Here is a 126266-nt window from a genome sequence, read left to right as displayed (position 1 = left end):
CCATTAAGCCTTATATCAAGTTCTCTCACTCCAAAATGTTGGCTCTCTGGAATCCCTTTCTGGCAGCTATCAACTTGCAGCATTAAAGAAAAATGTTCAAGGCATGAATCTCACTGGTGTTAGATCTACAAATAGTCATGTTCATGGCCCCTTCCAACAGACCAAACCAGTAAGAGTAAAGAAAGCCCTGTGTATCCTCTTCCTGTTACTATGATGGGTTTTGCTCTATCAATATGTAAATAACCCATCCTATACACTAATATTTCCTCATTCCAGCATCACTAAATATCACACTCCTTTCTTCTGAGGATATTATCTTACTAGAACCCACTTCCCTCATTTTACTAACATGAAAAGTTTAACGTATAAAGCAACTATACTTTAAGCTAAATAAATCTCCAAGCTTTGGTACAATGTTTTTTAATGTAATGGTATTACCTGAAGCAAGACTGCACCAAATTGTCATAGTTACAACTTTATCTTGTAAGAAGATCTAAACTCTGATGAAATGAACTTGTAAAATTCTAACAGAATGTTAATTAAATTAAAAGGTCTGCTGTTACTGAAAAACATTTCAAGTAACAAAAAAAAAAAAAAGGAAAAGAATAGTTAGTTATTGCTCTTCCCTTTAGACTTGCAAATAAAATGAATATAATATGACTGTATACCAAGATATTCACTCTTAAGTGAGATTTAGATAATAGATATTTCACTCAATGTAGCCAGTAGTTATATAATTATTGTTGCTGATATGATTAGCAATAGTGCTCTGAGATTCAAGCTCTGTTAATAAAAGAACTAATCTCATTAATGTAGATGATGACAGCATATTGGGTTTGGATAAAATAATAATTGGATGAAATTTGAATAACTGTTTATATTGATTAAATTACATAGACCACACACGTGCACAAATAATGCTAAAGAGAAAACTGTAATAATATGCAGGTACAAGGTCGATTTTCTGAACCAGGAGTGGTCACCTCTAAATTGAATACTAAATTTACTTAAATAATTAAATGAAATACAGGTGCCTGCACATTAGTATAACTGATACAAGTTTATTAACACTGTACTGCACAAGGTATTGTGAAACAGGGCTGCCCACTAATCTAGTCTGTTGGCTGTGGGAATTTGAAGTTTCTGCTTGTAAATTAGTGTTGATTATAAGAGATTCCAGACCATCAGTTTCTGGAAAGTTGGTGTTGTACCTCTATTATAGGTTTAGATTTGAATGCATCATCATCATTTAATGCCTCTTTCCTATGCTGGCATGGCTTGGATGGTTTAACAGGAACTGATGAGCCAGAAGACTGTGCTGAGATCCAATAGTTGGATGCCCTTGTTAATGCCAGTCCTTTTACAGAATGTACTGGGTGCTTTTTCGTGATGCCAAGACAAGATCCTTCGACTGAGTTGAGATGTAGTGCTATTGAGGAAGGTGGCTTTATGCCAGGTGATGAGAATTTAAAGTAGGATAGAGAGACAGGAACATGTGTCTTGCTGAAGAGGAGATGCATAGCTGCCTCAACTCGAAAGATAGCAATAGATGGTGAGAATCAGAGAATAGGGACAGGGGACTAGAAAGTAAGGGTGGGTAGGTAAATTTGCAAGAGTGTGAAAGGAGGGTGATAAGAGTTATACACATCAAAATATACAATGGTAAAAGGGATACTTGCAATGACTTCTCAAACTATATGAGGAAATAATTAGGAAAATGATAATTTGATTGATTTAGAGAGAAATAACTTGCTCGTTAACAATGATGATATTATTAGCACTATTGACATGAAAGAATAAGATAGAAGGCTGAGTTGGTAGAATTGACAGCTACAAAGACAGCTCAATGAAATATCAAATATATCTTTAAAATATCTTACAACACTAACATTTTAAAAATATTATCTGGATCTTAAGTTTCATTTCCTAACTTTCTCTTTCTTTACAAATGTGCTATAAAATAGCCCTTTACATGGTCTCTGATCAAATCACTTGCCTAGGAAGTACATGACTGAAAGCCCTTCACAGTAGCCTGTCACATGGTTGTAAGAGAAATATTTTGCATATGTTTAAATAATTGTTTAATGCTTTGTATTTTTTATTGTTCGTGTGTATAATCTCAAAAGTTTCTTTTCTTTTCTCCAATCATGATTCACAATCCAAAAATAGACAGGGAGAGATAGCTGTTTATATAAAGAAAAGTCTTCAACCTTCTAAAAATCTGCATGAATTTGGCATGAATATTGTATATATTGTATGTAGAAATTCTGAAAAATTTCTCTGTCTAATCAATCAATAATCAAGATGATAGTGACCTTACATGTTTTTATTAAAAATAAACATTTAAAAATGAAAAAAAAATAACCAAACAAACAAACAAAAAGTTAGTTGGACATTGTACGATGATGAAGATGATGTTGATAACACAAAACTGGTTTACAGTTAGCATGTTGTGTATAAAACATTTATACAGAAACTTTAACTTTACATATAGAATAAATTATAAATTAGTTCCTAAATTTTTTATTTTTTTGTTTTTAAATTGAAGCTGTTTATGACTGCATCACTTTTAATAGTCAATAAATGCATTTTACATGAATTTTTGACACTCTGAAACCAGTTCTTTCATTATGCCACCACTAACAAATATAGTTGTTCTACACTTGATTTTAATAATGAGGTAAAGATGAAAATTACAGGAGGTTAAGTTCTTATGGTTAATGAATGGTAAATCACATTAACACTACTGGAAATATTTTGGCTTCTTGTGATGTATCTGGGGCAAATCAACTTGGTGAAGTTCATACATCTCTAAGTTAAACATGGGTGGCATTAGCACTGCAGCTAATAAAACAATCATTATACATGCAGAATGAGTTGCCGGCACTTTTTGCAGTGAACTTTGTCTCTTCATTGCACCTGTTTACACTTAGATGAACAGAACCATTAAATGTTAAGTGTATTTAACCACATTAAGAGCAGAAGACTTGTAATAACATTCAAATATCTGTTTGACAGATAGGTTGGAGCCCAATGGAAACTCATTCTGTTACAACACCTAGGATGGTTAACAGGATTTTGTTTTAAATGAACAATTGATGTCATTCTTTCATTTATATGTAGTGGTTGCTTGTTAGATTAAAACATAATGATCTCTATACTCAACTTCCAATAATTTTCACCCAGTTCTAAAAGCAATATACTTGAAAAATGATACTTTGTAAGGGATGGTGGCATGAAAGATTCTGTGAACAATTTGGGATGTGGTTTTTGGAGGATATAATCTCACATGAAAAATATAGATAGAAATATATGTATGTATGTATATATATATATATATATATATATATATATATATATATATATGTATGTATGTATAATGTATATATACATGGCGGTGCCATGGCGGTGCCCCAGCATGGCCACAGCTCATTAGCTGAAACTGGAAAAATCAAATCATATATATGTGTATGTATATATATATATATATATATATGTATGTATGTGTATATATATATATATATATATGTATGTGTATATATATATATATATATTATATGTATGTGTATATATATATATATATTATATTATGTATGTGTATATATATTATATATATGTATGTAGTATATATATATATATATATATGTATGTGGTATATATATATATATATATATATGTATGTATGTATGTATGTATATATATATATATATATATGTGTATTATGTATATTATATATATATATATATATATATATGATATATGTGTATATATATATATATATATATATGTGTATATATATATATATATATATATGTGTGTATATATATATATTATATATATATATATATTATATATATATATATATAATGTATGGTATGTATGTATATATATATATATATATAATATATATATATAGATGTATGTATTATGTATGTATGTATATATATATATATATTATATATATATATATATATGTATGTATGTATGTATATTATATATATATATATATATATATATATATATGTATGTTGTATGTATATATATATATATATAATTATATATATATATATATAGAGAGAAGAGAGAGAGAGAGAGAGAGAGGCTGAGTGAAAGCATTCAAAAAAATCTAATCAGCATTTGCAAATAATGCAGTTATGTAGAAAAATAATTAAGCGCAACGGCAGGTTTTAGACAAGCCTTGTCAGAAAAGACAAGTTTATATGAGTGCTAATTTCAGTAGTGAGGCAGATGTTTGAACTCTTAACCCACAAATATCGAGGGAAATAAATACAGACATGAAAATATACAGGTGAATATTCATTCAGAAAATAACGAAAACATTGGTTAATATTGCAGATTAAAAAAAAATTTTTAAGATATCACAAAATTAAAAATTTCAATATTTTATTTCAGACGAATGAATATTATCATTATTATTATCCTTCTTACTGTGTGATTTATATGAATATCATAAGTGAAATGTTTAATTCCAAAATAGTAAATATATATATATATTTCTTTACACAAATGGTAATTCTGTTTTTCCTTTATTATTAGTGTTTTCTTTTTCAATATAACAACTTTTTTTTCAAAATGCAAAATTGTTAATGTGTACACTAAAAGAAAAGAAAATGTGATTATCTCTTATCTGTACACATCATTTTTCAAATGCCCTCATTATTAACAAGAAAATTTCTTAACAATCCAACAAAGCTGGAGCTTATAAAAGTATCTATGGGCAGAAAAAATTAACTGTATGTCTACATTGACTGTCAGTATGAACTCTTGTGTATATATATGTATGTATATGCGTGTAACTGTTTATGCATATATGGGTACAGTTTGTGCATTTGTGACATTATGTATATATGAAAGTGTGTGCGTTTGCTTCAATATATAATAAGGTATGTTAATGCCCAGTGGCCAAATGGATAATGTACTGAACTCTTAAGTTTAAGAGCCATGAATTAATAATACTCAGCAGCAGAGATTGCACTGTCCTTAGGAAAGACACTTAACTCTACCTGCCTCAAACTGGAAATGAGATGTTGTGATGGATGGTATTATAATGTAACAGCTTTAGGAAGCACCTTATCAGTGATGTGTGAATGACCTAAAAGAATTAAAGAAGCAAAAAAAAAAGTGCATGTGTGTGCATGCATATCTTTGTATATAGATGAGTAAGTGTGCTTTGGTTGATATTATTTTACAAGAATAATAATAAATTATAGCAAAATAATGGAACCTATCTGACTTTTGTTCTTTCTAATGTCTCAACTGTAATTTTCCTTTTCAAAAAAAAAAAAAAAATTTAAAACCATAATAATTATTCTTTCTACTATAGGCATAGGGCCTGAAATTTTGTAGGGAAGGGTTAGTTGATTACATTGACCTCAGTACTCAACAGGTACTTCTTTTATTGACTTTGAAAGGATGAAGGGATAAGTTGACCTTGACGGATTAAGAACTCAGAATGTAAAGATGGACGAAATGTCACTAAGCATTTTGTTCAGTGTAGTGATGATTCTGCCAGCTCACCACCCTGGTTTCAAATTTTGGCACAAGGCCAGCAATTTCAGGGGATGGGGGGAAAATCAATTATATTGACCCCACCCACACTCAATACTTCACTGGTACTTTATTTTATTGAATCCAAAAAGATGAAAGACTAAGTTGAACTTGATAGCATTTGAACTCAGAATGTAAAGCTAAAAGAAATTCTAAGCATTTTGTCCAGCATACTAACAACAGTGCCAGCTTGCTGCCGTAATAATAATAATAATAATAATAATAATAATAATAATAATAATAATAATAATCCTTTCTATTAAAGGCACAAGGCCTGAAATGTTTAGTGGAGAGGGGGCTACTTGATTACATTGACCCCAGTACTTGACTGGGACTTATTTTATGAACTCCAGAAAGATGAAAGGCAAAGTCGACCTTGACAGAATTTGAGCTCAGAATGTAAAACTGGAAGAAATACTGTGAAGTATTTTTGTCTGATGCACTAACAATTCTTCCAGTTTGCCACCTTAACAATAGTAATAATAATAACAATCCTTTCTACTATAGGCACAAGGCCTGAAATTTGGGGGAGGAGGATAGACAATTACATTGACTCCAGTACTCAACTGGTATTTAATTTATTGGCCCTGAAAGGATGAAAGGCAAAGTCAACCTTGGTAGAATTTGGAGATAATAATATCAATACAAAGACGAAACCAGTATTCATCATCATTTAATGTCCCATGCCAGCATGGAAAAATGGATGTTAAATGATGAAGATGATGGTGAATACTGGTTTCTGACAAAAGCACAAAGCCTGTAAATTTGATGGGAGGGGATTAGTACCATTCAACCTCAGGACTTGAGTGGTACTTTATTTAAGAACCCTGAAAGGCTGAAAGGTAAGGTTCAAATCCGGCTAAGGATTTGAACTCAGAATGTAAAGAGCCATAGCAAACAAATACTGCAGAGTATCTTTTTCTGACACAAATAATTCTGCCAGCTCACCATCTTAAATATCAATAATTCTTTCTAATTCTTTCAAAGCCTGAAATGTGTAGGGAGGGGGAAAGTTGATTACACCAACTCTAATATTTCAATGGTACTTTATTTAATCAACCTCAAAGAATGAAAGGCAAAGCTGACCTCAGTGAACTGAGAATGTAAAGAGATGGAAGAAATAGTGCTAAGCATTTTGTCTGTGTTAACAATTCTGTTAACTCATCAACAAATAATAATAATATTTTTTTCTAATTTTTGATACAGGGCCAGCAATTTTGGATGGAAGGGGAAGTCAATTACACAAGCATCAGTGCTCAACTGGCACTTATTTTATTGACCTTGAAGGATGAAAGACAAAGTTGACTGTGGTAGCATTTGAACTCAGAATATAAAACCAGAGGAAATGCTGCTAATCATTTTGCATGGCATAGTAACAATTCTGTCAGTTTGCTGCTTTAGATAATAATAACAGCAATTTCAGGGAGGGGGTAAGTCAACTACATTCAATTACATCAACCCCAGTGCTCAACTGGTACTTATTTTATCAACCCTAAAAGGATGAAAGGCAAAGTCAACCTCAGTGGAATTTGCACTCAGAAGATAAAGTCAAAAGAAATGCCACTAAGCAGTAATGATTCTGTTAACTCACTGCCTTTTTAATGACAAAAAATTAATAAAAAGGAAAACATTTATTTAGAGATTTAATGTGTACCTATATGTCAATAGTTTGCTATCTAAAGAGACTGTATTAACTCTGTAGTTGAACTTGATAACAAAAGAAAGTTTATTGTCTAAATAAAAAAAAATCAACAAGATGATGACAGGGATCAGTTATAAAGCTGAGTGTTGATCATTTGTCATTGAGAACTGGTGGCTAAATAATTTACTGTTACTGATGTTTCTTACTTCTCCATATACAGGAAAATATATAAAGTGAACAAATAAATGAAGTTAGGTTTCCAGCAAGAAATATAACAAGTGAAACTAGTACAGAAAGCTAGCAATTTTGGGGAGGGGATAAGTTGATTACATCAACCCCAGCGTTTCACTGGTACTGATTTTATCAACCCAAAAAGGCTGAAAGGAAAGGCTGACACCGGTGAAATTTGAACTTAGATCCTAAAGATGGACGAAATGCCACTAAGCATTTAACTTGGCACTATAATGATTCTGCCAGCTTGCCGTCTTGAAAGCCCTTAATATTAAAAACAGATTGGTGTCAAACTATGAAATTTGAATGAACCAAAATCTAATTCTTGGCTGGAAATAAATAATAATACTAAAAAGAGAAGGAAAAAAAAAACATATTCATAAAACAACTTTCTAAAAAGAAACATCAGTGAAGTCAAACTCTGGGTTGTATCTAAAGATGTTGGAGATGCCAGAACTATGTGGTAGCTTCTTATTGCCAACACTGAGTTTTTAATTAGAATTTGGTCTCAACTACTAATTCATCTGATCCCTATTACCAAGGTCATCCAGGAATATATCAGGTTTAGTTTAGCCAGTGTAGAAAGTTCAACATGTGATGATATACCTGAGATTTTGGCTTACAGTCTGATTCATATTACCAATGAAACTAAGGGCTCCAGAGAAATGAAGCTAAACTATTGTCTTTATGCTAAAAAAGAAATAAAAGATAAGAATAACCGATGGTAGAATTAATTCTATTGCAAGTATCTTTCATAGGAAAGTCTCTGCTCTTACAGCTAAATGGACTGCAGCAATGTGGGTATAAGTATCCTGCTTTGAAATAACAATGAAACACTAGTAGCAGCTATGAGTTCACATGCCCAGAGCAGGCAACCCTATACTCCATCAACTCAAATATTTTACCTCAGATTGCCAAAACCAAACAGAAATTTATCACCATTGTTCTGACCAGTGAAGAAGGCCCCCAAATTATCAAGACAAGACAAGTTTTTAAAGATTACCAATATTCTGACACATAAAAAATCCGAAATATACCAAGCTTAAGTACTGAAGATTTCAACATAGAAAAATTGCTGATAAAAGAATATTTCCAAATATAAGGCAGCTGTCAAGATTTTACAGATATAGCCTATACAAAAGTCTTCTCTTTTTTAGTATTTGTATGAGTGTATGCATGTGTATTTATGCATGCTTGATTGTGTTTATGTGTAAACAAATGTGCGTATGAACACAACTATACTTGAGTTAAAAATAAAAATATGTAAAACTCAAGTATTGTTATCTTTTCAATCACAGAGACACACACAGTATATATATAATTTCTAACAGATATTTAAGAACAAGGCTGATATAACAATTGTCCTTGGAATATATTTCATTATTTCATGACAAGAACTGGACTAAAAATCAGATATCAATTCCAAGGATACATACACACACAATAACATATTTACACACACACACACACAATAACATATTTACACACACACACACACACACACACACATATGCACACACACACACATATATACACATACATTATGTGTGTGTGTATATGTGTGTGTATATATATGTATATATATATATATATATATATATATACACATACATACATACATACACACACACACACACACACCTATACATATATGCACACATACACCTGTATGTATAAGACACACACACATATTTATGTGTGTGTATATATACAGATATATATATGCGTGTGTGTTCAATTCAATGATAACAAAACAAAGGAAGCACGATAAGTCAATTATAGAAAACTTAATGAATAAATAAAAAGGATGACTGACTGACACAAAAATGAAAGTTAATAAATAAAAACAAAACAAAAACAGTTTATCTTCTTTTTTTTTCGTTTTTAGTTTTTGTTATCAGAACTTTTTCAAACACATTATCCAACAACACTTCATTTTCAACACGCCATAGAAATATGTGTGCGTGTACACATATGTATATATATATATATATATATATATATATACACACACACATATATATATACACATATATATATATATATACATATATATATACATACATATATACATACATATATATATACATATAGCCTTCAACTGTTTGCACATACCTTATTGTGTGCATACCCGTGTTTGTAAAACAATGTACATATTTTTTTTCACATTCGTTTTTTTTTTGCTTTTTTCTTTACAATTTTTAACTACTATTATTTCTTTCACTTTCTTCTTCCTTAAGAATGTTAGAAAATCCAGTTCCTTCTTGAAGGCATAGTGAGGGTAAAAGGTAAAAAGAAAAAAAAAACAAAAAAAAAACAAAACATTGTAAGTGATGAAATGAAGTCATCTTTGTGGTATTATTATTGTTATTTATAATTATAATTATTATCATTATTATTACTCAGTACTTTTGATAACTTAGCTTCAAAGAGCCTGACAGTGGTTAATACCAAAATTTATATATGTGTTTGTATAGATGTATGTTTAAGGAGGAGGAAGGTAGTTGAGTTTAGCTGGGAGATGGTAAGGGATGTTGTGTTCAAAAGAAAGTGAAAAGTCAGCTAGGATGTTAATAGGAAAGGAACATATATCATCTTGCTCTTAAGTAAGAGTGCTGAGGCAGACTGGATCTCTGGCAGGCGCAGCAGAAGCTCACCAAATCTGTTTGGTTCATCAGAATGGTGAACTGCAATGTACTGCTGTAGAGCACATGTATATCTGTCTTGAACTCTCTCTACTTCTTTCACCGGCATTGTTTGATCTGAAAGAATTAAAGAAAACAAATGAAAAAAAATTTATAAATAATTTATGGACAAAATATAGGGAAGTTAGTTTACATAAAGCTGTACGAGCAAACCAAAATTACTTTTATTTATTTGGGGGAATGAAGGAAAGGATACAGTGTCTGTTACATTGAGATGCTTTATTACATGAAGTTATGTCCTTCAGGGATGAAATCAAATATAGTTTACTTTTTTGTCCTTTGGTTTGTTGTGAGCTTAATTCAATCAATGAGGAACAAGCATGGCCATGTGGTTGAAAAGTTTGCTTTCCAACCACGTGGTTTCAATTTCAGTCCCACTGTATGGCATGTTGGGTAGATGTCTTCCACTATAGCACCATGCCAATCAAGCCTTTTGAATTAATTTGATGGATGGAAACTGAAAGAAGCCAGTTGTATGTATAGGTGTGTGTGTGTATATGTGTAATTTATATGCATACATGTGTATGTGTGTGTCCGTGTGTGTACGTTAGTGTCTCCTTGTTATGATATCTGGTGATTGTTGTAAGTGAATGTCATTCATTTCCAATATTCTACGAAAACATGTCTGACCATAAGGAAATATTACCTTACTTAGAAACAAGTAAGGATTAGTGAAAGTATGGGCATTCAGTCATAGAAGATCAATTTCAATAAGCATCATCCTACTCATGGAAACATGGAAGAATGGATGTTAAAGTGGTGATGGTGCACTGCCTCTACAAATTGTTGCCAGTGTAAAAACCCTAACAGTAAGTAGGTACCACAGAGTAGGTAAAACTCCTTGTTGTAAGCAAAGAAAATATTGTATAATTGCTGGGTTCTTAGTTAGATTACAATGTTGGTATTCAACTCTTGTGAGTACAGAATGGAATCAGACACCAAAAGTGGGTCATCCTAAATATTTTGGTGGTGAGCTTACTTAGCAATGTCTTAAGGGACCCTACATCGCAATATGTTAAGGGGCATTTATCCTGTACCCTTATTATCCAGAAAAATATCATAAATTAATAAAGAAAATGTATCTTAAATTTTCCAGTCTATGAATTCTTTGTTACCATATTTCTGTCAAAATACACTGCCTTTGTTTCAATTAATTTTGTAAATACTATATTTGATGACATAAAAGACACATGGGCATATTAGATGGACCCCAATTTCAGCAGTGAATATTTAAGAAAAATGTTTTTAATGCATTAAAACTTAAGGGTAGTCCAAAATTGCATATAAGACCAGGGGTAGTGATGATGTTTTGAGACATTTTTATGGTGAAAAGTGTGTATCTTATATGCCATCAAATATGGTAATGAAGAATTTGATAAAATAATTGTATTTGAAACATAAATCAACATGATAATTTTAATGGAACGTTTTAATTTAGATTTCTTTAAACAGAAAGTGTGTAGTGTTAAACTAGAAATGATTCCAGGTATCAAAAGGGTATGTCATCTTTCAGAAATGAAAAATGAGTTTTAAATTCAAATCCAATGTGGTACATTCATCTAGGAATAACATACCCGATCAGGATTGGAGATGAAATTGATTGATATGTGATGCAGACATAAATATTGAAAGATTTTTCATCTTTAAAGAAATTATAATGCTATCAATAATAACTCAACTCAGATATTTAGACATTCAATGATAATACTGTTGACAATGTTGATTTAGATAATGACAATAATTATAATATGATAATAGCAAATAATAATTGATAATGACAATAATATAACCAAACTTACTATGATTTAATAACAGCACAACTTGTAAACAGACATATTCTTGCTTTGATAAATTCATATTGACAAAGGCAGCCATAACATGGGTTATTTTCTCAACAATCTCACCAATTTCATTGGTCAGTTCCTCCAAAGTGAAATATTTCTGAAAATTTTTATTCAAATATTGTGCAAGTTTTGACATGTTCCACCGATAAAGATCTCCAAATGACATAGCAGTTGGCTTAGTAGTGATCAAAGCTCGGTGAGCTGTCGTAATCAACAGCAAAAGTTCATGCCATTTTTCAGTTAAGATCTGTTGATGTATCTGTAGAGGTATTTCACTATAGAATGGCAGCTGTCGAGTCCATTTGACCAGCTTATTAACAATGCTATCACCAATTTTATAGAGAGTGTTCGAGACAATGTCATCATTAATTAACTCATCTAATTTACAGGCATCAGCTATGTCTAAGAGACAATCACACTGTATAAGTTCATTGATGAGTCTCTCAAAGTGTGGCATAGGAGACGCTGGCAACAGAGATAACACTTGGGAAGTGGATGCTGGGGACAGCTGTGATTGGGAATGAGGAGACAATTGTGAAGGAGGGGGCTTGCTAGGGTGAGGCTGTGGCCTGATTGTCTTTAAGTGTTCAGTGTGATATTGTGGCATATCAAGGTTTTGTAAGGATGGTTGTTGATGGGGAGGGGAATGATGGTGGTTATGATGGTGATGTTGCTGTTGAATCTCATTCTGTTGTTGTTGTTGCTGATGCTGCTGCTGTTGCTGATGACTGAATGATGACACACTGCTGTAGTGAGCAACAAGGGCTGAACGAGATGCATTAAGTACATTTGCAGTTGAACCAATGGGTATTTTCATCTGGTCCTTAATGTCCACCGGTTCTGTTTTGATGTTCATGTCTTGGCCAACACTAATCTGTGCCACTTTCTGCTTGTACAGCTTGGTAGTCTGCTTTTTTCTTTTGTGCTTCTTGTATTTTACCTGTAAATAATTGAAATTGTTATAATTAAAACATTGTTAATCAATTATAGTAATTCTACAAAATTATTACAATGCTGTCACAACACAGTCTCTTCTATCATTATTATAATGACCTCAGTTCCTTGTAGCTGGCTGGTTTCATACCTCCACTACTCAGGCACCCTCCTCACTCATCTCTCTAACTTTCAACTTTGTTGCATCCAGCTCTTCTTTCCCCCACACTAACCACAAAACTTAATCCTTCTTGCCCTGAATATCATTCCTCTAGAATCTCCTCCCAGCTCATGTCTTTTCTGCAGATGTTGACCTGCAGATTGATGAAAGGCAAAGGAAAACCTGGTAGAATTTGCACTCAGAATGCAGAAAGACAGAAATAAATACTGTAAGGAATGTAGTTGGTTCTTTAGTGCTTCCATCATTCCACAATTGCAATACTGCAACAATATTACTGTGATCTCTGTTGTCAGACACTTATCCCATTATATTATTATCCCCTTTTAAGTATTATCCCTGTTGTCAAGCAATTATCTGTGGGCAAAATAATTTCTCTATAGCATGATCCCTGTTGTCAAACACTATTATACTATCCCTCTAATTTCACTCTATGTACTATCATATGTCTGTCATACACTATGTTAAATCATTATGTAAGTGAATAACTAAAATTAATAAACAAACTTTACTCTTTCATTGCTTGATGCATTAAATAGAATTTATCAAACATCATTGAGTAAATCTCACAACTAGGTTATATATCACAGTCCACATGATGAACCTTTAAATAGAAGTGTACACAAACCTTGTATAAGTTATAGACAGCTCCAGAATTACGTCCACCGGGCATTCTATCTTCACGGACAGCTAAGGAGGAAAGGAATAAAAAAAGAAATTGATTATATCATATATGAAATTTCCCAAGATATTGATATAAAGGAAAACGATTTCTTAATTACATATAGCTTTGCAAGTACTACAGGTCAGAAACATATAGATTACTGTAAAACCTTGTACTCTTTACAGTTCAAAGTCACCTATTAGGAGCTACTACTCCTTAAGACTAAGTGTTTGTGTGTATCATTTGGTGTGGTTTCTTTGGCTGGATGCTCTTCCTAACGCTAACTAATTTGCAGAGTGTACTGGGTGTATTTTCTTGTGGAACTAAAACTAGAGAGGTTGAATAGGTTTGGTAAGACAACATAAAAGGGACCTCATAACTCTAGACTTGCCCTGCTCATTTTCCAATCACTCAGTGTATTTTGCATAGCACCAGCACTAGAGATGTACCCCCACTCACCATTCATATGTAGAAGGAACATGGCAAGCTATGTTGAAATACACTAGCGGGAGGTACTTTATACACAGGAAATGTACAGAAATGTGCACAGCAACCTAGAGCATGTAGAATGGGGAAAGGGAACAAGAGAGGGAGCAATGACAGTAGATAGGCCAGAAATAGATAATTGAGAGGAGGAGAAGGGGAGTGTAAGAGTAGAGAGACAGAAGAAAGGGTGAGTGAGAGAGAGAGAGAGAGAGTACAGTACAGCAGGGCAAAGTTGGAGTGTATTGGGGAGGGGAATGAGGGTAGTCCAATACAGCCTCTTATATATGGTCTTAGTAAAGGACAACAAGAGGATTTAGGGCTATGCCAGGTATAGTGCTTTAGTCTTAGCTGATTATTTCTCCTGTCCCACTAGAAAGGTGGCAGCTGTGGCACCTCTTCTGAGGTTGAAGCCAAACTGCATCCAAGATAACTGACCCCAATTGAGTTATGAAACTAACTCTCTTCTTGATTGTGCTATCTTTTTAATCTTGTTCTTTTGATAAACATTACTGAGTCAATAATTCATCACTTAAAGACACAGTAATAACCAAACACAGCTCTAAAGTATTTCTTTCTTTCTTTTTATGAAGAGCAAATGGTATCTAATAAAATCTGACACAACTGCAGTAGGACAATAGATATTGTTTAAGATTTAATGGAGTGATTGAGAAAACATATATATGGTCCTAGTAAAGGACAACACGGTCTGTGTAAAGAGGATTTAGTGTTGACAGGCAAAAAAATTAGTCAATAGAAGTTCAGATTTTTGCTCTAATTTGTATTGTCTAAAGCCTTAAATGATTACTTTCTATGGGTGTTCTTTTTATGTACCTTGCCTCGGGCCCTCAAATCCATGGATATATAAGGATGCTGTCATGTTTTAGGCATTCTTAGACCTGGAGGGGCCCATCCTTCTCCAGATTTGAACATATCTGATTTGTCCAGAAAGAGAGACAGATAGGAAGAAAGAAAAGAAACAATTTCAATATAAAACTGGTATTTTAGTCATGGGCCTTGAAAGGATGATAGGTAGTGCTGCTGACTTCAGCAATATTTGAACTGAGTCTGAACAATTCCTGCAAGACATTCTATCCAACACTTTTAATGATTCATTCAATTTACTGCTTCTTTATAAATACATACATACATACATATATGTATATATGTATATATGTATATACATATATGTGTATGTATGTACGTAGAGAGAGAAAGAGATATCAGGAAGAAGTGTTTATTGCTTACCAGCCAAAACCATTCCCATTTGTAAGCATTTCTTGAAACGGCAATATTGGCACCGATTACGTTGCATCTTGTTTATCTCACAGTTGCCACTAGCAACACAGGTGTAAACCCGTTTGTTCTGCACTGTGCGCTTAAAAAATCCTTTACACCTGCAAAGAGAAAAAAATCAAAAGGAAAGGTAAATGAAATGTTCAAAACTTCTATTAGTTTTTTTAAAGGCATCATCATCATAATCCACTTTTCATGCTTGCACAGGTCAGATGGAACTCATTTAGATGCAGATTTTTTACATCTTGATGTCCTTCCTGTTACCAAACCTCACTTGTTTGAAAGCAAGGCAATATTTCCCAATGACTGGACATGTCTTCACAAAAGATTGGGAAGAAATGACACCACTTATATGAAGGTGACATACGTTTACAACCATCTTGTGATACAAGGACGAGGAGACACAAACACACAAAAATAAGCACACACATAAACATGCACACATACAATGAAATTCTTCCTCTCCCTGTCAACCAAATCCACTCACAAAGCCTTGATCAGCATGGGGCTCTATTAGAAGACAGTTGCCCAAGGTACCACATAGTGGAACTGAGATAATCATGACTAGATTTCTGAGACAGTAGAGCAAAAGGGATACAGAATCAAGATTTATAACAATTACCATTACTGTCAGGAGACAGTAATGGAGCAAATTAACAGCAAAAAATTGGGTGAAAGAGAAGAAATTAAGAAAATGGAGGAAATAGAAGATAACAAATGTAAGAGACACAGAGAAACAATAAAGAAGGAAAAAAGAAGGTAAAGGAAGATAAACTGAAAAGTTTTACTTACCCTTCACATGTAATGATACCATAATGAAGACCAGTAGCTCTGTCATTACAAATAGCACAAATCATTGGTTCTTCACAGTCACTATCACCTTCAGGACTCTTCATATTGCTGCCATCTCCAGGACTGACACAAACATCATCTTCAAGAGTTGAGGGCAAAGAGCTAGTGAAATACATATTAGAAGGTGTACAACCTTTGTTCACTTGTGTTAGAGCATGACCAGCATTGTTTGGACCAACTCCATTGTTGAGGGGAGGAGCATGCCGATTATGGTTATGATGATGGTGGTTGTGATGGTGGTGATGCCCAGTATTCTGGCCATTACTTCCATTGGTGCTATTGTTGATGTTGATGTTGTTGCTGGTGTTACTGTTGTTGAAGTTGCTGTTGGTACCACTGTTGCTGTTACCAATACTGCTCATCTCAATATTACAATTAACACGATGGTTGCCATTTGCACCAAAATTCATAACAGTGTTGTTGACATTAGTAACTGGTGTCATACACATGTAATTGTCTGAATTATTACCACTGTTGCTGCTGCTGTTGTTGTTGGTGGTGGTGCTATTAATACTGCTACTATTGCTGTTGCTAAGCAACCATGTTTTTTTAGAGTCAACCATGTTTTGCTCATATTGTTCCTTTTGGCTCGGGTTAATATAGGGATACCGACAGATTTGGTAAGTAGTGCCACCTTGAGGAATGACAGTCTGGTTTGTCTTTAAGTTACCAGAGCTCAGTGTAAAGTGTTGCTGTGGCTGAGTATCTGCTTGTTTCAGATTGCATTCTACAGCTTGTTGTTGTTGTTGTTGTTGTTGGTGGTGGTGGTGGTGTTGTTGTTGTTGTTGTTGGTGTTGTTGTTGTTGTTGCATCGAAGGATCGATAACAAAATTTATGTGTGGGATCTCAGCAACATTGCCACTATTGCTGTTTGTGGGGCTGTTAAACTGTTGGTTGGTGAGCAGTGTGGGCATCGTATAAATAGTTTGTGTTGAAGAGATTCCACTAGGCACTGTTGTCATCACTGGTATCATATTCACAGTTGTCATATTATCTCCCATATTCTGTTCTCTAATAATTTGAGGTTGAAAGACAAAGCCTGAAGGGAAACCAACATAGGCTATTCCAAAAGGCATATTCACCGGGCCATTGTTATTATTGTTACTACTATTCACATTATCATCATTTTCTTCTTCATTACTAAAAGAGTTATTAGCTTGATTATTGTTCATAACAAGCAATGGATGGTTCACAATAACATTGTTCTGATTTTGAAGAGCACCAGAACTTAGAGGTGAACCTGAACTGCAGTTCCGACTGGCATTGTCTTGATTCTGGTCAGGCTGATAATTGACCATATGACTTTCAGGAGTGTTACACTTTTTCTTATTTTGGAAACTATTATTATTATTATTTTTATCATCATCATCATTATTATTGTTAATGTTCTGATTATTGCTGTTGTTGTTGTTACTGTTGGCTTCTACTTTCACTTTCAGAGTGAATTCTTCAAATTTTTGTTTCTCAGCAAGAATGTTGTTGCTTTTGTCAGACACAGCCACTACATTCTGCTCAAGAAATTTTGACTTGTAGCTGTCCTCAGCTGTTGACTGTACAATAGAAGGTGAGTTGGAATTCTCATGACTGGCATCACTGAACTGATCACAATCAGAGACATAACCAGAACTCTCGCTGCCCATACTGCGACGACTTTCATTGCTGACACAAGATTCTGTGTCACATCCAACGAGATCTAAGATGCGACGTCGTTTCAGCTTCAGTTCACGGTAAAGACTGATGCCAGAGTTCTCTAAGTTGTAAAAGGGCCGCTTAAAAGTGGAAGACTGTGCTGTTGCAGTCATCTGCAATAAAAAAAAGAACACAAATATATAAATTTATATATATATAACCAACATCAATATAGGAAAAAAAAACACATTAAAATCATATATATCTATTTAGTTTTAATTATCCATGTTTGTCTCACTAATATATATATGTGTGTGTGTGTATGTGTGTGTGTGTCAAAAGGATGAGTGAACCCAGTTTAGGGTTGATGACTATCAAGCAATAGGTGCTGGCAAAGCAGGAGTAGCAATGTTCAAAGGTCCCAACCATAGCAGCAAGCAGTTTGATGTATCACATTGAGGTTACATATGTTATGTTTTGTAGCCTGGTTTGTGTTTGTAATCCACTTAGATGTTAGTCTGGTAATATTAGACAAATTTCAGCAAGGGGAACTTCTTATATGATGTGAACTGTGATAGTAAGAGAAATCAGTAGCAATCTGTATTTTGGTTTCACATCCCTACCTTGCCTCACATGCATCCATTTGAGCCTGGTAAGTGGAACACTCTGGAACAGTTCTGGTTACACAATCAAAAGAGAAGAGTTGACATTGCACAAACTTACTCTGCTTAAAACAAATTTTTTTTTAATTAATTTTCAGCAACAACACTTCTATTTTTTCTTTTTTTATTTGAAGACAATCAGCTTCAGGATGTTGATGAGTAGTGTTACAGTACAACTGTACATGTTGAATGGAGAAGATATATCAGACTTGGTGACAGTAGATTGAGTGAGTTGTGCATGTAAGAAGTTTTGGAAACTGAGTGATATGTTAATGAGGAGAGAAGTGCCATGATTTATAGATGTGGACTATGGCTACTGAACGTAAAACAGCAGAGAAGGCTGTAATGAATAAAGATGAGAATGGTTCAGTGGACAAGTGGAGTATCTCTATAAGAGAGAAAGACAAAAACAATGAATTGCAGAGGATGGGTGATAGGAATTGAGCCAATAGTGGATGTTGTGAAGAGAAATGGGATGAGATAGTTGGGTCATGTTTAGGAAGATTGAAAGTTGACAGGGTTTGAGAAGTGATGGAAGGAAGTAGAAGAGGGAAACCAAGAAAGACAGTAAAAGTGCTATAGGACAAAATAAGTGCAAGGGGGTAGGTGAAGTGCTAATATAGAGAAGAGTCTATGAAGCTAACCCCTGCTTTAGCAGGGAAAATAATCTTAAAGTGCTGTTGTTGTACATCTCTGTAATAATAGGTTCATGTTTGATTTGCAACAGTGTCATGTTGAAAACATCAGTTCCCATCTGACCACTAAAGTTTAAGCAACTTAGAACCTAGTTAGTACTTAGTTGACAGCTTAGTAACCTTAGATGTTGCAAACATTTTGAATTTTAGGTGGTAGTCTTCATTTGATGCCCACTTTCAAGCTTCACTTGGTTCTTGGGTACCACTAGTGCAGTTCATTCTGCAAGCATTTGGATCAGTTCTTACCTTCCTCCCATTATTTTTTAAGGTTTTCAAAACCCTCCTTCTTACACTAACTTCTATATTTAAAAAAAAAAGGCACTTTGTTATTGAATACTTAAGGTCTTTCTTTTGACTTCTAGAATCTACTCTATCTGTCTATGTATGTGTATATACATACATCATATATACTTTATTAGATTTAATCAGTAGATGTTACAAAGTGGCTCAATGGCTGAGTTTTGTGCATGGCATTTTATCAAACCTTTCTCTCTCTCTCTCTCATGCTCTCAATGTATTCTTTTACTTTTATACTTCCACTCGTTTCAGTCATTAGACTGCAACCAAGCTGGGGCACTGCCCTGAAGAATTTTTAGTCAAATGAATCGATCCCAGTACTTATTTTTTTCTTAAGCCTGGTACATATTTTATCAGTCTTTGTTGCCAAACCACTAAGTTATGGGGACATGAACACACCAATACCAGTTGCCGAGCAGTGGTGGTGGTGGTGGCGGATAAACACAGACATAAAGACACACACACGAGAGGCTTCCTTCAGCTTTGCTCAACCAAATCCACTCAAAAAGCTTAACTACAAATATATATACATATATAAATATATATGGATATATATATATATATATATATATACATACAAGTAATCCAACCCATGGAAAATGGACGTTAAATAACAATGATATATATAAATACATTCCACACAAACTACACACATACAAAAACATTCCAGTGTCAAGTTGTTTGAATGGTTATTTCAATTTCTAAAGTTGCTATTATTATCATCAAATCTGATTGGCTGTAAGAGTGCGATAAGCTCATTGCAACAGTTTACTTGACTGTGGCATTTAGGTCATTTTTCAATGGAATTGTTGAAAGTCACATGCAATTAAGGAAATTTTAACCCAGCACTCCCAGTATAACACAGACATTATATTCAATGAACAGAGAGATGAAGTTATCATACTGAGACTAAGCTAAACTGTTTCATATAAAATACATTCAGTAAACTTTACTAATAATACATATTACACAGCACATTTGAACATTTGAATCTATGAAGATAAAAATATATGCTCCAATAATTGAAAAATTAAAAACAGCATAATGAGGGAAATAGAGTGATAGTAGAGAGGCACAATATGTGTGTGTGTGTGTGCGTGTATAATATTCTTTTCTTTTGGTGCATCTGGAGTAACAGGAATGATCTCATTGAGAAACCTACAGCTGGCTGAAGTAATGAAACATGGGAAAAATTACCATAGCCGTCGAATCTTCAGGTGTTGCTGACACTATATTGCCAGGGAGCAAAACAGATCACAGTGCGTTCAAACTGTCATTGAATCTCACTATTGATGACTCAGTAACCTGTAACATTAGTAAAGGAACAGGAGCAGTAGAAGTGTAAAAGTGTTAGATGATAATCAGGGACAAATGCATTGTGTCCCCTAAAGTTTTTTCTGAGGTTTTGTATCAAACTGTCAAGAATTTCATCAGAAGAAATTCTTTCAATGAAGTAACAGTCGCTTTAGCAGGTGACATTTGTTAGATGCTTCCAGTTATTCCGAAGAAGACAAGAAGCTGATCAATTCAGAAACATAAACTGAAAAAAAGAAAAAAAACACGAGAGCTTACCTTAACAAAGACCAACACTCAGCTGATTTTGTTACAAGACTTTTGGAGCCTGGAAAAAGGGTTTGCTGTACCTGATCAAAATTGGGACATATTTATGGTTGTTATTAGTGAATTGATGTTATCAGTCTTTCCCAATGTCTAACAGAACTACCACAATTGCAAATAGCTCTGTGAAAGAGCAATACTTTTCCCACCCCTTTAAAAATAAGTTTGTTAGGCTGTTAAGACAATCAATGAAGAAATTATTAAACAAACGGTTGCATGGAGATGAATCTATTTATACATCTACAGACATTGTTTTAGATTTTAAAGAAACAGTGAGCCATCCAATTAAATTCCCTTAACAGCCTGTAGCTATATACTGTGCCATACCACAGACACATACTGAAGACTGAATCCCCCAATTATTCTCCTTAGGATCTTTTTAGCTGTTTTGCATTTGTGAAAGTACATTAAGTTGGTAGCTGTGTGGCTGTTGAGGATGTGATTATTCCAACCCATGCCAGCATGGAAAATCATAATGATGATAAGTTTATATCAATGAAACATTATACTATTTATTCAGTTTGTGAAACAACAGATCATTTCATAGTTCAAGTTTATAGCAAAGTGTTTCTGCTAGGTAAATATTAGATCAACTGGAGCATATTCAAACTGTTCCCCTCTAATTTCTACACTGCCAATTTTTTATACAAACCTGAAAACTGTTGTTGAAGAGAATTCATTATTATGAATATAGGTTGTAAATCACAAATTTCTACTACAAGTCATTATATTCCTATTCTAGCATAATATGTATCATCTATGTAACAGATTTATTTTGTATGCACATTGATCCACTAGAGCAGATTCTCCTCGCAGTGACCTAGTGGCTACATAGAGCTACATGGAGTGAGCTATTGAAACAGGAGTGTCTTGGCCATAGGCACAATACTCTTTTGTTGACAGATAATAACTGTCCCAACAGATAGAGAAACATTGTCTGAGACACTGTAAAGGTTGTTATGCAAACTCATATGTTATTTTCAATAAGGTTGAAAAATGACAATACATTTTAAAAAGATAGATTAGGATGTAGTATTTGTTGGATTAAGTTCAACAAGGGAGATGTAGATTAAAAGATTAATTATAGTTATTTAGATTACTGGTGCAATTTCAAATGAGATCAAGGTTATTGAGTAAAATAAAACAAAGAAAAGGAAACAGAAAAAAAAAACAAGGAAGATTTTAACTTACATTTGTAGGTTGTTAAGTAGAATAAGTTAGGATTTCACAATTTCTTTCACAGAACTGTTGATGGCAGAGCATAACAGAAGTATCAGGATCAGATGAAAGAGAGGAAAAGGAAAAGAATGGAAGCATTAAATTAACTGACAAATTAATAACAGGGTAAAAAAAATACAAATTAATAACAGGATTAAAAGAAAACAAATCCTAAATAAAATAATTATTTCTGAGCTACAGCTCCAATTTTCAGAAGAGAGAAACGTATAGTCAATTGAATCAACCTAAGGTAGATAAATAGCTGAGTTGATTTAGGTGAAGTTTGAACCAAGAACCAAGAAGAATGAAACAAATTCCAAAATTTAACAAGTGTTTCAAATATAGGCATGAGACTAAAAGTTTTAACAGGAGGAGTTTAGTTGTACTAGATTGGTACTATATCAACCTGAAAAGGATGAAGGGTGAGATTGTCCTTGGTGGGATTTGAAATTGAAATGTAAAGACCCAGAAGAGATACTGCCAGGTATTTGTTCAACACTCGAATAATTCTGCCAGCAAACTCATTGGACACAAAACCAATAAATCAGTTTATGATTCTATGGTTTGCATGTGAAAATCAGATTAAAAAGTGGGTAAAGGGTAAAACTACTGCAATGAAATGTCTCTGGAAGAATAAAAAGCCAGGTTTATTTCAGAGAAATTTCAACAGAAAGCATAAACTAACAAAATGAGTCAAGGCATTTTGTTTATAACTCCAAAGATTCTTAAGTACTCAGAAATATCCTGTTAAGAATCATGGCTTCAGACATATACAAGGCCTATTGCTATCCATTATTGGGAGTGGGGATAGTTAAATATAAATACTTTGTAGTGCTGTTTATACAATAAACTGCACCCAGTACGCTCTATTATGTGTGGAGTTGGGAGCACCCTAGAGTGTTGTTGAATATATAAAAGCATCTCTTGTACTGGGTCCAGGAAAAAAATGCATCCAGTACACTGTGTGAAGTAGTCAGTGTTAGGATGGTCATACAACCAATGAAACCTAACCAAAAATGACACATGAATGAACTGTGGTCCCCTGACCCATCTAAGAGAGCAGCAAAGATTAGTCCAACCAATGCCAGTATGGAAAGTGTACATAAAATAATGATGATTTTGGGTGGTGAAAGAATTGGAAGTTATGACAAAGTGATGGATACATGACTCCTAGCTGACTCTAGGATACTAGAATTTTTACTCAGACTTCTTTGTTTTCATTCATCAAATTTGATTTCAATGTAACATATTTTGATTTAGATGTAACATAATCAAGAATTAGACAAGAATTGTAAGTTATGAAGGTATAGCTAATATCTGTGTGTGTGGGTGGCCTCAGTACTGTTTACTCACAGAAGGAAGTAACTTCAGAGGAATGCCAAACAGAATCACTTTAAATGAGACATATTTATTTATGTATGACTAACATGAAGTAGTGATATTTTATTTAACCAATAAACCAATTGCTTCATGTAGAATCCATACAAAAAAAAATTGTTAGTTCAACTGTCCTGAAGGGTTAGAAAGATAAAGTAGGAAATATCAGATAAGTTTATCTTCAATTCTTGTGAAATGGGAATTTGGGCATAACACATTCCATTGTAAATACATTCAAGACTATTTTTATGATTTAGAGCAGTGCTTTTCAAGCCAAAGAGAGTGGAACAGCTTCACCTCCTTCTGAGAACTGGAAAATTTTATATAGGGACTGGAGACAAAAAGGGCTGGGTGATAGATGCATCTTTTAATTGCCATACTTTAAAAAAGTATTTTTGGCTTTCATTCTGCTAATAGAGGCACAGGCATGGCTGTGTGGTTAAGAAGCTCTCTTCGCAACCCTGTTCAGTCCCACTGTGCAGTACCCTGGGCAACTGTCTTCGACCAATGATTGAGAATGTATGTGTCTATGTACGTGTCTTTATGTGTTTGTCCTCCACCACCATCACCACCACCGTCACTGTTGGGTTCTTTATGAACCTGTAACTTAGCATTCAGCAAAAAAGACTGATGCAATAAGTACCAGACTTTAAAAAAATAAGTAACGGTGTTGAATTAATTTTTTCTTATTATCTAAACTGCAATTCAATGATTGAAACATCTAAAAGATAAAAGATAATATCAGTGGTCGAAATATTTTGACATTCCACATTGTGATCAACCTATTGGCTACCATTTTTCTGGTATATTTAATTTTGCTGAATCATAGCAAAGAGCGTGTTGTTAAAGAAAAGGAAAAGGCGTGATAGTTAAAAATAATTTAAGAAGTACTAAGAGCAGTGCACATATTTTTTCCTGATCTTCTTGGATAATGGAATAAATAAAGGCAGTTGTGGATCAGAACGAGCTTCTGAATGTCAATGGTTGACAGAAAAATATAGGAGGAAGAATGAATAAGAGCTGTGCAGGACAAGCAAGGGCAATTATTGTTCGAGAAGTGGGTCGCATGAGACATGTTCATCATCAAGTGGCCTGCACCACTGAAAAAAGTGAAAGCAAGTGTTCGTTAGCCGTGCCATTCAAAGACTCCCGCGGGTTTGCAGGTTACCCATGAGATGTGAGGCCCAGAGGGTTTCAAGAAATACACAAGAGAAAGAGAGCGAAACGACACGGAGAGTAAATTTAAAGGAGCAGAGAACTTGAGAGAGAAAGAGAGAGAGAGAGAAAGAGGGAGAGAGAGAGAGAGAGGAATACGTAGGGGAGAAAGTTGGAGAGTAGATCCAAAGTTGGTAATTGGAGATTTATCTATCAAGTGGATGGATAATGACCTTATGTTTTCTTTCTGTTGGATGTAGTCCAGAATGTTTGAAGTGAGAATAACGTTCCAGTTGTACGAGTAGTGTATTCCAGCGCAAAATGAAATTAATGTCATAATACAATCTTTCTGATGTATTGGACGTATATATTTTTTAGTCCTGTACTCTTGGCAATAGGGTGTCTGATGTGCAATGTCAACATTTGTAGAGAGACTGTTAGTTTTAGTTTTGTTAAACATGAGTAATGAGTATGCAGTGATGTTGTTATTAGGTAAATTAATAATAACAATAATCAGATAGATAGCTATAGTTGAAGCGAAAGAAAAAAAAAATATCTGCAAGGAAAAGAAAGTAATCTTTCTTTTTTTTTTGTTTTTGAGAAACAAAAAAGTATGTGTGGAGGAGTTAAAACGTTACGTTGTAATTTCTACAAGGAATAAATAAACAATAAATTGTTTTAAAAAAGAACAACAAAAAAATAATAAAGCAAATTAAGTGTTTTCTTGAAATAAAGTAAAAGAGAAAAGTACAATAGAAAAGGAGGGGAAGAGAGGAGAAAGAATGAAAACAAATAAAGAGATTAACGAGGTGGGGGGAGGAAAAACAGTAAATAATGAGAGAGAGAGTTGCGTGAGGAAGAGTGAGAGTTAGTTGTTGAGTGAGCACTGAATTGATTAAGTGAGATAGAGAATTTCACTCAAGATATAAAACTGTGTAATTGAGAACACGTGTCAAATCCACTCACGTGCCAAAGTACATTGCCCTCTCTTTAGCTATCTCTTGCTTCTCCTCTCTATCTGTCTGTCTGTCTCCCTACCTATCTATCTCCCTTTCTGTCTCTCTAGCTATCTTACCGTCCTTCTCTCTCTCTCTCTCTCTCCCTCCCCCCTTTCTCTCAGCATTTATGCGTTATCACCTTCGCAATACATAACTTGTTTGCTTGCGACTGAAATGCCAGAAAGATGTCGACGACGACGAATAAAATATCATAAAAACACGGGTTTAGAGAATCATTGCAGATAAGAGTTGTTGTTTTTCTGCAAGTGTGTGTGTATGAGTGAGAGAGTGAGAGAGAGAGAGAGAGAGGAATTACTTTACATGTGCGGTTGTATAACCTACATACATGTGTTTACCGTACATGTGCCTTTATTGCTATTTAACTTTCTCTCTTTCTCACTCTCACTCTCTCACCCATTTGACACGTGAATCCATACTTTTATGTGGGTGGGAGTTAGCAACTGAAACAATTCGCATACACACACGTACATTTTTCTCTCGCCCTTCTCTAACACATATACACATCTATCTATCTATCTATCTATCTATCTATCTATCTATCTATCTGTCTGTCTATCAATCTGTCTATCTATCTATCTATCTATCTGTCTATCTGTCTGTCTATCTCTCTGTCTGTCTGTCTATCTATCTATCTGTCTGTCTATCAATCTGTCTATCTATCTATCTATCTATCTATCTATCTATCTATCTATCTATCTATCTATCTATCTATCTATCTATCTGTCTGTCTGTCTGTCTGTCTGTCAATCTGTCAATCTATCTGTCTGTCTGTCTGTCAATCTATCTGTCTGTCTGTCTGTCATTTTAAAGCAATTTTAAGAATAAGTCAAAATGAATTTTACGATACACACACACATCATCATGATCATCAACATTTAGCGTCTGTTTTCTATGCTGGCAAGGGTTTGACGACAGAAACTGGCAAAACCAGGGGCTATACCAGGTTCCATAGTCTGTTTTGGCTTGTGTGTGTGTGCGCACGCAAGTGTCGTCTACAATAGCCTTGGGCCAACCAAAGACTTGTGAGTGGATTTGGTAGATTTGTGTCTGTAACCCCCACCACTGCTTGTTGGTGTGTTTACATCTCTGTAACTTAGAGGTTCAGCAAAAGGAATCGATAAAATAAGTACCAAGCTTAACAGAATTAAGAACTGGAGTTGAATCATTCCAATACAAATTCTTCAAGGTTAAACAATTTCTTTGTGGATGATCTAAAGATACATACTTGAAAAAAAAGCATCTGGATTAATCACAATGTTTTCTGCTGATATAAGGACATAGTTTGGCCAAAAGAAACGTTCACATTCAACAACTGAACATGGTAAAATCATTCCCCAAACCTAAAATCTTAGTATTAATGGTCTCACTGTTTCCCCTGTTCGACAAGAGTGCTACAAATACCTAAGTATTGATGAATATATATCATATAAAGGAACTGTGAACAAAGAGTAGAGAATATCATACTAGACTGAAAAATATATGGCAAAGCTTTCATCTCACATTTGCAGTACCTTTACTAATGTCGGCATTTGAGATACTCAACTAGTCTACAGAGGAAATCCACTCCATAGATATTGAAACACACAAGAAACAGTGAATTGGCAGGCTCTGTCTCAGAAGAAAAGAAGCTTTAAATCAGTACAGACAGCCTTCAATTGTTATTTAATATTACTTAGCACCTGTTAAGCAATGGTAGCAAACCTAAACACATCAACCAAGTGCTCAAAAATGATGTGAATATCATCCTGCAGGCTGGTAGTGAATTCTTCTAGAAACATTCACTTCCTGTTGACCTTATCTATGAAACCAGAAGTGCAAAACTAGTATATCTCAGCAAAGAACTACAAGAGAAACACTACATACCACAAAAAGGGTTTTCATGTAAATTCTGTAAACTTGAAGAAGATGCTAATATTAATTTCAAGTTTTGGCACAAGGCCAGCAATTTTGAGGGAGTGGGTAAGTGGTACTATTTTATCCATCCTGAAAGGATGATAGGTGAGGACACCCCGGTGGAATTTTAACTCAGAACATAAAGATGAATGAAATGCCACTAAGCATTTCACCCATCATGCTAACAATTCTGTCAGTTTGCTGGTTTAGAAGGATGCTAATTATTGGTTTCAAATTTTGGCACAAGGCCAACAGTTTTAGGGAAGATGAGTCGATTATGTCAACCCCAGTGCTTAGCTGAGGTTATCAACCCTGAAAGAATGAAAGGCAAAGTTGATCTCAGAGGAAACTGAACTGAGAACGTTAAAGATGGATGTAATGCTGTTAAGCATTTTTCCCATTTTGCTAACGATTCTGCTAACATGAAATGTGGCCTCTCTTGGACTCATGTCTGTTACTTTATGTCACACCATAAAGATTATACTTTTGCAATTTAAGAGCAGGTGATAGCTGTGAAATGTCTTATGAACAAATAGGACAGTGAAGCACTCCAAAGATGCAACAACAAATGTCAATTGTATTACTCTTTTGTGGAGGGTATAACAAACACATAATCAGCAGCTTCCCAAAAATGTCATTGAGATACTTCCACCCACTGTGATATGATGTTGCAGCAAAAACAAAAATATAATGCTATCCACAGAAAAGACAGCCTGGGACGAATATAAACAACACCTCTGCTATTGAATTTATATGATTCAATGACAGAGGCCAATGATTTTGAAAGTTGATAAGAAATTAAATACAGAATTGGTCTCATCTGGACTTGCACTGAACTAGATAGCATAACTCACAACTGTTGTCTGGAAACATGAGATCAAATCTATTAACCTATAAATCTTACAAAACAGATTTGTGTTACTGAAGAGACAAGCTATTAAACCAATCAAGCCTAGCTAAATCCAGAGTTAATCTAAGTCTAATTAATTTCATACAATTTATGTGTTTATCTTCTCTTACTCCAGCTAATTTTCACAAAGAATAATCATATAGCCTAAGAAATTACTAGAATTATATCACAAAATTATTCAAAAAAATTGTATGTCCTTTATTGCAATTTTAACAGCTATTTGTGGTTACAAAATATAAAGGAGTAGAAAAAACCCCGCCTACTAACAAAGACAGTATAACTGAAAAAAAAGTAAAATATATTTTGTTGTGAATGCAATTTATTACTCAATAGCTTTAGGAACGTTTTACTTTAGTTTCAATACTTAAGGGTGAAGAAAGGGTTCTTTCACTCTTTCTTCCAATCAGAATTCGAATAGCTATGGGAGTAGTTTCCCTTGATATATATATATATATATATATATATATATATATATATATATATATATATATATATATATATATAGAAGCAATGGAATGACTCAAAGGCTTGTGTGTTTGCACTTTTTTTGTAAGTGCTAACACACAAAACTCTTGGCCTTTGAGTTTCTCTGTTGATTCTGCTAGATATTAATAAAAATATACATATACAGTAATCCCTTGACTATTGTGGGTGTTACATTCCAAAACCCGCTGCGATAGGTGAAAATCCGTGAAGTAGAAACAGCACTGTTTTGTATATTTTTAAAAATTATTTTTATAATTTGTATATATTTATTTTATTATAAATGCAAAACAAAACCATGGGGGAATTGATGTAAGTTTAAATGATAAACCGTGATATGGCGAGGGATTACTGTACTCATATTTTGAGTTCTATTTTTTCCTGTTTGCATCACCATTCCTCTCTCTCTCTATATATAGACACATATTTACTAGCATACCCATGTCATAAAAAAATGCCAACAATTTTATTCATGATAGAAAATGGCACATCAGTACAATGGGAGAAACCATTGATAAATGTTAGCAATTGAGTAAATATCTGTACATCACAGAATTGAAGCACTTGAACAATCAGATACAGTAGTAATGTCTTGGTTAGAAATATCATTGATGGTGTAAAATATATATATATATATCTATGAAATATATGCTTTTCCATGCTCCCGTAGATCAGACAGATTTTGTATAGCTGGATGTCATTCCTGTCACCAACCATAACTTGTTTCCAAATAAGGTAATATTTCACCATGCCCAGACATGATTATGTAGAAGATTGGAAACAAAGAACACCTATTGCATGACAATGACACTACTCACTTGAAACTGGTGCATGATGTCAACCTACCAACCTATATATATATATGCATATATATATATATATATATATATATATATATATATATACATACGCATACATACATGGTGCAAAGTTCCCTCTCGACACACACACATATATACATACATGGTACAAAGTCCCCTCTCGACCCCAAATAACATGGTGGTGGAACAATATTGTTGACAGGGCTATTAGAGAAAAGAAACAGGCTTGGAAGACCTGGAAGAACGGTGGTAGCAGGGAATTGTATCAAACTGCCAGAAGGGAAGCTAGGAGACAGGTTTATTTAGCCAGAGGGGAAGCAAATAAGAAAAAATCTGCCAACTTTCTGCACTGTGAAGACCAAAGTCTTGAGGTATTTCATGTTGCAAGATAGTGTGTGAGAGAGAATCATGATGTCATAGGAGAAAAATGTATCCGCATGGATATATGTGTGTGCGTGAACTTCTACCATCACTTAGTCTATTTTGCTTTCAAACTTTTGGTTATTTATTTGGAAATGACAAAAATTTGCAGTTTATTTTTATCAAAATACCTCCTGCCCCAGCAGCTGATATGCCACTCCCTCCCTCCCTCACTCTATATTTTTATACTTCCCATTTCTACTACATACTCCACTCCCTTTGTCACTTAACTTTCCTTCCACCAGCTTGACCAACATGAAACACAGTGTTATATTTTAAGATATGTGCCTATGTGTGTGTATGAAATTGATAAATACAATTTATGATGAAAATTTAGTTTCATTTTGATTAAAATGCTTCAGAGTTCACAACAGTTTACCTGCACTTAGCGTCTCTGTCATTCACACCCACTCCATTTATTGTTTTAGTCTCCTTTTATCAGTGTAACTGATGAGAGACACATTTGCATTTTAGTATAAGTAAGGTATGATGCTGTAACTCAAGGCAGTAGTTTTCAGTCCTTATTTGTTTAAGCGTGAGTTTTAAGAAATTGTTAACCTCCCTCTTTTTTAAGCTTAAAAAACAAAATTAAAGAAAGGATCTTCTGGGTTTTGTTTTGAACATCAGAGATTTAGAATCTGCATCCATCTCAAGAATCTTTATCTGAAGGTTTATATATGTATTTAAATATTAATTACACTGAGACAGATCACAAATAATTATTTTGTAATAGCTGTAGTAGTTTCCGAAACAATAATTTCTCACATAGGTCAGAAATTTGTGAGAAAAAGTACAGCCAATTATATCAATTGAAGTACTTGGCTAGTTGAGTGATACTTTATTTAATGAACCTTGAAAGAATGAAGAAAAGTTGGGTGCAGCGGGATTCGAACTCGTATGTAATACATATAATGAAAGCCTTGCGTTTGGCTTTTTGAAAATTTGAAATACTGTTGTTTCAATTTATTAAGGATGAAAATGTAATTAAAACAGCAAAGAAAATATATCTCTATTTACACAAATTAGATGCAAACGAAATTTATTTATATTAAAAAAGTAAAAATACAGCTGTAAATCCTGTGACTTTAACCAGTTTCTGATTTCAAAGAAAACGAAAAAAAAAAAAAAATTGGTAAAACTAGTTTTGTACCTCGCCTCTGCTCTTTCCAAATTTATTATCTCATACCTTTCTTAAAAATGTATATTTTTAAATGAAACTTTGCAGAAGCATTTTTTTTTTAATGGTGTGGATTACAATTATGTTGATAAAATTTAATTAAAAACAATTTTGTTTTAATTTTTTACTACCCAATGGAGCAACGGTAAAATGAAGTGTTTTGTTCACGAATACAAGGAACCGAGGTTTCGAGGTCCAGGAATCGAAACCCCGATCTTGTGACCGTGAGTGCAACACCCTAACCACTAGTCTACTCAATTTCCATGCAGGCAGTCACGGACCTGTGAAACTGATACTGTTAATGTTCCACTTGAACAGTCGAAAATCTACAGCTGCAGGAAAAATCTGTAAAGTCAACGTACTGGGAAGGAAGGAAAGACTGGGCGTAGTTATTAGTGCAGGGGCTAGGGTAACAGTAGACACAATGTGGATGACGAAAGGAGAGACGAGCGAGTAGGGAAAGGCTGAGTGACGGTGATGTAAGAACCGAGCACTAAATTATGTAGAAAGAGAGCTTCCTGTTGCTTATGCTTGTGAACTGCATAATATTTCGGTAATTTTCAAATGAGTCCGTCGTAGAATTAAGTCATTGCTAGTGACAACAGTATTTTGATATCACGGGACAAACTGTTTAGTTATTAGGACAGTAGTTATGTGTTCCTTCCGTTGAATCAACTGCAAGTTATGTCCAACGAAAATTTAACCTTAAATTTGTAATGGTACAGTTTAGTTACAAATATAGATTTTGTATGAGTATAAATTCGGAATGTAACAAGTTGAAAAGATATTTTTAATATGAACATTCGTTTAATAAAGTTATATATTTTAGATTAACAAAATTATTTTAAAAAATTCTATCTTACAAACAAACATACACTCAAGTACACACAAATGGACGGGTGCACTCTTACGCAATCAAATTTCACGCACTATAAATCTACAGCTTGGCTCTTTTTGAAACGTGAGTCCTGTTTGGAGAGACAAGCTACGATCTGTAAACGTGATCCGGCCACCAGTGTCTGAACGAAGTACACCAGCTACAGTAGTCAGGCAGTGCTGGCGCACCAGAACTCGTGCGAAGGAACGTGACATTTCTCTTCCTTCCTCTCTTTTTACTGATTTCTATTCTTTCTCTCACTCACAAATACAGACTGATATTCAACATATCAACACATGTTTTTATATACACACAGACACACCAAATTCTCTACTTCCCTCCAAGTTTATTCATCTTCACCTTTGTCCGCCCAACTCACTCTACTCACCATCAGTCACCGACCCCAGTAAATGTGTTTTGACCTACTTCATTCCATTATTTATTTTTTCCCCTCTTTCTGAAATTTAATTACTTCGTTATATATTTTGATACAGCTTTATACAAACAGACATAACTTACTATCCTCGAAAACTGCTATTAATAATAAAGTACTTCAACACGCTGCATAACACCACCTACACAAGTTAGGCTAGAACGAGCTAGCAAGGAAGTCACGAAATAGCAAGCTAAATCTTCCTCATATGCTACCGTCTTCAAAGTAGTTAAATATAACCTTATGCTGAATATAACATACCAGGGGGAAAACAGAGGGGATGGTCACAGAATGTCACTCGAATGATAAATTCTCCATATGATAAACTGGATATATGGTTCGCGTCTCGTTGTTTAGCAGGCATACTATGTACCATAGGACTGCTCGACCAAGGTAGGCCCGGGGTTACACAGCAACAACATTAAAGCTAGAATGTTGCCATTAATTTTTTTTGCTTTCTACTGCAACAGTGTAGATCTAATAAGACTCTCCTCTTTCTTGCAAAGCAAATACAAACTCTCTCTCATATACATATATATAGGCGCAGGAATGGCTGTGTGGGAGAAGCTTGCTTCTCAACCACATGGTTCCGAGTTCAGTCCCACTGCGTGGCACCTTGGGCCAACCAAAGCCTTATGAGTGGATTTGGTACGGAAACGTAAAGAAGCCCCGCTGCTTTCTTCCAAGGAATCTAATGCTCTTGGCTTAGTTTTCCCTTGGGGCTGGCCAGATTAGATCAGTCTCGAGTAGAACCAGCGCAATTGCAAAGATAATTTGGAACTCCACTGAGGAAAGAAAACTCCAAATGACCCGTCCTTGTTTTCTTTGTATCGTCTATCTGGATGTTTTGCGTTCTTGTTCCATTTTGTATTATATATATATATATGTGTGTGTGTATGTTTGGGTGTCTGTATTTGTTCCCCCACCATCGCTTGACAACCGATGTTGGTGGGTTTACGTCCCCGTCATCTAGCGGTACGGCAAAAAGACACCAATAGAATAAGTACAAGGCTTACAAAGAATAAGTCCTGGGGTCCATTTGTTCGACTAAAGGCATGGCCGCAGTCAAATGACTGAAAAAAGTAAAAGAATATATATATATATAGTTGTTAGTGCATTAAAGTCCCTTTTCGTTGTCTCCTGTCAACCTATATGCTAGGATCGAGAAGTGATTAACTTAAGTAATTAGGTATTTGCTGAAGGATTTCCCAAGCCTATGACTTTTTTTGCGGGGTTTCAAAGGACTGTTTTTTCTTCTTCCGGTTACAAAAGGTAAGATTTGAACTGAAGAAGGCATTTCTTTGTACATACACATGTAAAGAAATTGGTATATCTAGTGGAATAGATGGCTTCTGCTAGAACAGGACAACATACTATTGATCGCTTTCTTATTGAACTCTTTAAATGAAAAGCAAAACTTACAAGCTTTTTGAAATATTAAGATGTTAAGTAAAGGCATTCAGTAATTCATAGCTTGAAGGTATTAAGCAATCCATAGTTTATTCAAAAGAAAGAGGTAATTATCTTTTTCAAAAGGTTTACATCTCTACTTCGCCCTGGCTATGTACTTACACTGAGAGGTAAATCAATAGTAACCTGAGAATCCGTGAGATATGTTGCGTAATCATAGTCATGCTAAAATGAAACAATGCTAAGAGACAGGTATCGTTCGTTAAATCGTCTCTAGTGTATTAGAATACTGGTGACTTATTTTATTGAGAACGGAAGGATGATATGAAAAATCAACTTCGATATAATTCATATGCAGAATCTTGAAATGGCAATAAGTTACAGTCAGACACTGAACATTTTCTTGTTCTAAATTGAGCATGTGAACTTAGTTTCAGTCTGTTGTACAAGAGACGAATTCAAATTGCTAACACGTTTTTTTATTACACGAACGAATTCTTGTCGCCTGTATGACCTATTTGCCTCTATTTCTCTGACATAAAATACATAATGTTTTAATCAAATGTTATCAAGTCAATAATTTCCTTTTGACTTAGTCGCATATCTCGATTTGTCTAGTGTGCTTGACAAACGATTGCAAACTGGGAATAGCGGTGGGGGTAGTACATACTATAATAAACAAGAAAAAAGTTTACGGTAAATAGACATGTCCATACAGCTAAGAATGATTAAAGTATTAAATGAGCACAAATTTTTATATATAATTGGATTAAATGCAGAGAAACTTTATTTCATACTATTTTACTGGGTGTAGTTTTATTTCTTTATTTTATTTTTATGATCTTTGTATATTAACCCTTTTCAGTAGCAACAAAAGCTCATTGATATGTGATGTTCTGTAATTCTTACAATTATTTTCGAAATAACCAACGGAAAAAAAAGAATTGCTAACGATACTTTCATAAATCATAATCATAAAAAAGGGACTACGTGTTGGGCATGTGTATGCATGCGCGAATATAAAGAATACATGATGTATATAAAGAATGGCTTCTAATTTATGCACAAGGCCAGCAGTTTTGAGGTGGGGAGATTAGTCGATACCATCGGCCCTAGTACTTGACTGGCACTTTTATATCAACCCCAAAAGGCAAAGTTGAACTCAGTGGGGTTTGAACTCAGAAGCGCAAAGAGCCGGAAGAAATACTGCAAGGAATTTTGTCTTGCGCTCTAACGGTTCTGCTAACTCATTGACTTTGTTTCAGTCCTGAACCTAAAAGGTTTAAAACTAAACAGTAACTTTAAATAATGATTTGTAATATAGGCACAAGGTCTCAGATTTACGATGATAAAATAATCTATTTAATCGACATTATTTGTATCATATCTTATCGACAGTGGAAAGATGAAAAGCGAACTCAACCTTGGCAGCATTTCAACTCGGAATACAAAGGAGCCGCAGCATAATACGGCAAACATTATTTTAAGTTTATTTCTTATGAAGTCAGTCGGACCAATCAATTGATGGATTGGTTCCTCATGAAAATCCATGCTATTGATAATCTTGCTCAGATGAGATAAATATTGATTGGAATTGAAAGAAAGACGAATAGAAATATTTGAAGGACAATGAGAAAGAGAAAAAGCAAAAATAGACAGAGGCAGGGAAAGAGTGTATACATATCGTATGAAATGCAATTTTGTAACTGATATCTCTCTAAAAAGCGAATGTCACTTGTTAGTTCTGTTATGCAATACATACATCCACATATAATCATACGCATATTTGCTTGCTCACATAAATAAAGCTTGTATTAAACGAATCTAGTGATCAAATGAAACTGACAATTTTCGTTCCAGTATCGTATTTTAGATTACAAACTAAACTAACATGCACAAATTGACTCCTTTTCTCTTTATTACCTAATTACTCTTCTACCAAAAGTTAAACTCCAAGATATTCAGTATCACTCTATTAGGCAGTTTCATACTCTTTCACAAACTTTTAAGTTTGTATAATTTATTCCAAGCTCAAGTAAATCCTGTCAATTTCGACAAACATTGTGCTAGTCATTAGATAGTTACTATTATTACGTTATAAAATAGTAATTTCTATCGATTACCCCAGACAATCTCAGTCAGACATATGCAACTCGGAAGGAGTCAGAATTATTTTTATTGGCTCATAAAGCCGGAGCTTAACCCAGTTTCTATGGCGTGTAAATGACTGAAATTATGACAGTTCTCCCTGGATGGGACGCCGGTCCGTCGCAAAGTTAACTTGTCATCTATTGCTGGAATTCATTTACAGCTGAGTGGACTGGAGCAATGTGAAATGAAGAGTTTTGCTCAAGAACACAAGCGCACCGCCCGGTCTAGGAACCGAAAGCACAATCTTACGATCGCGAGCGCATCAACCTAACCAACATGTCATGCGTTTTCATCAGAAATTATCTAGTGCACCAAAAATTCGTAATTTCGTTCGGATGTGCATGTTTAAAGCCATGGAAAAAAAAAGCGAGGAGTGGGGCGGAAAATCCCTTCTTTACGTTTTTTTTATAGTTTGTAGATCTTTTTCTATGTTTTTTTTTTGCAGACGTTTGTTTTTAAACAGCTGGGATTATGATTCTTCAAAAATATAATAAGAAAAGTTTAAAATTTAACATCGCCTTTTTGTTTTTTGGTTCCTTTCTCATTCTCAGTAACTTTTCGTCTTTGGCACTTTTCGAAATTTTTATCAGCTTTACATATCAGAAATTGACATTATGAAAAATAAAAGTAAGTTACGTAGCAGAGTTTCGTTTCAAAAATTTTAAATTACCATCTCTGATATTTATTTTTAAAATTAAATTTGAAGAAAAAATTCCGAATAAAATAAAACGAAAAAGTTACAGGAAGGGAGGGAGAGGGGAATAACTGAAAAGAGAAATAAAAATTTTGAGTTTTTTCTTTGGGTGGGGAAATCATGTCAAATGTTTGGCAATGAGCAGCGCTCCGGACTCTTATATGAACAAACAGATCAGTACACAGCATAATATCAATAAATAAATGTGGCTTGCTGCTGTTTCTGCTATTAGGAACTGTGCATAGAGTTGAGTTCCAGTGCTACATCTTATAGCTTCCTCAGAGCCATTTCAATAAACAACTAATATGATTAATATCTAGTGGTTAGACCGAAGACCATTCATCACGAAACAAGATATTTAGTACCATCAACTGAATCTGCTAAGTATATTAGTTTCGTTACTCGCAGAGTAATATGAGGCAAAGCCAGTCTCTGAGACATCCCTAATCAGAAAATAAGATTAATACTGCAGGACGTTCCACTGGTTTAACCATGTTGAATAAATTGGTTAATGTTCTCAAAAAGAATCAAAGGTCCTTTCCAACTCATAGGCTGGTTTCCAAGATTATATGACATATATATCCCCCACTGGACAGGATGCTGGTCCACTGCAGAATTACTTTTGCCAACTGAGTGGAGTGGAGTAACGTGAAATGACGTGTTTTGATAAAGAACACGACGTATTGCCCGGTCCAGCAATTGAAACCACTATCTTACGATCATAAGTGCAATACTTTAATCATTATGCCAGGCACCTCCATTCACATGTACACACACACCTTTAGATTCAAAACAATTTTTGTGCTTTAGAATATTTCTTGAGTAATTAGTGCTCTTAATGTTTTTGACATTGTTGCATTTTATAAATGGTTATTAAAAAATTAAATGACCTACCATGAACGATGCATTATCCATTAATTTTAAATCCTCTTCAGATTCGACACATAAAGGCTCCATACACTTTGTAACAGTCAGCGAATACTAAGTATCTGAGACAAAATTCAAATACTTTCAAAGCCAAAAAGAGCAGAAAAATCCAGTAACAATAACCTGGTTTGGCTTTGTATTATGTTGATTGAAACAGTTAAGAATTTATGCTTTGTTCTTGTTAGTTTTCACATTCTTTTTTTCTCTTTACCTTGCTTACTCTCTTCCGTTTATAGAACAGACACACACATTACACAAGGAGCAATATCTTTACACAATATAACTGGAGAGAGGTTTATACCGGTAATGCAAGTAAACAAAAAGTCATCCCCACGTCTTTCTCTTCCCCAACCATAAAATTCATCGAGATTTTGGCAGGAGAACAAAAAGAACAGAGAAGAAAAATAAAAATAAGGAGGTGGGGGAAACAGCAACTCAACTCAAAAGTATTGAGAAGATAAATAATTTATAATTCATTCATGAAAAAGATTTGAAAACAAAAGCGATAAAATTGGCCAGGCACTTCAGTGACATTCATTTAGGAAGACATTGGCAAAGAGAATAACTTCAAATTTGAAGCCACGCCTATTTGGTACTGGATAATGCGTGGGACAAGGTCACGTGCAGTGATAGTTTTTATGTATTTATTTATTTTAATAGTTTCTTAATAGTCAAACCGAAAACAATAGGTATAGTTGTGCAATATATGTACATACGAAACCAAAAGAAAAGCTAAAAAAATAAAATAAAATGCAACCTGATAATCAAGAAGTTTTTTTTTTTTAATATATATTTGCTGTTATCACGTGAAATTCAGGACACTGATAAAACTACTTCCAAAATGAACAACAACAAATAAATATAAAGAAAAGCGAACAAACACTTATAACTATGTGTTTTTTTTTCTTTTTAATCGAGAACAATTATTATGCTTTAATGTGAAATAAGAAAAATAAAAAAAAATCTGTTTATATATTGTAGATAATGTGATATCTAAACACACATATTGCTATTGTATATATGTATATATATATATATATATATATATATATATATATATATATATATATATATATATATATATATATATATATATATATATGTATATATATATATATATATATATATATATATATATATATATATATATATATATATATATATGTATATATATATATATATATATATATATATATATATATATATATATATATATATATATATATATATATATATATATATATATATATATATATATGTATATATATATATATATATATATATATATATATATATGTATATATATATATATATATATATATATATATATATATATATATATATATATATATATATATATATATATATATATATATATATATATATATGTATATATATATATATATATATATATATATATATATATATATATATATATATATATATATATATATATATATATATATATATATATATATATATATATATATATATATATATATATATATATATGTATATATATGTATATATATATATATATATATGTGTATATATATGTATATATATGTATATATATATATATATATATGTGTATATATGTATATATATATATGTGTATATGTATATATATATATATATATATATATATATAGCGCTGCCTCGATGCCAGTGCCGCCTTGACTGGCTTCTGTGCCGGTGGCACGTAAAAAGCACCCATTACACTCACGGAGTGGTTGGCATTAGGAAGGGCATCCAGCTGTAGAAACACTGCCAGATCAGACTGAAGCCTGGTGCAGCCTCCTGGCTTCCCAGACCCTGGTCGAACCGTCCAACCCGTGCTAGCACAGAAAACGGACGTTAAACGATGATGATGATGATGTATATATATATAAAGTAAGTGTGTATGTCTTTGTGTTTGTCCTTCCACAGTATGGCAACTCATGTTGGTTTGTTTATGTCTTATCTTAGCAGCCCATGAAAAAGTAACTGATAAGCACCAGACTTAAAATAAATACAGGAGTTGATTTGTTTTGATAGTGTTCCAGTATGGCTGCATTCCAATGACTTTACACAGTCTACTGAATGTTTTACAATGCACCCAGTATACTCTGCAAAGCAGTTGGCTTTAGGAAGAGCATCCAGCTGTGGAAGCAACTATAAAGCAGCTGGAGCACGAAATGGTCCATTCACCTGTTGGATCTTGTCAAACTGTCCAGCTCAAGCTAGTATGGAAGACAAACACACAGGCGTAGCTGTGTGGTAAGAAGTTTGCTTCCCAACTACATGTTTCTGGGTTCAGTCTCACTGCATGGCACCTTGGTCAAGTGTCTTCTACTGTAGCCTCGGGCTGGCCAAAGCCTTGTGAGTGGCTTTCGTAGATGGAAGCTGAAAGGTCATATATATATATATATATATATATAATAATAAATATTAGGGAATAAATCCAAATTTACAGGGAAAAAATCAGATTTAGGATTAAATTTTTTGACTATTTATTAAAATTTTATGTATTGATTAAGTCTTTCCTTGTTTGTTTTGCAAAATAGTTGTTTTGCCTCTAATAATATTTTATATATATATATATATATATATGTGTGCGTGTCTTTGTGTATGTGTTTGCTCCCACCACTGCTTGACAACTGGTGTTAGTGTGTTTACATCCTTGTATGTCTGTATGTATATCATCATCATTTAATGTTTATTTTCTATACTAGTTTGGTTGGGACAGTTTGACAGGATCCAATGAGCAGGAGGACTGCATTGAACTCCATTGTCCACTTTTGCATGGTTTCCACAGCTGCATACCTTTCCAAATGCCAACTTTACGTGTGTCTGTGCACGCGTGCATGTGTGTGTATGCCAGTTCGTTGGTGACTAAAGTAGCATCTCCACTAGGCCAGCTTGGCAGGGACTCTTGTTAGCACCCAGGAGAAAACAAGACTGGTTTAAAAACTGGTGTATTCAGTATACATAAAATATACTTGAGATGGTGAACAAGCATACTGTAAGACCATAAGTGGTGGTGTGGAATGGGGGAGTGTAGACTTGTACTTTCAAACTGTCGTTAAGATAGTTTGTCTAAGAGAGGATCACTTTGAATAAAAATCCTGGTAGATCAAGGCAATGTAATTTTAGATCTGCAACCATTTGTAAAAATCAATACTTGTTAATGAAGATGGAAATCATAAGAGAAAGTTTGAGTTAAGATAGTGGAAATGTGTCAGAATTTATAAAATAAAATATAATAAAAAGAGAGGAAAAAACTTGCTTCAATTAATGGACAGCTGCCATGTCAAAATGAAGAATAATTTACAAAAGAAATGAGTAAAAGAAAAATTTTATGCCAACTGAAGCATAATTGGAACAGGTGGAAAAGACAAGAGAATATTTATGCACAGATGTACTTCATGGGGAGAGGAATTGAATTAGTTTTATTTTCATTTATTAGCTGAAGTGTTGATTACTACAGAATGGCCAAAAACTTTTGTTTATATTTTCCTGAGAATATTTACAACAGAGACCTGCAACAGCTGAGGATACCTATTTGTTTAATATTGAAGCAGTCAGAGAATACAAATCTTCAAATAAGTGATCAACGCTTCTTTGTGACAGATATGAGTGCTTCTGTTGATTGGAAAAAAATGATAAAAAATCTTGGTATTTTAAAGATATCAAAAGCTTGCTTATTCAGTTATTCTTTAATGTAAATGCATGGGTGATTACAGTAATTTTTTTCAACTTATTATTTCTCATTACTCAAGGAAATCATATCAACTGAGGATGTCAAATTTAAGCTAATTAATAATTATTATAATAATATGGATGAAATGCTGCTAAGCATTTTGCCTCAATATGCTAATAATTCTGCTTTAATGAATGTTAATATTCCATGCTTGTTACTACTTTACATTCTGAGTTTAAATTCCACTGGGGTCAGCATTACCTTTCATCATTTCAGAGTTGATAAAATAATTACCATTTGAGCACTGGAGTTGATGTAATTGACAAGTCTTCTCTCAAAATTTCAGGTCTTGTACTTATAGTAGAAAAGATTATAACTAGTCACTCTACATTTTAAAAATCTTCTGGAATAAAAACTAAAACCCTTCCTTGAAAAATACGTAAGTGTTGGCAACAAGAAGAGCATCCAGCCATGAGATTCTGCTTCAAATAACTTCCTGTCTAATCCATGCCAGCCTTGAAAAATGGACATTAATCATACTAATAAAGAAACTCTTCTGTATGTTTTGAGTTCTATTTCTAAATGTCTATATAAGATTTTGCATGATTTTAACAGTTAAAAGAACTTTCCCATGATGTAAGTGTTATATCTATATAGTTTAACAGGTAAACTGACACTTAGAGGTAAATATTAACTCACATGTGGGTTAACTGCTTACAATCTACAAACAGATTGTAACTATGTTCAGAAATCTGATTCAGTCAATGCATTAGAATCATCATCATTATTTAAAATCCATGTTCCATGTTGACAATGGTTGGACAAATAAACCTCTCAAACAGATGGAATTCCAGCATGATGAGATCTCAGGGTCACAGTGTGTGTTTAAGACATTGATGTTCACTGATTTCTGCAATTAACATCAGATGAGCCAAGTGATCTCCTGTCCATATTTTCTTTCTCACTCTAACATGTCCTTTGTATAAGACTGTCCTCAACAAACTAAATGGTAGAACCTACACTTCCTTAGCCAATATCAAGAGTTAGCTGCGTTTGTAGATACAAAGAAGTAAATATATATCCCATTTTTGTATAAGACTGTATTGCTGAATCTCCACAAACTAAATGGTGAAACCTAACCTTCATTAGCCAATGTCAAGAGTTACCTGTTTCAGTGGATCCTGAGGTCTTAACTTAGATCACTTTAACTCTTTAGCATTTAAACTGGCTACATCAGGCTGCAATAGTCTATCTGTTTTATGTTCAAACCAGCCAGACCTGGCCTCACTCACCTACACTACAATAACATTCTAAAAATAAAGTCACATAATCAAAATCTCAAAGTTACAAGATAATGCATGATTAGTTCAAAACAATGTGAATAGATAAGTATTATATTTGGCAGAGTAATCTGAATGCTAAAGGGTTCAAATAAGTTTGTATCAAAGAACCTAAGGCAGCTTCACGTGGGGTGGTATCAAAAATGTAACATGGATAGAAATATATTCTATTCTTGGTTAGGAAATTAATCTACCACAATCTCAAGAGGAGCCTACAACTAATAAAAAAAAAACAAATAAAAAAACTTTTATAATTTGACATCAACAAGCCAAATGCCAATGGATATTTGCTATTTGATCAGTGGTAAGATTTAAATGAAATAGAGGGGAAATGAGTTTGTGTGACATTCAGGTTTTTGATTAATTTTCCCCAAGGTTGTGTAGCAATTTAGATCACGTTTATTGTATTGATATTTAGTTTGTTCTTTGTTTATACAAATTATTAGACTGACAGGTAACCAATGCAACTGCTCACATTGGTAAATAGCATATTTACAGGTGAGATGCAAAGCAAACATCTAAGTCATCTAACAATAAATACTGTTTCCTGCTTTGGCTATTTTTATTTTTTCTGTTTCCTTTATTTTATTTATTTTATTACAGTTCTTGTATGCTTAGGGTTGAATAAGACTCTCCTTATATTTCTACAAGAAATTTTATTTATCATAAAAAAAAAAAGCAGAGAGAGAAAAACAAATAAGACAATAAGATATGCTGTTTCATCTCAGGAAGTTGATTGTTCTCTTATAGAAATAGTTAAAGAGGATTAGTCAAAGTTTAAATTTGCTTAGAAATTCAATCGATTGTTGCAAATAAACTTGACTTATTTGTACACTTGATATTTAAACCAATGACATACCCACTGGACAGAGGTGAACTTGTGTCACGTTTTTTCTTTCTCACATGTGACACTTCCCCTTCCTTTTTTTCTTTTTCAGAAACATTGAAGGAAAGAATTTATAATCAATATCATTTAGAACACTCAGAAAGTTCCAGAAACCATTTAATAAAGACATTATATAGACCCCCCCCCCAAAAAAAAAAACATGAGTCAAAATATGGTCTTATATCAATGTGTTTGTGAAAAATCAGCTGAAAGAAACAAGTAATATGCAGTGGCAAATTGCGCTCATATTTATAATTAGTAAACAGTTTCTGTTGAATTTCATGTGTATTTATAAGATTGTCTGCGTTGATCTATTTATATTCAAACACATAGTTTCCACGGCTTCATTTTCCCCATCTTACTGTGTTCTATCTTACTATCTGACTCTAGTTAGTTTGAGAGAAAGAAAAAAAAAACAATGCTATACCGAGCTTCATCATAAATGCATAGAGACCAGGAAGGAAATTATGTGCCACTCATAACATTACCAAAAACTATTTTCTTTCAGCTTATTCTACCAGTTTTCATCTTTCTCAAACAAGTTCAAACAACTACACATAAACTTATTTCCATTTTTATTTTTATTACTTTTTGAATCTTCTATTTTCAAAATGTCAAATGTATCTGCTCCAAATACTCATCTATTTAATTCCTGTCAATGTCCTGTGTTTAATTATGTTATGTAAGCCATTGGCATCTCAACTACATAAATATACATATATACAGATGAGCTCACAAAAATAGTTCATCGTATTTGATACAGGTCAGTTGCTAATGTTAAATGATGAAGGAGAAACCTTATGGCTAAAGAGATGTGGCGTCAGTAAATGAAGTCTCTTAATTTAAGAAATTACCTGAGGAATTTTACAAGCCTCAAGAATTAAATATATATATCTACTTCCAATGTAAAATTTATTTCATGACAAGAATAAAACTGCTGAGCATTTTAATTATGGGAGGCACAAAAGGGAAATTTTTCTACTTCTTACTTCAAATTGCAAGATATTTGTTAAATGTCTGTGAAAAATAAAATACATATTTAGTTCATGTATCATGTTTCTAAGACTATGCAACAAAAACTGTTTGTACATGAATGTACAAATGATATTTTACACATAGAATCAGGCATCTGTACTCTACTATAGTTGTTGCCCTGTATTATTAGGACAGGCACTTTAACATCATTTGCTTGCTTTATGAAAAGTTTAGCAGCAATTGGCTAGCTGCCTACCCAAGGGAAAAGATGAGGAAATTTCATCTCTATTCCCAACTGTGTATCACATATGAAATTAAAAGGTCACTTTAAAAGTCACTGACACATCTTTTAAAGAAATATACAGTTAGCTGAAATAGTGTAAACATCATAGTCAGTTTAGAATTAAAGTATTAAATGATTAAAAGCATAAGGAGGGAAGCAGATTAAAGACAATCGTATAATACAAACAATTTAGATGACTAAGAAGATGGGGTGGCAGTGAAATAATATAACAGGATGACAACCACAATGCAATACACGTAGCAAAGTTTGAATTACAATCTTTAACTGTCTAATCATTTCTAATAAAAATAAATACATTATATACCACAGATTTATATGATAAAGTTGTAATGCAATGAATTTAAAAGTTGTTGCTTATTCATAATCAACATTGATGCCTTTAATGAAACCTGAAGTCTTCTTTCGAAAAGAGATGGAAAAGACTAAATTAACATGATGTCAACAAAATTTATCCACCTTTGCTGCATTTGAAATCAAAACTGTGTAGTACATACATAATCTCATTATTCTTCCATATGCAGCACAACATTTCAAAGGTTAACATTATAAATTACAAAACTTCTTGTCAGCTGTCAGTCTGTTTGTGTGACACACATTACCAATGCATTCATATGTGTTGAATAACTTTGCCTTAAGCGCTCATCAGCCATCTGATGATCTCTTTTTCTCAATGATAAAATAGATTAAATCTATAATATGCATTGCCAGCAACATTGAAGTCATTAATAATATGTACATAATTATAGTATTAATTAGAAGTAAAGTACAATGCAAATAGCAAAGGACCCAATGTAATACTTGCACTGTGATGCAAACCCAAAATATGGTCCAGAGAACAGTATCTTATTTATGTGACCTCTGATATTTTACCAGAGATAGAAAAACCTTGTAGTGATTTATATAGTGTGTTCAAACGTCTAACTCGCCTTCCTTATTTTATTTCTTATTCACTTTTCTGTTAAACGCTTATTATTGTGCTGCTGTTGCTGTTGAATTATACAATAGACTACTGCTTTCAGATTGTATTTCTTAATAGAACACTGCACTATTTCTTTAGGCAAGGCATTTAACTTTCCTTTCATCATCTTTGTCCACTTTTCCATGCTTGTATGTGAGAAATGGAATTTGATGAGGCAGATTTTCAATGGTCAGATGCCCTTCTTGTCACCAGCCCTCATCTGTTTCTGAGTAAAGTAATATTTTCCTACAGGCAGACTTCTTCATAGAAGATTGGAAACGATGGACACCAATTGTATGATGATGATGCTCATTTAAAACTATTACACAATGTCCAAACAAGGAGACACTTACACACACAACTTATATATGGTGAGCTTCTTACAGCTTTCATCCATCAAATCACTCACTAGAAGATATTTGTCCAAGGTGCCATGCAGAGGGACTAAACTCAAAACAATATGGTTAGAAAGCAGCCTGTCTGCTTCATGTTTAGTAAATTACATTGTTGCTTGGTATATTTCATGTACAAATTATCTCTGCACCAATTTTTACTTTAAGACATGAGCTATAAATGTGATAAGATATTGAGCTTTCAAAGAAAAAGAAAAACTATATATGGCTAAAGTTACACAGGTTGTTTATAGTTTTGAATGATTCATTATAGTTTGTGTATTTCTTTACAGGCTCCATTTATAATCTCAAGTAGTGCAAATAAAGTTGATTGCAACTGAACCCTGGGATTAAAAACTTCAATTTTTTAAAAACCATTGTCTGGTGTGAAAACAGCAAAAATATAGTTAAAATGCACGACCTTTTCTTTTTGTTTTATTCCTTTTTAATGGGGTTTACTTTTAGAAAAAGAAAAAAAATATTTATGAAGGAGTAAACAATAGTAAGTATGCTATATTCTACAATAATAGAACGTGATGCAATTAGATAATATTGGTTTCAAATTTTGGTACAAGGCTAGCAAGTTCGGAGGAGGGGTAAGTCTATTACATCAACCCCATCATCAATTGATACTTATTTTATCAACCCCGAAAGGGATGGCAAAGTCGACCTCGGTGGAATGTGAACTTAGAACGTTAAGACATACGAAATGCTGGTAAGCATTTTGCCCGACACGGTAGGTGTTAGATAATATTGATGAGCCAACCGTATCTCTCCAACCAATGTGTCAATTCAGCTACCATCAACGCCCTACGATCGAGCAGAGATTTAGGTTCTGCTGTACAATACTAGCCAACTGACTGCATATTGGCGCAAATCAGCAGTCAATTAAATCATCCAGTACTTGACTACTACAATATTTTATCGATCCAAGAATTTGAACATGGATATGAAGAAATACTACAAAAGATTTCTTTTCTGCTTCGATACTTCGATCAAGTCACAGTTTTCGTATTTAAAATAACTTTCTTATGAATGCAATAACAAAACCGTATACATGCTGCATATTAAAATTCAAATATAGGTTATATAACGAATACAATTGCAGAATTCTATTTATATATCACGCGACGTTATTTTTTTTCTTCCGACAATCAAGTGTATGTTAAATTTAAATGTCTATTACAAAGACTGGTTTGGAAGATGTTAAACACGTGAAAATAACTTTTTGTGAAAGTGAATAGATAGTTATCAAAGCAAGCTATAGAAAAAAGAAATATATAAATTCTGTATTTAAATAAATTACATAAAACTTCTATTTATGTGAATATATTAATATTTATATAAAATTTAATGTCTATATAAATTTACTGAAAAAAAAAATCTATTGAAAATGAAGTATCTATAAATAATTTTAGCATTTATTATATTATATTATACTGGGGTGTATTCAATAGGCTTAGAAGTAATTGAAAGTGAAAACTTGACCCTGCTCACACTAGTAATCTATAAAAAAGGTAAAAATAAGTAAATCCCAGTGTTGCATCTGTCATCTCCCAACTACACTGACAAGTGGGGGTGTTGTAAACTAAATGGATTTTTATAAATGTGTATGCAATTTAAAATCAGTTAAGATATTTTAAAAACTAAATTCAGGCAAAAGCTGTGTCTGAATATGGTTTATGAGCTTATGACTAAAATTTCATTTTTCTTTAATAAAAAATTTCAGCGCAAAACAAAAAGGATTTACAACCTTAATAACCAGCTGCATTGCATAATAAACACTAAACGCGTGGGCGGTTGTACTGCACACACGTGTAAGTGAAAGTGTGCGTTATTAAAAGGCACAAATGTACAAGGGAAGTGATTAATCAAATTATCGGTCAAACATGAGAAAATGGCCAGTCATTATTATCAGCAGTCGATGAATTTTTAGCAACAGTCGACAGAAATTCAGTGAAGTTAAAAAGAATTGTTGCCCTTTAGCAGTTAGCATGAGAAATCATGTGACCTACAATCGAGAACTACTTCAACACATTCTTTGTGTTCACGTGGCAGAAAACGTCACGTGTTCGACCGATATAAACAGTTCTTGTGCAACAGAACGAACTTCTAGATCAACGTTCAGTAAGCTCAAATCCTGATTTTCATCGTACAAAGAATAATAGAAACGAAAGCATAGCCTACTTTTTGTTGTTTTTGTATTTAAGCGATTTTAACGCATAATGAGGGCGTAGGTCTTTTTTATTTTGTCAACGTAACTGAATTTTTCTTCCCCCACCAATTGACATTGCCAAAATCATACTTACTGCTGCTACTATTTAACTTTACAATTATGTTTATACACAATATCTCATTTAGTTTAAATCTAAATTGTTTGCAGAAGCATTAAACGAGATACAGAAAGTGTTTTATATGCAAAGCATTTTTTAAATCCTATAAACAGATGTTTTGATATAAGTTGAAATAACTGCCTTAGTGTATCGCATCCATTAAGTTAACAGAAAATCTGAGAAAGTATTTTGCAACTATTTTTGTCATTTATTTTTATGACTCTGTTCTCATCTTTTATTTTAAATTGACAATAATAAAAATGAGCAAAAAGGATATATACATTCCCCTAGTTGTACACTATAACAGGGAATATTGGTATAAATAATGGAGCCCAAAGTACGGCCTTATAGTAAGTTTCGGAACAGCCAAAACACCCTTTAATTCCCGATATTAAACTAAAATTAATGCAACTATGAGCATTCCCAAATAATAAAAAAATTAATATAATATCCTTTATTCCTTGTGCACTGACATATGCAGAACTTCCCTCTTTTTATATTGATAAATAGTATATCAATTTCAAAAGAAATATGCTAGATTTATTTCGCGAGGACCTTGCACTTGCCTCACATTAAAACTTCAGTTTGCACGTTCGTATATAAAACAACTTGTTGCAGGAGTAAACTCCTTGCAGAGTTAATCCAGTTTGTTTACGAAAGTAAATAAATGAATAAAATTTAATCATAACTTCCCTCATTTCATCTCTCTGAAAGTCGAGGTTTTCTTTGGCCACCTTAATAAACATTGTTGAACTATTGGTGATAGATACCTCCTGTACATTGTTGAGAATTAAAAATACTGCACCCTTGAGAATAAACTAAATTAGTAAATAAAATAACACGGACAAAAAACTAAACGATTATAAAAAATTCCTAGTAACTTATGTTGACTTAAATATTTTTATTATCATCATTTGTACTATGATCAATTTTATAACTGTAGGAGTTGGAAGGTTCTGTGGCGAGACATGTTCACAAAAACTACATAGATTTAAATACAAATATTTTTCACCTATGATAAAAGACAAAATTTCGTTCAATATAGTATCTTTGATAGAAATTTTGATAAATTATGAATTTATACAGTTTAATATTTATTAAAGTCGATTAATAATTATTTCGATTTAATGTCTTAAATTTTTTCGATAAAAACGAACTCTTGATAATAATATAATAATCGTAGTAGTAAAATACAGATGAACAATAAAAATAAAATGCCCTCTCGACTCAACAGATTTTAACAATTCCTCGATCTTGTACATAATATTGTATATTTTCGAATGGAAATCAATATCAACCTCAATAACATTTGTTCGTTTCAATTTACCCTACCCATTTTCTAACGCTAATCGACGTTATAATCTTGTAAAAGAAATCGGTATTGTTAATAAGGAAACAACATTTGAATTTAAAAAGATTTCAGATCGTTATATAGCCATAGAGCGATAGCATCAAACCATGGATTTTTTTTTGTTTCTCTCAAGATAAATACGGGATTGAACATTGAGACAAAAGCAAAAGTATGCGGAGTAACAGCTAAATGAGCTTTGTTTTGAAAATATAATAGATTAGCAAATTTGGAAATAACTTTACACAGGATAAGGAGATGGAAGACAAAAAGAAATAGATTGGCAATAGTGAGATAAAGTGAAAAGGGTAAAGGCACACTCTCGGTGCTTGTGACATATTCGGTGGTGTTGTAGAGGATGTTGTTAGAGTTGTGTGTGTGTGCACGAAGTTGGTCGCCCAAAATAGCAGTAAACAAAAGCAAGGGAGATCACTGTCAGGGGCGTCACGTGTTGGTGAACGTGAGAATTTTTAGCCTTGACATTGAAGATAATACACACAGAAATACATAATGTGAGGTCCCACTGAACTAAATTGATTTCTGCTGTGTCCGTCAGCAGACGCTTTTGGTTGCTGTTGTTGCTGCTGCACTCGCCATTGTAGACTTAATTTTTGATTCAATTATAACATTAATTACGAGGGTAGTGACCGACTATTTTTATTTTACTGATTCTCTTGTAACTAACTGGTCTCAAATATGATGCCAGACGAGAGACACTCCATTCATAGTTTACTTACCGAAATAGCAGTGATAATACATTCTTCTCAAAATGTATATTGTGTGTGGCAGTGCACTATAAGCACGAAGAAATATACATATCTTTAAATCACTGGAGATACACACACACACACACATATATAGACGTGTGTTTGTGTGCACGTGTGTCGTAACTTAACGATGAGATAAAAAAAACCCAGACTTATATTAAATAGTAGGGATGGCCGTAATCTACAGTCTAAAACGATTTAAGGTGTGTGTGTGTAATATAATATAAAAGATAAATTTTTTTTCTCTCTCTCTCTCTCTCTCACGCACACACACATAAACATATTTAGGCGCAAGACCAGCGAATTTGAGGGAGGGATTAGTCGTCACCTCTGTATTTGACCGTACTTTATTTTATCTTTCCTGAGAGCATGAAAAAAAAAAAAAACGTTGACTTCGGTGGGACTTGTGTACTTAAAACGCAAAGCACCAGAAGAAATACTGTAAAGCATTTTGTCTGGCGCTCTAATGATTCTGCCTTATATATATGTTTGATTTTAGAAATGAGTGAAATGGAAAGCTGTATGTAATGATCATGATCATCATTGTCGTTTAACGTCTTACTTCCATGCTGGCATGGGTTGAATGGTTTGACAGAAGCCTGCACTGCACTTCTGTGTCTGTTTTGACACAGTTTTTACGGCTGGATGCCCTTCCTAACACTAACCACACCGGAGAGTGAACGGAGTGTTTTTTTATGTGGAACCAGCTCAGGCGAGGTCAGTTTTGGCATGGTTTTTACAGTTGGATGCCCTCTCAGATACCAACCACTTCACAATGTGGACTGGATGCTTTTTAAGTGGGACCAGCACTAGCAGGGCCACCAAGTAACTTTGCAAGACAAGGAATCTTTGAGAGGGGAGGGGTATTGGAGGAGTTGATCTTGTGTCAGATAATGAACAGTTAGAGTGTGACAGAGAGACAGAAACTGGTGTCTTGTAGAAGAGATATAATCTTATGAGCTTAGAAAACTACAGGTGATACTCAAAGAACTAGAGTTTCTGACAAAATACTTCTCTAACAAGAACTTGAAACAGTAAGATATTCTTATAAAGTAAATAGAATATTCTAGAAAATAACGTTTAATGTTACAGAAATACAGTAAATACATCTGAAAACTCACTTGCATAATAGGTTGTGAATGTGGGAAGTATTATGTGTGTATGATTACACACATACACAGACATTTTTCCGTTTTATGTCTGTTCCATCATGGTAGCATGGGTTATATGAATACCTATAATTTAGGGTGTTGTTTTACACAGATACCATTCCTGTAGCTAGCTCTTGCCTGTTTTTGAAGCATTGGAGTCTCCATTCTATGGAAACATCCAGGACAATTTGTTGATGAGCAAATAACAAGCATCATCTGTATCTTTTTCATGAGAAGTGCAGAATGTAAATACACTCTGATTACTAAATTCACCCACAAGGTAATGGTTGGCCTGGAGTTAGAGTAGAAGACACTCATTGAAAATAGTGCTCAGTGGGACGGAACTTGAAACTTTAGTTCCAAAGTGAACATCCTAATCACACATCCATACCTGTATCTTATACACAAACACTGAGGCATAGATACATTCAAGATGTATACACGTACATCATGATAAATAACCTGACGTTTGCCTGTGTGCAAAGACATGTATACTAGCATGTATCTGCCTAAAGATATATAGAGCATGCACACACACACAGACACACACATGTATATATATATCTTTACATACAAGCACATATCATGTACATGTATATATAAAAACTTACATATTCATTTTGTATGATTGTACAGGTGTAGACATTTACATGCAAACATACACAGACACGCATATATATATATATGCAAATATGTTAGTGTGTATAAAAGCATAGATGTTATGTCAAACTGTACACAGATATGTGTCCATAAAGAAGCATGTAGAAGAACACATTAAAAAAATGCATAAAAATCTTATCTATTCAAGATGGCTGCAGTCTAATGACTGAAACAAGTAAAAGAATATACATGATAAACAATATAAAATACACATAAAATGTGCCTATAGAAGCATTGCAGTGGGGGGGAGTAACAAGATTGTGAAAGTGGTGCTAAGGCAGTGAGGAGACTTGTTAGCAGATGCTGGGGTGGGTCAGAGAAGAAAAGATGGAGAACTACAAGACAACAAAACATGTAAAGTACACAAGTATGTGGGGGTGGGGTGGGGTTAACTTTATACAAACGACTGCTTAATAATAGAAATGTATGTATAAAGCACACATGTAGCTGCTCAGTAACAACACATGCATATACAGAGCACATACTTCCAGATTTATATGCAAATTGTTAAACATATATACATGCATATAACCTACAAGCACAAGCATATCTCCATATCTATATACACAATTTTAGTAATATGTTATATACATAGGCCTATTTATATATATATCTAGATAACATTCTTCCATGTGTCATATTATGAGTGCATGTTCTATTTTTCCATGTTATCATTTAGGTTCTAGAGGTGGGTAGGGGAGTCTAAAGTCCATTCATTTCTAATAGTACAATCTAGTGATTAATGGTATAAAAATGTATGCATGCATACGCACACATACATTCATATATACATATAGGTAAACAAAATAAACAGATCTCCATCTATTTTGATGCTGGGTGTCAATCAACTGAACTACCTACTCATTGAATTGGTATCTAAGTGGTTGAATATTCCACAGATACATGTATCTTAATATAATCCTCAAGCAGAGGCAGTAGGGCAGTGTGTGATGAAACTGGATCTTTGAATTCATAAGTACAATCCATCTGATGGATATCTGTACATTCTTTTCAATTTCACTCAGAAGAGATGGGTTAACCAAAGCTATAGTAAAAGCAACTACCTAAGATGCCATGCAGTAGATCAAACCCATATCAGACTGATAATTGGAAAACAGATTTCTTAACCACCCAGCCTCACACGTACACACATTCTGCAACTGCATACACGTCCCAGCATATTAGATAGAAGTTATGTTGGTACACATGTGCATATGGATACATATTCTGATTTTACCGTTTAGTATGGTGCAGAGGCACATATATGTTTTACTTGATATTAATCTTCAGTATATATTTCAGATTAATGAAGTAGATGTAGGCGGTAGTGTGTGTATGTTCATGTAGATTTTGTAGCCCAGTACACTTGTACTAAATGCAGTTATGTACTTAACTGAATTTAGTGAAGATGCAAATGTGAATAAAGGTGAGTGGTAGCTAAGTGAGAGAGCTGCATGCTGAAGTGCTCAGTGTATGAAGTGAGATTCCACAATCCAAGTGAGGTTTGTTTGTAAAGAGTACAAACGTGCAACCATAGTAACAATGAGATGAAAATGAATACAGAAAAACTGTTGGTGACAATGAAACTGAGTAAATTTTGAGAATGTATGTAAAATGCTATATGCAAGTAATTTAGCATGATTGAACAATTTCTAGAAAATTCTGCATACTATATAGAAATTCTTAGCTCTTTCTTTATAATTTTTAAGCTTGACAAGTTCTTTAGCATAAAATACCAGGCCCTTGAATAATTTCTCTTATCTCAGCTGATAAAATAAATATATATCATGTATATGTGAGATTATATATATATATATATCTCCATTGAACCCATGTGAGCATGAAAAGTGGATGTTAAATGATGATTATGTATATCTCTCTATATATAAACAGCAAAATGTCTGGGTGTGTGTGTGTGTATCCTTTATACAAATCCACAATTTTTCAGTTAGAGGGCTCGCACTTTTTATGGTCATTCAAAACCATCCAAGGGTGGTCATGCACATCTTTACATTTCCCCAGTCACCCCGCAAAGCCATTAAAAAATCAATAGAAGTGACTCTTTTGTGAATTTTTTATCCAAAATCCAATCAAAATGCCCGAAACTTGATACGCCAATTGAATGCCAGCTAGCTGTATGTGATTGGTTGGAGATTTACACAGTACTCGCATGTTTGTGTGCACGCACATAGCTGTATATGCATGCACTAGCACTATGACCCGGCATTGCCGGGTCATAGTGCTAGTATATGTATATAATGTTATGTTATAAGTGTGTTTATATAACTATTATATAACTGTACTATTTGTGAAAATTGATATATATTTTTAAATAGTTCTCAGTCAAATGTAGTATTCTCTGATAAGAATTGCACTTTTTTAGACACACATGCATGTGATTTGCTATCACTTTTAAATTATAAATAATTATGTCATTAGACATTGATTTTATTTCATTACAATATTCATGGCTGATAAAATGTAGAGGTCGGGAAGTAGCTGATATTGTAAACTGTTACATTTAAATTGACTGATAAGCTTAAAAAATTTGTTGGAAAACATTACTGATAAACATCTAAATTTTTTTCACATTTAACCCTTGTAACATTTAATAGCTGTTAATTTGTCAATGTTTTGGCAATCCTTGGGCTTAAATGAGCTTCATGTCATTGAGAATCTTTCTTTGGCTCAATGAATAAAAGATTAGGATGTAAATTTAAGGTTTAAAATATTCCATTAGCTGAAGAATGCCAAACACAGATAACTAAGCTCTAAATTGACATGATTATTGTTTGTTTAAAAAGCAACTAATTATGGTGGCTGTATCATGCAGAAAAGATATGTAGGCAGTAAATATATAATTTGTCAGCAACACCAGTTTTAAGAAACTGGATATCAAAGGATTGTCAGTTATACTGCAGCTGATTCAATGCCTTGTTGTTGTGAGTTCAAATCCTGCTAGCTCTGACTTCATCTTTCTGTCTCCTGATTCAGTGAACTATATTGATTCTCTATTAAAATGAGCTTGATACTTAAATAAAAAGAAAAAAAAAATCGGTTGTGTGGTTAAGCTTCCTTCCCAAACATGTGGTCTTGAGTTCAGTCCCACTGTGAGGCACCATGGGCAGGTGTATACTATTGTAGCTCTGGGCTGACCAAAACTTTGTGAGTGGATTTGGTAGATAGGGAATAATCCATGCCAGCATGGAAAATGAACATTAAATGATGATGTTAAATCTGAAAATAGCTTGTTGTACATCTTTCTATTTGTCTGTATGTATGTTGTGTTTGTCTCATCACTGCATGGCAACCGGTATTGGTTTGTTTACATCCCTGTATTCTAGTGGTTCAGTAAACAAGACTGAAGAATAAGTACCAATCTTAAAAATAAGTACTATGATTGATTTGACTAAATCCTTTAAGGCAGTGCCCCAGCATGGCCATGGAACAATGACCGAAACAATCAAAATCTTTCCCACATCTGTATGAATAGCTATTCCTACAGTTTTTCTGGTGGAATTTAAAACAAATTCTTATATAGGATGAGGAGAGTAGACTGGCATAAATGGTGGTGTATTAGATTAAATATTTTCAGTATTTAGTCTAGTCCTATGCTCTGAATTAAAATTCCATCCGAATCAGCTTTTGCATTTTGTTTCCTGAGGTTGATACAGTAAATGCTAGTCATGTAATGGAGGGAATTCAAACAACTGCAACTCCTCTCCCTTTACAAATTTGTGACCTTGCACTTGCGTGAGAAATTTTGTTTTTTTAAACTGTAGGATAAAAGGCTATAGTAATTGAAAAGATTAAGTTTTATTCAGCTAACTATGCATAATTTTGTAGCAGGAATATAGTCAGTGAATTTAATCCTCTATATTACTACTTTTATCACTGACCTCTCCTCCTCTAGAGGTATGAAACCCAAAGTTAATTATAAGTAGATTTAAACTTGGAATTGACATAGCTAGTCTGCAATGCAATTAGCCATCTCTTTACAGTCAATAAAGAATGTCTCAAAAGCTAAATTCAGTATTGATGGGCTTTGACATGGAATCTCTATCTGTATGAATCAATGATCAGAATATATAGTACTATGTCCTGGCAGAAAGACATAAATCTCAATTATAACGAGATGCATTTGGGAATTAGTTTATTGCTGTAATCAGTGGAAACAGTATGATTAATGTGTGTTTTGTGAAATGCAAATCCTCTGAAAATAACATAGCATACTTTCCAGTGGGAAAGATGGCTGTCTGCCACTTTGTAACTTCAAAACTGGGTGAGAACATGTACATCACACCATGATATCAGTAGCAAATGGTGATTGATGAATGAAAATGGAAAAGACATTATGTAATAAAATGATACTAATGACAACAAATTGTTTCACAACACAAATTAGCTGTTGTATTCTAAATATAAATTTTTCATTCTACATCAAATATCTGAATTTAGGTCAATTGATATTGATTTACCAGTAAACTTCTGTTATATTAAAAAAAAAAAAAGCGGTTCAGAAAGTCAGGCATTACATTTTAGATTAAGTAGTTTTATCTGATATTTTCTAGTTACAGTGTAAATAGGAATGATTAAAAGGATATATATATAAATATATATATATATATATATATATATATATATAAATTTGGAAGCTGAATTGTAATAGGATGGAGTATGTGGGCTGGTATGGTGTCTTTAGAATGATGCATTAATATTGGTACATGAGGCACTAAGTTTTCTAAGAAACCATCTGGCAATGACAAGGGAAGAAAGGACAGGTCTTGATTATACTTTACAAAAGCTATATTGATAGTCATTGAAGAAGAGAATGTGAAAGAGAAAAATCAATGTTGCTAATGTAGAAATTATTATTTCTATTAGTTTGGAGATGATCAAGGTGAATATACACTTGAAATAATAATTGGTTTTCCTTGGCCTCAATACTTTTGTTTTATTTTTGTACATGTGAGCTTCAAAGCTAACATGTATGTTCATTGTTCATTTTCATCACATCAGCTTCAATGTTCTGTATTAATATTTCAGATCATTTTAAGATTTTAATTTAAAGTTAACACTTACAAGTTGTTACAAGTATTTTGACCAAGCAAACAATTTAGAAATGGGGGGAAAAATCTGCAAGACTTGCACTTAACTAGGTTTAAGCTTTTTTTATAATGCTAAAGAATGTTTACTCTGTGCTTATCTTTCTACACTGCTTGTTCTAAAACAAAAATTCCTTTTTAATAATTTGCAATTGAATTTTGCAAATGAAGTATTTCTGAGAAAGACTATTCTTTAATCTTTTCTTGTTCTAGTCATTCAACTGTGGCCATGCTAAGGCACTGTCTGAAGGGTTTAGCTGAATACTTGACCCCAGCATTTATTTTTTTTTTAACACGGCACTTATTTTATTGGTTGTCAAACTGCTAAGTTATTTAACATAAAGAAGCCAATACTGGTTGTCAAGCAGTGGTTGGGGACAAATATGAAGGCACATGCACACACACCGCACACAAATGACCAGTTTCCACAGTGTTTGTCAACCAAATTTACTTACAAGGCCCCAGGCTATGGTAGAAGGTGTTTGCTGAAGGTGGAACGTAATGGCACTAAACCCAAAACTATATGTTTGCCAAGCAAGCAGGAAAATATTTGATGGGACTGGTATTTAAGGATACTTTTATTTCCAGTGATACATATTGTTAGGTGTTACAGATTTGGAATATGGACTTTGGAATTCAAGCCCTTCAAAACTTTTCCATATTGAAACAGATAAGTAGAAATAAATGAAATAAAAGAACTAATAGTTCTTTCCTTCAGCTTTATACTTTTGCTGGTAACTGTTAAAAATACTGCTAAATATCTATAGTTGTTATTTATAATGTTACTATGAATGAAAGTTTTCTGAATAATTTCCAGCAGTTCTAGTTTCAACTAACTGTACAGTAAGAAGGTTCATTGCGTAAGGTGTCTAATTGTAAACAGTATTATTTTCAGTTGAAATTCTTGTGCCAGTCACATAAAAAATAAATAGCAATGTTTATTTGTGGTGTGATGAGTAGAAATTTGGTTAGCCTACTCAACAGGTAAGACTTCTCAGCTTTCAATACATCTGATGCCAAGTTAAGGATACAAATCACTATAATTATTCCTTGCAATTCCTGGAGCTATTAGAGCAGAACAGATTGTAGATTGTTGACTGTGAGTTCTAAAAATATCACATAAACTTGATAATGATACTGTGCTGTAGCTCACTAATATAAATAAGTTCTGTATGTTGCTGCTGTTATTTTAGAAACATCAGTTGAGGAACATCAAAACAGCATCTTTCTTTCAGAATTTCCACAGTATTCTCAATATTATTATGTAAAGAATTTTGTGTGAAGGACATCAGTAAAGTGGAAAATTTTAGTTGTACAAATTCTTTATAAAAACAAGAAGAGTTTTCTACTTAAAGCAACTTATGGTATATGGTTCTTAATAGTGGGCTTTTAATTCTAATCTTTAGATGTGTGAATTGCATAATATTTATTTTGTCCTAGAACCTGCTCAAATATTCAAATCTGGATGTCTATACTTGATTTTTGGCTTTTTTCCATTATAAACTAACAGTTTGTGGCTTTTGGTTAAATGTTAGTTAATTTCATCTAAATAATTCTCCTTAATCATAGTTTCTGCATTTCTTCGGATTGGTAAATAGATGACAAACAAATTTTAGATAAATGATATAAATTAGTTATCTATCAGGAAAAAGGGATAACTGTGTAAGTTATGTAGCATGGTTTTTACATCAAGGTTAATTGAAATAAATAAAAACTGAATTCATGATTTTGTAAATCTCTAAGGTGCTTTTTGAGCTCTATTCTAATTTCTGTAAGGTATTTGGCAGTTTGCTTCATTCTTTCTTTTTTTCTTGTTTTTCTTCTTCTTTTTTTTTGTGCCTAAAAACTTTGTCATGAGGAGCTCTCTCTGATTTTAAAATTGTTGGTAGTGGATTACAGAATTGTTAGCATATTAGATAAAATACCTTGCATTATTTCTTCCACGTCTTTACTTTCTGGTTCAAGTATAACTACAGTGAACTTTGCCTTTCATCCTTTCAGGGTTGATAAAATAATGTACCAGAGGTTGATATAATCAATTTGCCCCCTCTCAAAACTGCTAAGCCTTGTACTAAAATTAGAATGAATCATTACTATTGTTGTAGAGGCGCAATGGACCAGTGGTTAGGGCAGCGGACTCACAGTTAGAGGATTGTGGTTTCGATTCCCAGACTGGGCGTTGTGTGTGTTTATTGAGCGAAAACACCTAAAGCTCCATGAGGCTCCAGCAGGGGGTGGGCGACCCCTGTTGTACTCTTTCACCCCAACTTTCTCTCACTCTCTCTTCCTGTTTCTTGAGTAACACTGCGATGGACTGGCGTCCCATCTAGCTGGGGGGAACACATACGCCACAGAAACCGGGAAACCAGGCCCATGAGCCTGGCTAGGCTTGAAAAGGGTGCATAAATAAATAATTACTATTGTTGTTATTTTTTTCATCAGCCTTAAGAAAGTTTGTTTATTTGCACAGATCACCATTTTTAGTCCTAATTATTAGTTTTATATTTTACATTTATTAGATAAACCAGGGTCTGATAATATTATCTATTTCTTCTCTTGGTATATTTTGCTTTGGATGTTTTTTTTTTAGTTTTTCTATCTAAACTTATTCCAGGGAACCACTTAGTAGTAGTTGTTGAAAGCAGTGTTTTCATATCCATGAAATTTCAATCTCAAATTTGCCTTTAATATTCCAGTAGTGTCTTACAATATAAAGTTGAGCAAGATTTTCTGGTTAGACAAAAACAGAAATCCTGTTTTTTGATTAGTCTGAAGAAGTGAAATAGGGATCCAATATTTCTAGAAGTTGTAAAGAAATACAAGCATGGAAGGATGTAACAATTTAAAATGCATTTGAGGCTAGAAAAGCCATTTTTTTAACACATACACTACTACGCAATCAATTTTAAGTTTTAGCTATTTTTTTCACCTGAAACTAATATGGAAGATATTTAACATTTCAACTTTCACAATCAGCTATCTGAAACACTTTAAGAACTTCTAAAAATGTATGGAAAGAAAATCTTGAGAAATCAAGATTATCAGTGGAAATATATAAATATCATGACAAGAATAGAATGTCATAAATTTGCTATGTACAAATATAAAGCTATGATTGAATTAGTGAAGTCAAAATTAGCTGGCCTTGTTTAATTTATGTTCTTTATAATCACTACAATTTCTTCATCTAGACATAGGTACATAAGATATGTGTTTGTCATTGAAAATAAATGAAAGCATTTGGCTTTACATGTTATTGTCACCAAGTGATAAGAAAGAGGTTATCTCCTGTTGGCTTTTCACCAAGTGACAAGAAAGAGGTTGTCTCATGTTGGCTTTTCACAATAAGAAAAGTCAAATTTATCAAAAGTATTTAATGTAAATATTCACTTTATGAATATATATATAGAAAGAGGTTAGGTAGAACAAAGAAAGAAATAGAATTCAATACATGAGTATAAATGGTTTTTATTATTTCTAATTGGCAGAAAGTTACATAAGTCATTCTAGGGCCAAGAGTTTCATGCAGGGTATGATAAGACCCTAGCACAAAACTCTTGGCATTTGAGTCACTTTTGTACCTTTCTGTGATACTTAAAGTCAGCATTATGTGTATTTATTTGTCTGTTCTTTATACAAATTACTAATGTGAAATATATTTACTGTTAGGATCTTACAACTATATACAACAATCACTACAATGATGAATGAAAACTTGTATTCCACTGGCAAATGGGTGTATTACACTTTGGTTTCCTTAACCATATTCCTGTCCAAAGATGATCAGGAAGCAAAAAATCTATATACATGGTTTTATATATATATATATATATATATATATATATATATATATATACACATTCATATAGATGACTATGAATTTAAATTTACATTTCTAGTTAAGATTCTTAATTTATTGAAACTATCTTCCCATTTCTTTGAGTCTCTAACAATTGCTGCTAGGTTTTTGGCTTTCATCAACTAAAGGGAAATTTTCAGTGCCTTGAAAATATTTTGCATTAGGAAGAAAAACCAGCTTTAGAAACCGTGCCAAAACTGGCATTGGAGTTGAACACAACCCTGCTGGATCCTGTCAAACTGTCCAATCCATGCTAGCATGGAAAACAAGTATTAAATGATGATGATGATATCATTCTGTACATCACCATCCATCTAAAATTGTCTAAGTTCTTGCTTCTAATCTACTTGAGTTCACTTTAAGTTCACTCCTTTATCTCACTTCACTCTTTTGTAATTATGCAAATTATACTGGCTAAAATTAGTGGTAACCCTTTAAGAATTCATGTAAATCAATGTTAACCGAGCAAAACAGGCCTGAGAATACTATGTTTTATTAAAGAGATCCAATAGTACCAAGATACATCATAGCTGTAATGAGATGTCATTTCAATATTGCTACACAATCAGATGGTTTTGGGTTCCGTCCCACAGGGCAGCACCATGGGCAAGTGGTATTAATTATGATCCTGGGCTAGGCAATGTCTTGTGAGTGAATTTGGTAGATAGAAACAGTATTGAAGCCGGTTTGTGTGTGTGTTTGTGTATGTATGTATATATATATATATATATATATATATATATATATATATATATACACATGCATGTGTGAACAGTTTTGTTAATCTGCTAGCAAAAATGAAATTTCCCTACTGTCCCCAACCAGCATGAGAATTCTATTTTCTATGACATTCTTAATTTCTTGAATTTTTATTCCCTATTCTTTGAGAGTTACTAGCAATTAGTTTGTTAGGTTTGTGTTTGCTTTCTCTAACTAAAAGGTAAATATGAATTTACTAAGAATCTTTCACAAATGTCATCGCATACACACCATCACCTAACTTGATGAACATTGATTTAGCTATTAGGAATTTATAAATTAAATTATTGATACATAAGTAGAGATTTATTAAATAAACTCTTTTACTCTTTTTTTCAGTCATTGGACTGTAGCTATACTAGGGCACTACCTTGAAGAGTTTAGTTGATCAAATAGAGGAAAGTTATAAAAGTAACCCAAGGGCCGAAAGCTTCGTACATTATAAGTTTCGTATAAAAAACGCTCGCCCTCTGAGTCACTTTCGTAACTTTCTGCTAATTAAAAATAAAAATGTGCATGTGTATGTGGCAATCCCAAAGAAGGAAAAATATCACTCTCAACAGCTCCGGATTCGAATAATGTAAGTTACCTCCCTTGATAAGTGGTTGGTGAAAACGTCCGCCAACGCAATACATTATTATATAACAACGTGCTGTTGCGTTGAAAAAAAATTGTCAAGCGTTAATATATGTATATAACGATTGTTAAAATAAAGAAATAGAAATTTGAGATACTTCCTAATTCTTTTATTTGTTTCAGTCATTTGACTGCGGCCATACTGGAGCACCGCCTTTTGTCGAACAAATCGACTCTAGGACTTATTCTTTGTAGCTGAGACTTATTCTTTGTAAGCCTAGTACTTATTCTAACGGTGTCCTTTGCCGCACCGCTAAGTTACGGGGACGTAAACACAACATCGGTTGTCAAGCGATGGTGGGAGGACAAGCACACACAAATCCATCCATCCATCCATATATATATATATATATATATATATATACGACGGGCTTCTTTCAATTTCCCTTCTTACCAAATCCACTCATAAGGCTTTGGTCAAACCGAGGCTATAGGAGACACTTGTCCAAGGTGCCACACAGTGGAACTGAACTCGGAACCATGTGGTTGGGAAGCAAGCTACTTACCACACAATTGCTCCTGCATGTTTTATTATTTTACTTTTACTTTAAAAAATAATAATACAAGCTTTAAAATGTCATTCGTAGTTTAGATTATACGCAGTGGCTCATTATTCAAAGTTCAAATAGGATCAGAATTAATAGTAATAAGAGTACTACGGTATACTGAGTTCATTAGTCGACTATTTCCCGAATACCTAAAAGTATTTCTGCTTAATTAGGATATAGATCAATGAGCCACCTTTTAATTATTTCCCCCCTATAACGTAGGGACTTCGAAAATTCTGAATTATTACAATAAAACTGTAGATATTACATATTTATATCTTTTGGAGAGAAATAGTCAGTTCTCTAGGAGAGAGATTAAATTGAACGAATTAAGCCAGTATATCACTAACATTTCTTTTCTATCTTAGTAACGTTCTGATACGAAAAGAGAGCTATGTTGATCTTTCTAACATTTTAACAAATATCATTATCACTAACATGAAAATGTGCTGATACTTATTTTAATTACATTGTAGCAGAGACGTGCGCCCACACACATCTCACCTAGTTATTCTGGACCCCAATTAAGGAGTGTTAAAAATACTATGGCCAGTTTTTGGCGATAATCCAGCATAATAATCACAACTACAATTCCAAAGCAACTAAAGTAGTAGTAGTAGTAGTAGTAGTACTGGTAGTAGTAACAACAACAACAACAACAAGAACGATCTGCAAAATGACAATTACACATACACACATACATTCCAAGAAGTGCAAATTTAAACCACTGTTGCTGCACCCAAACAATATCAAACTATGTGAAACCTATAAACAAGAAAAACTGTGGTGGTAGTGGTTGTGTATAATGATATTAAGAGGAGAAGTGTGAGTAGAAATACAGAGTGGAGTATGATAATATTAGGGGAGAAGTGCGAGTAAGTGTTATAGAGTAGAGTTAGAAAATGTTCACATGCCAACTAAATGATTAATGTATTTATTTATTTAGTATTTTTAGAAAGCAGTTCCAAAACTGAGAGTGCCATCGTGGCTTGATTGAAACTATCTCGATTCACTAATATCTTTGGAGAATACATATATGTTAAAACATCCATTTCAGTTCCATAAAACGTTTTTCTTTCATCTAGATAAAAACCGCTAGTCATATTTGGAAAGTGTCTAAGTAACAAAGGCAGAATTACGGTAAACTGTGATGTAGATATGTAGGTGGGCCGAGTCTACGACTCAGTTTTGATTGTTAGAGCTGCAGGGTGTCTCCACCAAAATAAAAGGATACTTTCACAGCCCATAACTCACTGAACATTCCTTCTGTATTAGGTGCAGTCGATCAATAAACATAGGTTGAAATAACACAAAGGGTTGAAGAAATTTATTCTAAAGCATCACTGAAGTACGAGAACGTAGTAGACTCAAAGATTTTCTAACTGATCCAGCAAGCGACTAACCATTATGTATGTATGATAAGCAAGATGTATTTTATATCAATTGTTCCCAACATACGTTTCACCATTGTGGTTACTTGCATCCTTTGCAGTGGGTGTTCAAAGTGCAATTGAATGCTAAACCACAACAGTTCATCAGCGTAACACTTTATAGCATTGCTTACTCAGATCAAATGCATTTTGTTACATTTGTTCTGTGTGTGTGTGAGCGTGTGTATCAGCTATACTCCACGGCAGTGATACATGGATTGTTACTACTGAGGATATGCAAAGGCTTGAAACAAATGAATCTAGTATGTTCCGCTGGATGGGTAATGTCAGTGTGCATGTACGGCAGAATATGATTTGAAAGAAAAATTGGGTATACAAAGTATCAGATATATGTGTGCAAAAGAGAAGACTGTGCTGGTATGGACATGCGATGTGTATGGATGAGAGCAGCTGCACCAAGAAGTTCCGATTTCTAATTGTGGAGGGAACGTGTGGAAGGGGTAGATTCAGGAAGACATGGGACGAAGTGGTGAAAAAGACTCTTCTGATGTTGGGCCTCACATAGAAGATAACAAGGGATCAAGACTTCTGACAGTTTGTAGTGCTTGAGAAGATACGTCAAGCTAAGTACAATTGGGGTCATCCAGACATACAGGCATGTCTTCCGTGTCCATCTCTCAGTTGAGAGAACCTAGTCTCGCGGGCATATGGGTGCAGGTGTTACGTAAAACACCCATGTCGTTGCCACGTAAAAGCGTTCGTGCCGGTGCCACGTTAAAAAGCATCCAGGATACTCTGTAAAGTGGTCAGAATTAGGAAGGGCATCTAGCCGTAGAAACTATGTCAAAACAGATAAATGGAACCCAGACAGCTGACCAACTCGGCAAGACTTCCGCCCCCACCCAAACCACCCTTAAAAATTTTTTTTTTCTTTCGACACAAACCCCACTTTTCGGCTAGCATGGATAATGGATGCTACATGATTATATATATATATATATATATATATATATATATATATATATATATATATATATAAATGTATGTGTATGCTCGATTCTTCATTTCTTTTTTCATTAACAGTCGAAAACCAGTCTTACAAGAAGTTTTAGCGATGACACAATAGATCATAGCCATAAGAAAGCAAGTTTCTTGGAGCAAGTTTTTCGAATGGGTTATCTATTTGTTTTTGGTTTTGAAATAGGAATCGATTTTTCAAATATTTTAAAATGAAAACACCAGCTATCGTCTAACTGTCGTCTCTGATTAAATTTTTCATTAGTTTCAAAAGTTTATTTTATCAATGTCCAAAGCCTTACAACTTCTTAGTGCCTCAAATCTAACAATCTTGACATAGACGGCACTAAAAGAAAAAACAAAATCTGCCGAACAAACAACACTGACATAGTAACTTACAAGTTAAATTTACTTTAATAAGCACCATTCCATCTTCAAATCTTTCCATATATGGTATAATCACGGCTATATACACCGACTGAATATTTTGATAAGCCAACACCATTCTATAGATCTGTTTAACTAGAGCTAAATTGTATTGTTTAATAAACACTTGTGGTTATGTAAGTCGCCTTGTTAGATAACGTATAAGAACGTAATGAGGTTCGTGTTAATCAGGAAGGTTGCTTTGCTTTGGTTAGTGTGGCAATAACATCGAACAATTTAGGTTGAGTCTACTTTTAATAGATCGATTATCCAAGAGTCGATTTCCGGACACTGAACATTTTATATATAACTGTAATTTCCATCAGCAGGTGGTTGGCAAATCGATCGAATGGAGGAAATAGAAACGCTTTAAAGTCAACCGATAGGTCGATTCGCATCAGTAGAATAACTTACACGGAAACAATAACAATAACATTAAAAATATGCATTTACGTGTTAAAGTATTATGAGCATTGGTAGGACTGTATTGATGGATAGATGTAGAGGCGTTGCTGGCATATAGGATGAACATAACATTACCTTTCACAATCATGAATCAACAGGCATAGACGATCAGAGAAACTACGAACAAAAATATTTCTTGTAACCCGATTACATTAGACAAACATATCAACAGTGATACAAAAACATACAAAATATAAAGACAATCAAAATATCAATACTACGATTAGATAAGTATACACACATATCACAAATGTACACTGATATAATATAATGAATGCTTAAGTAAATCAATAACACACACCGAATGTTGAACAATTTTCAATAATTATACTACATCATTTAATGTAGTTGGGTAGTAGAAAGATTGAAATGAGTGTTAGGTTAGACGGTAAACAATTTCAGTTTGAATTCCGATAAATTCGACTTTTAACTTTCATCCGTCTCCTCGAGATCAATAAAATATATGCAGAACATCTACATTATTTACATTTGGCGGATATTTGTCCTCATCTTGTTTGTTGTTAACACAACGTTTCGGCTGATATACCCTCCAGTTTTCATCAGGTGTCTTGGGGAAATTTCGAACCTGGGTTCTCACTCCTATGGTAGTTTTCGACGCTGTTATTATTATTATTATTATTATTATTATTATTATTATTATTATTATTATTATTATTATTATTCAGGTCGCTGCCTGGAATCGAACTCTGAATCTTGGGGTTAGCAGCCCGCGCTCTTAACCCCCAGATTCCGAGATCGATTCCAGGAATAATAATAATAATAATAATAACAACAGCATCGAAAAATACCTTAGGAGTGAGAACCCAGGTTCGAAATTTCCCCAAGACACCTGATGAAAACTGGAGGGTATATTCAGCCGAAACGTTGTGTTAACAACAAACAAGATGAGGACAAATATCCGTTAAATGTAAATAATGTGCGTAATTCATCATTTCTTAAATATAGAACTGTAATATGCAGAACATCTACTAATATCGGGTCAGTCAATTAGATCCACCCTTATATTGTACCAATCTAAAATAACACTACTTGTCTACATCCATAAAGATATAAGTAGAACAATCGTGGTTTCATGCAATTATAAATTATACATGAGCAACTTATATTTATACTCGACACAGTTATAGGATATAAAATCCGAGAGAACTGGAGGTGGACAGTGTCAGTTAATGTTAACCCATAAAAGTTCTTAGATAAAACCAAAACCAACAGTAAGTTGATTTATTATGAGTGGAAAATTCAGCATTTCGGACACTCGTGTCCCTTCAGAGAATATACAGAAGTTTTAATACGGCGGTCGTAATTTTGTGATTGTGATATTAAAACGTTAAAATTTTTAACTTCATAGTGACAAATTAACCTAGAAATTTTTTTATCTCTGAAGTGTCAAGTGTCATTCGTAAATATTGTGTTGGGAGTTTCCTACAGCTCCATTAGTCCAATTACTCTCTTTCTCACACACAGAGAGATATCCTAAGATAAAGGAGTCATAACAGTCAGTATAAGAATTACAATGAAAAAGACAAACAGATACGATGAGAGCAATGCCCTGTATATGTGCGACAGTACTTTATTCAAAATATCCTCACCCTTACCGCGTTGGTTAGCTTTCGTACCTTAGAATAAATAGCCCGGCGGTGAAGCAAGAAAATATCTTTTCTTGTCATATTTATAGTTTGCAGTGGGGCAACGAAATATATTCTCCACGAATTGAGTTCACAACCAGTTTCGATATTAAAATTAGAAACTATTTCTTTAATGTCACTATTTATTTATTACATTTCTTTCGATTTAGTCGTGGAAGGAAGGGTAGCGACCATGGCCATTTTGTTTTTCAGGGTCTCCGAGGCTGGTGGGAAGAAGGGAGGAAGTTGAGGAAGTTTTCCTCAAACCGAATACTTTCAACAAAATGAATGAACACTGGCAAAGGCAGCAAGCCGAGGATCAGCTGGTGGTGGTGATGTTAAACCGGGTGAGAGATTAAAATTTACGACTCAAGAACCCATAGCATAAGCAACCGGAACAAATATCACGAGGTACCTTGTCCTATGTTCTCACAATTCTGCTGATCCATCACCTTGATCCGGAATTTTATTTTATCGCCCCACCCCACCTCCAAATAAAATTGACCTCCACGGGATTTGAACTCAGAGCGCAGAGAGCCGGATAAACCTCGCAAGGCATCTCGTTTGATGCTCTTACAATTCTACTAATCCAGCACTCTTAATTGGTACCCGAAAAGATAAAGTTGACCTCGGTAGGGTTTGAATTCGTAAGTGCAGAGAACCGGAATAAATACCTCAAACTATTTTGTCCCCAGGCTCTAACAGTTTTGTGCCTTTGTCTCTTCTACCCAATATGTCATAGATCTTGTCTATGTAGGGCATTTGTTATTGTCTGTCAACATCCTCGTAGACATTTCGTTGTCCCAGGCTTTTGTTTACTTAATTTTTTTAACTTTCTATCATTTATGTGTTCAGTTAGAAGATATGACGAACAAACTTAAAAGATCTTGTATTTGTTTATTATTTTCTTTCATGTTGACACTCCATTTTGAAAATTTAAACAATAGTACAAGTGATCTAAAGAGAGCCATTCATGTGGAATGCAAGCGAGCACTATTACTCTTATTTACAGTGCAATAACCTTTTATGAATGACCTCATAATGAAAGATTACTTACATCGGAATCATAACTCAAAGTAGTAAGTTTAAATGAGATTTAATGGGAGAACAGATATAAAGCCAGACTTCGAAAAGTGTGTACTCATGCGAGAAGTCGTAATAAATAATAAGAGAGTAATATGTCAGTAGAAGAGGGATAAAAAATATAGAATAAAACAGAGAGGTAGTGGTATTTGTACGTTTTTATGATGGAGAGAAAAAAATTGTGTCAGTGTAATAACAATGTATTTCAGAGTGAATATGAGAAGTCTGCACACCAAGAGAAATAAACGAATATGATGTAACGTTCGTGGGACAGATGTACGTATATCAGTACGAAATAGATTGACAGACAGATAGATAGATAGAAAGAAAGTGAAAGTGCTGTGTGAACTGAAAATGCGTGTGTGTGTGTGACAGGAACGTTAATGGGACAGACTATGATAAAGAGAACGGGGTTTGCTAACTGTTATGATTACATTCAAGGGCTTACTTGAATGGGAGCTAATGCACTGCTGCTGAGAGGTCTCGTGTCCTTTTAGCTGACAAGCTGAAGCGAGAGGGCTACTTTACGCACCCTTATCCTTTGTGATACTATTTCACGTATTAAAAAACAAACAGTCTTTTAGTTTTTGTATTAAGATAACACATTAAAGTAAAGAGCTGTTTTCTTTGTGATGTAACAACATTACACTGCAATATCATCGAAATGTCGATATTGTAGTGTATCGATGACTACTGTTGATTATAAAGTTTAATTATTTTCACATAGGAATCGAAACCGGTTCATAGTGATTTTCATCGAGAACTGACATCTCAATAATGTTATATCATACAGAGATCTGTTAGAAAATATTTACAATATTTATGTATGAATAATATTAGCAACGCTGTAACGTTAAGGAGACACTTTTCATTGATAGGAACATTCAATATTAAATATATTAGCAAAAGGTACTTTATTTTGTTTTCATATACATTTAACAAGTTGAAATAGCTTCAGAGTAGTATTTTAATTAGAGTAAGTTTCAAAAAAAAAAAAAAAAAAGTTACATTTGATTAGAAGAATGAAGTTGATGATGAGTTTGTTAATTTATCCGTAAACAAACATCGATTTCCGAGTAAAATATTTTCTGTTAGGGAGAGTAAGAAATGTAGAGATTTCTCAACTTACGGTTTATCCCATAACTTTTATCTTCCAGCTTGGTTTTCCGAAGTTATTTTTTGAGCAGTGATCACTTCCGATACGGTATGAAAATATTTAGCTGACATAAATGACAGCTCTAACGTTTCATGTGTGTGTGTACGCAAGTACTCGTAACTTGAACATAACTCGTCAAGTTCTTTACAAACATTTCACTTTCAGACACTTTCTTCAATGGCATGAAGCTCCGCTGTAATAGAAATAGTTCCTAGGTTATCGCGTCAAAGCAACACTTCTGAAGCACCGAAGCTAGTTGAAACGAGTGTTATGTGATATGAACAGTGAGTAGGATTTAATTTCACTGAATTTTAATGAGTGACATTTTAAATTTAATGAACAAAAATAAAACCGTGCCCGAACACGTGAGTTGTAACATTGAAAACGTGAGAGTGCGTAGTGATATGCACTTGGTTACAAATAGTGATGCGATCGGACCATAATTGGTATTACAAAACAGGTCAAGGTAGGATTCCTTGGTGGAAGGTTACATGAATACATTAAGAAAAGAATGAACGACTAAAATGAGTAAGTGGGTAAGATATAGATTGATAAAAGAGAGAAGTGAAACGGAGTGAGGGAGCGGGTTCAGTGAAACATATAAATACAGAGAGTAGAAGGAATATTAACCTAATACAATATTTTGTTTACATATCGTAAGAACTATGTGAGATGGGGGTCACTAAGTCAGGATCGACTGCAGTTACGACAAGAATAGCAGCCAAAATTTTGTTTTTAATTTTTAAATTGTGTTTTCTGTTTTTATTTTTAATGTTACGTATTAATGTATCTATGAAAAATTAAGAACGACTATCTATTACTTAGAACGCAAAGCTTTCGATTCGAGGGGAGAAAAAATATATCTGTGATCATGCTTAAAAAGGGATTTAGTGATCTAAGTGAATAGCTTCGATTGAAAATCGAAACTAGATCAACAAACTCTCCACAAAATTCTTTATTAGTTTTACTTGGTATAGTGGGCGTTCGTGCTGAAATAGATGTATTCGAGTATTTATTTCGAAAACAGATGGGCTAGAAGCCCAGAACAGGATTAATGCATTCTTCAGGTTTAAGTGATGCAGTTTCGATCCTCGTGGAAAAAAAGAAGAAAAAGAAATAAAATACAATACTTTTTCTCTACTGCTTTAGAAGTAAACCCGAATTTCACAATCCTCGTTCTCCCTACATTTTTAGCATCTGATCTCAGCTGGATAATTTCCTTTTCGTTTTTCCTGTGTTGTTAAAATAAACACCAGTAAAATAGTATTGAACTAAACGACCAAATCCCTTTTGATACTTGACGAAAAGATCTTCATTAACTCACAGCCAAGTCTCTATACATTTAATGCCGTCCTTACCCTTGTAGCGTAGCTAGGGGTGGATGAAGTGGTGGTACGAGTCGTACGGTCTGCTTCGAGCAACGCTTTTATGGGGCAATACTTTTGGGGCTACTATTTAAGACTGTATAGGCTTGGGGGTCCGGGTGTTGAACAGATTCAAGGGCTGTTCCGAACGGCGGCCTATCCTAACTGCGTTACTGTCCTATCCATGGTAATATATTATAATTAATGCGCAAGGCGGGGCAGACGGTACGTCGATCGGTAACCCGGAGAGCTATTATTAAGGGGGTCCGTGACAATCTACCAGGCCCCTTCCTAAAATAACCCCTTCCCGCACACAAAAACGCAGCTTCTTAGAATTTTGAGTGAACTTCCCTTTTCCCCGGGACCCGAACGCAGTCTTATCCCGCCACTTGCTGATTTTCTATTAGGGACCCAGGTTAAAAAATTCGCTTTATGAATACATAAAGAAAGAACAAACCTCGAAGTGAATAAGTAGATGTAGTGTTGAATTGGTTAAAGAGAGCTGGAATAGAGTGAAGGAGAAGGATCATTGAAATACATAAACACAAGGTGTAAGGTGGGGGTGGGGGGAATATCGGAAGAGCCATGGGGTTTTAAGTTCGATCCCAGAGTGCAATACATATATTGAATAATTTCTGGTGTAGTCTCGGATTAATCAATATATGCATACGCGCGCGTATGTGCGTGTGCGTGCGTGTCCCGGAGCACACACATGTATGTGTGTGTTTGTCTGGTGACACGCGAGTCGTAACATCTGGTCGTATTAGAAGGCAACAAAGCCAGGTCTTTCGCATTGTGATTCCTCCGAACAGCAAATCGAAATCGTTTTCTGATTAGTCTGTTTGAATGCCGGCCTAATTGAGTGGTCAAAAAAGTCGCTTCGCAACCGTGCTCATCGATTCTGAAAGGGTAAAAGGCGAAGTCGAAATTGGTGGTAAAGACAAACGAAATGCCGCTAAGCATTTTGTTCGGCGTGCTAACGATCCTACCAGCTCGCCGCCAATATATAATAATAATAATAATAATGATAATGATAATAATCCTTTCTGCTATAGACACAAGGCCTGAAATTTGGAGGGGAGGAAGGGACCAGTCAATTACATCGACTCCAGTGCGTAACTGGTACTTAATATATCGACCCCGAAAGGAAGAAAGGCAAAGTCAACCTCTGCGGAATATGAACTCAGAACGCAGCGACGAGCGAAATACCTATTTCTTTATTACCCACAAGGGGCTAAACACAGAGGGAACAAACAAGGACAGACATAGGTATTAAGTCGATTACATCGTCCCCAGTTCGTAACTGGTACTTAATTTATCGACCCCGAAAGGATGAAAGGCAAAATCGACCTCGGCGGAATTTGAACTCACAACGTAACGCAGACGAAATACCGCTAAGCATTTCGCCCGGCGTGCTAACGTTTCTGCCAGCTCGCCGCCTTCATAATAACAGCAATAATAATAATAATAATAATAATAATAATAATAATAATAATAATAATAATAATAATAATAATACCAGGCAGTGGCTCTCATGGCTTCTGATCTTAACTGATTGGAAGTGTTATCATGTACATTGTTTTGTCTTGGTATAAAAGATGGGCTACAGCAAATATTCTGCTCAATACCACAGATTTGCTTGTCAGTTGTTTGACCTTAACCAGTTGAGCATGTCCCTTAGTGGCTGACGATATGTGCATCTCTGATCACGAGCAGAAGTAGTGGGGGAGCATCATAGCCATGTGTTGAGAGGGATTCTTTGGGGTTTGAATAATTCACCTCTGGAAACATGGGTGTTTCGTTCAACATCCTTAAACAACCCTTATTCAGGGACCTTTTGAGCGGGATGGGCTACTCAACTTGAAGAAAATTCTAACTGGGCCCCACCTGCAAGGTCATGTGCTGTTTATCTTGATATGAGATCACCATGTCGCGCACACATGGTTGTGATGCATGTGCCTGGTGTACCCTTATCAGACGAGTAGTCATGATGGGTATATTGGGCTTCGTATATTTTACCCCAGTGTCACTTTGATGGCATGAACTGCTCTCTCACTCAATAATAATAATAATAATAATTCGTTCGTTTATTGGCCACAAGGGCTAACAAAAATCAATTAAAACATAAAGGGACAAAACACAGGACGAAAGTTACAAAGGGTTTTGTCCATTTGAAAAAGTCCGTGTACAAAAGCAGGATAACAACGAAATGTAAGTAACAATTAAAACTCCCAATAGGGGGAGGCGCTTCAAAAGGTTACTCGTGGAAAAACCCACAAAAGCCACGGGAGCCTGGTCAAAAGCGGGGTAGAGAGCCCCTTTCTCCTTTTATATTTCCTTTTAATTTTCACAGGTGTATCCTCAGAATTGGTCCGTTCATACTGGCCATTCTTGCACAATTCACCCACCTTTCAATAAACTTTCTACCAGACATCACTTCCCTCTCTACTCTCATCTTCCTTTTCAAGTGAAACTTGAAAAAGTTGATGAGCCCTTGGCCAAAGAGGAAAGTGTCTGACCTTAGCCTTTTCAAACGGGTCCACCATATCACCTCTTTCGCTACAACCACTAGGCAAAGGAAAACTGCCTTGCCCTCCCGGTTAAAGGAGGTCGGCGGGGCAATCCTCACTATGGATTCAGCTGATAGCCGGATCCGTCCTATTCGCGACAATAGCTGTTCATCATAAACCATAGTTCAGCAATACTCGAGCACTGGACGGGTGCGTGCAGAACGGTTTCGTCGTCCTGGGCGCACCTCGGGCAGTCCCGGTGACGGCACTTCCGTGCCGGTAGAGTTTATTCCAAACAGGCACAGCCCCTCGGTAGCACTGCCAAGCGAGGGACCTTTGGAAATTATCCATTGGCCCCGGCCCGAAAGTTCTCCCGAACAGACTGTTTAGCTCGTTATCGTCAACGCCTAGAGTTTCCCCGAGAACGTCGTCGCACTTTTCTTCCACTAATCCGCTATAGAACGCTAGAGTGGAACCACTACCGATCACATTGCCCACCTGGTGGAGGGCGGAGAGAGCTTGACGGCACTCGAGGTGCCAAGCGCCCTTTCTCAGTCTGCGTTTGATCCAAGACTGCATATTATTTCTACTCAAGACACAAGACCTTGAAAATTTTGCAGGGAGGGGACTAGTAGATTTCGGCAAAGTCAACTTCGGCGGAATTTGAACTCAGAACGTAGCGGCAGACAAAATACCGCTAAGCTTTTCACCCGGTGTGCTAATGATTCTGCCAGCTCACTATCTTAATAATAATAATAATAATAATAATGATAATGTGGCATAGGGGGACGACAAAGAAACATACAGAAAGATAATCAAAATACAAGCACTCAATGGACGCAGACATGATTCATCCTTCATCAGCTTTCGACCAAATTTCATTACAATTTTGACACCTGATTATTTGTTTCAGTGTACTCTTGTATTCCTTCAAAGGAATATATGACTGAATATATGATGGAACGGGAGCAGTGTAAACAGTAGACAACTACGCGGCAACAAGTTAAGGATGGACTGGATAGCATTTGATAGACATTTGTCTAAGTTATTCTAAGTTACGGTGATAAATAGTATTGTTAGGTTCAAAAGATAAAATTTTTAGATGTATGGGTTGAAAGTAAAGATGTAGAGTATTGAGAGAGGACGAGGTGTAGAGAAAAAGAGAAAGTGAGAGAAAGAATGAGGAGGAGTGTGATACTATTAGGATCAAGATTTAGCTGTTGGATTAATTCGGTAGAGTTTAGGGAAGATAGAAACACACCCACACACACACACACACACACACACACACACACACGATGGATTCTCCCGTTCAGCCTTTTCCAAATGACTTGCACTATTGATTTATTTACAGCGATCAAATGTATGTGCTGTGCATTAGCTCAGTCCCTCCATCACATCGACGTTGCCTGAACAGATACACGGTGTACCTCGCGTCAGGTGTCGAAGTGATCGTAATGTGAGATGAAGTGTTTTGCCTAAGAACAAAACGCAACATCCGGCCTAGGAACTGAAACTATGATCTCGCGATTGTGAGTGCAACACCCTAACCACTAGGCCATACGGTCTAACTCCCTCCCCCCTCTCTCTCTCACACATATATACATACATTGTGTGTGTGTGTGTGTGTGTGTGTGTATGTATATACGGTGACACGTATAAGACTAGTGATGGTTCTTTCGAATTGTTGGTCCCTCAAATAAATATCTGTAAAGTTATCGGCATTGTACATATTTCAAGTATTATGAATTATGATCTCCCCCCTCCCTCTCTCTTTCTTTCTCTCTCTCTCTCTCTCTCTCTATATATATATATATATATATATATATATATGTGTGTGTGTGTGTTTGTACACAGACACATACACGTGAGGTGTTCATTAAAGATTTCCCTTGACCCACTTCCGGTTATTGCTGGAAACGGAACTTGTACAGGTATAATTGCACATGTCTCTACATGTCACATTGTAAATTGCTGTTTCCCATTAGTATTCGTTTATCTTTTGCAGCTGCTGAAGTGGACAAAGCTATTATAACGGAGGCAGTTGAAAGCAGATCAGTAATAAGGTTCTTATACTTGAAAGGTCGCACACCAAAAGAGACTTTCGATGAAAATGAAAGAGTTTATGGTGACGATGCACCATCATTCGACATATTCAAGCACTGGCATCGCCAGTTCAAATGTAGTCGGACATCGGTAGAAACTGTTCCTATTTCTGGACCATATTCCGCCATTGATGACGACATCATCCATAAAGTGGAAGCCGCGATTTTGGAGGATCTCCGCATAACTATTCGGCAAGTAGCCCAACAGGTGACGATAAGTTGTCTGCACGATGGATTCCCTGGATGCACACACCTTTTCAGACGCAGGAACGAGTTAGTTGCTCCCAAGCTTTTCTGGCAATGTGCGAAGCAAACGCGGAGAACTTTTTCGACAGACTTATCACACAGGATGAAACATGGGTCCATCACTATGAAGCCGAGACTAAAGTCCAGTCGAAGCCAATGAAGCATGATAACTCTCCACCTCCAAAGAAGGCTCGTGTCCAGCCCTCAGCAGGCAAGATGATGCTCACAGTCTTTTGAGACCGGCGTGGAGTAGCAATGATGGATTTTCTGGCAAAGGGCACCACAGTTGACAAGGCATATTATGCTTCTCTGTTGCAGGAATTGCGGAACGCCATCGAAGCTGAGAGGCATGGCATGCTGATCAAAGGAGTCTACCTCCTCCAAGACAACTCCTCAGCTCACAATGCGCATGCTGCCCAGATGAAGCACACTCATGCAGCTATAAAATCCTTCCTCATCCTTGTTACTCTCCCCACCTCGCACCATCTGACTTCCACCTCTTTCCAAACATGAAGTCTTTTTTGAAGGGAAAGCACTTTTCGGATGATGATGAACTTATTTCCGAGGTAAAGTCTTGACTCCAGATGCAACCTACCGACTTTTACAGACACGGTCTTCACAGCTTCATAAAGCGATGGGAGAAGTGTGTCACCATTGGTGGTGACTATGTAGAGAAGGACAAATAATCATATAATTATGCCAAGTTTCGCTTATCCCAGTCCTTGGGAAGTGAGTTAGGAGAAATCTTTAATGAACACCCCTCATGTATATATATATACACGCGTGCGCATATGCATATATGCATACACAAACACACACAACATATAAAAGATCAAATAATAGAGATTTATAAATCCAAGCAGATACTTTGTCAGCACTCAATGGCTATGCAAACTCGATTCACTACGAAGGTGGGCTGGAAAGTTTAATGGAGGAGTGAATGCTGACTATGAAGGAGCGGTGCTAGAGCTGTGAAATTATGCATGTATTTATTTCATATCTTATTAATAACTGCATTGTTTCTTTCCAGGTAAACTGACATCTGAATGTTTAAAGAAGACTTCAAAAGTAAATAGTGGCGACTTCTCTTGAAAATGGATAAAATGACATCGTGGTGTTATTCACTACTTGCAGAAAAAGAGTTTAGCCCCCAAGTACATTCATGCTGATATGGTTGCTGCATTAGGGGATGGCGCACAAGTTTTATCAACAGTGGAAAAGTGGGTAGCTGAATTTTGGAGGGGAAGGGAGAGTCTTGAAGACAATCCTAGGTCTGAACGTCCTGCAACTGCCACCACCGAAGAAACATTGATCGTTTTCATCACATGGTGTAACAGGCTATTGACTGTAAATCAAATAGTCAATGCTATTAGCATATCTCGTGACGGACGCTTTTGTTTGGCAAGTACCACGTCTCTTGAAACCTGATCAAAAGCGCACCAGATTGATCACGTTACAAGAAAATCTGACATTGTTTGAAGCAGATCCAGCTAGACGTTTCCTAAGACAGGATGCGTGATGGGTTCATCACTTTGAGCCAGAGACAAAGAGACAATCCGTGCAGTGGAAACACCCTTCCCCATCTGTTCCAAAGAGGCTAAGGTCGTTTCATCCGCAGGGAAAATGACAGCTTCAGTTTTATGGGCTGCAAAAGGCATTGCATTTATCGATTATCTTCAAAAGAGATACTCCATCAATGGAGAGTACTATGTCAACTTGCTGAGGCAGTTACGAAAGGCTATCAAGACCAAATACCCAGGAAAACTGACAGAAGGGGTCTTGTTTTATCAGGACAATGCTCTAGCACAAAATCCTTGGATCAATGGCTGCTATGCATGATTGTGGCTTTGAACCAGTTGATCACCCTCCCTATTCTCCAGATTTGGCCCCATCTGACTATCAGCTGTTCCCCAGCATGAAAAAAGACATTTGGTTGGGAACCTATATCGCATTGATGATGACGTCATATCTGCTGTTGATGACTTTTTTGCCCAACAGGATGAAAGCTTCCTTACCGATGGGATCCGAACACTGCAACATAGACGGAAGAAGTGTGTGGACCGCAAGAGGATTATGTTGAAAAATAAACCTCATTTGTTCATATTCCGTGAGAATATCTTGGTCAGCCTATGAACTTCTCAGCTGATTCTCGTATGTTGAACGATCGAAGTTCGTTAAATCCAAATAAGTAAATCCAAAATTTACTTGAAAGAATTTCGAAAAATTACATAATATCTTAGAAATACATTAACAAGTATGAAGAATAACAAATCTTTAATACTTGATTGCATGATACAAAGGCCAACATGTGTTTCTATTACGTAAGCATTTTTAGATATAATAAATAGTATAATACACAAGTCAGTCCATACTGGATCGATTGTGAAATCATATTTATCCAAAACTTTATGCAAACAATGTTTTAAAGACAACTCACAAAGGCGTGAATTTAATGAAAACTGAGAATTTAGTAACAATGCTGGGAAATAACTGAAACCAAAGGGCAGGAATGCAGAAAGATAGAAAGCGAAGATGAAATATGATATGCTACGAAAAGTCAGTTTGGTATTTAAACGTAAAATGACCTCAGAGGACAGTGAATAAATAAACAAATAAAAACACATCGGTTACCTCAGTACATGTAGCTAGATGGCTATTTAGGTCAGCTAAAAATAAATTTAAAAGGTAATTAGAGCCAAGTAAATGATATAAAGGAATATTTTAAAAATTAGATACAAAATGATACAGTGATTCAAGATAGTAAAATTATATGCATTGGTTCTATCCTCTTCAAGTACCCTGGTTGCACTAATTACTGCATTAACTATACTTAACTACACTGTAGTACCTCTGTTCAATAGCCAGCAGAGCTGTTCGATGCCGAGGCAGCACATCTTGGTTTAACTTTCTTGAGCCGCACATATACTGTGAAGTAGTTACTGCCCCGGAGAATGGCGAGGGAGATGCCAGGAACAACCACTGTGACCCACGGGGCTTGCACTTGCGGATAGCCATCTCCGCCCCAATAGCGATGAGTAGGGATATGATCCAGGGGCCAAGAACGCCAGAGGTCTCCACTGCCACAAGCTCGACTATAAATCTGTCGGAGAGCGACCGATACCTTGACAGCTTGCTTTTCTCAGCCTGATGAGCGGTAGAGCCTGGGCTGGTAGCTGACCCCACCAAGTTGCCGCTGGAGAAGGTGTCGCAGCATATGACGTACCAGATGAAAGACCTACCTCCACGGAACGGGAAAACTGTCATATCGTCCGGCCTGTTGCCGTCTCCTCGGTCTAGCTTCGCTGGGTCGAGCTAGGAAGGGAAGCCTGCAGATTCTAGGCCATAGTTTTATGATCTTGTTAAAGGCGGCATGGCGTGGAAGGCGGCCGGTACTCTGACGGTATGACAGTGGGTGGAGGCCGAAATAATCCACAGGGGATATGCAGCGGAATTCACGACGCTCATAGATCTGGAGGCCAAGCCTCAAGGAAACACCGATGCACAGACAATCGCTACCAAGATGAGTACCAGTTGCGAATGAGGGTACGGCATTGAGCCAACCTCCGCTGCGAAGCTCAGAGGCTGAGCAGAAACCTATCAGACGGTGCTGGTCAAGTCGGCACACTAACTCATACACAAATCATGCTACACTGAATGGCATCCCATTTCTTTCGAGAGGACCGAACGTCTTCAGAAGGGAGTTGGTGGAGGTGGGGTGAACGTCAGCAAGATGCAGCCCGGGCTGACTCCATATCGCGCAGGCCGCCTGACTCCGTGTCGCGCAGGCCGCCTGACTCCATGTCGCGCAGGCCGCCTGACTCCATGTCGCGCAGGCCGCCTGACTCTATGTCGCGCAGGCCGCCTCGCGTTCTCTAATCACCGATGGTTCAGTTGTATTGTGAAGAACCCTATTAATGACCCTATATTTCGATGTAATTGGCTTAACCTTTTCCCACAGGTCTTCTGTTTATAGTAGAAAGGGTTAATATTACTACTGCTATTGTTGTTGCAGTTATTAATACAGCCGCTTTACTGTTAATAATCCCATTTTAGTGTTGCTTCGAGATCTTCTGCCAGGTCGGCCTGGAGCTGCGAAGCATCCTGTGTTATCGCGTGGAAGGCTGGTCAGAAGACTGAGTGAGAGAGTGAGGGAGGGAGGAAGGAAGGGATAGATAGATAGATAGATAGATAGATAGATAGATAGATAGATAGATAGATAGATAGAGAGAGAGTAAGGGAGAGAGAGAGCAATACACACTAAGCTGCTTCCTGCTTCAGCACATAGGCTAGCCAGCGGCAGCACGCTGTAAACGAGAGGGCTGCAAACAGGTGGAAAGTAGCAACACACCTACGCCATCAACTAAGAACGCCTGCACTAGAAGCATCATATCGCCCCTGTACACATACATGCACACTAAACGCATGAGCACGCGCCCTCCACAGCACGCGTATACATTAATGTTTCTGTTTTCTTCAAGAGATATTTTCTATTTCGAGACAGCTTGTAGCCACCTACACCTCTGCCTTAGATTCACTCTCTTAAACCAGTAGCTATCTCTTAAGTAAGCTTCTCTGGCAGATTGTTGTAATTGTTTTGAGAGTAATTGACCCAGGGAAGTAATTACCAACAAGCATATTGAGTCGGTTTTACAAGCGCGTGCGTGCACACACACACACACACACACACACACACACACACACACACACACACACACACACACACACACACACACACAGGTAAGCTGAAACGCTTGGCACCTCTCACATACAATGTTTTTCTTCATGTGTTCGCATTAAAAAAAATCTCTTTTTACCCTTACTTGCCCTCACTGCTATGTTGCTGATAAGCAAAACGATGTCATGGAAGGGAATTAACCGATATTTTTTGCCAAGAATATGCTATAAGCTATCCGAAGACCTGCCTTCAGTGACACGGCTGTATTAAGAACAGCAGCAGTAACAACAACAACAGTAGTAACATTAGCCCTTTCTACTATAAGTACAAGGCCCGTGGGAGTGGGTTAAGTCGATTACATCGACCCTAATGCGTAACTGGTACTTATTTCATCGATTCGAAAGGATGAAAGACAAAGTCGACCTCAGCGGAATTTGAACTCATTTAATAGTAATAACATTTATGGTTTCTGATTTAGGCACAAGGCCAGTAGTTTTGATGTGAGTGGGTTAGTTGATACCATGGACCCAGTCGATGCTGGTAACTTTTTATCATCTACTTGTTTTAGTCATTGGACTGCGGCCACACTGGGGCACTGCCTTGAAGAACATTTAGTTGGAGGAATTGATCCTAGTGCTTATTTCTTTTTGACCCATATATGCCCATAAAAAATGAAGTCTTAAAATTTCACCGTGTTTCGATTAAACGTTATGGTAAGCTTTCGCAATCTGGAAGAGAAGGGCAGTATGCAGCTGTTAGCTACGGGTGTCGACTACCCACTGAACATTTCGTATGCTCAGTTACATGCTTCTCGGCGAGTTCATGTCCAAACTCGTAGGAGCAGGCTCTGCAAACGCAACCAGAGGTATATATAGGTTAAGTCTTGAACTTATTCTATCGGTCGCTTTTTGCCGAGCTGCAAAGTTACAGGGACGTAAACAAACCAACACCGGTTGTCAACACACACGCACACACACACACACACATACACGACGGGATTTCAGTTTCCGCCTACCAAATCCACTCACTAGGCTTTAATCGGCCCGATGCTATAGTAGAAGACATTTGCCCAAGATACCACACAGTGGGACTGAACCCGGGACTAAAAAGTTGGGAAGCAAGCTTCTTTCCACATAGCCATCCTTACACCTACTGCGGTCCTTTATTCTCCTCCCGGAAAAATATAAGGTAAAGTTGGCCTCGATGAGATTTTAACTCAGAATGTAAAGAGCCGCAAGAAATACCGCAAAACATTTCGTCCAACTTTCTTACTATTCTGTCAGTTCGCCACTATTAGTTTCTAGTTTAGGCACTAGACCATCAATTTTATAATTAGGGGTAATCTATACTATGAACCCTAGGACTTGAGTGATACTTTATTTTATCGCCCTTGGCGAGATGAAAGGCAAAATTGATCTCGGCGAAATTTGAACTCGGAACATAATGAGCTGGAAAGAATTGTGCAAGGCATTTCCCCCCACACTCTACTGATTCTGCTAGCTTGCTGCCTGTGTCACAGTACTAATAATCCTTTCTATTAAAGGCACAAGGCCTGAAGTTTTGGGGGAAGGACTAGTCGATTACATCGACCCAGTACTCAACTGGTACTTGATTTATCAACTCCGAAAGGGTGAAAGGCAAAGTTGACCTCGGCGGAATTTGAACTGAGAACGTAGCGGCGGGTGAAACACCGCTAAGCATTTCGTCCAGTGTGCTGACGAATCTGCCAGCTTGCCACCTTTGTCATAGTACTAATAATAGTTTCAAATTTTGGCACAGGGGCAACAGTTTTTGAGGAGAGGGTAAAGTTGATTACATCAATCCCAGTGTTCAACTGGTACTTACTTTATCAACCTCGAAAGGATGAAAGGCAAAGTAGACACCGGCGGCGTTTGAACTTAGAACGTAAATAGCCGGAAGAAATGCTAGTAAGTATTTTGTCCGACACGCTCACGGTTCTGCCAACACACCACCTTTGTCCACAAAACTGATAATAATTACTTTTAACATAAGCACAAAAACCAGGAAATTTTGGTCGGGGTTTGTCGATTATATCGAATTCTTATTACTTGATTGGTGCTGTATTTTATCGACATGGAAAGGGTGAAAGGCAGAGTTTAACACCACAGTTGTATAAAACCACGAAATGTTTTGGCGACGGTGTCTGTAGTGTATTAAATCAATACCAGCCTTTAATTAGTTCGCATTTTACCGATTCCTGAACAATCAAAGGTAAAGTCCATACAGAAAAGATAAATGGTTGGGAAGGGGTGTTAATTTGAAAACGTAAAACGGCCAAACTAAATACTGTAAAATATTTTCCTCAACATTTTGTTGTTTCTGCTTCTCATACCTGTTGCTGCTGCTGCTGCCACCACCTTTACCGCCGCCACCACCACTACCTGTAGCATTACTACTACTATCTATTGTTTTTTGGATGAGTTATATTCCTTTCTATTATAGGTACAAGGCCTGAAATTTCAGAGAGGGGTCTAACTGAATAAAGACCCCCAGTACCTGATTGGTCGTTAATTCATCGACTCCGAAAGGATAAAAGGCTAAGTCGATCTTGGTGGATTGGAACTCGTAAAGATGACGAGATGCCACTAAGCATTGTGTCAGGCGTGCTAACGATTCTGCCAGATCACAGGATGAGTTATAACAGAAGAATTACTCAATACTTTTTGCGGAATTAATGTTCTTTATACTTTTGTAAGAATAGTGGTGATAGTGACTTCGAATTTTCAGCTTGCCAGTCTTCGTCGGACTGTCAAGACAGAATATGCCACAAGCACGGTCCGACGAAGGCTAACAGGCCGAAACTTCGAATTCACTGTCACTATTCGTGTAAAAATATAATATCTATCTATCTATCTATCTATCTATCTATCTATCTATCTATCTATCTATCTATCTATCTATCTATCTATCTATCTATTTATTTATTTATCTATCTATCTATCTATCTATCTATCTATTTATCTCTTTGTATACCTTACTCTCCCTCCTCTCGCTGTATCTGTGTGTGATTGTGTGTACCCCCGTCTCTGTCTCTGTCTGTCTGTCTCTCTCTCTCTACACACACGCACGTACGCGCACACACACGCGCGCACACATACACCCCCACAGACACACACACACATTACCAGTATGCTTAATATTTAAAATATCACGTTTCCAGGTCGTTTTCTTTGGTTGACATTTATGTAATAGGTAACAGAAAGAAAGAAATATAAAAAAGTTAAAAGAAACACAAGCAACATAAACAAAATATCATATTTTTAATAAATTTATTTCATGTTAGACTGCATACGTTATTTCAAAGATTATTGCTGATTGCAAATAATATGGATGGCATTAAGCTGTTCTCAACCAATGTTCAAAGTCCTCAGTTTCATATCGTATCTGAACTACAGTTATTTCTGCTTTTATGCCCGATTCGTCAACGTGATCGAAGATCAGGTGGATGTTGTTTTGTAAATCACCATGTTGTGCTTAAGTGTTTTTAGCTATCGAGCTATTTGTTCCGCGACATTTTAAGTGTCATGTAGGAAATACAATAGCTATGCAAAAAAAGATACCCTGAATCTGCGTCAGGCTTAATCAATATGTCACTTTTAGCTGTGGAGGAAAAAACAAAACAAAACAATTTTAGCTATTAATTTATAACTTAAAAATGTTGAATGATCATTTTCTTTACGGATCGTACAAAAGTTAACCTTCTCCGCTTCAAAAACCTACCAAATATTTCAGCTTATAATCTGTGGCAGTGATCCCCACGTTTGTTTTGCACCATGGACAAGTTTCAAGCAAAAACAATTTTTCCACGGACCAGAAGATCAATTGCATAACTAAACACACTACAATATGTATAAAATATAATTTAATTATTACATATATAATGCAAAATCCCTCCAGAATGCGACAGGCAACAAAATAGAAATAAAATTTAAAAATTATTCTTTCTGTGCAGCCCGATACCAGATAATCCATTGCTCAGTGGTTGGAGGGGGTGTCTCTGATCTATAAGACATATCCAACTGGCTGGAACTAGTAATCGAATAAAGTAAGATTTAGGCACTTTTTATATCATTATAAATTGATTATGAACAAAGCACTTTTGAGATGTGTATGAGCTATGAAGCAAAGTAGAAAAAAGGTACCGTAATCGCACTGTTTTGTATTTGATTTTATCTGAAAAAATTAGAGTGTGACTTATACACGGGGTAAAGCTGATATCAATTTGGAATATGAAGGGGAAAATGTTGTAACAGGAGTTAACACTGAACTAGGGGTGCAACTTACACACAAATATATACGGTAATACCAGGGTGGACCATATTTTCAGTCTCCTTTCATTTCCAAGCTAAAGTTATATCCTCTGTCGCAGGTGTAGGTATTGTTGTGTGGTTAAAAAGGTTTGTTTCGAAATCAAATGATTTGGGATTTGGTCCTTAGTGTGACATCTCGGGATAGTTTCGTCTTCTCTAACTTTGGATTGACACAAGCTGTTTGGGTGAAATTCGGCTGACATATTGTGCCAAATCGTTGGGTGAACTGTATTTGCTCTTGGTTTACGAGCAACATTTGACCATTGACTTCTTATGGAAGAGTTCATTCTATTCTAAGCATTCCTAATGTCTCCTCTCTGAAGGTAACTTGATATCCTGATGCACTATTTCCTCCATCGGTAGCAATTCATGAACGTAGTTTGTTTTCCGCCCCTATTTCTGCTATGAGTCTTGGAGGCTATCCAAAAAAGATCATTGGAGTCGCTCTTTCCTTTTGATTAAGCTATAAAAAAGAAAACAAAAAGAAAAAATAATGCAAAACAAAATGAAATAAGATAAAACAAACAAACGTCTTCCATGTTTTGTTATACCTATCATCAATAGTTGAAAGCTGTGAAAATTTGTGATTTTCGTTTTTCTTTTGCTTGAAATTTTGCTCCTTTAAAATGTCAGCCTTTGCGCAGATTTCTAAAACACAAGGAACACAACTAACGCAACTAACATACTAGTATACAACGCTCCTTATCAACGGAGGAGTGCCTGGACTTTGAATTTACATATATTCTTATATACGAGGTGCGTCCAAAAAGTATGCGACTTCCAGCATGTCCTGGGCGATTTCCATGCGGAGTTGAATCTGCTGCTCTGCAAGCACCTTGGGGACGAATTTCGCAGACACTTTCCGCATGCGCAATTCCTCTGTTAGAAAGGAAAAAATGTGCTGATCCTGTGCTTATTCCCACTTCGTGGTGGTCTTCCATGACTATTCGCCGAACTTTCTCAATCGGCTCTTCGTTTCGGCTTGTTGGTGGTCTGCCTGGGCATTTCTCGCTTTCCACTGAGGTGTGGACATGATTGATCTTGACCTGAGTTTTGCTCATGGCATCATAGACAAAGGTCTGCTGAATCTTCTGGATGGTTTGACCCTGAGTATCGCCAAGCTTTTGGAAAAACTTGATGTTCGATACGTTCGGTGAAAACAAAAATCCGATGAGCGCGTACTTCACATCTATACTCTAAGTATAATAGCCGAGAATTGACGCGACCTACTGAGGCGAAACTTTTTGCACATGCGCAGGAAGGTTGGCGTCTCCTCCCACCCAAAGTATTTTGCCTACACATTACTTTTGTCGAATATTTTTTGAATGCACCTCGTACACACACACACACACACACACACACACACACACACACACACAACACATGCGCGCGCGTATTCATACACACTCTATCTTACACATATTCTCATACAGATAGACGCACATAAAACACACATATGCATATATACGTACACATGTACATACGAATATCTATCTGTATATGCATATACACAAACTGATCCATCCAACTTATATCAGCATGAAGACGTGAACGTAAAAATGATGATGACGAAGATGATGATGATGATGATGATGATGATCTATATATATACACATACTTCCTTATCCGTCAATTCATATGAATAATGAACCAGCCCGTAACTCATGGTAATGGTTTTTCCGTTACTAATGTACCACGACTCCAGACTTTCACAGTAATCTCTTCTATTCAGCTCACCTGTTCATGGCTTACTCAGATGCTATGTCATCTCCATTCGTTATGAGACCACGTCAAATAAAGATCTCTAAACAAGAACATCACTCTCCATAACTTTCGATCGGATCCATTGCGGCGCTTGCTCTGTCCACTAGTGGAATATATATATATATATATATATATCAGCGGCGACTCCGGCACTCGGGCTGTTCGGGCTTAGCCTGAGTATAAATTTAAGTGAGCGTGTATTTCCAAGCTGATTTAATTCCAACTCTAACTTCAAGTATGTAATTGCAGCCAATAACTCGCGCTCCTTTTATTGAGCCTGGTTGCAGTTCAGCGTCTGGCGGTCATCTTAGAAGTGCCCTGCGTCATAAAGTATCATTCGTAGCAGACGTTCTCTCGACATCGTTCACACGCGCCTAACTCGGGCTCAGAAGTTACCTCTCGAGTTGTTATCTATGATCGTAAAAATTAAAAGTAATCCAAATTTAATGTTTTCTCGAAACAATAAATTTCTATAGAGATTAGTATTTAAATTCCAATCTATGAAAATTTTCCGTTCTAAATATTCTTAAAAGAAGGAAAAATTACCCAGCAACTCGGGCTAATACAAACGAGCCTGGTAGGTGTAAAAAACTAACTGGCATCTGTTGTCAAGAGTACAGGTGACATTCAAATCGCTGATGTTTGTTGTGCACCCAGCTGTCGTTATTTGATTGCTGTTATTCTGTGCGTCTGTGTGTAAAGATCAGTTGTGCTTTGCTGAGTTGTTTTATTTTTACCCTTAACTTAGAAATGGAGAAAGACATAGCGCTAGATATAAAAAATAAGCCATTTGGAACTAGAAATAAAGCGAAATCTATGGTGAGCTCGAGTGACGACGCTGATGATCTGGAGTCGCCTCATATATATATATATATATATATATATATATATATATATATATATATATATATATATATATATATATAAATTAGAAAAAAACCACCTTTTATCAATTCAATAATAAAAAATTAAATTACACCATCTAGAAAATTACATATTACAGAAAGAATAAATGCAAATTTATTACATAAATTTGTAATTCATTAATTGAGTATAAATTGAAGCAATTGTAGGAATGATTATCAATATGTTAATAAATTAATTATTAACCATTAACTCTCTATTTTCTTCTCTTACTTGAATTATATATATATATGTAAATCACGACGATTTACCTTTGAAGGAGCAATCAGGTACGATGAAGTCTTCCATTATTTGTTTTTGTCTCATCTGCTTTGGTACCTTTTCCCTATCACTTTAATATCGAGATGGAATTTCCCTTTATGTTCTTCATTAATGTCAACCATAATCTCTTGAAACAATCTCTTGTGTTCCTTGTGTTTTATAGAGAAAGTGTGTTTTTATGCACATTTTAATACACAAACTTTTAAAGTCACTGAACATCTGCATCAAATATTCATAGTTTTCTGTTTCCGTGATTACTCGAAAAGTTTATGTTTTTCCTCAAAGTCCATGTCGATTTTTTTCAGTAAACTTGCTTTGTTCTGCTATTCTGGAAACAGATGAAGTAGGGATAATTTATGAATTGCTTTTGCTGTCTCGCGATAAGCTCATTTTCTTTAGGTGAATGTATAAATCGCTGAAGTTCAAGGTAAAAGAGATTGGTAAGAACATTTTGATAATTTTATATTACTCATTAAGTTTTATTGAGTTGGAATACTGGTTCCTATTGTACAAGAAAACAACTGTATATATAATAAAAGAAATAAAATCAAAAACTATTAGTTGTCTTTATGATAATCTCGTATTTCCATTCAGAGAAGTCTTGGGATGAAAGAAGTCCTTCCTCTGTTCAGTGATCTAATTCTCCCAGATTAGATCCTTTTTGATAGATATCAAATCACTGAGCTCCGTTTGGAAAACTTTTCAATAACTTCATATTTACTTCCATTGTTACTACCTGTGCCATAATTCAAGTCTTGACTTCTTTTAAAACTATGTATATTTCTTGTAGCAGTCGAATCCTTTCATTGTACAAAAATATATCATTGCTGTGGTTTGGAGGTTTGGAGTCAACCTCTCCACCTGAGGTAGACCAAAGTTTAAACATTTCCACTCTCTATTTTCCCATTGTCGTAGGTATTCTGTACACAATTTGAAAACTTTCCGAGGATTACAAAGACATTTTGGTCACCAAGTTGCCTCCAAAACGAGGCAAATATACTCTTGTTTACAATGTCAACGACATTTCTAATTTACTTTTACTTAGTGTATTCGCCACAAATGTAATAAAATGTATTAGAATGATTTAAGCAGATTTTTCGAGACGAGCTCATCATCGATCTGCAATTAAAGATTAGATTAAGTTAAAAACTAGTTTGAATAAAAATGTTGAATAATATAAAGATAAACCTAATCCTTCTGCGTTCGCTAGCAACTATTATAGATTGTATAAAGGTAAAATCATTATTTGAGATGTATCCTACATCTCAAAATCTAGAATCCATTTTGTACAACTATAGTCACTTTTAGATTTAGCGCTCTCTCTACAAGAAATCCTGTGTCCATCTAAATATCCTTGGCGACTACTAAACAATTTCTGTTTAATGCACAATGTTGTAAGTATTAGGGCGCACTCGTTTATGTTGAACCCATAAGTCTTGCCTTCATGATTTTAACTTTGCCCCGTGTATGTGTCGCATCCCATTTTTTCAGCTAAAATCAAGCAAAAAATTGTGCGATTTATACACAAGTGAATAAGGTATATATGAAGTCATATGTATATGTATATAGCTTCTGTGAAATTAAACCCTGGAAGATCATCCCAGCAGCTTGGGATAAGAATCGAACAGATCAGATTTATTGTTACTTAATTTATCGAAATCTCACCTACCGCTCCGTTGCCGGAAAAGGTCTGCACTAGACCTACTTTAAAAGCGAAACTAAATACAAATGAATATGAATTCATATATGATTTATGTTTCCAAATATTTGTGCAGTAATCTTCTAAATTTTGGACGAGGAAAACATCCATATAACACGTCTTCTCCAAAATCAATTATGTGTTCTTTAAATTCTGTAAGTTAAACAGAGAAAATACTCGAAGATTTTTTTCTAAAGGTCAGCACATTACGCTACCCAGTTACAGTTATCTAAATACCAACATACGTGCATTGTTGCTGTGTTAAAGATCGATTTCTTCTTTATTGAAGGAATTTCAAGAATGAATCAATAACATGTTCATTTCCACTTTGTCTTAGTCATCGTTGGAAGCAACGACCTACCTTTATAATTATTTTATCATTTCACTAGCTTCAATAATTGGACTTTAGCTATGCTTAGGCAGCATCGTCTAAGGGTTTTATTTAATTATATCGATCAAGTACACTTTGTCTGGTAGCTATTTATTAAATAACGCAACGGGCAAAGAAAAGAACAACTTGGGCGTGAAGTTACGTAACTTGTACGAAAGGAAATATCACATGGTATTTTGTTTGTATTTACTCTTCCATCCCTCACCGACACATGCATACACGCAAACACACACACACATACATACACACACACACTTACACACACATCATACACATCACACGCAATATTTGTTGAAAGCATGAAAGACATATTCGTAGAAAGATAAATTACTAAATCGGTCGAAAAACAAATTGATCGAAAATGCAGAATATTCATCGAAAATTGTATATAGTTTTCAAAATATCTGTAAAGAATAATGCATTGATTTATTAATAACTTAATTCCTCATCGTTATGTTTTAAATCTTAAAGTTAAGAAATGGTTCGTATATAATGTTTTCAGTCAATCTGATTTTGAACCAGAGTGTTTTTAATGAATGTGTTTTTGATGACTGTGTCGTTGGAAGCGTGATTAGGTTTTGAGTGTCATAACAAACATCATTCGAGATGGGATTAGTAATTGTAAACATCTCTCAAAGAAGTTCATCTCTTTTACCAAGGCTGGCGAAAAGATGTCTGCTGCTGGATCTGGACCCCTCGGGCCTACATGCAACGACAAAAGATAGAGCAGAAAGTCGACCTGGTAAAGCAGCTGATGTTCTCAGAAACCGTGGCCTCAACATTACTAAGGCTGGATATGGTGATGATACCAGAAGTATCCAAACAGGTAGTTCTGTTGGAACATTCCGTTCCTTGGGAAGATTGAATTAGGGAGGCTAGCGAGAGGAAGCGGAGGAAATATGCTGTGGTAACAACTGTACCAAAGCAATGGGTGTCAAGGTGTAATCCCATGGAGGGGGAATGCAGAGGGTTCACAATCCAATGCCTACCACTCCCGAGCTTACAACATGCATCGGCAGGACCAATAGGCAGAAGATCAAGAGGCTGGTTGTGGAGGCAGCAGAAGCTGCTTTAAGGTAGTTAATGCGAGCCCAATTGGTAGTGCCAATTGGACATAGGCTGAGGTTTGATCAAGCTCGGCTGGATCGCTTTGATGGAGGTGTCTAAAGTGGAAAGACTCAAAACATAATAACCCCAGGAAACAGCACTGATGATGTGTTCAGATGCATCACAAGATGATGTATCGAAAAACTACATACATACATACATTACGGTATGGACATGACTGTCAGAGGTAGTTATACATCGCTAGTTATAAAGGTTACCCATTTACAACTGAGCAGACTGAAGCAACGCGAAAGGAAATACTTTGTTCAAGAACACAACGCGTCACTCGGTCTGGGAATCGAACCCACGAGTACAATCCACTCACCACTAGGCTACACTTCTTCACACACACACACACACACACACACACACACACATGCACAATGAAAAGAATGGAATAGGTTATGTATCACATGTTTCAAAAGGAGCACTGAACGCATATTACTTAACTTTAAGATGTTAGATAATTATTCAGTGTTCTTTCTCATTAGATACTTTCCATCTGTTAGAAATTCTTTACACTTGCAGTGCATAAGTACCTACTCCATTCCTTTCATTCGCAGACTTAATAATCGCATAGTAAGCAACCTTCGTTACTATACATTGGAGTTGTATAGTAACAGTCATCTTATCGAAATTTCTGCCCAATTTCGATATGGGACGAAATGTATTGGATATATTGATTAATAAAGTTAATTGACTGATTACCGTCTCTTCTTGCGTAATCTATACCAAACTTGTCTATGCTAGAGGCTAACCAACTGAATTGTATACATTGGTGAATGGTAGTAATAATAATGTGAGTGTGTTGTTGATTGTCTATTTAGTTGGAATTTTTTTCTGTCTTCTCTCTGAACACTCATACGTTGTCTGCGACGCAGGAGTTCGTTTATATATATATATATATATATATATATATATATATATATATATATATATGTATATATATATATATATATATATATATATATATATATATATATATATATATATATATATATATATATATATATATATATATATATATATATATATATATGTATATATATATATATATATATATATATATATATATGTATATATGTATATATATATATATGTATATATATATATATATATATATATATATATATATATGTATATATGTATATATATATATATATATATATATATATATATGTATATATATATATATATATATATATGTATATATATATATATATATATATATATGTATATATATATATATATATATATGTATATATATATATATATATATATATATGTATATATATATATATATATATGTATATATATATATATATGTATATATATATATATGTATATATATATATATATATATATATGTATATATATATATATTATATGTATATATATATATATATATATATATATGTATATATATATATATATATGTATATATATATATATATGTATATATATATATATATATGTATATATATATATATATATGTATATATATATATGTATATATATATATGTATATATATATATATATGTATATATATATATATGTATATATATATATATGTATGTATGTATGTATGTATGTATGTATGTATCTATCTATCTATCTATCTATCTATTATCTCTGTATATATATATATATATATATATATATATATATATATATATATATATATATATATATCTAATGTAGGATAAAATTTTTTTTCGAAAAAAATTCTTTTCGAAAAAAATTTTATCAATGGCCACCATATTAAAAAATACCTTTAAAGGTTAAATTTACGAACAATTCATAAATAAGGGCAAACGAAAAAATTTCTAATGCCAAATATGCCGAAAAATTGGACATATTGTCCATTAACCATATAATTTTTTCACAATACGCACGCTACTCGAAGAAAGGTCGACAGAAAATTCTAAAAAATATGTTGGCCATTGATAAAATTTTTTCGAAAAGAATTTCTTTTCGAAAAAAAATTTTATCCCACATTAGATATAAATTTAAGCGTTCACTTCCGGACTCTCTCACTCTGTGAGGGCCTCAGTTCAAATCGCACGTGTCTCGAATGGGCTGGAGTATTTCTATTTTGGATGTATCTGGGGTACTTAATTGTGCTCATGACTTAGTGTTTGCTTCTTCCATGGGTATGAGTAAGTATCTCATTTATTTCTTTTGCCACATGTATCACTGACGAATTGTGAAAAAATTATATGGTTAATGGACAATATGTCCAATTTTTCGGCATATTTGGCATTAGAAATTTTTCGTTTGCCCTTATTTATGAATTGTTTATATATATATATATATATATATATGAGATACACACATACATATATATGAGATACACACATACATTCAAAACAATACAATGTTTTCAAGATTTTCATAAAATTTAAAGTATAGGCGTCCATGGAAAAAATGTGATTTCTTTCTCTTTGTCTGTTTGTCTCTGCTTTCTTTGTCTGTTTGTCTCTGTCTGTCTGTCCGTCTGTCTGTCTCTTTAAAGTTCTCTTTCTCTTTAAAGTTCTATTTTAATTGATTTCTTTGTTTTCTCAATCTTGACATCAGGAAGACGGTCGATTAAAACAACGTAAGTCCAATCGAGAAGACACACATATACACACACACGCGCGCATACACACACACACACACACACACACACACACACACACACACACACACACATCGAGTGTCTGTGACACGTTATTATAATCTAGACATGTGTTTCACACCTCTGTTTACTTAAAAACATTGATCGTGTCACCAGTTTTGAATTCTTTACGTATCATCAAATCTCTCACTATGTTTCATCTTGCACATATATATTTCTACCAACAACTATTAAAACGGAAGGGTTTTATTCGTATGTTACGAACTAGAAGCATTAAGGAATCTCGCGCGTTGATTCATGTTCCTAGGTTCAATTTCAACAGGGGCGTTGTAATGTCTTTCATTCATTCAGGGCTGGGACAATTGCTAGTGGTAATATATTGAAGTAAAAGTAATCGATTTTAGCCTTCCAGCCCACAAAGACACTTTAGTGCCTAATTTAACAAAAACGATTCATTTGTGTGCGTGTGTGTGTGTTTGAGCAGACGTGTGTATGATATTTCTGTTACCACCAAAGATCAACCAAACAATTGATTTAATTCATCGTGGGATAGATAGATATTTATCGCACGCACACACACACACACACACACACACACACACACACACACACACACACACACACTATATATACTATGATACATATACAAGATATTTGTGTATGAATGTGAATGCATGTGTTAAGGTTAATATTTTAAATCTGAACAATTATTAATAAGAGTCAGTACTGAAAGCAGAGTTAAATTTATTATAGAATTTGTTTTGAGTGGGACCTAACAGTATTTATATGTATAAGGAAATGAGATGACAATTATCTTTTGAGCTTCATTAGCTTACAGCTTTTTCTGCTATAAGATGTAGTGGACTCATTGTCAAGTGTCTGATAAACACCTTATAGCAGAAACAGCTATGAGCTAATGGAGTTTATAACATAATCGTTTATTCCTTTGTCATCTCATTTTCTTATTACTGAGATTTTGGCATTTTCCTACTGTATCGCTACATCATGCGGTGCTGAGCAGCAATGATGTAATTAGACAATGTTTGGCATATTTTGACTCCGTTACTGTAGCTCAGTTTTTCTCGATGCAGTTACCACAACAAACCACTCCAGACATTTTGAATTTTTTTGTTTTGCTATACGCTGACGATTTATCTGTTTATTTTAGCTTGATTTTAAATAAAAGGCTTTTTATCTGAATGGAAACTTTTAACCAATGGCAGAATACAATGCAACATTAGTATTTCTATTTGTTACGCATCTAAAAACAAATCATTAATGAAGAGAAACATCTTTCTATCAATAGTTACAAAAGAAAGTATAGCAGAAGAAATATAAATATTGGGATTGGTTATTTGAATGTGAAATCTAGCACTAACAACAAAGGTATGGAACCTTTGAAGGTGGGCATACATGGTAAAGAAAAATATTGTCCTGGGTAAGACATTGAACTTCATCTAATGATGAGACTCCAGCTCAACAGTTTAAACGATTTTGGGAGTATGGACTCACTCCTTAGTTTCAACTACTCCTAGATACACTCTGGCTCAAGTTAGTAGTACCTGTTAAAGACTGTACAAATGGATCAAGTAGTAGAAGATGGTCCTGTCACTAAGGTTTATATAGGATTTAGAGGAGGGCTGATCCCAAGACATGTGTCATACAGACCTACCCATGTAGGGACATGCTCTGATGTAAGATGAACTAGTTCATCACTTAAGAGCTACATAGCCCTGTACCTCAAGGGTAAACTCGGAAGAGCTGTAGATTAATAGGGTGAACTAAATAAAACGGTTGAAGGCAACTGGAAACTATTGCTGTATCTTTCTCGAGAAAAATCATGAATCTCTAGCCTTTAGAATAGAGATCCATGATTGCTGACCACCTGTAAAAGAGGTATGACACATGAAGGAACTGAGAGAGAGAGAGAGAGAGAGAGAAAGAGAGAGAGAGAGAGAGAGAGGGGAGAGATAGATAGAGAGAGAGAGAGGGGGGAGAGATAGATAGAGAGAGAGGGAATGAAAAATAGTGTCAGATTGATCAGCTTCTGTGCAAGCAACAATGTCATCATAGGAGATACTCTCATTAAAAGGAAGGAATTATTAAATATCTTTAGACATCATAAATCATATAAATAATATTGTGATAAATTATCAATGTAAAGAAAATCTGTGGTAGATGTTAGAACGCATAGAAGTACAGAGATTGAAAATAATCATTGATTTGTAATAGGGATAATTCAGTTGAAGATGGAGGCTAAAGAAAAAGAGAGGATTACCAGATTACATACAGAAAAGTTGAAGGATAAAAAAATTAAAGATAAGTTTGTAATTGAATGTCGAAATCTATCCGTAGTGCTTGAAGCAGCAAATGGAGATATAGATGTCAATAATGCAAGGAAGAATTTAAATGTAGTTTTGCAGAATGAAGCCAGAGGTGTTCTGGGTAGAAAAAGAAGCAAAAGAAAGAAACTGAATTTCAGATGAAAGGATGGGAAATTACTGAGGCATGAAAGTAGCAGAAATAGATTGATGTAAGTTGGAGAGAGAATTAGACGGTCCTTAAAGTGGAAATAGCTAAATAGCTCAACAGAGAGATGAAAAGATGTTACAGAAAAGATAAAAGAAGGTTCTTGCAAGTGCAAGATGAGGAAACAAATATATTATTCAATGTAGTAGGCAGCAGAGAAATAAGAAAGGAAGAATAGCTTATGAAATAATGAGCTAACAGGCAAATCAAAGAGACCAAAGAGCCTATCTGTATTTTATAGTAACTAATAAGATTTGATATTTATATCGAAGGAAAATGGAAGACGGTGTTCATGGGAGAAATGTGCTTCTAATTCCTGAACCACAACAGGAACTAGAAGTGATTGTACATGAAATAGCTTTTGAAGAAATAGAGCTGTTGAGCAATTAAAGAAGTAAAAGCTCTTGGATTAGATGGGATTGTAAGAGAAATGCTAAAACAAATAAGAACGTAAGCATTATTGAAGCTGTTTCGTAATATATGGAATATTGATCACAGACATGGAGACTGAAAGGCTAGAGTAGGGAGGAGGATATAAAAATGTGCGGGGTGGTGAGGAGCAGTGAGGATCTCAGATCGTGTGGAAGATGGTGAAGTATAACCCCGAGTAAACTAGTGTTGAAAGTGTTCAGTTTGATTGTACTGAATAGGATACAGATTGTATTGGAAAGTTACTAAGGCATAAATTAGTACGTTGCCAGCGATCGCGACTTTCTAATGATTTTTTCTCAAGCATATTATATCATAAGATGTTGAGTTCAAGCAGCCTTTACTTTTGTATACTATGAAAGGACCTTTGATTGTGTAGTCAAGGTTACAGTTTGTAAGCTATTACAGCGGTTCAGCTTGCCAGAAAAGTATGTCAATCAAATTTTTTGTTTCTGGAGATGTAATAGACTTGTTTCCAAAAGCAACATGACTACCACAGATCCTATTTCCCACAAATCCTTCTCAGAGTTGTATTACGCTGAGAAGGAGCTTCCAAAGTAAAGGAAATTATTCAATCAATGATCTTGAAATTTGGAAGGGTTGTTATTGAGACAGGTTGTGCGAGCATTTTGGTTTTCTGGATGTAAATCTGAAACCAAAGCGATCATATGAGTTATTGACTGATTGCTGTATCTTCTTATATGTATGTTCTGACGAAATATTGTCATCTGTAAACTGCAGCTCGATGATCCGGGTAACATGCACAGTCATTGTGAGAGGAGTCTGGAGGAGTTGAAAAGTTCTCCGTTGCTGTGACACCTGATCTCTACACTAGGTTGTATATTGTTGATAGTTTACAATTTGGAAACCAGAATTTGGTATTAGCGATAAAGAATTCTGTACCAGAAATCTTTACCACAGAGTCTTAATTTCTAAACAGCAGTCACTTTGCATAATAATTTCCAATCCTGAGTTTGGTCCATCACGTTTTGCCATAACCGGTTGCATTACTTAATTCTCAAGTCCAAGCTACGAAGTAGAACGTGCTTGTCTCTTGTTGATAGTTTGGAGTGCGTCGCGTTCAGTTGGCGTAGAATTAATCCTTAAGGTTTTAATCGGCGTCTAGTGTGGTGTATTTACAGAAACAAAAGTAATAAAACTGTTTCCATAGAATGATATTCGGAATTCTGAACCTCTTATTGTTGCTTGTTCAAAGTGATGTTTTTTTTCCTCAGCAATGTTTTCAAAATTGTATATATGTATATATACATATGTATGTGTATATGTAATGTATATGTATGTATGTCTCTTCTATTTTTTCATTTACTATAAATCATCCACTGAGGAAGGAGCCGGTTTCCGACAAAGATACAAAGCTCCATCTTTGGGATGTAGTTAACACAGGGCAAATTCACATTTGGAACTTGAGAAAAGTCTTGCATACTTTTATTGTTCTACTCACAGGTTGTATTTGCACGAATTAGCCGGTCGATTTCTCTTTCTGAAAATCCCAGTTTATTCAGAGTCTCCTTTAAGCATTTATTAACTAAACCAAGTACTCCAATCATTATTAGCATGAATATGAATTCATAGTCTGGATTTAGAAGTTGGAGGTTTCGAAGCAGTTGTCCATAGATATCCTCTTGTTCTTTGATTTTCAAAGAGATATTTATATCTGCAGGGCAGCTGATCTTTATGACGGTACATGTCTTTGCCCCTCCGTCCCAAACAACAATATCCGGCCTGTTATGCTTTGACAGAAATTTTGATGGGAATATTCCACTAGTATTCCTTGAGTTGGTGTTTATGGATGCATTCCACAATAGAGAGATTTTCTAAGTTTATTTCAAGACAGTCTTTTTTTGTGGATGGAATTGTAAATTGTTTTAGCAACAACATCGTGCCGCATAGGGAGGTAGTACCATGTATGTATGTATGTATGTATGTATGTATGTATGTATGTATGTATGTATGTATGTATGTATGTATGTATGTATGTATGTATGTATGTATGTATGTATGTATGTGTAATGATGCATATGTATGTAAGTATACATGTGTATATATATATATATATACACGTATAATACATACGTTCATATGTATCTATGTTTATAGATATATATGCATCTACTTACGTTATATATATATATATATATATATATATATATATATATATGTATGTATACATACACATACAAACCAGTTGGCCATACAGCCGCACACCTACACGCACACCTACACACATACACACATTCTCACACACTCATACACTTACAATATACATCGCTATCAAGTCTGTCGTATTTTTTCAGACCTTTCAATTTGTGAACTTAACTTCAGCAATAATCAATAGCCCAGAATCTCGTAGCTAAATACGACGATCACAGCCATATATATGTGATTACTCTGATAGAAAACCGTCATATCGATTTTGCTACAAAAATTCCTCCAGCGCTCCCTCCCACATAATACCATACACATCTGTTACCTTACCTATTTGTAAAATAAAGACAATGAAGATATTGAGATATTTGCATTCTCTCTCTCTCGATCTTTCTCTCTTTGTTGTTCAATCTGTCTCTGTCTGTCTGTCTGTCTGTCTGTCTCTTCCTCTTTCCCTCTACCCCCCTCTCATTTATTTCCATTCAGCTGTTGTATCCTATCTTTTTACCTGAAACTGGTAATCAACAAAAATGTGTACACTGGTGCGTGTTAGAGGGAGGGAAATCAGTGGTGGTGTTGCAGAGAGAATGTATGTGAGCGTGTGTATGTGTTCGCAAGCGGATTTACGTGGACTTATGCAAGAGAGTGAGAGAATATATGAAAAGTTGAGCTAAAAGTCTGAGACTTCGTATGTGGATGTGAGTCTCTATGTATGACTGTCAGTATGTGTATGTATGTGTGTGTGTTTGTGTGTAAATGAATAAATGAATGTAATATAGAGAAAAAGAGATCTGTAATAATAATGCAGTTGTTTTGTGTGTATGTGTGTGTGTATGTGTGTGTGTGTGTGTGTGTGTGTGTGTGTGTGTGTGTGTGTTTGTGTGTGGCAACGTGAAATACTTAACTTTTATATATTAATGACGTGCTCTCTTTCGATCTATTAAGTGTCATTGTGTATTCGATTATATATTTGCAAACTCGCTGGTACAAGTGCTACATGTTCAAAGCTCCGCATACAAGAAACTAGCAAGTTTATTGAACCACGAGGAAAGAATCTGTTCCGTTTCGGAGGCTTCTTCTCGACGGCATTATTACGCGCCAGCCCTAATTCATCGAGGTGAGGCACCACTTGCCAGATCAACTGGCTGCCAGGTTTCATTCAATATTCTTCTGGTCCTTTCACATCATCTCTTCTTAACCACATCCAGTGGCTTTCCTTCTCCACGTTAGTTTAGATATCACTCGTGATGATACTTGTTTTATGTTGAATTAGGCCGAGCGACAACAACTACAGCGTGGAGGCGCAATGGCCCAGTGGTTAGGGCAGCAGACTCGTGGTCGTAAGAACGCGGTTTCAATTCCCAGACCGGGCATTGTGAGTGTTTATTGAGCAAAAACACCTCAGCTCCACGAGGCTCCGGCGGGCAGGTGGGTGAACCCCGTTGTACTCTTTCCCCACAACTTTCTCTCACTCTTTCTTCCTACTTCTGTCACAAAGCAGAGAAACCATGGTGTAACCCACTTTGGTGTGGTAAACTTTCAGACCCTAGTTTAGATTACGAATCCTCTGTACTGGTTCAGCTCAGCCAATGTTTACGGAATGAGGAATACAACGTAGCTTTCGCGCCCGTGCAACCGCCAGTCAATCGCGTGTTGTGGGTGGATCTTCAAGTTGCCACACACATTCTTAGTAGCTTAGAGTAGGCTCGAATTAGAGATTATTTTTTGTGGCTAAAGGCGTGAATTCTGACTGGAAGAAGAAGAAGACAACTACTACAGCCTCATGTTGCTTCCAAGTAATCCTATACATCCAACTTCAATTGAATAATGTTCAGTTTTCCAGTCAGTGTCTTTTCATTCTTCGAGGAGATATCCATGCCGGTCACTCTTTCGAGTTCGAGTGGTGTGCACGTTATTTTTATGGGGGAACCGTCGACCAAATTTGCTATTTTCTTTTCCTCACACCAGACGATGGTATCTGATTGCTTCGTAATTTCTACGGGGAAGAATCATTGGTACAGAATAGTTTTTACCATCATGAGTAAAATAAGGAAATAATATGGAAAATGTATAATGATCATAATCTAAGTTTTATAAAATTTCTTGGTCGTTATACAAAATGAGAAAATAAATGCTAATATACATTACTTTAAGATAAAATTATGGAAGAATATACATTACCTTAAGACATGTATACTTTAAGGTATACATTACCTTAAAGTATACATGTTTTAAGGTAATGTATACATATAAAAGAAAAGAAAAATATATTACTTTAAAATTAAATAACACAAATTTCTCGTTTGTGTAACTCCTCCTATAACTTCTCTGTCAAGCGGTAGTGAAGGGGACAAACACAAACGTAAAGACATAAACACAGGTATATACTACGAGCTTCTTTCAGTTTCCGTCTACCATATCCATTAAAAATGCTTTCATCGCTCCGAGGCTATAGTGAAGACATTTGCTCAAGGAGCCATGCAGTGGGACTGAACTCAGAGCCCTGTGGTTGGGAAGTAAGCTTCGTATCATACTGCCATTCCTCTACATTATTCTCCATTTTCATACTGAAATTGGTATATCTAACCTCTGACTCAAAAATATTCCTGAATATATCTCACAGTGATTTCTAACACTGGCGTATCTTCTGAATCGTTTAACTCCAAGTAGAGCATAAGGTACCAACAAGAAATTGATTTTTTACATACATATATATATATATCTTAGATATTTATATTTCACCCCCCACCACACATATATATCTTATAAATATATTTATATATATATATATATATATATATATATATATATATATATATATATATATATATTTCATATATATATATATATCTTATACATATATACATATATATATATGTTATATATATATATCTTATGCATATATATATTTTATACATACACACACACACACATATATATATATATATAAATATATATGCTATATATATGTCTCATATATATATACATATATCATATATATATATATATATATATATATCATAGATATATAAATCTTATATATGTATATATCTTATATATGTTTCATATATATATATATATATATATATATATATATACATTCCATATATATTATATATATTTTATATAAATATATATTTCATATATGTATGTAAATGTATGTATATTTCATATATATATATATATATATACTAGCAGCCAAGCCCGGTTTCACCCGGTTGGTTTGGATGATGTGGCTGTAAAGCCTGCTCTGTGTAAGCATTCGACTTGTTTGGGCACGTTTACGCCAAAAAAACAATTTTAGAATGGCTTTTTTTCTGTCAAAACGCTAAAAATAATTGACCACCCAAAATAAAACAAAACAAAAACCCAACCAAGATTCGACTAAATCAAAAATAGCGCAAATACTAAGCGAACAAAGATGAACCATCCCACTTCCTTTGCACACACATTCACATACCCCCTTTTACATACATACATAAACACACACACACATACATTCACACACTCCCCTTTTACATACACACATATATTCACACAGAGTTGAATATATGTGTGTGTAACAACATCCCACTACCATGTATGACATGCCACCTTCCTTCCTTATTCATGTATCACCCCTTCCTTTCTCATTCATAAACACAAGAGTATTAATATAGTAGATTATCTCGGTAACCATGCGAGCTATGAAAAATACAAAGCCCAGCATCACCACCGAATCATTCTACACATCTGTGTAATATTTCGCGCAATTCCACCTAGCCATTTGACCGTGAATCCCAAGTCAAGAAATAATTGCCCATGTCAAATATATATATATATATATATATATATATATATATATATATATATATATGTATGTGTGTGTGTGTGTGTATATATATATATATATATACATATATATATATATACATATATGCACACACACACATATATATATATACATATATACACACACACATATATATATATATCTTATTTACATATATCTTATATATATTTATGTGTGTGTAAAGGCAGTGCTCCAGTATGGCTGCAGTTAAATGACTGAAACAAAACAGTAAAAGAATATATATATATAAATATGTATTTATATATATATATATATATATATACACACACACACACACACATACACACACACACACATATATATATATATTTATATACATATACACACATATGTATGTATGTTTGCATGTATGTGTGTGTGAGTGTGTGTTTGTGGCAGGGAATGATTAACGAAATGCAAATGTTGTGGAGTAGCTTTGCTTATGTAACTGGATTTGCAGGAACTATAAATATAGTAATGGTGTTATTATAAATCACAAGTTAGCCTTATGTAACTGGATTTGTAGGAACTATAAATATACTTGCCGTGCTTGTATACCCGTAGTGCTTGTATATCTGTAACGCTTGTATGAATTACAACACTCAGGTCTGGAGAGCTTCTTTCACTGGGAGCAAAAATGTGGTTGGAAACGATATCTTCTTTAACTTACATTGCAATGTTGAAGTTCTATGGATTCATATCATTCTGTTTTGTATTATTTTCTGTATTATATTGGCTTATTCGTCAGTAGTGTAACAAATCTAACATAAAAGAGACCCAACTAGGGGACCTCTACGCTACCACCTAAAATCCTACTCATACGATATTTAATTGTCTTAAAAAGGGAATAACATAGTCGCAGATGTACTGTTCAGATAAAGACAGGATGATCATGGATTGACCATCAGGTCTGTTATGGGACTAAGCAACAGCGATGACATAAAGATGACCTTTCCTGGAAAAGTATTATTTATAAATGTATGGTGACGATTATTCGCCAGCGAGAGATAAGTTCCCTATTAGAGAAAAGCATTGTTTGGTTCGAAGTCCAAATTAAAGAATATGCAACTAATATATAACGATATGCAGCTTAATAGTGCTACAGAAGTTGTTCATGAAGTTTAGACACACAGTATTTAGCGCTACGGGATCTTTTCGGTTTGAACGGCAGTTTTTTCATGCGGTGTCATATGAAATTGTCGCCCATAATTATGACCCTAGTATCGATCTATTGCATTTCAATCTGTTTTAGGCTTAGGGTTAGGGGTGGGGAGAAGGGTATCTTTTTTCTTCACAAATATAAATAAACCCGATCTGTTTCTTAAACGAGGGACATATTCATACGGCACAGAATGTTTTCACCTCAATAGACGTCATTGATTGGTTGAAATTGCAGAAATTGAAGAAAAGAAAAAAAACAACAAATATCTTACAAGCTATAGAATTTTCTCAATAAAGCCAAGAGAAAAATATGTTTTCTAAACACATTCTACCAGTATACGAAGTTTAAAAGTGTTTAGTTACGTGGAAATTATTTTAAGAAAACTGCCGTTCAAACCGAAAAGATCCGTGCTATGAAAGATGAAGTTTAGATGCTCAGTAAATAAATTTAGTGGTTAAAAAATTTTTTTTCCTATTACATAAAGAACGTGACAATGTATCAGCTAATGGCTGCATATGCTTCATTGAAAACCAATCTAACAACTGTATTTTAAATAATATAGTGCTTCTCTCCTTCGTAAATGAATTCATTTCAATAATATTACATCACCAGGGAAATTTTCTTTATTGATTTTTCTATTTTCCAATTTGTTATTCTAAAACCGATGAAACCCGAGATACATTAATAAAGTTTGATTGGTAGGTCGAGAAGAAAATCGAAAAAAAAAAAATTACATTGAAAATTTAAAACGCTTTCTCTTTTAAAAAATGACATTTGAATAAGAGTTAATAAAAATTAACATTCAGTTTTAATTTCTTCGGTTTCAGTTCCAATATCACTCTCCTCCTCATCCACCACTCCAAGGTATACTACATTTAATGAAACAGCAAAAACAATATACAACAGATGGATGTTTCATTAGATTGCAATACTGAGTTCAAATTCTTCCACAGGTGACTGGAGGGGAGAAATTTACCAAAAGTAATAATAATATTATTCATTAACTATTGGGCAGCGAACTTGCAGAGTCGTTAGCATCCCGGACAGAATGCTCTACGGTATTTCGTCTGCTGCTACGTTCTGAGTTCATATTCCGCCGAGGCCGACTTTGCCTTTCATCCTATCGGAGTCGATTAAATAAGTATCAGTTACGCACTGGGGTCGATATAATCAACTTAATCCGTTTGTCTGTCCTTGTTTGTCCTCTATGTGGGTAGTAAAGAAATAGGTATTTCGGCTATCTTTATGTTTTGAGTACAAATTCCGCCGAAGTTGACTTTACCTTTCATCCTTTGGAGGTCGATAAGATAAGAATCAGTTGAGCACCGGTATCGATATAATCGACTTAGCCTTTTCTCCAAAATTTTTAGCTTTGTGCCAAAATTTGAAACTAATATTATCCAGTAACCATAGGGCGACGAGCTGCAGAAACGTTAGCACGTCGGGCGAAATGTTTAGTAGTATTTCGTCTGCCACTACGTTCTGAGTTCAAATTCCGCCGAGGTCGACTTTGCCTTTCATCCTTTCGGGATCGATTAAATAAGTACCAGTTACGCACTGGGGTCGATATAATCGACTTAATCCGTTTGTCTGTCCTTGTTTGTCCTCTCTGTGTTTAGCCCCTTGTGGGGAGTAAAGAAATAGGTATTTCGTCTGTCTTTACGTTCTGAGTTCAAATTTCGCCAAGGTCGACTTTGCTTTTTATCCTTTCGGAGTCGATTAAATAAGTACCAGTTACGCACTGGGGTCGATATAATCAACTTAATACCTTTGTCTTTCCTTGTTTGTCCTCTCTATGTTTAGCCCCTTGTGGGCGATAAAGAAATAAGAATCGTTAGCGTACTGGGCATAATGCTTAGCGGCATTTCTTCATGCTTTGCGTACTGAATTCAAATTCCGCCGAGGTCGACTTTGCTTTTCATGCCTTTCGGGGTCGGTAAAATAAGTATCAGCTAAGCATTGTAATCGACAAGCCCCTCCCCACAAATTCCTGGCCTTATGCCTATAGTCTAAAGGATTATCCCTTAACCATATGATGTTGAGCTGGCAGTGTCATAAACGCATCGCAGAAAATGCCTAGCGGAATTTCTTCTGGCTCTTTACGATCTGAGTTCAAATTCTGCCGTAGCCCAATTTGTCTTTCATCTTTTCGAAGGTTGATAAAATGAAGTACCAGCTAAGCACTGGGGTCGGCGTAATCGAGTAACCCTAAAATTGCTGAGCTAGTACTAAAATTTGAAGCCTTTATTGTTACCTTAACCGTAAGGTGACAAGCTGGCAGGGTCATTAAGAGACAAAATAATTAGAGGCATTTGATCCAGCTATTTACGTTCTGAGACCAACTATTGCCGAAGTCAACTTTGCTTCTCATCCTTTGAGGTCGACAAAATAAAGTGCCAATGTAATCGACTAACCCACTGCCTTCAAAACTGATGGATTTGAGCCAAAATTTGAAACAATTGTTATTCGTTAATTCAAAGGCCGGCAAATTCTGATGGATTTGAGCCAAAATTTGAAACAATTGTTATTCGTTAATTCAAAGGCCGGCAAATTCTTTTCTACTCTAGGCTTAAGGCCCGAAATTTTTGGGAAGGGGGCTGGTCGATTAGATCGACCCCAGTACGCAACTGGTACTTAATTTATCGACCCCGAAAGAAGGAAAGGCAAAGTCGACCTCGGCGGAATTTGAACTCAGAACGTAAAGACAGATGAAATACCTAATTCTTTACTACCCACAAAGGGCTAAACAGAGAGGGGACAAGCAAGGACAGACAAACGGATTAAGTCGATTATATCGACCCCAGTTCGTAACTGGTACTTATTTAATCGACCCCGAAAAGATGAAAGGCAAAGCCAACCTCGGCGGAATTTGAACTCAGAACGTAGCGGCAGACGAAATACCTATTTCTTTACTACCCACAAGGGGCTAAACACAGAGGGGACAAACAAGGACAGAAACATGGATTAAGTCGATTATATCGACCTCAGTGTGTAACTGGTTCTTATTTAATCGACCCCGAAAGTCGACCTCGGCGGAATTTGAACTCAGAACGTAATGGCGGACGAAATACCGCTAAGCATTTCGCTCGGCCTGCTAACGTTTCTTGACTCTTTATTGCCCATCAGCGGGGCCAACATAGAGGGGACAACACATCACATGTGGGGACACAGAACGATAAAACAAAAAACAATGTATGACAAAGATGAATGGTAACACGAAAATGAATAAATGGAATGGTGCACTCAGCCCCACTTTTGGGTTACCCTATTTCTACCCTTTATCATCTTTTGTACCCCGTTCATTCTAGAATGTCAACCCCATATAGTTCTAACATCTCCTCGTACGCCGAAAATCTCGGTAGCTCCTTCCTATCCATCTCTATCTCCCACCACCTGTGTCCACTTTTATGTTTCAGAACTCTCTCCAACTGTTCCTCCGTAGGTAGCACACAACGGTGCAGCGTCTTAACATTATCAAACCCTTCACTTCCTACCGCCTTAAAGTCATCCCACTTCAGTATTTCTTTACACAGATCCTCGTTTGAATCGTCAGTCATGATTACTGGACATGTCTTTTTTGTCTGGAGGGAGGGAGTTTGAGATTTCTTGTGTGTATGTTTCTTTTTTTTTTGTTTTCGTGTCGGAGGGGAATGGGTAGACTCGGTGTCTATTCCCATTCAGTCTGACCTGCTTTCTTTCTCTTCCTCTGTTTTTTCTTTTCTACCACTTTCTACGGCTCGTCGTTGTTTATTTGTATTTCCTCCACCTTCTCTGGTGCCTTCCTGAATTCTTCCTGATTTTTCTCAGTCGGTGAAGGGTAGTCCACTCTAATGCGCCCCTTTTGGTCACATTTGAAACATCGAGGGATTCTGCCCTCCACCAACTGTTACTGTTTCCACCACTTTTTCTAGGTTTTCTGTTGAACTTTGTATAATTATATCCAACGTTTGTCCTTTCCAATTGGTTGTTTCTGTTTTCATGATTTGGAGAACGGCTATTTCCCCTTCGCTGCTTAGAGGTATAGCCGCCGCTACCTAAGCCACATCTATTTCGAGTGGGATCCCCTCTACCCTAATCCTGGAAGCTCTCCTTCCAAGGTATGTGGGTAAGAAGACCATACTTTTCATCCTTAACGGGGTTGCCAAGTGTTGCTTTACCTTTGCTGCCTCTTTAAAGTGAACCTCCACTGATCCATATCGACTTCCTCTGGCAAGATATAACATATCTTGCCATATTGACTTCAAGGCTTTTTCAATTTTCTCCGCTGATACAATTTCAATTCTCTTATCTTCTACAGAATATACTTTGTACACAATAGTCCTTTCCTGCATATTTTTTATTACTTCATGGGGTGGCGATAACTTTACGTCTCCCCCTTCTCTGTGTATCATCTTATAACTTTTCAATATTGACAGATCCACTCCTTATTCGCAAATTCCGCCACTTGCGCAAAACTTTTCTTCTTTAATTGGCTATTCATTTTTTTACTGATAGTACTAGTTCCTCTTCAGACGATGATAATTCAGACCCACTAAGGTCTGAATAAGATAAATTGTCCTTTCTATCCATAGCTAACTTTCCTCAAACGAGGAGAGAAAGCACAGACAAATTGCTGCAAAGCAACACAAAAATAATTAACGAAATGTTTAAAACACTGATACAAAAACAAAACGATGTTACTACTGAAAATACCGTCAAAAATGACTCACGTATACCTTGAATAACACCGGAAGCGTGCTGGCGTTTCTGCCTGCTCGCCGCCTTCAAAGACCGGCAAATTGCCAGAATCGTTAAACCGTCGGTCAAAATATTTTGCAGTATTTGTTCTAGCTCTTTACTTTCTGAATTCAAATCTCACCGAGGCCAACTTTGCCTTTATTCTCTTTTTTGTTCCCACGTTAAAAATTATTATCATCCTGTGGCCTTTGTGTTTCGGAAATTTTCGGAAATTTTCTTCCATATGGTTAAGACAGCTATATTGTTTTAATAGCAATATATAGTATTACTTGTATAATAGTATGTAGTTACATATAGCATTGTTAACAATGCGTAACAAAATTATTATTATTTTGTTTTTGGTCAATAAGTTTTATTTCCTTTTAGCTTCTAACTTGAAATCGAGGGAAATGACTACTGTTTTTCTAAAACTTTGCTTTTGTGATCTGGACATTTCAGACACATTCAGCACTGAGTTGCTGAAGCAGAAATATCGTTATTGCAAATATTCTGCTCAATGCCATAGATTTGTTTGTGAATTGCTTGATCTTAACCATTTGAGCATGTCCCTTAGTGACTGACAATATGTGCATCTCTGATCATGAGCAGGAGTAGTGGGAGAGAACCATAGCTATATGTGAAAGAAATTCTTTGGAGCTTGAATAAATGTAACAAAATCAAAGTTTGAAGGAAATATTAGCCATTTTTCACACTTTCTGAGGGCAAGCAAATAGGAAATAACAGTTGCTACCCAAGGGAAAAATACAATGTAATAATGATTTCTATTACAAAAACGAATCTACAAATTATTAACCAAGGTGGGATATTCGACTAAATATCGATCCCTGTAGTTGGCTGGCACTTACTTTTACAACCCCGTGAGATGAAGGCGGAGTCAAACTTGGCGTGATTTGAATTCAAAATAGTCAAAAGTGATTAATTATATTCCACAATGGTATTTCATCCGGCTCTGAACTTCTTTATGCTAATAATAAAGATTTCTGATCTCGGTACAATTTTGAGTATGTGTGTGCTAAGCTGGTTACATCAACCCCAGTACTCAACTGATACTTGTTTTAACGACTTCGAAAGGATAAAAGGCAAAGTCAACCTCGGCAAAAGTTGAGCTTAAAATGTAAAAAGCCAGAAAAAATACCGCAATACATTTAGCCTGACTCACTGACGATTGTACCAGCCAGCTGCTCTTCTTGTACCAACTATTAATAATTATAATAGTTTTTGACTTAGGCACAAGACCAGAAATTTTGAGAGGACGTGGTTCATCCGACACCATTAACTCCTGAATTTGACTAGAACTTTATTTTATCCTCCTCGAAAAGATGAAAGGTAAAGATGATCCCGGTGAGATTTCTAACTTTAGCACAAAGCCACAACTACTGGTTTCAAACTTTGGTTTAAAGTCAGCAATTTCGGGGGCGAGAATAAGTCAATTAAATCAACCCTAGTATTCAACTGGTACTTAATTTATCGAACCCGAAAGGATGAAAGGCAAAGTCGACCTCGGCGGAATTTGAACTCACAACGTAAAGACAGACGAAAAGCTGCTAAGCATTTTGGCCCCCGGTATGCTAAAGATTTTGTCAGGTCGCCGCCTTATACCAGGTCAAGAATATTGGAAAAGGTGATTATCGATCTAATCAACCGATTACTTTACTGGTACTTATATTATCAGTGCAGAAAGACAAAGTCGACTCCAGTGGGATTTGAACTTAGACTTAAAACATCTAAAATACATTTACTCTCAGAAATTATATTGCTTTTTTTTCTTTTTCATTTGTAATGGAAATTAGCAAATCAAATAGGTTATTTGGAGTTATTCTGGTGTGTTTATTTCGAGTGAGGGGGTTGTGAGTTCGAGTTCGTTGGAGGACGTGGAATAGTTTTTTTTCTTGAAAATGCAAGAGCAGACTTACGCGCGAGCGGCAGGCAGAGGCCTGGTTGCCGGTGAGCTGGAGATGGAGGAGGTGGTGGTCGAACAGAAGACTTTGCAAAAGTATTTCGACAGTTTAAAGAGGGAGGGTGACTGCGTGATAGTCACACCGTCCGAGGAGGAGGAAAGCAGTGCAGAGAAGCGTACTATAACGTACAGGACGTGGTGTGTGGAGTCGAAAAAAATTGAAGTAGCGGAAATGGAAGAAGTAGAAAGGTGTCTGAAGGAAATTGAGGGTGAACCCACATTTTTCAAAAGAGGAAGGAAGTATGCCACGGTGGTGGTATATTTTGAAACAGAAAATGAGGCAAAAAAGAATGCAACAAGAATTTTGAAATCGGATAAGTGGACTTTGCTACCAAGTTACTGCGGAAGGAGAGCAGTGAGGATGAGAATCAATAGAATCTCACCCGAATTTAATATGGAAAGGTTGCTGGCAGCAGTGCTGTTTAACTGCAAGGATGATGTGGAGGTACTGAAGGTGGAGAAGTCAGCAGAGGTGAAGTGGTGGGGATATACGGTGCAGGTTCTAGCACACATAACCGTGCGAGACCTGTACAACATCCCGGAGGAGTTGGTCTACCCTGACGAGACACGGCTCCGAGTTGTGGTAGAGGGAAGACCCCCTATCTGCTATAATTGTAAATCGAGGGGCCACATGAAGGATGTGTGCCCGCGGGAAAAAACAAAAGCACCAGAGGTTGTGATGGAGGAGTGTAAGGATGCGTGTGTGGAGGAGGCGAAGGCGGAGGAAGCACAAATGGAGGAGCAGTTAAATGAGGAAGAACGAGCAAGTGCAGAAGAGGAAAAAACAGAAGATAGGAAGAGATCAAGGGTGGAATCACCACCGAAGGATCTAAAAAAGAAAAAAATCAAAAGCAAGATAGCAGAAGAGAGAACATACAAAGAACAGGAAGTAAAAGAGAAGGCGAGAGAGCGGCCAAGGACAGAGTTTGAACAAGAATGGGAGACAAGAGTGAACGAACAATTGGAATCGTGTAAATATGGAAGAAGGCCTACAGGAAAAAACTTGAAGGCAGTTGTGATGTATATCAAGAATACAGAAGTGGAAAAGAGACTTGTAGGTAAGAAAGGGTTGGTCAGGGTGAAGGTGAACCCAAAACTGTATGGTGACGATGTAAAAGGCGTCATTATAGACAAAGAGACATACACAAAATTAAAAAAGATATTTAATGCTATGCATATAACGCATTATGTACGGTATGATAAATTACCAGATGTAATAGACCAAATGGACCTATTGGATTATATGACGGACGAGCGTCTAATGTAAAAGAATTAGAATTGTTAATTGTAAAATTGTATGATGTAAAGTTGTATTTTGAACAGGAATATATGTAATGTTAACATGTAAAATTGTAAAATTATTGTACTTTGAACTGGAATATATGTAACTGTAAAATTGTATTGGAATATATGAAATGTACATTTGTATTTTAAACGGAACTGCGAGTTGGGGGTTCGTAAGCCGTTCCATCTCATTACTTATAATTCATCTTTTACTTCATATTTTATTTTTACTTTATGTACCCCATGTCCCGTCTTGTAATGTCCCCATCTTCGTGGCCCCTTTGTGGGTAATAAAGAAATAGAACTAAATCCTTTTCTGTTCTATTAGACAATAAGATTTCTGCGTAGTTACTTGAAATAGCAGGCACATATTCTTTACATCACATGTGTAATGTAGTTCCTGTTATATAAAAAGAGGATTATCATGGGTTGAACACCTTTGATCAGGATGACCCAGAGTTCAACAATAACAAAAACAACTTATCTACAATCGGAGTCAAGGAAAGCTCTGCTATGTGGTCGTTAGACCTCCCTCATCTCCCACTCTACTGTCTTAAAGAAAGGAAGAATACGCTAGTTGTGTTCCAAGACACCATGTGAAAAGAAGGACAGGATGGCATATGCTAGAACGCTTTTGACCATTGGTTTCTTCGATCAGATATAATCTGGCATTAAAACAGCAACAACAGGGACTATCAATCTGCAATTAGGTGGACGAAAGAGAGCTAAAATTTTGACATAAACGACTGGTGACTGTACGAAAACATTCGACCCTTCAGCTAATAGATATATCGTCTCAGCTAATGTGTTGACGTTATCTTTCACCCTTATATGGATAGTTATAAAATAACTACCAATTAAGTACTAATTTGATCTAATCGCGTATGCTAAAAATGTGTGGCTTTGTACCTATATTAAACGAATTATGTTTTTATCAGTATTGAGAAATAAAGAAAACATTATTATTAGTAATGACAAAGCAGCGAACTTGTAGACTCGTTAGCTAGTTTGGACAAAATAGGTAACGTCATACATATATTTTTCCCCCCCAATTTTTACGTTCTGAGTTCAAATTCCACCGATATTGACTTCGCCATTTATCTTTTCACGGTCGATGAAACAAGTATCAGTTGAGCACTAAGGTCGACGTTATCAACTTACCACACACACTCTCTCTCTTAGAATAGTCGGTGTTCTTGATTTACCCACTTTCATTGAAATTGGTTGGTCTTGGGCCAAACTTAGAAATATTATCACCACTGAGAGGCTGGTTCATTATTGCTGATGCAAAATTTAGTTGCCGCTTTTTACATTCCGAGTTCAAATCTAACTGAGGTTAGTTTTGCCTTTCATTCCTCTGGGATCAATACAATAAAGTACTGGGGTCGGTGGTATCGATTAATACCCGCCTCTCAAAATTGCTGGACTAGTGCTTAAATAAGAAACCAGGGGGTTGTGAATTGGCAGTATTGTTAGAGCATCGGAAAAATTTGCTGGCAATGTTTAGTTGTGGCTTTTTTACGTTGTAAGTTAAAATTCTGGCGAGGTCAATTTTACCTTTCATTCTCTTGCTATCATTAAATAATCGATCTACTAAAGCTTTCCCTTCAAAATTGCTGGTCTTGTGCTTAAATTATAAATAATAATAATAATTATGTTATCATTTCGAAGGTGGCGAGTAGGTAGGATCGTTAAGACGACGGACAAAATGCTTAGCGGTATTTCGTCTGCGGTTACGTTCTGAGATCAAGTTCCGCCGAGGTCAACTTTACCTTTCATCCTTTCGGGGTCGATAAATTTAGTACCAGTTACGCACTGGGGTGGATATAATCGACTTAATCCGTTTGTCTGTCCTTGTTTGTCCGCTCTGTGTTTAGCCCCTTGTGGGTAGTAAAGAAATAGGTATGTCGTTCGCCTTTACGTTCTCAGTTCGAGTGCCGCCGAGGTCGACTTTGTCTTTCATCCGCTTAGAGGTCGATAAAATAATTACCAGCTGAACATTGAGGTCGATATGATCGACATACTGCATCTCCCGAAATTGCTGACATTGTACCAAAATTTGAAACCATTATTGTCTGTCTATATATATATATATATATATATATATAAAAGTGAGATTCTGTCTGTCTGTTTGTCCCACAAAGTGAAACTAAAACCAAACACCATCTCTATGCTTTTCTTTCTATATCTCTTCTATTCTGTCTCACCCTCTATATTCTCTGTCTGTCTAATTGTCTGTCTCTCTGCCATGCTACTTCAAAGAGATTCTGTCTCTTTGTTTGTCCCGCAAATTGAAACTAAAACTCTGCCATGCTACTTCAAAGACATTCTGCCTCTTTGTTTTTCCCGCAAAGGGAAACTAAAACCAGACACCATCTCTATGATTTTCTGTCTTCTCTATCTGTCTATTTTCCCTCCCTTTCTTTCTCTTTCTTCCTCTTTCTTTCTCACTCTCTTCCTTTTTCCCTTTCTCTCTTTCTTATTACACATGGAGTAAATAATAAATGGAACAGACGCAAAATAGGCACAAAGGTTCAATGTCATTCTGGTATTAAGTTTGGAACAACAATTTGTAGATTATATACTGTACATCCTAATCAAAATGAATACTTTCATCTCAGAATGCTTCTTCATATAAAAAGAGGACCAACTTCATAGGAAAGTTCGAAACAAGTCGATGGTAAGATTTGCAGAACATATCGAGAAGCGTGTTTCAAGTTAGGTTTGCTTGCAAATGATCAGCAATGGGAAGCTACATTAGAAGAAGCTTCAATATCAAAACACATAAGACTTTATGATGTATTTTTGCTATTATTCTCAAAAATTGTGAAGTAATTCTGTTCAACTGTGGAATATGTTCAGAAATGATCTTTTTGAAGATTTCAAGCATCAACTTCAGTTCAATAATCCCGAGCAAGATGTTGGTTTTACTGATGCTATATACAATGCTGCTTTGATTGAAAGAGATCAAATTATTTCCATGGGAGGTGAATCTATACAAAATTTAGTTCTCTCACTAACTAATAGAGGGGATCTTAACATTGTCCACTGAAATAGTAAGAAATTGGATCTTTTCAATTCTGAAGCCAGTTTTTTCAAATTTTTCCTACTGAACCAAACAATTTGAAACTTCGTATACTGGTAGAATGTGTCAAAAGTAAACTTAATTGTAAACCAGAATGAAAACGGAATTGTAACTTCTAAGTTTAACGTTGTTTAATAATTAGAATTTTAACCAATGATATTCCGTCATTCGGCTTTATTTTATTTACTCCGTCTCGACCACCAATTTGGTGACGTATTAAACATCTTAAATGTAAACAAGCCGCATGTCTCCGTGAAATCTCCTTCTAATTATTTAACGTACTCATGTTTCCAGGATCCTATAGTCAGCCACCTTCTAATAACAATATTTAAAACTAGTTAATAAGCCACATGTATTAAATTGAAAATGTTTCCATTCTGTTAGTACTTGCTTTCGTTTGCTATTAAGAAGTGGCATCTCAGTGACGCGGCTTCTAACAAGATTTCGTTCTAAGCTAATGCGTTTCATTTCACTTATTGTATTTATTTGTGCAAAAGGCAAGAAATTTAATATTAAAAAAGCAAAGAGCTGGCAGAAACGTTAGCACGCCGGGCGAAATGCGTAGCCGTATTTCGTCTGCCGTTACGTTCTGTGTTTGTTTACAGTTTTCCGAACGTTAGTACGTCACAAAAGCGCTTTCTACGTCACACTAATAGAATGCAGTCAAGTTTTACACATGAAAACAAACAATCTGATTGGTTAAAATTCGCAGTTTTAATCTACGATTAAAGTCATAAAATAGATTTTTCTCAAATAAACTAGTTCCAACCTGTGTCTTGTTTTGCTAGACTCTATCAGCATACGAAGTTTCAGAATATTTAGTTAAGTAGAAAGATCTGTGGTCCTGGCTTCAGAATTGAAAAGATCCAAGAAATTTCCTATGATAAGGAGGAGCTGACCATGTACATAAATAATAATTTCCCCAAATTATCTGATCAACGTCGTGCATATTCTACTGTCATAGAAATTATTAACAATAACACAGGAGGACTTTATTTCTTAGATGTTCCAGAAGGTACTGGAAAACATTTGTAAACTCCGCCTGTCTAAAGTTCGTCAAGAAAATAAAATAGCTTTAGTTACTACTTCTTCTGGGATTGCAGCAACATTACTACCCGGAGGTCGGACTGCCTATTCAACACTCAAGTTACCTTTAGATTTATCTAACAACAAACAAGATCCAGTTTGTAATATATCTAAACATTCTGCAATGGGTGAACTAATACAAAGATGTCACTTAATTGTCTGGGACGAATGTACTATGGCCCACAAGAAAGCTTTTGACAGAACATTACGAGACATTAGAAATTGCAATTCTATGATGGGAAATGTACAATATTATTGTTAGGAGACTTCCGACAAACACTACCAGTTGTTTCCAGAGGAAGAAAAGTGGATGAGTTCAATGCTTCAATAAAGTCTTCTGTATTATGGCATCATGTGAAAACACTTCAACTTTCAACAAATATGAGATCGAGGCTTTCAAGACATCAATCAGCTGAACTATTTTCATGTAGTAAAAAAAAAAAAAGGTCATGTGTAAAAATGATCTTTTTTTTACTTCAATTATTACATGTTTTTCTCTTATAAAGATATTATATCATTGCTATTACTGTATAGATAAATAAAATAGCACATACAACTAACTTATTCTTTTCTACTCTAGACACATGGCCCTAAATTTTGGAGGAGGGAGCCAGTAAATGAGATCGATCTCAGTGCGCAACTGGTACTTAATTTATCGACCCCGAAAGGATGAAAGTCGACCTCGGCGGAATTTCGCCCGATATGCTAACGTTTCTGCCAGCTCACCGACTTACAAGTAACTTATTATTGTCATATCATAAACAAACACAAGTTCATGTATGATATTGATCTTTCTTCTACTTCAATTATTATACGGTTTTCTCTTCTAAAAATACACACATACAGGAGTAAATCTATATATATAAAACTGTAGTTGTGTGAGTGTCTGTCCCCTTCGATTTAGATTCCTAACTACTCCCACATTTTGCGGTGCAGTTTAACCAAATTCGGGTATCTTATAGTCGTGATTCATATCGAGCCCGTCTGAGTATTAGCGCGCGTCTACGATGAGTCTACGATTTAAAAAATAATTTAACATCATTTTTTATTCCATTTTAATGCATAATTTTTCGTGTGTCGATGGCGGCGGAGTTGGCGTCCATGGTCACACCTGTACCTGTTTGCTTCTCCCCCTTCTTCCCTCCCTCGTGAAGCTGTGGGGAAGGGAGTGTAAGGAAATCAACGTCGTAAAGCGTTGTCAAGGAGACCAGCGTTCTTTTAGAACAACGACTTCATGGCTTGAAGACACCAAAACAGAAATGGCTAAGAAAGCCCGAATTGGCATCTATAAGGGAAGTAACTCTCTAAAAATGCTTATATAGTTATTTCCCTTACAAACCCGAGCAACGCCGGGCGATACTGCTAGTTATACATATAATAATACTTTCAATGTGGCTCCCGATAAACAGTAAAAGTAATTACCCGATCAATGACGGGTTTTACTGCTAGTTATTACTATTTTCTGTTGGAATAGGAAGTCTTTGTGAGGAGGAGGAGGAGGTACTTCGCCTTTCTATTCATTATGTTAAAAGTTCAATCACGTGACTTCTTTACGTTCCTTTCTATGAATTTCATAATCAGATACTCAATCCCATATTTTACCTTTTCTGTCATCCGCTTCCCCTTCCCTCACTCACTAACTCTGTCACTCTCTCTCCCTTTCTCTCTTTTGGTTATATTTCAATAAGAAATACAGTTACATAATTCTAAGTAGCCGATTTCGATCTCAGTAATCATCTGACGTAACATATAACATTATCGAATCATAATAGACAGCCAAATGTCAACCTTTCCACCTCTTTCTTTCTATTCTTTCTATGATTACGGGTGCACACACACACGCACACGTACAAACTCTCTCTCACTCTCTCTCCCACCGTCTCTCCCCCACTCTCTCTCTCCCCTCTCACCCCTCTCTCCCCCTCTCTGTGTGCTGGTATGCTTTATAATCCATCAATGCCTCTAAGCTTCTATTCAGGTTACGAATACTTAATTTCCTTTCTACGCATGACTGTGATTAGATAGCAATTATCTGATCACGGTACATTTCAAAAACGTGTATGCACTATTTCATTTAATCTAACCTTTCGTAATAAACAACAAACTACTTTATTTATTTATTTATTTATTTATTTATTTATTTATTTATTTATTTATTTATTTATTTATTTATTTATTTATTTATTTATTTATTTATTTATTCATTCATTTATTTATTTATTTTTAATTCATATATGTATATACACATATGTATGTACACACACACATATATGTATGTAAGTATATATATATATATATATATATATATACATATATACACACACACACACACACACACACACACACACACACACACACATATATATATATATATATATATATATATATATATATATATATAAAGTTAATCCAAACATGAAAACACAAAGAGAAAACACAACATATATATATATATATATATATATATATATATGTATGTAAGTATATATATATATATATATATATATATATACATATGCATATAAATGTATACATGTGTGTGTACATGTGTATATATATATATATATACACATAATATATACATACACATGTGTATATAATATGTATGTGTTTATATATATATGTGTGTGTGTATGTTTTCTGTGTGTATATGAATACAATATGTGCGTGAATGTATGTGTGTGTGCGTGCGTGCGTGTGTGTGTGCGTGCGTGTGTGCGTGCGTGTGTGTATGAGTCTATGTATGCAGACTTCAGGTAGCTCAAAGGTCCTGATGAGTGACGGCAACAAAATCAACCGCTCTAACAGCAACAACAACGAGATGGTCAAGGTCCAGCAGTGTGCACTTGTCGTTCATAACACTTACTTGTAACACTTGTTTACTAATTTCGTCAAGTAATGATTATATAACCAACAAAGGCAGTCACCTTCTGATTTCTGTCTAAGCTTTAAGCTTTTGTACTAAACTTTACACTCGCCCATTTACATCATAAACTTAGGAGGATATTTGCTCGTTATTTTACTCCGCTTTTTACCACCACACATCCCTACATCTCTTTATCACAAGCCAACGAGAGATCCACAATGCGATAATTTGAGTTATTAGAAATAGCAGCCAAATTTCTTTCACATCATTACATAAGAATAGACAGGCACATAATCCGGATAATGATATCTGCATGGATGTGAAATACTTCATTCGACGGACTAAATTGTAGGCATTTTTTTCCATTATACAACAGGGTAATTAAATCTCGGACCATCGATTGTTTGAAAGACTTCAGTTGGCGTATGTCAAACTGGAAACCTACCTCCGGCCAGATAAACTATGATATCCATGATTCGCTCCGACTTTCACAAGCATCCCTTAACTCTCCATCTCCACTCTCTCTCTCCCTACTCTTTCTTTTTTCTTTCTTTCTTTCATATATACATACATATACATACACACACTCACATATATATGTATGTATATATACACGTGCATACATGTGCACACACACACACACACACACACACACACACACATATACGAGTATATATGTATATATATATATATATATATATATATATATATATATATATATATATACATATACATTGTTATGCTTACGATAATGACCTAATTCAACAACTATTAAGTTGGTTAAAATTTCAGACGTCTGTAATTACTGAGTATCCAAGCGTCATCTTACATTACTGTTTATAACATCGAACTGGTAGCCAACTTAAATAGCCTTGACCACGTGCAAGTATATTAAACTGATGCAATGTCATATCATTGGCGTACCAATGATATCACAGACAAGATAAATACGTACAGTATGAAGATGTTGTCCGGATAGTCTTACAAAGAGACGGTTGCAAATTTAACATTACTACAACCACGAAAGATGACCTATGCTAGCCACATCTCTCGCTTCCGAATTCTCTTTGCGATTCTGCAGTTTCTACGTGGTAGTGCCATACTACCATATTTCATAGCCTATAAGGCACTCCACACACACACACACACAAAAGAAATCTAAAAAAAAAAACCATCCAGGGTCCTATATGTGAAGTTATATTACTGTAATCATGTATGATATTTTCAATGTCATTACTTCTTGCTTCATGCTCAGCAGTAGTGCTTGCTTTTTATACACAGTAAGGTTTTCTGCTATAGCCATAAGCTGGTTATGTCGGGCCCAACGGTAACATTATAACGTTTAGCATATACATTAGGAAAGGATATTTAGCTGACACTAACTAAACTTTTCCCCTTCACATACATTTAATCCAGGCTACTTCTACCAGCATGAATGAAATAAAGTGCATCTGCGAAAAATTTCATTATGATTGAAATGAAATATTTATCCAACCTCAAGAAGAGTTAACTGCTACTCTTAATTATCTTTTCTGTGCTTATTTTATCTGTCAAGTAAGTTCTCAGTTGGAGGTAACTTACAAGGTGCATTCCAGAAGGTTTGAGACTTTCTTTTTAGGAGAAGAAGTTATAACTTGTCGCAGCTGATTAGTTTGAAGAATGCGGTCAGGACGTGAAGACAATTTCGAAGCTCGCTATGCAATAAAGATCAGTGTTAAACTGATGAAAAAAAGCTCTACAGAAACTTACGAAATACCATACTGCTTTTGGATTAACTTGTATGTGCCAAGCATCTGTTTTCACTGGCACAAGATGTTTAAGGACGGCAGAAAGGAGATGAGAGCCGACGTGAAGTGTAGAAGAGAGAGGGACGTCAGAACATCAAAGCTGGTTGACGAAATGGCAGCTGTACACAGAATCATTCATGAAGATGTAAACATGTACAGAATTTGTGCAAAATTTATTCTCAGGGTGCTCAGTGACGAACAGACGGAAAGACGCGTTAATGACAGTAGGGAGATGGTTGAGCTCTTTACCTTCATCCCAAGTGTACTTGAGTCTATGGTGACCTGTATCGAATGCTGGATCTACCATTATGATCCAAGAACCAAGAAACAGAATGCTCAATGGCAACATCTTGACTCTCCCAAACCCAAGAAGGTCAGGTAAAGCAAATCACCAGGAAGCTCAAGATGTTCTCCCTTTTTCGAGAGCAAGAGCATCATCTGTTTACCCTGGGTTCCTTCTGGCCAGACGTCAACACAAATTTTCGCCCTCCAAATCCACTTACAAGTCTTTGGTCGGCCGAGAGCTATAGTAGAGGACACTTACCCAAGGTGTTACACAGTGGTGGGACTGCACCTGGAAGTATGAGGTTGGGAATCTAGCTTCTTACCACACAGCCACACCTGCCCCATATCTGCACACATGTATACATACATGTATACATACATACATACATACATACATACATACATATATACATACATACATACATATATATTATATATATGTGTATATATATATATATATATATATATATATATATATATATATATATATATATATATATATGTATTTATACATATAAATGTATGACGTATGTATATATTTGTGTGTGTATTTGTATGTGTGCATCTATCTATCTACCTACTCACACACACACACACACACACAGATGTCATGTGTTTACGATATATCGCTTTCTCTTTTTTCTTTACTTAATTGGCTTTCATTCATTAGGAAGACAATCCTGGTCTCTAAGAGACAATGCTCTTTCGCTGGTATTTCGACAACAATGAATCCACTCAAATGCTGAACTTTTGGAAAGTATTGCATATTTTTTTTTATTGTGCAGCAACAGACAGTGTATATAAACTGAATTTAGATCAGATATTTTTGTTCTTCGTCAAGGTTACTGCACAAACATCACGAATTGTGAGCAAGAGCGCTTATGTATTTCGGGACGAATTTAGACTTAAAACCACCATTGTAAATTAGCTACAAATTTTACATCAGCTGATCATGGGTATTTTCATTTCCCATGATATTTTGTTTACATAACATTTAAATCATTGAAGCTATTGACCTCCAGAAAAAAAAAATTAATTTTTTTCTATGCAGAAAAAAAAGTAGTATATCGTATGCAACGTATGTGATGGAAGTCAAAAGTTAAATATTTCGACAGGGTTTCCAGCAATAAGTACTTGGGATTATTTCCTAAGTTCATAGGCCCATAGTATTTTACCTCTTTTACTTGTTTGAACCATTAGGTTGCGGCTATGCTGAAGCACTGCCTTGGAGGGATTAGTCGAACAAATTGACCCCAGTACTTTCTTTTAAACCTATCAGGGCTATTTCTACTGATCCGTTAAGTTACAGGAAGTAAACAAACCGACATCGGTTGTCAAACGGTGGTTAGGGACAAATACAAAGACACACACACACACACACACACACACACACACACACACACACACACACACACACACACACACACACACACACACACACACACACACACACACACACACACACACACACACACACACACACACACACACACACACACACACGACGAGGTTCCATACAATTTCAGTCTAGCAAATTCATTCGCAAGGCAAGAGTGCTGCGCTGTGGGACAGACAAAACCTGAAACCACATTGTGGCAAAGTAAGCTTTTAACAACACAGCCATGCCTGCACGTATATATATACATATATAAATATAATTGAACAGATATACATATATAAATATATACCATATAGGTATCAAACAAAAAAAATTCTGTCTGAAAAATTTCTAATAGAAATATCCTTACATGTACATATAACATGTAAATCTTTCTAATTCCTATTAGCAAATGAAACACGTGTAATAGAAAATGAATAATAGCAAAAAAAAAATAATTCATTTTCCTATTTTGTTATACATAAACATGTATATATATATATAAATAAATATGTGGGGGTGGGTTGCGTGCGCATGCGTTTGAGTGCCTGTCTAAATAGACTGTCCTTCAAACAACGTTTTATATATTCTTTACTTTTGTCTTGTCATTTATCAAATGATATTATGTACTCACATGCCTGCGTACATGTATGTATATAATATATTGAGTTACATAATTTTTTATATTTATACAACCCAGTATGCTGATATAACAATTCCATTCATTCCTCGGCTTCATTCTTTCGTTTCTTTATTATTATACTTTAAAATGAATGCACCAACCTTAGCGGTGCATTTCCTCAGATGTATAGTTCGTAAGTAACGTTTTTGAAATTAATAGAATACTAGTGCAAATTTTCTTTTCATATACATTCTGATAGACTGGATGTCGCATAGAGTTATGACTGACGTACTCGCCTGCATTTCCAGAAACACAGCGCGAGACATTTCCCATCTCAAGCGATGCTTATTTAAAGATTTCGGATGTACTAGTAAAGCTTTATTTGCAGACGCTAGCATTGAAAATGTCTCCAAAACAACCAGAAATAAAGTAATTGGTAGCCTTACGAAAGAGAAGAAACCTGCGTGCAAGCCCGTTGACTCCCAAGCATAAAAAAGCTCGGCTAGAATAGGGTAGAATGTATATGAAGACCGATGTCAAGCATATTTTGTTCACTGACAAGTGCCGAACCACGCTAGACGGAACTGATCGTTGGGTTAAGGGATGGGTGTTTTATGACAAACCCGCTCACATGCGTTTGCGCCGTCAGCGAGGAGGAGGAGGAGTCATGTTTTGGGCTCGAGGAGTCACATTTTAGAATGTATGTCGTTAGTCAGCTGGAGGAGATGTCTTCTTGGGGCTATAAACATCAGGAGCACTGTCCTATATAAGACACTACGGATCTTTTCGGTTTGAACGGCAGTTATTAACATAATTTCTAGGTAACTAAAAAATTTTAAACTTCGTATACTGGTAGAATGTGTTTATAAAACATCTTTTTCTCTTGGCTTTATTGAGAAAATTCTATAGTATACTCTTTTACTCTTTTACTTGTTTCAGTCATTTGACTGTGGCCATGCTGGAGCACCGCCTTTTGAAAGTGTGTAAGATATTTGTTGTTTTTTCTTCAATTTCTGCAATTTCAACCAATCAATGACATCCATTGAGGTAAAAAACATTCTGTGCCATATGAATATGTCCCTCGTTTAAGAAACAGATTGAGTGTATTTACATTTGTGAAGAAAAAAAAGATACCCTTCCCCACCCCTAACCCTAATCCTAACTAACTCTAACTAACCCTAACCCTAAAACAGATTGAAATGCAATAGATCAATACTAAGATCATAATTATGGGTGATAATTTCATATGACACCGCTAGAAAAAACTGCCGTTCAAACCGAAAAGATCCGACACCACACTTAGGCAAATATATGTTCCGTTCAGCTACTGTTTATATTTCTTCCAGAGATTTAATGTAACATTCTTTCTCTTCTACGCGATCGGCGACAGTGAGTCGCTAGAAAAATATATAGTAATTAGCGAGTGGAATGAGTTTCCATCACTAGCTGGTGATTAACACACGGGGAGGACGGGTAACCATTCAGAAACTCGAGTCCGTGTGTATCACGTAAGGCTAGAGATGGGAGCGATGACCTCCCCTCGCAAATACTAATCGGACACAGAATGTATGGCGTTAGCCAGCTGGAGGAGATGTCTTCCTGGAGCTATTAAACATCAGTAGCTGTGTCCTGTATAGGATGCCACACTTAGTTGGCAAATATATATATATGTGTGTGTGTGTGTATATATATATATATATATATTTATACATATACACACAGACGAGCGTACTTGGATGGAAAGAGTCGCTGAAGCGGTTATAGATGTGTGACGAAAGATTTCCGGACAATGGATATAAGATAAAATAAGAACAGTAATAAGCGAATGGAGGGCGAATATATAATGCGTGTGTTTATTAGGCAAAAAAAAGAGAAAAAAATGACCATCCCGAAACATAACAATATGTATGTATAT

General features: G+C 35.2%; 2 protein-coding genes across 6 annotated transcripts; one reads left to right on the top strand and one right to left on the bottom strand.

The window, feature by feature from the left end:
* Positions 1-9553: 9553 nt before the first annotated feature.
* On the bottom strand, positions 9554-71366 carry LOC115229588 (LIM domain-containing protein A). 5 transcript variants are annotated; one of them, XM_036499652.1, is made up of 8 exons: positions 71122-71366; positions 22488-22541; positions 17185-18198; positions 16337-17154; positions 15497-15645; positions 13730-13791; positions 11946-12930; positions 9554-10203 (listed from the first exon to the last, which is right to left on the bottom strand). In XM_036499652.1, the coding sequence occupies exons 3-8, from the start codon at positions 18196-18198 to the stop codon at positions 10004-10006; spliced, it is 3228 nt and encodes a 1075-aa protein (XP_036355545.1). In that variant the 5' UTR covers positions 22488-22541; positions 71122-71366; the 3' UTR covers positions 9554-10003. The 5 variants fall into 5 exon arrangements, with proteins under 5 accessions (XP_036355545.1, XP_029655780.1, XP_036355538.1 ...); XM_029799920.2 differs by having other exon boundaries at positions 16337-18198; positions 71122-71358; XM_036499645.1 differs by lacking the exon at positions 71122-71366 and adding an exon at positions 38229-38334 and having other exon boundaries at positions 16337-18198.
* A 50572-nt stretch (positions 71367-121938) lies between these two features.
* LOC115225966 (protein GVQW3-like) lies at positions 121939-122448 on the top strand. The gene has a single exon (XM_029796943.1). It carries the CDS (start codon positions 121939-121941, stop codon positions 122446-122448), a length of 510 nt encoding a protein of 169 aa, XP_029652803.1.
* The last annotated feature ends 3818 nt before the right edge of the window (positions 122449-126266 follow it).

The sequence above is a fragment of the Octopus sinensis genome, linkage group LG2 (assembly GCF_006345805.1).
Source record: "Octopus sinensis linkage group LG2, ASM634580v1, whole genome shotgun sequence".
In the NCBI taxonomy this organism is placed as follows: domain Eukaryota; kingdom Metazoa; phylum Mollusca; class Cephalopoda; order Octopoda; family Octopodidae; genus Octopus; species Octopus sinensis.
This window is presented reverse-complemented; position numbering and strand designations above follow the sequence as displayed.

Bases quoted from the DNA above. Each gene is read 5' to 3' on its own strand.
- LOC115229588 (XM_036499648.1), bottom strand. From the start codon at position 18,198: ATGACTGCAACAGCACAGTCTTCCACTTTTAAGCGGCCCTTTTACAAC. The intron at 13,792-15,496 runs GTAAGCAATAAA...TTTCCTCCTTAG, and splicing joins AATGGGAATGGTTTTGGCTG to CTGTCCGTGAAGATAGAATG. The intron at 12,931-13,729 runs GTTTGTGTACAC...AATTATTTACAG, and splicing joins CTGTCTATAACTTATACAAG to GTAAAATACAAGAAGCACAA.
- LOC115225966 (XM_029796943.1), top strand. From the start codon at position 121,939: ATGCGGTCAGGACGTGAAGACAATTTCGAAGCTCGCTATGCAATAAAG.